We start from the raw sequence: 144,179 nt of genomic DNA, 5'->3' as shown, positions 1-144,179 counted from the left end.
ATGTCTTCTTCTTCTTATTTTGCGATGATCAGGGCCTGCAAGTCTTCTTCTTCCTCATCTGTTTCTATTGTGACTACTTTCCCCTTCTCTGCCATGGATAGTTTGTTGTGCCGTGGATTCCTCAGGGACACGCGTACTGGACCCATTGCCTGTTTATCCTTCTTGGGCCTCGATGTTCGCGGTGATTTGGGGATTTTTGTCACAACCCCGGTGCCTTCTGGTACATCCTCCACCATTTGGGTCTGTGCGGCCTCACCAGTGGTTACCTCTTCAATCCCTAAACCATCCTTAGTGGTTGTCATCGTAGCTAGGTTATATTCTGTCACTTGTGAACTTAGGGGCTTAATTATCGCTTGGCTCTCAATGCTCAGTGCTCTGCTTAAGTGCTCAATTCTCAGATGACCAAGTGTTGTTCGCTGGCTAGCCCTTTGTGTTTTATAGTGCCTTTCAAATTCGAATTCGACCGTTCCCCCCAATTTCAGGCCATTAATGCTTTCTTAGCAGCAGATTTTCCCAAATCTTGCCCATAACTCGCGTCTTAAATGCCTGTCAGCTGCTCCATTTGGCCTCAAATCGAACATCCCATCATGAATAGTGACATCAATAGTCACTTTCTAGCCAATCCGCGGGACAGCGTAGCCCTCTGTGCGCAGTCGTAGACCTTGTGACGCTCTGCTTCTGCGCGCATCCCCAATATCGTGCAGCTTTCGGGCAGAATAGTTTATAGTCCCGTGCTTCCTTTCAACTGCTTGGAGCGCTAAGACCATCCTTCCTACGGCTAGTCAGGTGGTCGCACCACCCATGTGGAGCTCCATCCCATCCTTCACCATGGTTTGCAAAGAATCCCCACCTTCCATAGTTGTGGTCGGCATTGCGCACTCTACTATTTTCAATGTACTACCCTGGTCACTACGTTTGGTGAGACGCAATCTAAGCCAAGGCACTAGACTAAACAATTGCCGGTGATAGTTCTCCCATTTTTCAGTATGGTCGTACGCACCCTATTTTACCATCCTCGGTTTTTCAACGAGAAATGCTTCCTTTATTCCATCTTCTAGCTTCTTGGCCTCCGCATCCATCAAAGCACTTTTCTCCTATAGCTGTACCCGGTCTTTTTCGAGCTCACGAAGCCTAAGATTTCCTTATCAGATTTCTTCCTTGAGTCTTAGGTGCTTTGTTTCTCGGAGTTGTGTGATTCCTTTGTTCCAGGCTTCACGGATCGTTGTATCTACGGATGTTGCTATGCATGGACTAGGCCTTCCATGCTCCATAGGGATCACAACCCCTGCTTCATACTTTAGCTTCGGAAGTGCTTGCGTAATCAGGGCTTTTCACATGGTCCTATAAGCCCATAGAACCGTTGGTACGAGCAGGCCAAGTCAGTGGTCTCACATGGTTGACCGTGTTCAGCACTTTGCACACCCTGTCAAAGGCTTCTACGTGGATCATTGTTGGCATGCTTGGTCTTGTCCAACTTCATTGTTCGCACCCTTATCTTGCCCGCTCCTGCTTTTTGTTCTTGTTTTCTATCATGAGGACGGTGTGCGTTCGTGCAAGTTGTGTACCATACACTTGTACCCATCTGGAGAGGTGGGCACACAGTCTATTTCATCCATCATACCTGGCTTCCATCCGCAACTGAGGCTTTCCAAACCATATAAGCATCACCATTCTGCATTCGCGCCAATTCTCAAAACTTCTTTGATGCGTACCCCACCATCTTGTAGGCGTAGCACGCAGTGCCCATTTCATAGCATCAAAACGCTACCGTTCTGGCACTTATCTTTCAAATTTATTAAGGAATTCATCCACCACTGTCAACCCATCATACATAGGCAAATCCCTTATCTCTATTGTCATGCATCACAATGATCTTACCATCATGCTGGAATTGAGCGTGGTTACCTCGTGGAACCGGTTCTACCATCATTCTGTTTCTTCATCCGAATATGATGTGCAGGAGCTTTTGTGCTCCCACAAAATCCTACCATCGGCTGTAGGATTTACCCAATCTTGTTCCTGAGCAGTTATCTTGTAGATACAATCGCGCTCGTCTTCGCACCCTGGCTCTGTGTAGCACGATCTTTCCGCAGGGTCTAAAGGTACCACTACGCGCAGTGACTTTTTCTCAAAAATCATTTTGCGCTTCTTAAGGTTTATTAGTTCATTCATGTCAGTGGCCCAATCAATTCCTAGTAGCACAGGATAGGGATTGTTGTCATCGACAATCTCTATCACTTCGAAATCTACAAGTGCGCTCGCACCCTCAATGTCTACTATTATTCCCTGCAATCTTCCCATCAGTAGGATCTTCTGCTGGTTCGCCATTCACAATTGAATAGGGGACCATTGCAACGTGGGCCTACCCATGCGCTCCCATGTCTTCTTTGGAAGTACGTTCACATCTGATCCTAAATCCAGAATCACTTGATCCATTTCATACTCTCTGATTTGCGCAGTCAATCTCATTTCCCTTCCTTTTTGCGATGTATGTTTCTCGAGCTTCCGGACTACGTGCGGTTTTCCTGACCCAACGCACCTAGTGATAATTTCCTGCAGTCCCTTCACCGCTTTGCTGTCGTGCAGCTACTTCATGCATGTCTCTAGAAAGGTATTGAGCATTGACGGATCCATCTTCGATTCTAGTTGATCCTTACTACCTAAAGTGGAGGCCTCCATGAAGCTCATCTTAGCTTCCATGAATGTCTCCTTCGCGCACTCTAAATCGAACTCTGGTTCATTTGTAGGAGCCTTGCGAACCCAAACACTTTCTTCAGGTTGCTTGCCCTTGTCATCTCCTATCGCGATACCTCTTTGGAGCACGATGTTAACATTCGGGTCCTCTTGGCACGGCTCAGACCTCATCATTCGAAAATTCTGTGTTGGTGGAGGCTGGAGTATCCCTTTATCACATAGCCTCGCTATTAGTGTAGGGTAGTCCTCCATCTCATGATCAAACTGAGTACAATATAAACATGATTCTTTTGTTGGATTTGTACAATCACAGGCATAATGCCCTAGCCCTTTTGCAATTGTAACAAATCAACTATCCGCGACCCCTTCTTGGTCCCATTCCACCTCGACCTCGTCCGTGCCCCTGAAATCCAGTGAGCGCCATCCCTGCATTTTGATTGAGGGCTCGCGTTTTGGTCTGCACTTTGTAGGTAGGAGTTCGATCCATCATCAATTCATAACTTCTGCAAGTGCGTTCATCATTTCCTACCAACCTGTAGAAATTACAGAACAATTGTTGGTACGTTTGTGTATACTTCTACAAGAGATGACAATTATCGGTAGCATGGTTTCCCCCTATCTGACAAATCGCGCACCATAATATAGGCGCCGCACTCAATCTTGCTTGTGCTTCTGGTCTTAATGGCATCAGCCCTCCTCCTGCCAAGTAGTTCATGAAGACTGGACAATGGTCCTTGTCATGCCCCTGGCCTTTTCATTTTATGCACCATACCTCCTCGCACGCCTCTGGCCGAGTTGTCCTATCCTGTTTCAAACTCTGCATTTCCAGACATAAATTTTTCAGTTGCGCGTGGATTTGTTGGACTCCCAGGCCAGGATCTTGTATTGGGGTCTCGTGCAGTCTCATTGCAATCTCCAAAGCTTCAGCCTGAGTGGATAACTTCTGCTGTGACAGTGCCGTCCTTAAATGTTGCATTAGTGACGCTACAAACTATGCACGGTGTTGTCCATCTGTCAAGGTCATGTTGGCTTCGTGAATGATACTCTTCAGTCTCTAATCTAGATCCCATGGGGTCTCTCCTGGAAGCATCGTGACTTCCTTAAACCTGATAATCAATTGTGTCTCTGATTTTGGCCTGCTAAATTCCATGTTTAGCACAGCCTAGATATCTGCGATCCCTGCATTTGGATGGTCATTAGAATGCTTAATGTACCATGTTAGTGCACAATCCTGAAATGCGCTTACCAACGTTTCCTTCTTTATATTGTCATCCATGACTCCTACTTCCCATACAGCTTTTACCACGAACCAAAATTGGTCCGGATCTTCGTTCCCTACTCCTCTAAATACCGGAAATTTTATCGCGCACGCCATATTGAACTATGGTGGTGGCGGAGGTGGTATGGGCGAAGATTGAGGTGAAGATGGTGAGACTGGGGGTGGTGTAGGTGGAGGTGGTATGTGCAAAATCCACTGCCTTATCAGACTGATCGCACTTCTTAGTGAAACTTTCGCGAGCTCTTCCTCGCTTTCTCACCGAGGTGAAATCAAAGGGCTATTTTCTATTTCTGGCTACCTTCGCTTCTATAGATCCTCCCGCTCCGCATAGCCCCAAACATCAATTTATTCACATAACCCACTTTTCACACAATATAATTTTAATCCAAGTGTTCAAATATTTAATGTACTTACCTCGCGGTCCTTTGAGGAAGTGTTGTTCTGCCTCGTTGTAGCTGATTGAAGTATCTACCACGAATTCAGTGATAGACCCTCCTATAATTCAATCGAACCAATGGTCCACAGCGCGCGCGATTTTATCTTCCGATGCTTATAGTTTGCGCACCAATTCTGGAGTCCACACAATCAGTTTGTCGAGCCTACACCTTCCCTGACTGTCTGCTAGCTTCACGATCCACTCATACAACTCAGAGGGGAAGGATGCAAGGAACATTTTGTGGATTTCTATATATAAGTAGCACTCTAACCATTGTTCCTTTGATACTCGCAGATTCTTGTTTTCTTGTGCCGCGAACTCGTGAATCTTTCTGTCTAACCACCCTTCAGTTTCTTTCTTTGTCGAATTCCAGTGACACAACATTAGACATCCCTTATGCAAATCCCGGTCTAGACAACAGAACCATTTGTTGGCTTGTTGGGGCCTGACCCAGGTTCAGAGGTGATTCAGCCAAACAAATCTTGGTACTATCTTCAGTCTCTAATCTAGATCCCATGGGGTCTCTCCTGGAAGCATCGTGACTTCCTTAAACCTGATAATCGATTGCGTCTCAGGTTTTGGCCTGCTAAATTCCATGTTCAGCACAGCCTAGATATCTGCGATCCCCGCATTTGGATGGTCATTAGAATGCTTAATGTACCATGTTAGTGCGCAATCCTGAAATGCGCTTACCAGTGTTTCCTTCTTTATATTATCATCCATGACTCCTGCTTCCCATACAGCTTTTACCACGAACCAAAATTGGTCCAGATCTTCATTCCCTACTCCTCTAAATACCGGCAATTTTATCGCGCTCGCCATATTGAACTATGGTGGTGGCGGAGGTGGTATGGGTGAAGATGGAGGTGAAGATGGTGAGACTGGGGGTGGTGTAGGTGGAGGCGGTATGTGCAGAATCCACTGCCTTATCAGACTGATCGCACTTCTTAGTGAAACTTTCGCGAGCTCTTCCTCGCTTTCTCACCGAGGCGAAATCAAAGGGTTATTTTCTATTTCTGGCTACCTTTGCTTTTATAGATCCTCCCACTCCGCATAGCCCCAAACATCAATTTATTCACATAACCCACTTTTCACACAATAGAATTTTAATCCAAGTGTTCAAATATTTAATGTACTTACCTCGCGGTCCTTTGAGGAAGTGTCGTTTTGCCTCGCTGTAGCTGATTGAAGTATCTACCGTGAATTCGGTGATAAACCCTCCTATAATTCAATCGAGCCAATGGTCCACAGTGCGCGCGATCTTATCTTCCGATGCTTCTAGTTTGCGCACCAATTCTTGAGTCCACACAATCAGTTTGTCGAGCCTACACCTTCCATGATTGTATGCTAGCTTCACAATCCACTCATACAACTCAGATGGGATGGATGCAAGGAAAATTTCGTGGATTTCTATATATAAGTAGCACTCTAACCATTGTTCCTTTGGTACTCACAGATTTTTGTTTTCTTGTGCCGTGAACTCGTGAATCTTTCTGTCTAACCACCCTTCAGTTTCTTTCTTTGTCGAATTCCAGTGACACAACATTAGACATCCCTTATGCAAATCCCGGTCTAGACAACAGAACCATTTGTTGGCTTTTTGGGGCCTGACCCAGGTTCAGAGGTGATTTAGCCAAACAAATCTTGGTACTACTGGCCCTTTCGGAAACAGTCCGTAGAACGCGGACTAAGCTCTCACCCGAAGTAGTATGGGAGGGTGCTAGAACTAGATTTTTGCATCCTAGAGATGTCTAATGGGTTCAAGTGGTCTGCAGTTCGACCGTACGCACACGTTGCCACGTGCTCTTACCCATTCCTCGCAGCCTGAGGTGTTTCCTTCACGCAACCCTAATCGGGGCCGAACAATGTTATTACCCACGTCCTTACTAGTAATCTGATATTAATTGATTAACTTAGCTTAGTTGCATGTGTAAAGTATACTTAGCAATATAAATCATTCATACAAGTATGCACAGTAAATAAACAACACATTAGCAATTGACATCAAACATATAATAACTCAAGAACAGATACACATAATTTGGAATGAAGTTCTTTTATTATTCTCTTCTCCGATTACAAACTTGACTTTGCCCTGCGCACTTAATTGCAGGGGTCCGCGCTCTCAGCTGTGGACTCTACTAGGCCTCTGCACACTCAGTTGCAGAGACTTTTCCTACTCTACGACCCAAGACACACTTCACACTTTTACTTAATTTCTAAGACCCTTCATGCCCATCCACTATTCGATCTGATTAAGTATCTTTACAACTTAGAGCCTCGCTCTATTTATAATATCCCATGGTCTGCGAACCATGGGTAAGCCGACATTACATTCAAAACTTAGGGCAGACAGCCCTATGACTCTAACATAGATTTCACGCCCACAATTCGTGGAGCTTTACAACCATATCAACTCAAAACTTTGGCTTTGAGCCCCAAAACATGTCGTGGGGGGATTCCCTACCCAACAGGATCAGTCACGGGATGGAGGAAAGGACTAATGGGGAATATGGAAATAGGTCTCATGGTGGGTGTTGAGCAATAAAAGGTGTCTTTTTAACTCCTAATTATCTTCACATTAATTGTTAACCCAGGGACAACTTTTTATTTCAAGAGTGTACTCAGTCTGAGGCGGCTATTTACTCAAGAGTAATGTTTTGCAGTATAGTGCTTAAAATCTAAAAGTAAATGAAAGTTGGAAACAAAATCTAATCGGAACAGCAAGAAACTGAAATTTTCTGAACTAAATCATTCACTCAAACAACCATCAATCGAGGATACAGTAGCAATAACTCATTCCTTTTTCAACTGATGCAAATGAAATAAAACTGGAACAAGACAATCAATCTAGGAACGAGAAAGTAATAACCAATGTTCTCTACAGCTGACACTCCTGTTTTAAAGAAATTAAAAGGAAATAGAATTTGAACTAAAGCTGCTATTGAAAGTAAACTATGAAAACTCTTTAAAAGAAAATTCTTTGCAATTAATCAACAGAAATGAATCAGTGAAGTAAATGGATAGCAAACTGTAATTAAAGGAATTAAACAATGAATCCTATTTAATAAATCTGAACAGAAAACTCTAATTAATAGAATCGAATAACCAATCCTATTGAAAAACAATCTGTAATGAATATCAATCAAACGGAACAACAAGTGGAATGAAACCATAATTGAAATATAACAGCGAAGCTCTATTAAGGCATTAACAAGATAAATTATACAGTGTTGAGATTCTTGTTAAATAGTAAAAGAACAACAACGCGATTCGTTAATATAACACACTGATATCAAAGCAATTAAACAACAAACTGATTAACTTGCAAACTGTAATAAAAACAAATATGAACTATCTCACAACAATAATGAAAAGGTAGAGATACAAACAGCAGATCGATCCACCAGGGCTGGGCCCTTAACCACCGGTGAAACCGGTGAAACGCCGCTGAGCTACGGCAGAACTAAGACGTTAAAAATCAACACGTTCTTGTATTAATCATGCATAACAGCGTTTACAAATAGTCGATCATTGTTTAACCAATGAGAGTCGATGAGGAATTGTATAATTACAACAAGAAATCTCTCCATCTCTCATCCATCCTCTCTGAATTTATGCTTTTTTTTCTCTGATCTCTATTCTATTGTAAATACACAGAGAGCAGACATCAGTTACAACTGTGATGATTACAATATGATCATTATTACAAAATTGGATTGTTTCTAACCAATTTATCAACAAAAAAATGTATTTCCATCCATCTTTCAACAAGAGCAAGGTGAATTTGGCTTTGCAGCAAAGATTTGGAGGACGGCCGCAACAATAAATCTAATAAAATTGTGCCCAAAGAACCTTGCATTTCTCTCAATACATGCCGAGTTTGGGCAAACCATTTATAGTAAAGTTAATTTGGTCTGTTCTAGACAAAACCCATGTTTTGGATTTTCCATATTCTTCTTCATTTGCCCAGAATCTCAACCGCAAAACTGTCACTTATTATTCCAGTGAATTTCTGAGTTGGCACATTTAATGATCAAATCTTCAATCTGGAAATTATCGTGGAGGTTAAAAATGATGAATAATGTTACAACCAATTTATTGATAAAATCATGCATAATCATCAATTTATTAAAAATAAAGGAGAAGAAATTATATTCATCTGTAAGAGCATAAATCATTATAAAATGGATTTATATAATAAATAACATGATAAAGAAGAGTAAAAATGGATGAAATAAGTGTTTAAAAAGTAGTCGTATTCACGGCCCAACACACCCCCACACTGAATATATTGCATGTCCTCATGCAACCCAAAGACAAAACCCATGTGTTAACCAAGCAATAAAAAATTTGTTCATCCCAGCTCATGAAATGGATAGAACAAATGAATTCTTCCTTAATTAATGAATATTCAATTTTAGCAATCTTGATGAAGGCATAACAATTTTTACATTGACGTTCAAGTTATGTGCATATGAAGTTGCAGCAAAATATGATATAAGTGACAGCAACCTTCATTAACCATTTTCCCAAAAACTACAAACCAGATTTTGTTGAAATGTTGCAAGTAAATTTATAATATATGAATGCCTCTATGATCCAAAAATCAGATCGTTTTGATGCACATATCATGAGATATAAACAAAATGGTTGTAGGTGATAGTGCATGATTTTCAAAATTTTATGAACCAATTTAACTTGAAATTATCTGGGTTTGTATATTTTAATGATACGTCTATGTTTTCTAGAAATCACAAGAATTGAGTTCATAGTTTCAAAAATATTATGGAAATCAATTTCTGTACTAAAATTGTATGCCTTAAATGAGAAAGAAAGTAGAAAACATCCATCATGCATAGCAATTCCTCCCCCTCTTTGAAGAATTAGCATGCCCTCATGTAATGCTAGAAAAAAAAAGTGAGGTGGTTGCTACCATCTGTTGAATTCTATGCTTGGCGTAAAACAACTTGGAATAAGGGAGGTGTTGAGAATGAATAAAAATATCAATGGATGATAAAGAATATGAATGACATGGTCATAAGAAAGAAATGAATGAAAGCAACACTCCCCCAAACTGAAAGGTGATATGCCGCTGAAAAATGGGGAGTGGTAAAGATGTGGAATGAAGGATGATAAATAATGCTTAAAATGGATTTTCATGAAATTCTCCTAAATTCGTAATAAATCAGAAAATTATGCTATTTTTACCTCAAGTTTTACCTCCAAAAAGAAAAATGTGGAATGACATATATGTACTGGCATTTGTTGAAGCTAAAGTAGGCAGAGTTGGTGCTGAAAGTGATGCAAAAGGTGGAATTCAGGTAAGCACATCACGTCTGAAGAATTGTTCGTGTTCACGAGTTGCTCGAGCCTCTTTTGCTCGCTGCAATAGTGTGGTCATGCTTTTGTCAAATCAACAAGTTATGGTAGAGTGCAGTAATCATGTCGCATGCTATCCCATAATGCATACATTCCCCCCTCCAATTGGAAAAGGGATTCCATGACCATAAAGCATATGAAAGGTGTTATGCTGACGGCAAGGCAAGAGAATGAACAATACAACAGTAAATGAAACAGAGTACACATATCAATGATAAGACGGCGAGATTTATGGTTATAATGAGAGCAGAGTGTGTCAAGATAGTTATGAATAAAAGATAGGACATTTGGGATTGATGATAAGTTATGCGAAAAAAAAAAGGACAGCAATATGCCAAAAAGATGCTTGGCTGATGGTATTCTAGCTGAAAAATGATGTGATTGATCAAAAAATAATTTCTCATACGTAAAGGTTCAAAATAGGGAAAAAAATTAAGGAAATAACTTCTCCAATAAAAAGAAAAAATAAGAAAAGGGTATTATAGTAATAATTGACGATAAGATATAACTTCAATACCATAAGCAGAGCCTCTGCTGCCAGCAGGCATCCATAGCCTCAGCGGGGTTGATTTTTAACCCGTATGAGCCAAGATCCTCAATTTATAAATGGAGAGTTCCAGTGCTATTCTACAGAAGAGATCAATGTTCTGGCGTGGTAACCAGATAACCACACTGCCATTCACTGGGATGTAGCAAAAGTGATCAGGCCGACTCGTGATGAGACCTCCTATTCCAAGGATAATTTGGCTATCCAATGAATCATAACCCTGGTGTGGTGGCCATAATAGGAATGTCACTTTGTTACAGCCTTGTGAACATGGTAGGCTGGCTCATAATGAGACCCCCTATCCTCCATCTGCGAACAAAATTTTGTTGTTATTACACATTTTTATAATAAAAAGAGGGAAGCTCAATACTCCTTAAGAGTAGGGATGGTGGAAAAAGTTGAACATGTCAATAGAAAAAAAAATATACCCATAATCTCATTTATTACAGACAGAGAAGATTATAACCAGGAAGGGTGGAACCAGCATGGTATTAAGATGATCAATCAATATCATGTTCAACAGAAAACAATACAGTAAAGTGGTATATAAACAATTGTGTCCCTTTTGAAAATAATCTATCATTAAGGAGCTGTCATGTTAAAGATCATAACATGAATGATATTAACTCCCTTCAATAGAATCCATAATTCTTGTCCTCATAAAAGTAGTGAACTTGATGCCATGAAAGGGAATCAGTGAAATGTGATTAAGATGAACTAAGAATAATCCCACAAGAGGAAGGAAGGGTTTCTCTCGAAAATACTCCCAAAGTGTTGCTCCTTTAAAGGAACAGCAAAAGCACTCAAAAAAGTGTTGTTCCTTGTAGGGAATAGCAAAGAAAATGCATACCAGAAAACAAAAATACACATGAAAAAGGCGTTGTTCTCTGTAGGGAACAATAAAAAAATACATGTGAAAAAGTGTTGTTTCCTAAGAGGAACAACAAAAAAATGCGAAAATGTTGTTCCTTTGAAAAGGAACAACAAAAATGTGAAAGTGCTGAAGTGTTGTTCCTTTTAGAAAGGAACAGCAAAAATTTGAAAGTGCAGAAGTGTTGTTCCTTTCGGAAGGGAACAGCAAAAACGTGAAAGTGCAGAAGTGTTGTACCTTTAAAAAGGAATAGAAAAAATGTGAAAGCGCAGAAGTGTTGTTCCTTTCGGAAAGAAACAACAAAAATGTGAAAATGCAGAAGTGTTGTTCCTTTCGGAAAGGAATAGCAAAACGTGAAAGTGCAGAAGTGTTGTTCCTTTCGGAAAGGAATAGCAAAACGTGAAAGTGCAGAACTGTTGTTCCTTTCGGAAAGGAACAACGAAACGTGAAAGTGCAAAAGTGTTGTTCGTTTCGGAAAGGAACAGCGAAACGTGAAAGTGCAGAAGTGTTGTTCCTTTCGGAAAGAAACAATAAAAACGTGAAAGTGCAGAAGTGTTGTTTCTTTAAAAAGGAACAACAAAAATGTGAAAATGCAGAAGTGTTGTTCCTTTTGGAGAGGAACAACAAAAACGTGAAAGTGCAAAAGTGTTGTTCCTGTGAAAAGGAACACCAAAAACGTGAAAGTGTAGAAGTGTTGTTCCTTTCGAAAAGGAACAGCAAAAACGTGAAAGTGCAGAATTGCTATTCCTTTGAAAGGAACAGTAAAAACGTAAAAGTGCAGAAGTGTTGTTCCTTTGAAAAGGAATAGCAAAAACGTGAAAGTGCAGAAGTGTTGTTCCTTTCGGAAATGAACAGCAAAAACATGACAGTGCATAAGTGTTGTTCCTTTCCGAAAAGAACAACAAAAACGTGAAAGTGCAGAAGTGTTGTTCCTTTTTAAAGGAACAACAAAAATCTGAAAATGCAGAAGTGTTGTTCCTTTCGGAAAGGAACAACAAAAACGTGAAAGTGCAGAAGTGTTGTTCCTTTAAAAAAGAACAGCAACAACATGAAAGTGCAGAAGTGTTGTTCCTTTAAAAAGGAACAGCAGAAACATGAAAATGCAGAAGTTTTATTCCTTTCAGAAATGAACAACAAAAACGTGAAAGTGTAGAAGTGTTGTTCCTTTAAAAAGGAACAATAAAATGTGAAAGTGTTGTTCCTTTGAAAAGGAACAACAAAATGTGGAATCATAAAATGCAAACACGCAAATAATGAATTAACTATTCACTGTATTGATACTGAGGATGGGCTACAATTTGAATGAAGCAACACCTGAAACACAAAATATAAGAGAAATTAAAAAATAAACAATATTTTATTTAAAAACAGTATGTAAATAAATAAATTAAGTTACAACAGCTATGATATTATGTAAAAAAATGATCTATTTGAAAAATGTTTTGACAGCAGTGACAAGACATGAATCTTAAAATGGAAATCAATTCTTCATTTCTTCTATTATGAATCCATTGGGTAATGAGTTGGATGAAACTCCTTTGTCTCATTAAAATTTCTTTCAAGAATCACTCGTTCATAAATTGACCTTCTTTTTCTCCTAGGACCTGCAAAAAAACGAGTGTCTACTTGCAATAAAACATTAAATCATGAACAAAGAGAGGTGATCGGGCTCCCCTAATCCAATAATTATGCAAAAAAACAACAATTAGTTACTCTATATAACAAATCCACTAAGAAAATAACAAAGTAAAATTTTTTTGTCACATGCAGGAGAGCAGTGGTCGACCATACTAACCAGTAGTGTTTTAATCACAACTTCTTTGTTTTTCGTCCAAATTGAGTGATTTCAAAGCCAGATAAGAGATAATTCAAAGGTGTATCTCCAATAAAAACAATTTTTAAAAATTCAATGATATGATATGTCAATTTTAGTTAGAACAACCTACGTAACAGAGTCATTCTCGATTACCCCACTTAGAATAACAGTGAATGTTTTAAGCATAAATTCTTCGTTTGATGTTGGATTCGAATGATTAAAATTTGAAATTAAAGTAGATTCATTTATTTATCTCCAATAGAAACATGTTTTGAAAACAAGAAGAATTGATAGGTCAAATACTCTAAGGAACAGCCGGAAAGACAGAGTTTTAAGGGTGCTGATTTACGATAGACAGTCAGTATATTGATCATAACTTCCCCATACGATATAGGAAATGAGTGATTTTAATTGCCTTGTAAACTAGGTTCATAGGGGAATCTTCCATAGAAACAAGTTTTAAAAATATGGTCATTTAGGCCTCCAAAAACTGACTGTCTCAACTCTGTTCCTGAGCTGCCCGCTAGATACCCTATCAATGTTTTGGTTCTAACTTTTTCGTTTCAAATCCAAATTTAGTGATTCAAATTGGGTTGGAAAGTATACATCAAGGGCTACCTAGGATAGAAATATATTTTAAAAATATTCCCTTTTGGTCCCTCAAAACATGATTGTCCTGACTGTGTTTTCAGAAATTTCGTCAAGCCCACAAGCCAAAAAATATGATATTCAAGCATTTTTTCCAAATTGGTGATAGAAATGAAAATGAGTGTTTGTAGAACTATTATTTCCATTATAAATCATCTACATATACAAATTAATTACAAAAAATTATCACCGATGTTGATTTCCATAGCATGTTGCAGCAAAAAACAACTAGTTTTACATTAAAAACAAGATGCATTTATTTATGTCCTTATTTATATTATTTTTTTACACTAACCTAATTTGATTTAAAAAATGAATATGACTACGTATATGAGTATTTCCAGTGGAACCATTTTCGAAATAAGGCTTCAAGTATACACATACCCAAATTTGAAAAATGCATATTAATGAATATTAGGGTATAGGAAGCCAACTTCCATTGAAAAGATGTTGTCGAAAATTGTTGAAGTATGGAGTGATGCTACAAACAAATGATGGAGTGAAACCAATCTTCAATATATCATTCTCTTTCTTGATTTCCCATATCCATCATATCACGAAGTTCTTGAGCTTTTAAAATAGCTTGTTGATGCATACTAAAAGAAACCTCATTTTCTTCCATAACTTTTACAATTTTTGAATTTGAAACATTTTGAATCTCATTGTAAGTTTTTTCTAACGGCGCATGTGAGATAGAATGGGTGGGAAGGGTGGGTAAATTTTGCAGTTCAACACTGTAAGCATGTTGTATTGGTTTATTATGGTGAGGGTGTGGAATGAGTTGAGCAGGAAATTGTGTATGGAATGGAGCATTTTGATGATGTGGTTGATTGGGTTGTGTGGATTGTTTTGATGGGCAAGCAAGATGTTGTGGAAGAGCTGGTGGAGAATATAGAGAATGTGTTTGTGCTACAATATGTGGGAGAGTATTCATGTAATCATAAGATGAACCATGCCGAACTTGTGGACAAGATTGGTGGTGGTTATATTGAGATTTACATGGCTACCCTAACACATTAGTATTCCATAATGGATTATGCAAGTAAGAGAATGGAGACGAAGTGTTTTGAACCATACCTGTAGGCCATGATTTCCATGCTTTTGACCTTGTTGTAGCTTCCTCATCTCTTTGATATGCTACTTCCATCCTAGGTAAGGAAGAACAACTATCTATGGGATGCTCCTTTTGGTAATGAGGGAAAAACACTTCATCAAATTCTTGATTTTTCTAAAACCTGCAAAGCATCCAATTTTGAACTTAGATAGCTAATAAAATCAACTTTAAAATTTTCAAATAAAACATTGATTTTAGCTCATATGTCTCATGTTCTTGTAGAAGATTTGGAAAAGAAAGAACAAACATCTCTAGAATTCTTACCAACCTTGGAGATTCCTCTTGAATACCTTATGCACAATTCACAAACATCATCATATGATAACTGAAAAACACCACCTTTTCCTATCAGATTTAAGAGTTCTAAAAATTCATCTTTGATTCCTTTGAATAGGAGTGTTTTTAAGATCTCTTTCTCCAAATGCTTATGTTTTGATTTTTTAAAGTTGTAACGAAATCGCTCTACATAGTCTTCCAACCTTTCATCTTCCCCTTGTATTATATCGAAAATATCTTCATTGTCCTTGTATTAGCCCTGGTACTTCTTCAAGAATATGTTCTTCATGTCCTCCCATGTTTGGATGCAGTTCCCACCTAGGCTCATGAACCATCGAAGAGCTACTCCTTTTAGAGTAAGAGGAAACACTTTCAACCTTTGATCATTAGTACAATAATCATATCCCCTACAAAGTATTTCAAGCTCAAATAAGAATGTATCTGGATCTTCATTTGTCAAACCATGAAAATTTGGTAGGGAAGATGGGGGAATGATGTGAATTTGTGCCACTCCTCCTAGATCTTTGATAGGAAATTCAAAAGTAGAAATGTGATCCATTTCTTACCATAATATAAGATGTTCTTCATGTGTTTATTCAAGGCTCCTCCTTCAAATGTTCTTGTCAATCGGTTAGTGAAATGGGTGGTGCTTATATCACCACTTGAGTGAAATCATGAGATTTGTTTTTCAAAATTCCTATTTTTTTTAGTCATTCACACATAAATTCAAACATCTATTTCTACCCTAGGTTCTTTAACAATTCTACTGGAAAGCGAGCGGGGAAGTAGGGTTTCTACATGCTCCGTATGCAGGTTCTTACCTCTCGTTTTTAATACTCAATTCTTTCCTAACAGGCACTCATTAGATGCACACTACTCTTTAAAAATGGCTACACTCTCCCCGGCAACGGTGCCAAAATGTTGAGCGATAAAAGGTGTCTTTTTAACTCCTAATTATCTTCACATTAATTGTCAACCCAGGGACGACTTTTTATTTCAAGAGTGTACTCAATCTGAGACGGCTATTTGCTCAAGAGTAATGTTTTGCAGTATAGTGCTTAAAATCCAAAAGTAAATGAAAGATGAAAACAAAATCTAATCGGAACGACAAGAAACTAAAATGTTCTGAACTAAATCATTCACTCAAACAACCATCAATCGAGGATACAGTAGCAATAACTCATTCCTCTGTCAACTGATGCAAATGAAATAAAACTGGAACAAGACAATCAATCTGGAAATGAGGAAGTAATAACCAATGTTCTCTACAGCTAACAATCCTGCTTTAAAGCAATTAAAAGGAAATAGAATTTGAACTAAAGTTGCTATTGAAAGTAAACTATGAAAACTCTTTAAAAGAAAACTCTTTGCAATTGATCAACAGAAATGAATCAGCAAAGTAAATGGACAGCAAACTATAATTAAAGGAATTAAATAACGAATCCTATTTAATAAATCTAAATAGCAAACTCTAATTAATAGAATCGAATAACCAATCCTATTGAACAACAATCTGTAATGAATATCAATCAAACGGAACAGCAAGTGGAATGAAACCATAATTGAAATAGAACAGCGAAGCTCTATTAAGGCATTAACAAGATAAATTATACAGTGTTGAGATTCTTGTTAAATAATAAAAGAACAGCAACACGATTCATTAATATAACACACTGATATCAAAGCAATTAAACAACAAACCGATTAACTTGCAAACTGTAATAAAAGCAAATATGAACTATCTCACAACAATAATGAAAAGGTAGAGATACAAACAGCGGATCGATCCACCAGGGTCGGGCCCTCAACCACCGGTGAAACGCCACTGAGCTACTGTAGAACTAAGAAGTTAAACAGCAACACGTTCTTGTATTAATCATGCATAACAACGTTTACAAACAGTCAATCTCTATTTAAACAATGAGATTCGATGAGGAATTGTATAATTACAACAAGAAATCTCTTCATCTCTCATCCAGCCTCTCTGAATTTATCCTTCTTCTTTTTTCTCTGATCTTTGTTCGGATTTAAATACACAGAGAGCAGACAGCAGTTACAACTGTAATGATTACAATATGATCATTATTACAAAATTGGATTGTTTCTAACCAATTGATCAACAAGAAAATATATTTCCATCCATCTTTCAACAAGAGCAAAGCGAATTTGGCTTTGCAGCTGAGATTTGGAGGACGGCCGCAACAACAAATTTGAGAAAATCATGCTCAAAGAACCTTGTGTTTCTCTCAATACAGGCCGAATTTGGGCAAGTTGTTCTTCTATAGAGTTAATTTGGTCCGTTTTGGACAAAACCCATGTTCCGGATTTTCCAGATTCTTCTTCATTTTCCCAGAATCTCAACTGCAAAACTGTCACTTATTATTCCAGCGAATTTCTGAGTTGGCACATTTAATGATCAAATCTTCAATCTGGAAATTATCTTGGAGGTTAAAAATGATGAATAATGTTACAACCAATTTATTGATAAAATCATGCATAATCATCAGTTTATTAAAAATAAAGGTGAAGAAATGATATTCATCCATAAGAGCATAAATCATTATAAAATGGATTTATATAATAAATTATAATAATTAACATGATAAAGAAGAGTAAAAATGGTTCAAATAAGTGTTTAAAAAGTGGTCTTATTCATGGCCCAACAGTGGGCACAAGTTATATATAGATGACACAATCATAGATGGAAGGTTCTTGGATACGCTATATAGGAAAGGTGATGAACACAGGTTCTACTCTATTTCTGGTTCCAAACAGTACCATAGTCATCATCGTTATCATCGTTACAGGAGGAATGATAGGGGATATTTTCCGAATGAGTTTAAGAAAGCCAAGCCACCTACATTTGATGGACATTTGAAGAATTCAGAAGATGCAGAGGCATGGTTTCTTGGGTTGAAGAAGATGTTTGAGTTGCATGATTACACAGAGAAAATGAAGGAAATAATATCTATCTTCAACCTCAAAGGGAGAGAAAACATCTGGTGGGAAGATGTGAAGTGGGTTAGAGATATTAGGACAAAAGAGTTGAGTAGACATGAATTCAAGAGACTTTTCAGGAATAAATATTTGTCAAAGAGGTACTATGATAGTAAATCCAAGGAATTCTATGAGACAAAGATGGGATTGATGACAAATGACGAGTATATGGCCCAGTTCCTAGAGTTTTTTAGGTATGTAATGTATCTTAAGGATGAGAAAGCCAAAGTTCAGATATTTGTTAGTGGATTACAATTAGTATTTAAAGATCGGATTGAGTATGATGAGCCTTGGTCACTTGAAGAATTCATTGGGAAGTTGAAACACTATTATGAGCAATCAAAGAGTAAGACAATATCTCAACAAGGTTGAACATGGAAAGACAAGACTAAAGATAAATGGTAGCCGAAAAGAACAAGACCCCAGGATGTAGGTGAGAAAGAAAATTTTGTGCCTTACAAGAATTTTAATGGACCTCAGCCTAGAGAAAAACATAACATAGGTGATGATAGGAGATAGTTGCAATGTTGGACATGTTGTAAGGAGATTATTAAGAAATATTGTCTACAAAATCAGGGCAGCAGACCTCAGATTTATAGTGCACAGGAAGCACAGACAGTTGGGTATGTTAGACAGAGTGTTCTACGAATCTATGCAGCATTGGATAGCAGGCAGGATGATCACTAGGCATATATTGTCGAGATGAACGGTAAGCTTTGTGATCAAGTTCTTTCTATTTTGATTGACCATGTATCTAATTATAGTTATGTTAACCCTGGCCTGGTGGATAATTGTGGTTTGAATAAATAAGTACATGCAAAATATTGGTTATTGCAGTTGGCTATAGGTACAAAGAAAAGAGTTCATCCTTGGGTAAGAGCTTGTGCATTTGAGTTGAATGGTATGTCCACATCGATGCATTTGAATGTACTTTCATTAGGATCATATAGTATGCTTTTGGGTATGGATTGGTTGTAGCTTCACAGGACTAAGGTGGATTTTTATGATAAGGATATTAAGTGCTTGGATGATAATGGGGAACAAAGAATCTTGTAGGGTAAGAATAAAGCTACATTAGTTAGAATGGTTACAACTATGAAGGAAAAGCATAGTCGTAGAAAAGGGTGTGTGTTATTTGCAGTGCATATTTCTAGTGATAAAGGTAAGGATGTTGTGGGTGTGGAGGTCTTGAAAAGCTAGTGTTCCAACAGTTTCAGGATGTATTTCTAGCATATATTTCATAATTTCCGCCTCATAGATAAGTGGACTTTTCTATTGAGTTGATACCGAGGGTAGAAATAGCATCAAAGGAACCTTACAGGATGAGCACACCAAAGTTAGTGGAATTGAAGTTGCAGTTGAAGGAAATGCTTGGCAAGGGATACATCAAGCCAAGTGTATCACCTTGGGGTGCACCAATGTTGTTCGTAAAGAAGAAGGATGGTACTCTCAGGTTGTGCATTGACAGGTAGTTGAAAAAGGTGACCATCAAGAACATGTATTTGTTGCCAAGGATTAATGACATGTTTGACCAATTGAAGGGAGAAGAAGTGTTCTTGAATATTGATCTTAGATCAGGATATCATCAAGTATGCATCAAAGAAGAGGATATTTACAAGATTTCTTTCCAGACCAAGCATGGGCATTATGAGTTTGTTGTAGTTCCATTTCGTTGACTAATGCTCCAGCTATTTTTATGTGCTTGATGAATAGTTTGTTGCGTCCTTATCTGGACAAGTTTGTTATTGTATTCATTAATGATATATTGATATATTCTAAGAATAAGGAATACAATGTCGAACAGTTAGCAACTATGTTGGGATTGCTAAGAGAGCATCAGTTGTATGCCAAGCTTAGAAAATGCAGTTTCTTTCAAACAAATGCACATTACTTGGGGCATGATTTTCTTTCCAAGGAAGGCATAGCAGTGTATCCGAAAGATATAAGAGCTATCATGGAATGGGAAGCTCCTAGGAATGTGGATGAGGTAAGGTATTCTATGGGGTTAGCAGGTTACTACAGGAGGCTTATTAGGAACTTATCGTGAATTGCATATCCTATCAAATTATTGTAGCAACAAGGGAAGAAGTTTGAATGGACAAGGAATGTGCAATAATTTTTTAGAAGATGAAGCAGTTGTTGACAAATGCTCGAGTTCTCAATATTGTAGATTGATCCGGGTGGCTCTAGACACACTCAAAATTCAAAGGGGGCTCATAATAGCTCAAAAATAAAAGTCCTCATATTGTAGCCAAACCAATACCAAGTTTCAACTCTCATCATTACAATTCTAGCGGCACAAACGTCACTCAAATCTGAGTCCCTATGACTAACTTATGGCTCTTTAACGTTTGATAAGATAGGGAAAAAGTGGGGTCCACAGTGTTCCACATGGCATCCCAATCAGCAGGTAGGACCCATTACGTGGCATTCAAGTGTTCCCTTACCGGACCATGACACATGACACCCTTTCATTGGCCTCGTACTCCTGCAAAAAGATATATATATATATATATATATATATATATATATATATATATATATATATATATATATATTAAAAATTCTATAAAATAACAAAATCAAAACGGTTTGAAACTATATACAAATATGGTATATTGTATAACAACTCAAACGGTTAGCCCACAATACATTACAGCAAACATTAACATATATCATACTCCAACCAATCAATGAAGTCAAGACATAATTGTTGGCTATATAAAATTGTATGCCACCGTTACCATGTATGCGCTAACTGTTACACCGCTAACAAGTTTAAAAATAACACGTAGCAAGCTAAAAAATTAACACACATATTGTTAATCCACGGGGTTAGAACCTGGGTGGCGCCCCACCAAACTAAGCAACTTAACCGACACCCCAACGATGCTCCTTGTAAACTCCGCCAACCTCGCTTATACTTAAACCCTACTTTCATTCAGTCGAGAGGCCATAACAGAGTGGAGGTCGGAACCTTGAATGGAAAAACCATGATTTGTAGAGGGTGTGGAACCCTAAACGTGGAGAATCTTAAGATGTTGAAAAGATTCCCTTGAGGACCAAAGGTGCCAGTGATGGAATTTGTCAAGATTATAGTGATTTTTGCATGTTTTCTCGCCAGGAATCCAACCATGCAGTCAGAATCTCCATATTAGCAACAAAAATGCAGGGATCTAGCAATAAGGAATCTTTGGAGAATCTTATGGAATCTAAAAGATTCCCTTGGAGGCAGATTTTGACCCAGACAGAATGATGCCAACTCTACAGTCAGTTTTCATAGAATTTCATAGGGAGCACAGTGGTGTGATCAGAATTTTCATCCAAGCAGTGGATATTTTGGCCATCTTCAGGAAGGAATATTTGGGGGAGTCTTCAAGATGCTCGAGGGTCCAAAATTGACAGTGTCATAAAGGGGAAAAGTTTATAGTCATTTGACACGATTTCGTGCCACGAATTCAATGGTGATGTTTGTTTTAACAACTAAGATTTTCATTTTCTGGAAATCCCATAAAGTGGAGGTATATGATGCAGTTATGCCATGTTTTTCTTTTGATTTGCTGAGATGATTCTTTTGTTGTTGAGATCCTTGATTACCATTATGTTGAGGGATACTTGTATGCTACATCTTGTGAGAATTTATTAGCTTGTCATGCTGAAGGAAGACCCATTTGGGTGAGAGTTCCTGTAGGGAGAACATCTCGTGGAGAGACATGCCACTCTTGTTGAGGGTATTCATCCTTGAAATGACAAATAACATGCCATGTACATCATCATCATTTGCAACATTTAATGAAGCAACCTCCCCACTCTTGACACCAGGGCCCAGAGACGTAACCCACAGTGGATGAACTCTGTTATCAATATGTTTGTGTCTTGTGGTTTGATGGTTGTTGTTATGTTTCATCTTCTTTGAAGCATGCACTTGTGGTTGTTCTATACTTTTTTTGAATGCAATTCTGCTAACATCACATAAGTAAAATATCTTGGATAATTTCCGTAGCTAAAGAGATTCAAATCAATTTTGGTATTAGAATCGTCTTCTCACTCGTGTGAGTTATGAGGGTGAAGGATTGAACATGAAACAATAAAGAAAATGGAGGATGATAGAGATGTGTACGAGGCCTTCCTCAGGATGTCAAAAATGGTAGACATAATGTATGTAGCTTATGAGGAGAAGATGGCAAGAGAGGAATGGGAGAAAGAAAGAGCAGAGGACGATGCTCAATCCACCCCCTCAAGTGTACATTCATCTTCTTCTCATCATTCAGATGAGGAGATGAATCATAACCTTCAAGAAGAGAATGATGAATCAAGGAGGATTCTACAAGAAGAAAAAGAGGAGAAGAAGAGATTGCAGCTTCAGTTATGAGCCACATAAGAGGCCTTGGAAAAATTGAAGTGCAACAAAGGCTTGGAGAAGCCATCGTCACCTGCTCCATAATTGACAGCTGAGGTAAACAATGTTAATTATTCTTCAATTTCATTTTCACATGACATTATTTCTATTGGAAATATGGAGGTACCCATTTCAAGAACTGGCATGAGACTCCATACCAAGATGGCATATAAAGGAGAAGGACTTGATGTTAATGGTTGCTTTGGAGAATTTGGTATCTACGGATAAATACTAATTCCCTAGATAAGTAGCCATATCTAGAACAATGGTTTAAAGCACTTTAGCCTTTTCCTATAAGCAATACATAAGACAAAGAAGATGAGAAGACCTACTTGTAGTTTCGCTTTCCTATTGTCTCATTTGTATCGATCCTGTCGCTCCTTCCCATACTTAACACACTTGAGAAGTTCCTGTAAACATTAATAGAAGACAAAGAATCAATCAAAGCAAAAGATCTATTGAATATAAGTGAATGGAATCAAATACATTTCACACATATAAGCATTATAAGAAAATACAAACATATGGGAGAAACGTTCAAATACTTTATTGAATACAAGAAGGAATTACAACCATTGTGTCTGATTCAAAGTCATTCCTCAAGCTTGGATACCATCCACATCACATCAAAAGCATGAAAAACGTGTAGCATTACAATACTTGCTTCAAATCTAATTCTCATAGCAACATTATCTCCTTACAATTCAACATAATCCAGCCCCTGATCACTTAGATGAGTGGTCAATTTATAGGGAGATGAAGGAGGTTTTGTCATAAATGGTGGCATTGAATGGCCTTCCATACTTAGAATTAGTTCCATGGAGGAAGGGATGAGAGGATAGGATGCATCTTAACTCATTCCTCATCCATTTTCGAGCTCATAGGAGTTGATAAGTGAGGGAACCTTCTAGATGACTCCAAAAGATAAGAATATTCCCCAAACCCTATGTGAATTTCACTCAAACTCGCCCAGCACAGGTGAAAGGAAGCCTAAGTGCTCTGCAGAGCACCCTGGCATGGACTTAACTACTCTACAGCGCACCCTTACATGGGCCTACCTGCACTAGTCCCTTTAGAGGCCATTTTTGGATGTCTTCAAGTCATGAAACTATTTGGGAAGAAGGGATTCAAATGGGTGAGTTGTTTAGGGCATGTAGCAACTGAAAATAGGGTTTGATGACCCGAAAAAGACTGATCTGGATGATGGGATTGATGTGCCCAAATGGATCTGTAACAGCTGCCCCATAAAGCATGAAGTCGAAAATAATAATGTCGAGTGATATGCTTTACGATGTGATGAGGAGGTTCCGAAGTGGTTGGTGACCTGCATTGATTACAATACATAATATCATGATATTTTGATTTTTTTTCTCATGAATTGCTGAGGGAAGGCATACCCATGCTCAACATATAAACTTTCATTACAAGTACATAGATAGTCATCTACAGATATAGACCCATGATCAGAATGACCATCAATGTAAAGCCATTGTATGGATGATTTGGTACATTTCCTGAAATCACAGCCTGGATGGATGAAACTAGATCTGGGGTCTTCTATCTCGTTCAATCATTCACTCAAGTACGAGTCTAACCATGTGAATATGTGATCTGAAGTCGAACATGGGAAGACACCGTCTGATTACTAGCCAATGATGTAAGTTGTTAACAGACGCGAGAGAAATCACCGATAATGATAATGATCCTCAAGGTACTGTAGTACATTCTGCATGGTGTGAATATATGTTTTGATGTCGAACACCATACAAAGTCTTTTGGTCGAAGCCCATTGATGTAAATCTATCGCCAGAAGCGAGAAACCTGTCATTGATGTATGCAAGCCTCAAGGTATTGGAAGTGTGATTCTAATTCAACTTCTTGGATAATGAGCCGATGTCAACAAGAAGTGATTCGTCACAGGAGGGCCTTGATGTATCCCACATCAACGACATGAAACGAGTGTAATGATTTTGGAGATAGAATTTGACTGATGACACAAGGTTCAGGAATGGTAGTCTTGAAAATGAAGGTTTATGAGTATTGCAAAGGATGAATTTTACTGATTGACTTCTCTTGAACATATCGGTGGCACTGAATGAATTGCTAGCATTGAACCAAAACCAAAGTAATGGATGGTGTGATAGACCATAGGTATGATAACCATCAAGAAGATAACCCAACCCAAATAATATGAATGAATTGGCAGCATTGACCCAAAACAAAAGTGATGTATGGTGTGATAGACCATAGGTATGGTAACCATCAAGCAGATAACCCAACCCAAATAGTCACGGAGATGAAGTGAAGGTGTCATGTTTAAGAGCGACCTGCTACCATAAAGCAGCTTACCCCTTTTTTGCATTTTCCCCAGTCATTTCTCACCAGTACCTCTTTATTTTTTATCAAGCTTGAGGAGGATAACATATGCTTGTTGTATAATTCCACCATTCAGGTGAATCCATCGCTATGTGATGTTTTAACAAGTCTAGGGAAGGTGAAACTCAGTCTTGTCTAGATGGACAAGTTTGTCGTTATTTGATGTTTTAACGAGTTTAATGACAAAGATAACTCGGTACTTTTCATGTTTAGGGAGTTTCCAAAGGGACAAAAAGAAGACTCCACAAGTTCTTTTTCGTTGATTTGTCTCTCAAGCCCGAAAAAGCATAAAACAATATGAGAGAGAATCTATTGACCATGTTCAGTCAACATATTCCTTTTTCGTAAATAATCTATCTCATCCTGAAAAAGGGTTAAACTTATACTAAGTAGATGTCGTTTCCAATCCGTTAACGAGCTAAAAAGGACAAGCACTCAACAATCTTTTCATATTTAGAGAGTCTAAAAAGAGCTTAAAGAGGACTCCACTTTGAGGAACAAGTGGTGTCTAGGATAGCAACTGGTTCTAGTGATGTTGGAACTTCTCAAAACATGTTGATTTATGTGAAGAGGCTGGCTAATAAGACCACTCATTGCAACTATTCCTCAAAAAGGGTAAAACAACCAAGTGAAAGCGTATGATCGGCCAAGCAGATAGTGACGATGGAAGGAGAAAAACCAAGGCTTATCTGATGGAAGAGGCTGATAGAATGGCAATCACGAGGGTTAAAATGGAAATGGGTTCATTTTACACAAGCTTGAACCATAGGGAACTATGCTTGGATTCAGTTTCATGTTTACACAAGATTGAAACGAAAAAAAACTATGCTTGGATTCAGTTTCATTTTTAGACAAGCTTGAAACGAAGAACTATGCTTGAATTTAGTTTCATTTTTACACAAGCTTGAAACGAAGAACTATGCTTGAATTTAGTTTCATTTTTACACAAGCTTGAAACGAAGAACTATGCTTGAATTCATTTTCATTTTTACACAAGCTTGAAACGAATAACTATGCTTGAGATTGGTTTACATGCCCCCAACATGATGAAAGGGAGAGTCTCATGTAACTAGATGGAAGTCGATGCGGTGAAGCAGGACGATTATCCAACACCTTTTTGGCTTCGTCCAGATAGGGACAAAGGTGAATGGGGTGATTCACCTTGGAGGTTGTACATAGACCTCGTTTTGCAATTTTGTGGTACACTAAAGGAGAGTGCTCAAAGGTGTTAGAGGCTTCCATTATTTTGCGCCATGAATTCAGTGGTGATGTTCATTTCAGCAATTGAGATTTGCATTTTTCAGCCATCCCAAAAAGTGTAGGTATATGATGTTGTTATGCCATGATTTTCTTTTGATTCGCTGAGATGATTTTTTTGTTGTTGAGATCCTTGATTACCATTATGTTAAGGGATACTTGTATGCCACATCTTATGATAATTTATTAGCTTGTCATGCTGAAGGAAGACCCATTTGATCGAGAGTTCCTGTAGGGAGAACATCTCGTGGAGAGACATGCCACTCTTGTTGAGGGTATTCATCCTTGTAATGAAAAATAACATTTCATGTACATCATCATCATTTGAAACATTTAATGAAGCGGTCTCCCCACTCTTGACAACAGGGCCCAGAGACATAACCCACATTGGGTGAACTCCATTATCAATGTGTTTGTGTCTTGTGGTTTGATCGTTGTTGTTATGTTTTGTCTTCCTTGAAGCATGCACCTGTGGTTGTTCTATACTTTTTTTTAATGCAATTCTGCTAACATCACATAAATAAAAGATCTTGGATAATTCTGGTAGCTGAAGTGATTCTGATCAAAGATTCAGATTAAGAGGTTGTGGTGTGTATAGATGCCTGCAAGAGAGGACTTGATGGAGTCCTGATGCAAGAGGGACAGTTGGTGTGTTATGAATCAAGGAAATTGAATTAGCATGAGAAGAATTATGTTAAACATGATCTTGAGCTGACATAGATCATCCATGCTTTGAAGATGTGGAGGCACTATCTTCTTAGCAAAAGGTTTGTACTGATGAGTGATCACAATGGATTGAGATACTTGTTTGTCCAATTGAATCTGAATGTCAGGCAAGCTATATGGTTGGCCACGATTAGTGAGTTTTACTTTGAGATCAGGTACATTAAGGGAAAAGGGAACAAAGTTGTAGATTCTCTTAGCATAATAGTGTATGTGAATCACATAGCTACTATGAGTTCATATGGGACAAATTTACAGGATCAGATCTTACATGTAGGACAATAGGATGATAGGTATAGGGCACTTAGGCACAGGTTACAATAGGGTACATGTGAATAGGATGTGGAATATCATCTTACAACATATGGTTTGGTCAAATTTAGGGATAGGATCTATTTGTTGGACAACAGTGATCTCAAGAAGCTTATCCTGAGAGAATTTCATGCTAAATCATATTCAATTCACCTAGGATATCAGAAGACATTGACAACAATGAAGAAGTTCTACTATTGGCCAAATCTGAAGAAGGAAGTGGCAGAATTTGTGGTAAGTTGTTTGGATTGTCAACAGGTAAAGGCAGAATGTAAGTATCCAGGTGGTTTACTACAAATGATTTTGATTCCAAATTGGAAATGGCGGGTCATTTCCATGGATTTAATTATAGGTTTGTCGAGTACATCTAGACAACATGATTCTATTGTGGTTGTGTTTGAAAAGTTGACAAATGTAGCACACTTCATTTTGGCGAAGTCTACTAATTCATCTAATGATGTAGCACATGTCTTCATCAAGGAGATAGTGAGATTGCATGGTGTTACGAAGAACATTGTGTCGAATAGGGATGTTAAGTTCACTTCTAATTTTTGGAAAGAATTGTTTGCAGGTTTGGGGATAGATTTGGCCTTTATCACAACTTATCATCCACATACAGATGGGAAGACAGAAAGGATCAATAGGATTTTGGAGGACATGTTGAGAATGTGTGTTATACACCAGAAATGGAAGTGCGAAGAGTATCTAGCACTGGTTGAGTTTTCTTAAAACAATGGGTATCAAGAGTTTCTGAGGATGAGTCCATTTGAGGCACTTTATGGGTGGAGTTGTAACACTCCCATTAGTTGGACTAATGTAGTAAACAAGGTGTTGATAGGACCAGACATGTTGGCAGAAAAGGAACAAGAAATGTAGGTTATCAAGATGAATTTAAAGGAAACACGGGATAGGCATAAGATCTATGCATATCAGCACAGGATGTTCAAGGAGTTTCAGGTTGGGGAGCATGTGTACTTGCGCATCAAGCCCAAGAATAGATCCATTGAGGATTGGGTCATGTGTGAAGTTAGCACCTTGCTATTGCAGGCCTTTCAAGATCCTTGAGAGCATTGGACCAGTGGCCTACAGACTTGTACTACCTCTGACAATGAAAGTCCATGATGTTTTTCATGTTTCATTGCTTAAAAGATATGTAAAGGATATTAATCATGTTATTGATTGGTTTGTATTGTAGGTGGAGCCATAAGAATAATTCTAGCTGGAACCTCATTGTATTTTGCAAAGAAATATGCTCACGAAACTGAGCAATCAAGCAAGTTAAAGTGTAGCGGAAGCACTTTGGGTCTGATGAAGCTACATGGGAGATGGTTGATCAAATGTGGGATATGTATCCTTCCTTGTTTTCCAGTTGAGGCAAAGCAATTTGGTATAGGTATATATGTATATGGATGTAAATACCGCCATGATCTGTGTTATAAAGTGTAACAACCCCGAGTTAAAAGTTCATGTAATAAAGTTAATAAAGAAAAAATATTAACCAAGGTCATGGGACATGTATTCCAAGATAAATGTTGGGAAAAACATCCTAGCGGGTGTTCATTTGGTTTATTATGGCTAAGGAAATTGGAAAAGGCAATCGAAAAGACATTGAAAAGGTAAGAGGCGTTAATTGGCATTTTATTTATTAAAATAATGTAAATTAGGAGAAAAGGAAGGTGAAAGGTCATAGGTTTCATGTGAGGAAAATGAAGGAAAAATATTGGAAATTGAAGAAAATAGAGGCATCATTGATAAAAAGGATTTTGAGGATCAATTCACAACCTTTTTTCAGTTTTAGCTTAGAGCTCTCTCTTTATTCTCTCTACTCTCTCATACTCTTGCACACTTGGAGAATTTTTGGAGCACTCTAGCATTGGAGGAAGGAAGGAAAAGGAAGGACAAGAAAGAAAAGGGAATAAAAGATCAAGCAAGGAAGAGCGAGATCAAGAAGCTACAAATGGTTTACTTGTGGGTATCAAGTTGCATGTACGATTTCCTTGATAACTTTGGCATGCATGTGTATTTGGTTCTCTTGTTGTCATTAGCATGGGTTTTTCCAACTATGATAGTGGTTTTTAACCTTGCATTTCTATTTCCACATAGTCATGGTGGGATGGGGTTTCTCTTACTTGGTTGAGATGGATTGCTAGATGGTTTCGAAATTGAGTGAGGTTATCTCAAGAAAAATCACAAGGCCTAGGAATCCCTGGATCGGTAAAGGTGGGATTGCGGTAAATTCTAGTTGTGTACAGCCTCGTTGGGCCTAGGAATCCTCGATTAGTAAATGGCGGGATATACGGTAAATCCTAGAGGGTGGATATAGACAAATTCTTCATGGTTCAGGTGGATATATATGGAGGCATTCATGCTTGTATAGGCCTAGTGATCCTTGGATTGGTATATGGTGGGATTGCAGTAAACCTTGGTAGTGTATTTTTCATGTTTGGGCCTAGGAATCCTTTGGTAGGATTGTGATAAATCCTAGTTGTATAGATGAGGGCTCGGGCCTAGGAATCCTTGACCATTATTGGCGGGATATGTATTAAACCCTGAGGAAGCCCTGGTCAATTTTCTTGTGAGTCCCACATTCATGCGTGGAATATGGCTTGGGGTGATTGGCTGAAAGAAATATTTGGTTCATCCCAATCTATGGTCGAGTGGTATGTGCAAGTCCCTGACTTGGTTGGATTTCACATATGTTAATAAGAGCTCTTTCCCTTTGGTGTTATATGTGTAAATGTACTTTTTATTATGTGGCATTAATGGTTGTTCTATCATTGTTATTTTGTTGGTTATATGTTGGTTATAAGTGTGGTTTATGATAGACTTTGGTTATGGCTCTCATCATGTTTCGATTAGTAAATCAAATTTTAATGAATGTATGACCTAATAGATGATAATTCATCTATTATGAGAAGTCATCAGACCTTCTTGACAAATCTCAGATAAGTATGAAATCCCTATGTTTAGATGTGTGTATATGACCTATACATTACATATTTATGATGTGTTTGACGAAATGCATGTCATGGTTCAGATGAGTCTAATTAGGTCCTTTTTCAAGTTTCACATTAGAGGCCTTGTCTTCTTGTTATTTATCATCTCTGACAATTTCATCAAGTTTTGGGTAGAGTCTTGAGTCCTAGCCCTAAAAAAGTGGCTCAGAATTTGGGTCTGGCACATAACTGCTTGAAAAATACTGCAGTGGCATTGACACCCTATTGTGGGAGTGACTAGAGGGTTATAGTCACATGGAGGGCTTGTCATGGGAGTGACTGGGGGTCTAGTTCAGTTAAAGGAAAGCTAACTCGGGGGTTGGGAACCTATAGTGGTTGGTTAGTCCCCGGGGGTCCTGTAGCTCCTGAGGAAGGTCAGTCTGGTTTTTGGTGTGTCGATTCCACTTCCTTAACTATACATGGGGAGTTGAATCATATCATAGTAACTCATCATCAAATGGTTACTCCGATGGAATAGTTAGCTTGGGTAAATGTGGGAAGAGGGTATTACATAAAGCTCCAATAAGCGGTATGGTTTTCATGTTGCTATGTTGTCATGTTAGTTTACTTTGCAGCCTGTTGTTCATTGTAAATATTGCATCAAACTAACTTATAAAGCTCCATGGGAAGCATGTTTTGGTTTTCAACAGTGTTTTTGGTTGTAGGTGTCATTGAATACCGAGAATGGTGTTCCCCTAAGGGGGAGGGGTCTATAACAACCTTGGGTTAAAAATCCATGTAATAAATTTAATAAAGGAAAAACAATAACCAAGGTCATGGGATACGTATTCCAATCTGAATGTTGGAAAAAATATCCTAGTGTGGATGTTCATAGTCTATTATGGCTAAAGGAAATTGGGAAATGCAATGGAAAAGGATTTGGAAAGAAAAGAGGCATTAATTAACATTTTATTTATGAAAATAAAGGAAATTAGGAGAAAAAGAAGGTGAATGGTCACAGGTTGCATGTGAGGAGAAAAATGAAGGAAAATAATGGAAATTGAAGAAAATAGAGGCATCATTAATAAAAAGGCTTATGAGGATCAGTTCACAACATTTTGTTAGTTCAGTTTTGGAGCTCTCTCTCTATTCTCTCTACTCTCTCATACTCTTGCACACTTAGTGCATTCTTGGAGCACGCTAGCATTGGAGGAAGGAAGGCAAAGGAATGACAAGAAAGAAAAGGGAAGAAAATATCAAGAAAGGAAGAGTGAGATCAAGCGGCTACAATGGAATTACTTGCAGGTATAGAGTTTCACATATGATTTCCTTGCTATTTTTTTCACACATGTGTGTATTTGGTTCTCTTGTTGTCATTGACATGGGTTTTTCTATGTGTGACAATGGTTTTCAGCCTTGCCTTGCCATTTTCGAATAGCAATGGTGGGATGGGGTTTCTCTTACTTGGTTGAGATGGATTTCTAGATGGTTTCAAACCTAAGTGGAGTGGTCTCGGAAAAAATCACAAGGCCTGTGAATCCCTAGAACAGTAAAGGTGGAATTGCGGTAAATCTTAGTTGTGTATACCCTCGTTGGGCCTAGGAATCCTCGACAGATAAATGGTGGGATATACAATAAATCCTAGAGGTTGGATATGGGAAAATTCCTCAGGGTTTAGGTGGAGAGTTCCAGAAGAATCCATGCTTTTATAGGCCTAGTGATCCCTAATATGCAAATTATAAACGTTTATTGATATATTTGTAAAATTATTCAAATTTATAATTATTTTTTATATAGTCTCTATATAATATTGGCGATTTTTAAGGTAAAATAATTTTATATTCTAAAATTTGGGCGAATCCTCTTTTATAAAATTGGAAATTGGCGAATCTTTTTTGTGGAAAAATCATGGAAAATTAGCCCACTGGGCGAACATTAGCCCCTAAAATTTTCCATGGTTGTAAAGTCTGGAAGTGTATGTTTCTTGTTTGGGCCTAGGAATCCCTTGGCAGGATTGCAGTAAATAATGGTTCTATGGATGAGAGTTTAGGGCCTAGGAATCATTGACCATTATTGGCGGGATATACGGTAAAGCCTGAGGAATCCCTGGTCGGTTTTCTTGTCAGTCCCACATTCTTTCCTAGAATATGGCACAGGGGTGATTGGTTGACAGAAATATTTGGTTCAGCCCAATCTATAGTTGGGTGGTAAGTTGAAGTCCCTGACTTGGTTGGATTTTGCATATGTTAATAAGAGTGCTTTCCCTCTTATTTTCTATGTGTAAATGTTTTTTTATTATGTGTTTTTAATGGTTGTTCTATCATTCTTTTTATGTTGGTTATATGCTAGTTATAAGCATGGTTTATGACAGACTTTGGTTATGGATCTCATCATGTTTTGATTAGTAAATGAAATTTTAATGAATGTATGACCTAATGGAAGATAATACAATTATTGTGAGAAGGCATCAAACCTTCTTGACGAATATCAGGTAATTATGAGTTCCCTATGTTCAGATGTGTTTAAATGACCTATGAATTACATATTCATGTTGTGTTTGACGAAATGCATGTCATGGTTAGGATGAGTCTGGTTAGGTATTTGTTCAATTTTTGCATTAGAGGCCTTCTATTCTTATTATTTATCATTTCTAATAATTTCATCAAGTTCTGGGCAAAGGCCTGAGTCCTAGCCCTGAAAAAGTGGCTAAGAATTTGAGGTCGCTAGAACATAACTACTTGAAAAGGACTACAGTCGCATGGATGCCTTGTTGTGGGAGCAACTGGATGGTTACAACTACATGTAGGACTTTTCATGGGAGAGATTGGGGGTCTAGTTCAGTTAAAAGGCAAGTTAACTCAGGGGTTGGGAACCTAGAGTGGTTGGTTAGTCCCCAGGGGTCCAGTAGCTCCTGAGGAAGGTCAATTTGGTTTTTGGTGTGTCGATTACACTTCCTTAACTCTACATGGGGAGTTGAATCATATCATAATAACTCATCATCACATGTTTACCTCACTGGACCGGTTAGCTTGGGTAAATGTGGGAGGAGGGAGGTTACATACTTTGACAGACAGAGCTCAACCAAGTTCAAATATTTTCATGAACCTTTCATTATTATGATTTCTAACAAGTGCTTCAACATAGTTATTACTACTTTGGTGCTTTTGGATATTGCATTCATTTCCTCAATCTGAATGTAAGGATCCTTGAATTACTGAGTTCTCTGCTACTTGGGTATCAGAAGAATTTCTGCTACAAAAACACTTGCAAATATGCTACCTCTTTAGGACAATATCCAATGCTTAGGTATCCTTGTTTCTATGAGCCATTAGTGGTTCACTAGTCATTATAATCTAGTAAAACTCTGAATTTACAAGTTGCATCCAACTCTATCCATGTTGACTATACATTTGATTCAAATTATGTGAATCAAAAGATGGAAAAATGTTGTATACATATTGAATATATCCTATAATTTCAATTTGGTCAAATTTATTCCCCATCCCCTTTTTTTTGTTGAGGATATGTGTATGCTTCATAGTTGATTTTCTCACCTAAGCAATCAATATTTGTGAACGTTGTGATGAAATCTACCTCATAGTTAGTCTTTGAAACTATATCTTGGCTAAATTGGTATTGGTTAACCCAAGGATCCACTTTTGTATCAGAGGCTAACTTGGTCTCCTTTGCTGCCTAATCAAGGCTAAGAAATGTAGAAATCACATCCAACTACCATGGACAAAGGCCTACATATGAAAATTTATGTTTCATTTTAACAACTGATGATTCTTCCCAAGAAGGAACTCTTTATGTTCGCGTGTGAATGGTGTTCTGCAAGCTTTTATTTCTCGTACTATAACCATCATATTGATGTTTCCTTATAAGTGTAATGAATCAAATAAGGATAGAGATTTATACTTTCACTTTTGAACATGAGAAATAACTACCTTGGTGTTGAAGAAAGTCTAACTAGGTTCAGTGTTCATAATGACATGTAATTATAACTGATGTAACTGATGTAATAAAGAGAATAATTTATTTTTTTATGCCTTGTTGCATGGGTTTCATGTGCAAGAAATTTATTTATTAGTGGCTCCCAATGAGAGCCTTAGGATTTATTAATAATTCAAAGAGTCAAAGTCATGTATGGAGAGCTCTTCTTGAGCATTTGTAAAATATATATGAGTCAACCTAGTGTCTAGAAATTCCATCCTAAAAGACAAGCACAATCCTCTTAATGTTGGCCTGCAAAAATGAATTAAATAGCTAAAGAAGTAAGGTCGGCTCAAGTATGAAGACACAACAATTCACTAGCACATGTCGAATTATTATGGAGACGAAACCACTATATATACCTAGCTAGGGTCTGTGCAAAATAAGAGGACTGTAACTCAGATCCTTTGTAATTTCAGATGGTACAATAAGGTACAGGATATCAATGATGATTACAGTGTCTCCTCCTCAGTGGCACAGATCTCAGTGAAAGGAAATTACAATGATAAGTATCTTTGTGTCTCAACCTCCTCATGATCACAGTCTCAACATACTAAATGCAGTCATGATACATACTAAACATAGTCACTGTCTCAGTGATATCTTAGTAATATGCTCTTGCTTTAATTATGATGAATAGGATCACGATGATCCCATAGTAACACTTATAGTCTCATCTTAGTTAAAGGAGATCAGTGATACAGTCTTAGCATAGTTATGGCAGGGAAGATCTCGGTGCAAGAAAATGTAGTCACAGTCTCAGTTTTGATGATGTTGATCTCAGTGATCTAACAGTAACACATTCAGTCTCAACATACATTCAAGATGAATTTATGATCTCAACATAGATATTCATGAAGACATGAGTTACAAGGTTATGATCTCGGTGTGGCATACATCCTAGACACAGTCATGACCTCAATATAGTTGCAGTCATGATACCAATTATGATACTAATGAAGACAAGGTCAAGACAGTGATGAAGATATAGGTGAAGGTGCAGTGATGGCACAACAGTGATGAAGATCTTCATAGTGCAGTGATGATGACCATAGTGGTGCAGCAATGATGATGATCTCAATAGTGACAAAGAAGAGGATTGGTGTCTTGGTCTTGGTGTGGCTTCATATGTCAAGGGTCATGGTCTTGGTATTCGTCAATTGGAATCTCTATAAGGATAATTTTTGTGAGGGTTTTCCTCTCAAAGAGTGATAGGCTTTAGCCCTGGTGGAAAGCCAACATCTTGTGTTCTTGTCTCTTGTGTTTTGATAACTGTTTGATGAAGTAAGAAATACACACACTAATTATATCAAGAGAAGATTTTGCTAATAAGAAAAAGTTAAAATACCTCACAAATAGTTATCATGCTAATAATAATCACATTAACTACATTTTCCCTAGATTCTCTAACGTGTTATCAGAGAAAAGGTGTTGAAGTCAAACGAAGGGAAGAAAAAGGAGACATTCAAGGATCGTCTTCAAGAAGGGCATCAAAGAAAGTTGAAGGGCTGTGTCAAAATTGAAGGATCAGTCTACAACAACAATCTACAATAGAAAAGGTTTTTGTCTATATGATCAAAGAAGCAGTCTATAACAACAAGAACTTTTGTCTCCACAATCATCATCAAAAGACCACCAAGACTCTCATCAAGACATCTACAAAGAAATTTAACACAAAGGACCTCAAAGACAAATATCATATCATATTGGAATAGGTTGAAATCCTAGAAGCAGGCCTGGTCTACAAAAGAAGGAAAAGCATATTTAAGGAAAGAAGGCATTGTCATCTTCAAGGTTATAAAAACAAACAAGGATCATCTCCTTTCCCTAGAAGAAGATCATCCAAGAAAGCATCAAATCATCCTCATCAAAAGAAGCAACCTTTTGAAGAAAGGATTTTTCATCTGAAAGAATATCATCCAAGAGGAAGCTCTAATACATCTTCTTTAACCATCATCAAAGTGATCAAGTAGAAGATTTCATCTTCTTGTCAAGTATGTATTTTCATTAATCAATCTGGTAAAATTACTTCATAATTGCAAGGAGATCTATAGGTTGGATGGGTCATCAAAGGTCCTTGCATGGAACAAGGAAGATTGTGATTTTCATAATCCTCATAGATAAGAGAAGTCAGTAAACATATCAAGGTCTCATTTAAATTAATTCGAAGGAAACTCTTAAGGTCCTCTCGTCTCTATGTAGCAATAAAGGAGACATAAGAGAGATATATGAAATGCTAGAAGATATACTCTCTGAAAGGAAGTAAAGAAGGTCATATCACTCAGATCTGATTGAAAATATCAAAGAATGAAGGAATATCTTCGTATGATCTCAATTGGGAGATCTGGGAAAGATGATAATAAGATAATCATCATTGTTCTAACTGATAGGCAAGGTAATAAATTTCCATGAACAAGAAGGTTACCTCATTCAACAATTTTTTGTCTCTATGCTAGATAGAGAGAAGTTGATGGAAAAACTATTGTAGGTTAAAGGACTCAAACATGTGCATAAAGGAAAGGGAATTCTGATCCTCAAATAGTATAGCTAAGATAAAATGTTATGGAAATATTATAGAAAGAAGCTCATATCACTGGAAAGATGGAGGAAGCTTAAGAAAAGGGCCAAGGAAAGAAGGAGTAATAGATTTACGCTATGATATAGATGATAAGCCTCACAAAAGGCTCCTATCATAAGTTCCTAAATATTATGTTATAGATATAACCGAGATAATAAGATGCATTGTGGCATCATGAAATAATTAGAAACAAAATCTCATGATATCATCATGGGAAGCATGGAGGAAAAAATCCATGGAAGTCAAACATGAAGGATATAGCTCTTGGGAATCTCATTGGACATTGAAGGAAAGGAAGAAGCCATCTAGGACAAGGCTCATCATACATCATGTCAAAAAGGAAACATTTGCCAGATAGGGATATGCAAGATCCTCAAGATTCTCTAATGGAATCCTCATCGGAGGGTTCACTAATCTAGAAAGGAAGCAAGTATTTCATTAGAAACTCCTACTTATGGAATTCATGGTTGATGTTATGGTGACATAAGAGAAGAATCAGATCAAAGGGTTGAAGACACTTCAATCAAGGGAGTTGCTGAAAGAAGCCTAGATGACCTAAAGGTGAAATGAGGTATGTATGCTTGTATTTAATATTATAATGTCATGTCGTATGGTTGCAGGCAACATGATCATTACTTCTATCTTAAGAAGCATGATCAAGAGAAAAAAGATCTCCTCCTCTGAAAGGATGCAGGAAGGCATAAGTCACACTAGATGAAATCAACATAATATGTCCTCAAATGAAGTATGAGGTGGTTGAATACAATTAAGAAACTCTGATTGAAAGCTCCATAGAATGGAATGTGTGAAGAAGGAAGAGATCTTGAGATATGCAACCCTGATGAAAGCGATCAACATCCAAAAGACCAAAAAGACTTGACTAGGAAATCTCACGAAAAGATATGAAGACTCTCATGGAAAAGATGAAGACCCTTGACAATGGATATATTTGGGAGATGTTTCAACATGTTTTCAAGATGTTGATACCCACAGGAAGATGTCATGATGAAGAGCCACCTTGAAAGGTACAATTTGATTTAATGTTATGTTTTCTTGAATAATATCTAGATGAGTTCATGCAGGGCTACTAGAACAATAATTGAAAGTACAAGTACAACTAGCATTTATATGGTGGATGGAAAATCCTGAAAGAAACATGATAATGAAGAAGTATCCATATGACGAAGGTTCCAAATATGATGAAAGCCACTTTTCATGAAGAAAGGAATGACATTACGAACTAAGGAGGAAAGTGATTGATGGTTGTTGCCCTACAAGGAATAAGCTCAACCGATTTTCATGACATCAAGAAGAGAAGTTGATCAAGAAATTGAAGGACCCATGAAGAAGAAGTTGATTATGTATAGGAGAGTCCCTATCTAAGAGGGAGCTTTGACAAGTCCCTAATTAAGAGGGAGCTTGGGCAAGTTCCTGATAATAGGGAGCTTGGGTACATTCCTTCAAGGAATGGGCATATCTTCCCCAATTGAGAGGGAGAGATAGATACAACATTCTTGTCTTCAATTTTGAAGAAAGAATGGAGGATTGGGTAATCATATGGCATCTGATGCTCTTTGAGGATGTGTAGGGCATCCAAGGTAAGAGTAGGCAAGAGGACTAATATTCTTTGAGGGCTGGGAACCCAAGATAAGAATAGTCCCAGAAGGTCATACTCAGTGAACACCCAGGTGGGTATGAACCTTGAGAGACAATGATGAAGGTGTCTATAGTCATTGGTCTCGCCAACATTGTGCTTTGATCTGATGAGAGATAGAGTTGTCGGTCAAGACCTTGTTGTGGAAACAATGTTGGTTACTATGATGCTATATAGATGGGCTACCAAACTGATTCTTGTTATGATAAATTCTTCAAATTGAGAATGACCAAGTAACATTATGAATACCTCCCTAGTTAAGAGGGAGTGTCGAAGAAAGTGCAACTATGTTCGGTCTTCATAATGACATGTAATTATGACTGATGTAATTGATGTAATAAAGAGAATAAAATTCTTTTTGTATCCTTTGTTGCATGGGTTTCATGAGCAAGAAGTTTATTTATTAGTGGCTCCCATTGAGAGAGTTAGGATTTATTAATAAGTCAAAGAGTCAAAGTCATGTATGGAGATCTCTTCTTGATCATTTGTAAAATATATATGAGTCAACCTAATGTCTAGAAAATCCCTCCAAAAAGACAAGAACAATCCTCTTAATGTCGGCCTGCAAAAATGAATTAAATAGCTAAAGACGTCATGTCGGCTCAAGTATGAAGACACAACAGTTCAGTAGCAGATGTCGGCTTATTATGGAGACGAAACCACTATATATACCTAGCTAGGGTGTGCACAAAATAAGAGGACTGCAACTCGGATCCTCTGTAGTTTCGGATGGTACAATAAGGTACACGATATTGGTGATAATTAAAGTGTCTCGTCCTCTGTGGCACAACTATCAGTGAAAGTAAATTATAGTGATAAGTATCTCTGTGTCTCAACCTTTTCATGATCATAGTCACACTAAACGCAGTCATTATACATAGTAAATTCAATCACCGTCTCGGTGATATCTCTGTAATATACTCTTGGTTTAATTATGATTAAGAGGATCATGATGATCCCACAGTAGCACTTACAGTCTCGACTTAGTTTAAGGATCTAAGTGGTACAGTCTCAGCATAGTCATGGTAGGGAAGATATCTATGCAAGAAAATGCAGTCACAGTCTTAGTTGTGATGATGTTGATCTCGGTGATCCAACAGTAACACATTCGGTCTCAACATACATTCAAGATGAAGTTATGATCTCAGCATAGATATTGATGGAGACATTAGTTACAAGGTTATGATGTCGGTGTGGCATACATCCTAGAGACAGTCATGACCTTGACATAGTTGCAATCATGATATCAGTCATGATCCTAATGAAGACAAGGTCAAGACAGTGAAAAAGATCTAGTTGAAGGTGCAGTCATGGTGCAACAGTAATGAAGATCTTCGTAGTGCAGTGGTGATCGCCTCAATGGTGCAGCAATGATGATGATCTCAATAGTGACAAAGAAGAGGATTGGTGTCTTGGTCTTGAAGTGGCTTAATAGGTCAAGGGTCATGGTCTATTCATTAATTGGAATCTCTATAAGAAGAATTTTGTGTGGGTTTTCCTCTCAAAGAGTGAGAGGTTTTGGCCCTGGTGAAAATCCAACATCTTGTGTTCTCATCTCTTATATTTTGGTAACTGTTTGATGAAGTAAGAAATACACACACTAATGATATCGAGAGAAGATTGTGCTAATAAGAAAAAAACATATATTTCATTAAAATTGGTAACATTTTATTACAAGGATTTCAATAGAAATGATTTTTTTGGTTATTTTGGAATTCCAGATCCACTATTTAATTCCAAATTTAATTAAATATTTGTTAAAAGTTAAAATACCTCACAAATAGTTATCATGCTAAGAAGAATCACATTGACTATATTTGCCCTAAATTCTTCAACACTTGAACTTGATTATGAGCTTCCCTTATCTTTTGATTCACCCTTATATTTATCAACAAAATGTGAAAGATGGCAGTACCACAATGTTGTTGGGAAAAGTATCCAATTCGGAATGCCCCTATCCCACTCTAAGAGGTGATAGTGCCTTAGCAACAAACAAGGAAAAACTATCTGAGTATTCTTCTTTATGAGATGCAAATAGAGAAAGAAGGATGTAACTAACCGGTGTCTTCCGCTAGTTTGTCGATCCAACCACTCTCTCTTTCGTTCGCTTCCCACTGCCTGCTCTTTCACTGGTCCAGCTTCACCCAGTTCCTGCAAGATCACAAGAGAGGAAAACTACACAAAAGACATAGATTCACATTCATAACTAGTTTAGGATCAGATATAAACTAAATATGCAAATATAACAAAACATCATTGAAATACAAGCATATAGGAGAAACTCAAGTAGCTTTATTGATATGATAACAAGGTTCAAGAGGAGATACAACCAAGTGAGTCCCGATCCAGCATCTACCTCCCAGCAAAGGAATCCCTTCCTCTCCTCCAACAAAGCATAAATCACCCAATGTACTAATCTCAATCTCAAACCAATAGCAATTCTCTGCAAAGTACAAAATTCCAGCCTCCTGAACCTCTGGGTGAGAGATCCATATATAGATGTAAGCAGAGAGGATGAGTCAGCTTATGTTTTGACTTGTGGCTTCTCTTTGTCAGTTCTTGCTTCCACTTGGAGGTTGAGAACCTCTTACTCATCACTAGTCGAATTCATTGAGGCAAGTGTCATTGAGGAAGATTCTGGAAGCTTCCAGGGTCTTTCCACCTCGTTGAATGAGCTTGCCATTTGTCATTTCCCGCTCAGCGCACCCTGGTAGTGCTTCTACCTGCGTTGCAGTGCACCTAGCCAGTGTAACCTCTGCATTTCAACGCAGACAGCTAATGGAGCCTCTGAATTGATCCTGAATTGACTATTTCTGAGTGGTTTTTGGTGGAGAACTTCTGGGAGAAGCTGTCATTGGTTGACCTTGTTCCTTTAGGGGTAGGAACAACTCATTTAGGGACTTTGGATCCCTTGGATTATGGACATTTCATGCTCAATGCTGTAAGGCACAAAAATGTCTATAACACACAACTATGAAATAGATATCCCCTGCTCTCTTTAAAACCAACTTCTTCCTTATACTACAAGTTTGTTGTTTTACTCATGGCATAGATATATTTTTTTAATCTACCTTCTTGACTGCACAACTTGCATATGTTGTATTAACGTCATCTTTGCCCTTTTCTATTTTCAACAATCTCATTCAACTATTGATATTTGAGAACAATTATCACTTGAAAACCTCATTATTCCATCTCATTGCTGCTTTAGATAACTAATAGTGTCCATCATAACATGGAATTATACCCCTCATCTATTAAAATATATACTCCGTGATGATAACTCTTGAACATTCGATCTATCATGTTTCAATGCTTATTGCATGATCCAACCTTCCAACTTCTACCGTCGCTTGTTACTTTTGGAATGGCTCATGACCAGAAATATTCAAAGTGGAAATCCATTGTTTATTTTGTGAAATACACTCTAATGTTGACAGTTAGGATAGGTAAAACTATGCAAAAATCCAAACAGGAATACTATAATGCTAGGCTAAGTTGTGGTAATCGACTTATTGTAGAGAGCATGTGGCAACATCGGTAGTTGTGATCAATGTCTTGCACATCAAGTTTATGGGTTTTATGGTTTTATCGACCCAAATCTTTGTGCTATACAAAACAGACAACAACTAATGACACTATTATGACATTCTTAACTGGGTAGAGTCACATAAGTTAATGTAATGCTTCTTAGATCTGTTACACTTGCTCAAGCTTGTTATGCATCTGACTTGGATTGTTTATGTAGCTACCCTTGACTATGTAACACTCTTTATTCATATAATGTTCCACTCATCAATTTTCTTGGCATAATGTCCCACAGGTCCACATAAGGTAACTTTTCTGGTACTATCATCCTTTAACCCATACCTCTGGCATCGTCTAACTGCTCGAAGGTCTGACATATGCTCAGTCTCATTATGTAGACTATATAACTTACTTACTTAACGTAGCTTAACGTTTAGACTCTGTAATGCATGCTTTAGTCTGTTGGCTATATGCTTTGGTAAGATGGACTATAGCATTGTCACTCTATATTTCTGCACAAGTCTGAGATATGGTATGAGACCGTGTGACACATAAGTAATGCCTCAAATTCCAGACTCCTCTTAGTTGTAGCACATACCTTATGTAACTATTCTGACATCTATCTAACGTATACTGCTCTCCGCTATATGTTGTATTCTTCATGGTTATAAAGATTGTTGTATAATGGTGTATCTCCTGCCAATCCTTACATTAATTCATACCTTCTTTGTCTTGGCGCATACTATAGTATGTGTAGCATGTCCCCTTTGGATTCCAAGAAAAATACAACTCCTGCATCCAGATGATCCTTTGATCCCATATCATTTTTTTTTATTTCTCAATCTACCTGACTCTGCATTGCTTCCCCTTATCAATTTTTTATTTCAATCCACCCAAAATCATTTTTTGATCACTTCCCACTTCCGACATAGTATCATAGATGAGATTTTACAAGCATGAATCTATATATTCTATACACCCCCTACCATATTTAAATTATTATCATATTCATGGTGCGTGAAAATGAAGGTCTTTTATCTTTGATACGTGAAGATGCGAACAAGTGCCTTGGATTTCCCTAACTCGTGAGTGAATCCATTTGACTAGTCAGAGGTTGGTATGAAGTCATGGAAATTTGAAACCTTAAAGAGTCAAAGACAGTATTTCCAATCAGGAATGATTTTCACCACTCATAACAATAATGATGCAGTGATTCCATAGATAATGCACATGTGCAATTCCCAACATCAAATTCCTTTTAGTCTTGAGGGCCATAGTATATGCTTACATTTTATCCAACCTCTCCTTTAATTCTGCATTCTCCTTTGTTAACTCCTCTCGGCTCATATGGTGAGCTCTTCCATAGTGCCCTAGGAAATAAGAGTTTCAACTTCAGCTCACTTCACCATGTGGATGGAATTACATGTGAGAGAAGTTGCATGTTCTTCGAGCTGAAAGCCCTCAACACTTTTCGCTTAATGTATTGATCTTTCGGGGAGTCATAATTATAATTAAATACATATATGACTTTCTAGAAAGATTAATACATTAAATTTTGAGTTGCGAAAATTGGTGAGGAAGTTAATAAGTTGATTTTATTATTATTATTATTATAATATAAATGAATATAATATTAATAGTTGATCATGATTAAATTTGGTCAATGCTATAACATTATTATTAATATTAATAAAGTTGACTAATAATAATAATAATAAGTTTTACTATTTTAACCATATTTAATTATAGTCAATTATCGTTCTCTATAGTCAAACATTTTCAACATTAGTCAACCAAGATCAACCTTGGTCACAATCAAGATTTTAAAATGTTCAATAATAATAATAATAAAGTTGACATTATTATTGTTGTTGTTGAATATATTATTAGTAATTGAACATGAGAACCAACCAAAAAAAAAAAGATAACACCCACAAACCATGGCTATTATTAGTAATTAACCCATTGTGATTGTTGATCTCGATCTCCTCTTGCAATTTCTTGCTTTTCCTTTGCCTTCTTGCTCCAAATCCCAAGTATGCCACACTCCTCCAAAAGTACTCCAAGAAAAATCTAGGTGTCCAAGAGTATGAGAGAGAGAATAGAATGAGAGCTCCAAGATAAATATGGCAAAATGTTAAACTAACAAAAGCCATGAACTGATCCACATAAGCCTTTTTATCATTGAGGCCTCTATTTTCTTCAATTTCCATTATTTTTCCTTCATTTTCCTCCTCACATGCAACTTGTGGCCTTTCACCTTTATTTTCTCCTAATTTCCATTATTTTCATAAATAAAATGTCAATTAATATCTCATTCCTTTCCAAATTCTTTTCATTTCCTTTGTCAATTTCAATAGCTATTAATTAATCACAAGTGATTCCCATCACTATGTTTTTGCCCAACATTCAACTTGGAATACGTGTCCCATGACCTTGGTTAATATTTTGCCTTTATTAACTTTATTACATGGATTTTTGACCATGTTTGTTACACATTTGTTCAATCAATCAATAAAAAATGAGGTAATCTAGAAACAAGTGAACAAAGTTGGTTCTCAAATTTGTTATAGCAAGAATGTATGTTTGTTATGAAATTCAAGAATGCACACACACTTGGAATGTGAACACTTTCCTATTTGAATAACTTCAGCCCTTGCCTAACCTCCAAGAACTCACCATCCCCACCTCCACATTAACTTCCACAAAGATTTTACTGTAAGTGTTGGCTTATTGGGGCCTTACCCAGGTTCAGAGTTAATTTAGCCAAGCAAATCCCAATACTACTGGATCTTTCGGAAACATTCCACGGAGTGCAGACTGAGTTCTCACCTGAAGTAGTATGGGAGGGTGCTAGAACCAAGTTTCTGCACCCTGGAGATGTCTAATGAGGTCACGTGGTCCGTTGTTTTGCCTTGCATGCAGGTTTCTTCGCGCACTTTCCTGCACCTCGCAACCTAATATATTGCCTTCGTGCAGCCCTACCCAGGGGCTGAATGTCGTGCTCTGCATTATTACCCAAGATCTTACTAGTATTCTAATGTTATTTGATTATCTTAGCCTACTTGCGTGCTTTAAGTTATACATAACAATATAAATCATTCATACAAGTGCACACAGTAAATAAATAGTATATTTGCAAAGTATATCAAACATGTATTAACCTAAGTGCAGATACACAGAATTATGACAAAAATTCTCTTTATTAATTCCTTCTTCGGTTACAGACTTGACTCTGCCCTGCGCACTCGGCTGTAGGGGTCCGCGCACTCAGCTGCGGACTACTAGGCCTTTGAACTTTTAGTTGTAGAGCCTTCTCCTACTCTACGACCCAAAGACACACTTCACACTTTGACTCAATCACTTTCTCTTCTCATGCTTCTTTTCTATTATCTATCTCATATATACGCATAGATACTCGCTCTATTTATACAATCCCATGGTCCGTGGACCATGGGTAGGTCTCTCTAGCCGACATAACATTACAAAACTAGGGCCCTCCTGCCCACAATTCGTGGAGTTTTACAATAAGATTCAGTCAAAACTTGGGCTTTGAGCCCCAAAACATGCCTTGGGGGGATTCCATGCCCAACAAGCCCCCAACACAACATCATGACTCACCCTCGAGTCACTCGGTCGGCGTGGCGATCTTTGCATGGAATCCCTCCAACTACTCTCGAACTGTGCTGAGGTCAACAACACACTAAACTATTGCTTGTTGGATCTATTGCATCCGTTTTTCTGAGACTTTTGTGTCTGAACCACTTCATTGCATCTATACTGGTATCCTCTGCATATGTTTATAGTCCCGCACCTTTGTCCAAATCCTTGGAGCATGAAGATTGTGCTTCTGCCAACTAGTCAGATAGTCGGGCCACCCATGTAGGGCTTCAAGCAGCTGCCATTCACTTTGCCTGGAAAAGGCTCTCCAATTAGTTTAGCTAGCTGTACTACACCTCCATCCGTGACCTCCTTAACAATGTATGGTCCCAACCAATGCATTCTGAACTTTCTTGGGAATTTATCAAACTTCCTGTCATACAGCAACACCAAATCATTTACCTTGAAGGTGCGCAACTTAATATGTCAATCGTGTCAGGCCTTTTCACGCTTCTTTTGCACCTGTTGATGAAATCCAGCTAGGAACCGTTCCTCCTCGAGTACTTCTAACTGTGCAAGTCTTTCTTCCAGGGCGTTGTGGTCCATCATACCTGTGAGAGTTGCTATGCGCAGACTTGGCACAATATATTCCATTGGCATGACAGCTTCCATGCCATAAACTAACCAGAAAGGTTTATGTCCCGTCAGTTTCTTACATGTCGTCCTATAATCCCATAGTACTGCAGGTACACGCAGGTCCCAATCACTCCGATGCACGTTGCATACTTTGGTTAGTGCAGTCTCCAATATTTTATTGAATGCTTCTACTGTCCCATTAGTTTGTGGGTGATACGGTGTGCTTTTCTGGTGATACACCTGGAACTCTTCTATTAACGCGTTGATGGTTTCATTCAGGGAATGTGTACCGCAATCACTCATTAAGATTTTTGGACAGTCAAATCGGGTCAACACATGTTCAAACAAAAAGTTCACAACCGTACAGCCTTTTACCGACTGCACTTCCGCCCAACGAGTCAGGTACTCTGTCGCGATGATGATGTATGATGTGCTCGTTTTTCCCTGATGTTTGATAGGCCCTACAAAGTTGTTTGCCCACTTTTCAAATGGTTGCAGCGTCATTTCTGGTTTCAAAGGCATCTCGTCCCTCCACGATGGTTTACTTGTCCTTTGACATACATCACATGCCTTACAATATGCTTTTGAATCCTTATGAAGGGTTGGCTACCACAACCCTGTGCGGAGAATCTTTTGTTCGGTCACTCGTCCTACATAGTGTCCTCCTGCAGCGTCGCCATGCGCTTCCGCGAGGATCTGACTTTGTTCAAATTCAGGTACGTACCTTTGTATTATCTCATAGTTCCCCATTTTGTATAGGTGCCCCATGATGATAGAAAAATCAGCCGCGCACACCACCAGTTCCTTCTTTTTTTGGACAGAGTATTCCTTTAGCGTAGTCCCTATTGTCAAAAAGTGGATTATATCTTCAAAGTGTCTGTCTATGATGCACAACAAAGAGCTGAGCGTCAGGTAATCATTCCTCCAAACTAGTGAGTTCCTCACCTGTCTCAATACGCGACGAGTGATCTGGTCTTGCGTTCAGGCATCCATGCTTTACCACGACCTCAAAGTCATATTCTTGGAACAATAAGAGCCACCTGCATATGCGTCCCCCCAACATAGGCTTATTGACCAAGTATTTCAGCGCAGAATGGTCTGTATACATCTTGAAATGTCTACCTAGCAAATAGAGCCAGTATTTTTGGAGTGCATACACCATAGCCAATCCCTCGCGCTCGGTTGTGGAATAGTTTTTTTCTGCTTTAGACAACCTGTGACTTGCAAACGCGATAGGGTGATCCAAGCCCTCTCCGCCTTCTTGTGTGAGCACTGCTCCTAGTGCTATACATGACGCATCCACATGGACATGGAACCCCACATCCCATTTTGGGAAAACCAGGATTGGAGCGAAGGCCAATTTCCCCTTTAGGACCTACAAGCTCTTCATGTAGAATTTCCCATTGTAGATCAACAGATTATGCAATAGAATAAAGAAAAATACAATATCTACTTCTACAACAACTTTGCGGAAGCTTAATCAAATTGAGCAAGATCAAGAGAACATATATAACTGAGAATGAGAAATCAATTACACATAACACAAAGGAAATAACCCAGGGAAAGCCTCAGCCTAAAACCCCAATCTCTGTATTATCATACAAGTGGAAAATAGTCACAGAATTACACAAAGCCTTAGCTTGGAAGCCAACCAGCTCTTAGTATAATCCCTCTGCTACTCATAGACAGTCAAAGGCCTCTCACAAACCTTCTCCTCTGCCCTCCAAGCCTCCTATTTCCTTGCGCAGTTTTTCTTGGGGTCCAATGCTTCCACACATGTGAATTCCCACCTCACACTCCTCACTTGGCCCAGTAATAACTGCACAAACCTGAAGGAGATAATTCCTTCTGCATGGATGAGTTTCCTTTATAGGAAAATTCCTCCAACTGATAGTACACTGTCCCTTACTTTAATCTCAACTGGGTCTTTCTCTGAACTGACATGCATGAGTTATTTATGAGAGAATATTTAGTTATCTGAAGTGCAGCAGTTACATGCATACATGCATTAACTAACTGAACTCACAATTAATTCAACAAACTATTTGAACTAATCTAACTAGACTTGACTCAGTTAACTAAGCCAACTAATTACAACTCAATATTACAACTCATCCTTATCTCTTTAAATGATGGATAAATTCCTCAATCAATGGAGAAACTGTTGCATGTCCCCACATAGACTTCATGTTTGGTTTTCTACAACTAATTAACTCAAGATGAATTAATTAATTATTTTACAAACAACTGCTAAGATCAAATTAGAATTTTACTTCTCAATTTTAGTTCAGGAACTAACTAAAATTGGAATCTATCCCGAAATGTTATTTATAGCAATGCTATTTTTAGCACTCCCATTTTTCATTCCTTGTTGCTATGTCCAACACTGGTACCTGAAATGATATTTATAGCATTTCTTGTTGCTATTTCCAACACTCCCTCTCAACAAGAAAGGCATTCAACTCGAACCCAATCCTGAACCTTTGGAATGTTTTGCATGCAACACTTCTCCCAAGTGTTGTTGCTCTAGCAACTCTAGAAACAAAAAATCTCCCAACTGACCTCCCTGTTGGGCTAGAAACATCCTCTGATGCTGAAGCTCCCTCTGCCGCTAACAAGTGCTCCCTCTATGACCTCTGAGCTGCTACAACACTCCATGCATCTCGCACCGTTGCACACCTCTCTGTGCCATCCTGCACTGGTGCAACACTCCTGTGCCTCTCGCATTGTTGCAACCTGCTAGCTCTGCATTGTCTTGGGATTCCTGCACTATAGCTCTCTCTGCTGCTCCATCCGCATCTGTCTCTACCCACTCAGCCAGTCTTGCTACTCCTCGTCGGGGCTCCCGTAGCAAGGTCCAATCAAAGAGGTTGGGTACCTCAATGATCCTGCCCCTATTCCAGCCATCTTGGGACTGTCACTCCACATCGCCCCACCTCCTACCTAGGGGTATGGATGCATGTGATCCCTCTGCCCACCTGGCTCGAAATTTCCACCTACTGGAGGTCTCTGAATGAGTGGATGACTCCACTTGGTCTCCTCTCGGCTTCTCCAGTTGTGGCTGCTCCACAACCTCCTGAAGCTGCTTCACCAATCGTGGCTCCTCCACAATCCTCTGAGACTTCTCCTAGCACTGCATGTTGAGAGGTAATGTGCTTTCCTTCTCAACCACCAAGTCTCTAACCTTTGCCTTGATCCTCAAGGCTTTGCATGCATTTTGTACCTCAAGTGCATACAGGTTCTTGGCTAGCACACAAATCTATTTCATCTGTCCCGTCGTCACGAAATTTTCGGGAAAAGGAGCTCATTTTGAATCAGCAATATCTCCCTCATCCGAACTCCGACTCGGCCGATTTTTTTTTCTGAATTTGGGTATTTTTCCACAAGGAATCCAAATATGTTATTTGTTTCTGAAAATTTTGCATAAAAAAATTTATATCTGCTTTGAAAACTGGCAGCCCAATTTTTATTTTTTTACTTCGAATTCTCTTCTTCGTATACTGTTCTCTGCTTTGATCACCTTTTCTCCAGTACCATGTAGAAATTTTTCTACAAAAAATTGCTCCAATACCATGTAGAACTTTTTCTACAAAACATCGCTCCAATACCATGTAGAATTTCCCACTGTAGATGAAAATATTTATCAATAGACTAAAGCAAAATATAAGATCTACTTCTACAAAAACTTTGTGGAAGCTTAATTGAATTGAGCAAGATCAAGAGAACACATATAACTTAGAATGAGAAATCAATCACACATAACACAGAAGAAATAACCCAGGGAAAGCCTCAACCTAAAACCCTAATCTTTGTATTATCATACAAGTGGAAAATAGTCACAGAATTACACAAAGCCTTAGCTTGGAATCCAACCAGCTCTTAGTATAATCCCTCTACTATTCATAGAAAGTTAAAGGCCTCTAACAAACCTTCTCCTCTACCCTCCAAGCCTCCTATTTCCTTGCGCAGTTTTTCTTGGGGTCCAGTGCTTCCACACATGTGAATTCCCATCTCATACTACTCACTTGGCCCAGTAATAAATGCACAAACCTGGAGGAGATAATTCCTTCTGCATGGATGAGTTTCCTTTATAGGAAAATTCCTCCAACTGATAGTACATTGTCCTTTCCTTTAATCTCAACTAGGTCTTTCTCTGAACTGACATGCATGATTTATTTATGAGAGAATATTTAGTTATCTGAAGTGCAGCATTTACATGCATGCATGCATTAACTAACTGAAATCACAATTAATTCAACAAACTGTTTGAACTAATCTTACTGGACTTGACTTAGTTAACTGAGCCAACTAATTACAACTCAATATCACAACTCAATATTACAACTCATCCTTATCTCTTTAACTGATGGATAAATTCTTCAATCAATGGAGAAACTGTTGCATGTCCCCACATAGACTTCATGCTTGATATTCTACAACTAATCAACTCAAGATGAATTAATTAATTATTTTACAAATAGTTGATGAGATCAAATTCGAATTTTACTTCTCAATTTTAGTTCAGCGACTAACTAAAATTGGAATCTATCCCGAAATGCTATTTATAGCAATGTTATTTTTAGCACTTCCATTTTTCATTTCTTGTTGCTATGTCCAACACTAGTACCTGAAATGCTATTTATAGCAATGTTATTTATAGCATTTCTTGTTGCTATTTCCAACACTTTATGCAATCATCATTCCAGCAGAATGTGACATCCTTTTTCAATAGTTTCTCCATCGACGCGATGATCTAGGCATAGCTTTTGATGAACTTCCTGTAGTACCATGTGTGTCCCAAGGTAGCACAAAATTGTTTAACACTTCGCGGTGCTTCCAAATTCAGAATTACTACGATCTTCGCAGGATCTACCATTAGTTCGTGTTTTCAGACCACATGTCCTAGCAGGTTCCCAAAGGGAATGAGGAACGTATACTTCTTAAGGTTTAGCGCAATCTGGTGTCGTCAGCAAGTATCCAGCATCAAGCGTAAGCTTTCTACGTGGTGCTTAACCAATCCAAAGAGAGTCCAATCATCCAGATAGACATCCAGGAACTTGTGGATGTATTCTTTGAATAAGGCAACAACTATGTGCGAAAATATGGCTAGCGTGTTCTTCAGCCCAAACGGCATAATGGTGTATTGAAAGTAGCCCCATTCAGTTGCGAAGGTGGTCTTGAACCTGTCTTTTGGCGTGATTTTGATCTGGTGTTACCCTGAGAACCCATCCATGAAAGAGTATGCTTCTTGTCTGCTGACATTTTCCAATACTTCATCTGTGAACAGGGTCGACAATGGGTTGTGCACACAGGCATCATTCAATTTCCTGAGGTCCATGCATATTCTTATCTCACCCTTCTATTTCTTTTCCTGTACTACCATAGGGCTTACCCATTCGGATTCTTCCACCGGCTCAATAATTCCAGCCATGAGCATTTTGTCTAATTCTACGTGGACCTTTTCCTTGTACTTCGGATTCAAGCAGTAAGGCCTATGCTTAACCGGCTTCGCATCAGGTTTTAGGGTGATCTTCATCATCCCTAAATCACCAATGATCCCTTTTAAGTCTGTGATCTTGGTTGGGAATAAGTCTTGGTACTCACGAAGTAACTCAGCGACCTTATCCATCGTGGCATCATCCCAGTAGTCGTCAAGCATTGCATACTTCGGTTCGGCCTCTGTACAGATGTTCACCTACTTTTTTTTTAGCGGTGCAGTGATGTCAGGATCTGCATTCAATGGTCCTTGAACCTCACAATAGCCTTCAGTTTCTAGAATGTTAATTTTTCATGGATCTTCATTATCATCCTTAATGTTTACAGTGTAACATTCCAGAGCGCAGCTTAGCTGGGTTGCCCATTCTAGCTGAAGCACTTCCATAAGCTCCTGGGGTATTTTAAAGATAGCTTATTTTACTACTTGCAGCGCATCATCAACAGTATCCCACCAACGATCTTCAAGCGTGAAGGTTAACAGGAATCCTTCGCGCAAGATATCCCATTCGTTCATGCCATGGCGGAGCTCCATTTCTATATACCAATTCATGGGTATGATATCCAGGGTATGACAGAACAGTTGCACCCACTCAGGTTGTGGCTCTTCCCCATAGACCTTGGTCCATTTCGCGAGGTGTGCACATGGATCATCCCGTCCATCATATTTTTCCATTAGCCACATCTGAGGCGTCCCAAACCGTATGCGCATCATCCTTCTGCATTCGCGTCAGTCCTCAAAACTTCTTTGATGCATACCCCACCACCTTGCGGGCGTAGTGTGTAGTGCCCATTTCAGAGCGTCGAAACGTTGCTATTCCGGTACTTCTCTTTCAAATTTTTTCAGGAAATCATCCACTTCACTCAATCCGTCATACATAGGTAGATCTCTTACCTTTGTTGCCACGCAACGCAGTGACCTTATCATCATGTTGCAGTTGAGCATGGTTACCTCGTGTAACCGGTTCTGCCATCATTCTATCTCTTCGTCCGAATCTGAGGTGCAGGAGCTTTCGCACTCCCACGAGATCCTGCCATCCGTGGTTGGATTTACCCAGTCCTTCTCCCACGCAGTTACCTTGTAGATACGGTCTAGGTCGTCATTGTCGTCATATTCTCCCACTAGCTCTGTGTAGCGCGATCCTTCCACAGGGTCTAAAGGTACCACTACGCGTAGTGACTTTTTTCTCAAAAATCATCTTGCGCTTATTTAGATTATCACTCCATTCGTGTCAGTGGCCCAATATATTCCCAGTAGCGCTCGATAGGGATTGTTGTCATCAACAATCTTTATCACTTCGAAATCTGCTAGCACACTCGCACCCTCGATATTTACCGTTATTCCCTGCAAATTTTTTCCATAGGTAGGATCTTTTGTTGGTTCGCCATTCGCAGCTAGATTGGTGACCATTGCAGTGCAGGCCTGCCCATGCGCTCCCATGTCTGTTTTGGCAGGACGTTCGCGTTTGATCCTAGATCCAAAATTACTTGATCCATTTCATATTCCCCGATCTGCGCGGTCAATCTCATCTCTCTCCCTGTTTGCATTGTTTTGCTTCCTGAGCTTCCAGACTATGCGCGGTTCCCCTGGCGTGGTTCTAACACATCTAGTGATGAGTTCTTGTAGTCCCTTCACAGCTTTGTTGTCGCGCAACAGCTTCATGAATGTCTCCAAAAATGTAGTGAGCATTGATGGGTCCATTTCCGGTTCTAGTTTGTCTTTACTTCCTGAAGTGGAGGCATCCGCGAAGCTCTTCTTAGCTTCCATGAATGTCTCCTTAGCACACTCCAGATCAAATTCAGGTTCCTTCGTCGGAGCCTTGCGAACCCAGGTACTTTCTTCAGGCTGCTTGCCCTTGTCATCCCCCGTCGTAATACCGCTTCGGAGCACGATATTTACATTCGGGTCTTCCTCACATGGCTCAAACCTCATCATTTGCAGGTTCTGAGTTGGGGGAGGTTGGAGTGCTCCTTTATCGCGCAACCTCGCTATCAGTGTGGGACAGTCCTCCGTCTCATGATCAAACTGGGTACAATATAAGCATGATGGTCTCGTCGGATTTGTACAATCGCGGGCATAATGCCCCGGTCCTCCGCAATTGTAACATATCAGTTGTCCACGACCTCTTCCTGGTCCCATTCCACCTCGGCCTCATCTGCGCCCCTGAAATCTAGTGCGCGCCATCCCTACATTTTGATCGAGGGCCCGTGTTTCAGTTTGAACTCTGTAGGTAGGAGTCTGATCCATCATTAGTTCATAACTTCTACAGGTGTGCTCATCGTGGCCTACCGACCTGAAAATTTACACAAAAACTATTGGGAGTTCTGCGTGTACTTATGTAATAGATGGTAGTTATCTGTAGCATGCTTCCCTCCCATCTGACAAATCACGCACCATAATGCGGGCACCGCGCTTGGTCCTACTTGTGCCTCCGGTCTTAGTGGCATTGGTCCTCCTCCCACCAGGTAGTTCACGAAGACTCAACAATGGTCCTTGTCATGTCCTTGACCTTTGCACTTTATGTACCATACCTCTTTGCATGGTTCTAGGCGAGCCATCCTGTCTTATTTCAAACTCTGCATCTCAAGGCACAAGTTTTTCAACTGCACGTGAATCTATTGAACTCCTGGTTTAGGATCTTGTATCAGGGTCTCGTGCAGCCTCATTGCAATCTCCAAGGCCTCGGCCTGAGTGGATAGCTTCTGTTGTGACAGCACGTTCCTTAGATACGGCGTTAGTGATGCTACAAACCATGTGCGATGTTGCCCATCCGTCAAGGTCATGTTGGCTTCACAAATCATACACTTCAGTCTCTGATCTAGTTCCTAGGGGGTCTTGCCTGGAAGCATCGCAATTTCCTTAAATCCAATAATCAACTGTCTCTGATTTTGGCTTGCTAAATTCCCTGTTTAGTGCAGCTTGGATATCCGCGATCCCTGCGTTTGGATTGTCATTGGAATGCTTAATATACCACGTCACTGCGCGATCCTAAAAAGCACTGACCAGCGCTGCTTTCTTTATGTTATCATCCATGACTCCCTGCACTTCCCATACAGCCCTTACCATGAACCAAAATTGGTTCAGATCTTCATTCCCTACTCCTTTGAACACCGACAACTTTATCGCGCTTGCCATATTGAATTATGGTGGTGGCGAAGGTGGTGTGGACGAAGACGGGGGTGAAGATGGTGAAACTGGTGGTGGTGTAGGTGGGAGTGGTATGTGTGGAATTCATCACTTTATCAAACTGATCGCACTTCTTGGTGAAACCTTCGCGAGCTCTTCCTCGCTTTCTCGTGGAGGTGAAATCAAGGGGATAGTTTCTAGTTCTGCACTACCTTCGTTTTTGTAGATCCTCCCACTTCACGTAGCCCCAAACATCAATTTATTCGCATAACCCTCTTTTCACAAAGTAGCATTTTAATCCAAGTGTTCAAAGATTTAATGTACTTACCTCGCGGCCCTTTGAGGAAATGTCGTTCTGCCTTGTTATAGCTGACGGAAGTATCTACCGCGAACTCAGTGATAAATCCTCTTATAATTCGATTGTGCCAGTGATCCATAGCACGCGTGATCTTATCCTCCGATGCTTCTAGTTTGCGCACCAACTCTGGAGTCCACACAATCGGTTTGTCGAGCCTACACCTTCCTTAACTATCTCCTAGCTTCGTGATCCACTTGTACAACTTAGAGGGGAAGGATGCAAAGAAAATTTCATGGATGTCCGTATATAAGTAGCAATCTAACCACTCTTCTTTTGATAATCGCGGGTTCCTGTTTTCCTGCACCACGAACTCGTGAATCTTTTTGTCCAACCACTCTTCAATTCCTTTCTTTGCCGGATTCCAGTGATATGACATCAGACATCTCTATGCAGATCTTGGTCCCGGCAACGTAACCATTTGTTGGTTTATTACGACCTGATCTAGGTTTAGAGTTAATTTAGCCAAACAAATCTCGGTACTACTGGCCCTTTCGACAACAGTCTACGGAGCATGGACTGAGGTCTCACCCAAAGTAGTATGGGAGGGTGCTAGAACCAGGTTTCCGCACCCTAAAGATCTCTGATGAGGTCACATGGTCCGCGGTTTGACCCTGCGCGCAGGTTGTTTCACACACTTTCTCACACCTCGCAACCTGATATAATGCCTTCGCATAGCGCTACCCAGTGGCTGAACGTCATGCTCTGCGTTATTACCCAAGACCTTACTAGTATTCTAATATTAGTTGATTATCTTAGCCTACTTGTGTGCTTTAAGTTATACTTAACAATATAAATCATTCATACAAGTGCGCGCAGTAAATAAATAGTATATTTGCAAAGTATATCAAACATGTATTAACCCAAGTACAAATACACAGAATTATGACAAAACTTCTCTTTATTAATTCCTTCTTCGGTTACAGACTTAACTCCGCCCTGCACACTCAGCTGCGAACTACTAAGCCTCTGCGCACTCAGCTGCGGACTACTAAGCCTCTGCGCACTCAGCGGCAGAGCCTTCTCCTACTCTACAACCTAAAGACACACTTCACACTTCAACTCAATAACTTTCACTTCTCATGCTTCTTTTCTATTATCTATCTCCTATGTACACTTAGAGCCTCGCTCTATTTATACAATCCCATAGTCCGCGGACCATGGGTAGGTCTCTCTAGCCGACATAACATTACAAAACTAGGGTGGACAACCCTATGACTCTATCATACTTTTGCACCCTGCGCCCACAATTCGCGGAGTTTTACAACAAGATTCGGTCAAAACTTGGGCTTTGAGCCCCAAAACATTCCTTAAGGGGATTCCTACCCAACAGTAAGTGATAAAAATGCATCTGGTAAGAACTCATACATGTTTTTAAAAACTTCAGCCCTTGTCTAACCTCATCATCCACACCTCCACATTAACTTCCACATAGCTTTTACTCTAAGTGATAAAAATGCATGTGATAAGAACTCATACATGTTTCTAATCATTTTCTCCTACCCACACTGCATTTCTCTCCATTTTTTCTTTAACAAATCCATAAATTTTCATGATAATTCAAAATATAATTCATAAAAACAAGCATGCGAAAGGTTGGCATCATTGGCATTTACCCAATGATGCCATATTCTTAAAAATATTAAACTTTTACATATATATATATTTATATTAAATTTTCCATAAACAAATAACTAGATTATATATTAAATTTTCCATAAACAAATAACTAGATTATATCACCTTAGCTTTCATCATTTAACGAGTGGGTGACTATAATTCCATGCCACGCCAACACATGTCAAAATATATATCACGATTTTCTACCAACAACACATTAGCCCTCCCCCTTTTCGTGCATTATTTTGACTCTTCGTATGCGGAATTACAAAGTGAGATTCTGAACTTGCAGTGTCATGTCTTTAAAAGGTTCTCGAAATTAGTTAAAGGTCATGGAAATTACTCCCATATTGCCCAGAGTGCTTTCAGAAAACGACAATCTCATATCTTTGAAAGCGCGTAGTCTAAGAATGTGTAAATTTCGCCTTTTGAAAATATGTGGAAATTACTTGCCATCTAAGTCCACACTGGGTATATGTCTATGATTAGAGACGTTAGAAAATGGCAGGAAAATTGGCCATCATTTTGTAGTGCAATCTGAGCATACATCTGATTGAATGATGGTGTCAAATTAAGGAAATTTTTTAGAGAGGTGCATTTTCTTTATTAGAAATATTTTTATTAGTATATTAAATAAATAAAGAAGAGTTACTATTAATAGAATATGGGGCAATAAGTTAAGATGGGGCAGTGCTTATGCTCAAAGTATTTACTATGATGAAATATGAAGCACTTTATATATTGTCAGAAAATTATTTGTATTTCAAAATACTCCAAAAAGTAAAAGTGTTTGGTTGTTTAATGGTATTAGAGAATCTACAAAGAATCAACCTAGTAGACCTAAAAGTAAAAGTGATAACAATGTCTACTACATGTACACAAGAAATTATAGAAAAGTATGAGAAAATGAGATATTTTGTAGAAGGTTGGAGCTATGGTGAATCTTGGCATAATGAGCTTTGGCTTTTCCTACAAGATTTTTATAAACCTCTATGATTAATATTTCCATAATCAACATTTGTAAATTATACTCTATATAACAAAAAGGAAAAAGAACAATTTATGTTTGATGGTGCAAAGTAACATCCTTGAAATGTTTAGTGCTAAAATGTATTGTATGTTTTATAGATTTGAATATAAGCACAATGTGGTAAACAATAATTGAAAACAATAAAACCATTTCAATCATTTTTTTTTTATTACATAATAACATTTTTTTTTTCAGAGAAAAAAAACCAGCATAGTTTTATATTAAGAAAATATAAAAGGTCTTAACATTACATAAGGCAGATGAACTAGCTATAAAGAAGCTCCCCAACTATTTGCAGAATATAACAATTGACAGATAGCCAGATCATCTAATGATTGGATCGAAAAAAAAAAAAAACCCATAAGGAAAGCATCTAAAATACCCACATGTCCAGTATAACCACTGAATACCACAGATTACAAAAACTGGAAAAAGGAGACAGCCTCCTTAAAGAAAAAGGATCCAAAACATCTTCTCCAGTGAGCGGAGGAACAAAAAGACTAATGCCACCGATGCCAGATAAAACCAACACAGAGTCATGTAGGATGAGCATTTGACAGATTGGCATTCTGGAGATACGAATCATAAAAGGCCAGGATCTTCTGAAGAACAGCCTGAAGGGGCTCCTTGGAACCTTGGAAAATTAGAGCATATTACACCATAAAATATTTTGTTGTATATAAGTGGCTTGATCTTTGCATGTAATCATCACACATTAATGGTTTGCACAACTTAAACAAAATAAGACACTAATATCTAGAAAATGGTTTACACAACCTAAACAAAATAAGATGCTAATATCTAGAAAAATAGTGGTGTATACATGAAACACAAGTAAAGTTACATCCTTGAAAGTGCAAATGCAATATTTTTTATGACTTGAAAAAGATATTTGAGTAAAAAAGATACAATTGACTTTTTACATTAACCAACAATTCATATTACACAAACGCAACATTTACATTTTGCATTTGATAGAAAAAATAAAGATACAAATGAAAAATCTTAAAGGAATCCATAAAATCCTTGTAAGTGGTGTACTTGCAAGGGTGCACACAAGCTTATCATGATCTTAGAAATTATACAATCACATAAATGCAATAGTATACAAGAGAAAAATAATATTAAGAATTATTCTCATTTTAAAGTAAATTACCCATACAAATATATATATATATAAAACATCATATGATCTAATATACATAAATGCAATAGTATACAAGAGAAAAATAGTATTAAGAATTGTTCTCATCTTAAAGTAAATTACCTATGCAAAAATATATATAAAAAACATCATATGATCTAATATACAATGTGTATATATTATAACACATAACCAAGATTTAACAATATCTCAATCAATTATAGATTTAACAATATCTCAATCAATTATAGAAACTAAAACTCAACCGGTTGCAAAATTTAGAATTAACATCCTATTATATTTTTACACGCTATTCCAATAACCGACCTATATATACATATAAAAATGAGGCACACACAACACTATTTCTAACAACATTGGGATATTTAATTATTTAAATTGTTTTTTAATGTAAAAAATTTCAATGTCAAATAATTATTTTTAAAACATTTAAATTATTTAACAATTAAAAAATTACAAAGTGCCCTATCCCTTTCCGTGTATTATTTTGACTCTTCGAACGCGGAAATTACAAAGTGAGATTCCGAATTGGTTAAAGGTCTTGGAAATGACTCCCATATTCTCCACAGTGCTTTCAGAAAACGACAATCTCATAGCTTTGAAAGCGCGTACTCTAAAAAGCCGTAAATTTCGCCCTTTGAAAGTACGTGGAAATTACTTGCCATCTAAGTAAGTCCACACTCGGTATATGTCTGTGATTACAGACGTTAGAAAATGCCAGGAAAACTGGCCATCATCTCGCAGTGCAATCTGAGAATACATCCGATTGAATGATTGTTTCAAATTACAAATTGAGACAACAAAGATATATATATTTACAAAGTGGTATAACAAAAATATAATTTCATGTTTTCACATGTGTACTACACGTTCTTAAACATCAATCATTCATAGATGTTTTTTTCATATCACTTTATAATTTGCAACCGATTATTCCAACTATTCAATCATAACAACTACAATAGTAACAACAAGGAAAAGGGGAATCCAATGCAATTAGTTCAACATATATATAAAATTAGGTTTCTATATAGACCTCCATTATTAAGTACAATATCTTTATAGATTTATATGACCCACTTAGATCAATTTTAACTCTGAATATACTAAGCATTGAAATAAATCAAATCTCTTTTCATTTTAAAGGACGTTTGTATCTCAAGATATTTGATCATCTCAACACTTGGAAGATCTAGATGGATCTAAGCTGGTTTTAAAAATAATATAATTTATAGTTTTTATTTCATGTCTCAAATATACCTAATTAGTGTTATGTTTACTAAACATTATTTATATATAGAGAGATATTAATTTTTAATTTTTAATTTTTAATTGTTAAACTTGTAAATTAATAAAAAAATTATTATTGTCTTAAATTTAATTCGTGGTAGTCTAATTAATAGACAAAATAGTTTTTTAATTAGAATGCAATATAATTTCTAGCAAGATTGTGATTTCTTGTTGTTTAAAATACACTTTTAAATGCATAAATGAATTCTACAACCTAAAATCCCTCTAGCACTTGATCTTTGCAAACTAAACAACTTAAATATATTATTTTTAAAACTTTGTATTGGATTTAAAAAAAAAATGACCATTTCATCTATTAATTACATTACATAATCTTAATTTATAATCTTGATAAAATAAAAAAAATCATAACCTTTCATTATTAGTCTATTTACAAATTATATGTTTAATTCTTGGCTTACTTATTTATAATGTTTGAATTTCCATATGCAAGTTTTCATATATATTATTTACTATAACTATTGTTAGAGTGTTTAATAGATCTTGTATACACAAATATTTGTATATGTGTGTGTGTGTGTGTTAAATTTTAATGGTCAAAGTTAACAATTGGTTATTTTTTATTAATTTTAAAAATATTATTAAATTATGAAATTTTTAATTTCTATTAAATTAAATATTTGATTATGTTATAGTAGTTTTTGAGAAAAGTGTTATTGCCCATGGCTTGGTTACAATAGATGGTTTTTTACTTTATATTTATTTAATCTATTTTTCCCATGGTTTTGTACTTTATATGTCATAGATCATTGTCACGTGAGATTATTTGATGTTTGTTTAGAGTTTACATTTATATTTATATATGTTTTAATTTGAATATCAATTAAAACATATAAACTCGTCATTTTTTTTCTATATAGATTTTTGCCGACATTTTAAAATGTTGACAAACTTTCTTACATTACACCTACATATCTCGCATATACCGGGGTGTAGTGCGCCTCTCGGTGCAATTAATATGTCTCTCGGTGCAATTAATATTTCCATAATCAACATTTGTAATCTGTATTCACGATCAAATTTTGTATATACCAAAAAAAAAGATTGTGTTTGATACTATAAATTGTATAATTAATGACAAGGAAAAGTTCATGTCTATTATTTTTAAAGTCTAACTTATAAATGAAATAGCCTTTTTTCACAGGAATTCACCAAAACCGGGCAATAAAATTTCAAGAATTTTTGTTGTTTAAAATACATTTTTGAATGCATAAATGAATTTAGCACCCTAAAACACCCCTATGTACTCGAATTATGCAAATTAAACAATTTAAACTCAATTTTTAAAAAATCTTTGTTGGATCTTGATTAAAATTAACCAGAAAAATAGTTGTGAAAACGATCATTTCATTTATAATTTAGACTATATATATATATATATATATATATATATATATATATATATATATATAGATAGATATATATATATATATGGCTGAGTATAATTATAGGCCACTAAAAACTCACATCATATATATATATATATATATGATGTGAGTTTTTAGTGGCCTATAATTATACTCAGCCTAAACCTACTTGAAACAAAAATAAGTAATAGTTCTTACCTTAGAGGCCTTAATAAGATGCAAGAAGAAGATAACAAAATGACATCCTATGGATTTTCAACTTGAAGAGTTTGTTAGGGTTTGTAGATTTATCTGGGGTTTATCTTGAATCTGAGATGCCAGAAATTCCACAGTAGACATTTTTTAATGCCAACGGTTCGAGTCTATATCAAGGCCCATCGTCAAGACAAAGGTTGAGGAGAAGCAGAAGAGAAATGGAGTATTGATCATTTATATTAATGGAATATTGAAATACTTAGACATTTCTTCTAAAAGGTTAAACCAGTAGCAATTTATTTTGCTATAAGTTTATCTATATGTACAATCCAATTAGAGATTACATCATCTTGTTATCCATTGTACTAAGAAACTATATTTCTTGAAATAAAGTTTCCTACCACTCTATTCTTAGGGTGAGAAAATGTTCAATTCTTATATAAATATTAGGTCACCCTGAAGGAGATGGGTAGCAAGTGGATGTGAAACTCTTTGTTGTTCTACAAACTCTTACCAATATTTATGTTAAATATAAGATTTCTATGTTTGGTTCTGAATTGAGTTTATTCTGGTAACCCCATAGATAATGAATAAGCCACACCTTGGATAAGGCCCACTTGAGGTATGGTTATGTGCCAATGTACAACACTTAATCTCCTTTATACATTTCTTTTCTTTGGATATCATTTGTTTTCTAACATTTTTTTTGTTTGTTTCTTGTAGATATCATTTGTTGTAGAATCATGCGCTACAAAATCACTATATTCTTAGATAAGTCTAGTACATTAGAGATAAAAATCAAAGTCCTGTGTTTAATTCATATTGACTTTGGCATGAAGGGTGCCTCTAACATAGCTTAAGTTGAGATTACTATTGGTTCTCTTTTGTTATAAAATTGTTGTTTCAGATGAGTTTAAAGCCAATGTTGTTCCTCTCTCTTTATTGTGAGAAATTAGATTAGCTTTTGTATCATTCATCTTAAATTACTTTGACCCTTTTCTTTTGCATATTGCATCGAGTTCCTCATAAGGTTAGATGCCCGCAAGTTGATAAATTAAATAACTAAGTGATTTGAGTTCATTTCCAACAATAAGAAAGTAAACAAAAACATTTTCATTTTTGGTCTTGTTGCTATGGAGCACGGGGATTCACTGGGGAGCAATACCATACCACGTGGGTTCATATTGGGGGATATGTATTGAGGAAAAAATGACATAATATATTGGGGGATATATAGGGGGTAAAGGGTTTTTATATTGGTAGGTATAAAAATTGAACCTCAAAGTTAATGAACAAATATAAGGGGGTGTAAAAATGTTAAGGAAAAAACGGATACCTACAATATCTAGTGAAATTAGGGGTTTTCTAAATTGGGAAGGTGTATTAGGTTCGTATTGGTAGGGGGTTAAATAATATGAAATTTAGAGGTATTTTCCAATGTGTAGTGAAATTAAGGGTATTGTTTAATATGCCATGAGCACACGTGATATGTCAGAGGTTCATTGAGTGAAGCCCCCATGCTATGGAGACACTCGAAGGACTAGGATTTCTATCTTAGGTCAATTTTAGAAAGGTGCCATATTAAAGGGAACCTTAGAGAATTGTTGACTACCCCTTGAATAGCCTTTGTTTAAGGTTTCATGAATTAGGTCATGTTAGATGCATAGGAAGAGCAAAAACTAGAAAGCACAAAGAGAGAAAGAGAGAATATTCATTTTTGTGGTGCAGTAGGATCCACCCATAATATTGTTATCTTGGAAAGAAGGAGGGGAATACAGGGGCCCTTAGGAACCCAACTTAATAACCCTAAATTAAGGAATCCTACAAAGAAAGTAGCATGAATTAGATCATCTTCTATGCATAAGAAGAGAAATTACTAAGAGAGAGAGAGAGAGAGAGAGAGAGAGAGAGAGAGAGAGAGAGAGAGAGAGAGAATATTCATTTTCACGGTGTAATATGAGCCACCCACAATATTTCCATCATGGTAGGAAGAGGAGGAATACGGGAAACCCAACTTAAGAAACCTCAATTGAGGAATCCTAAAGAGCAAGTAGCATCCAATGTAGACAACCTAGCAAAATTAAATCCATAGCCAATGCAATTATAAACCCTATTATTTTAGAATCCTCCAATTCTAAAGGAGAAAGTAAAAATAATTAGGAAAGCGCTTTTAATTAGCTTAATCCTTCCATTCAAACAAATGAATCTAAATCTTGGAGGATAACATTTTTAGGTATGGGGTTAGATGTGGCAAGGCCTAAGTGGAAAGGACCAACTACCTTTGAATTTTTAATCCAAGATTCCAATAAATTGGATCAGGTGAATTACATCACACCTTTTTCGCTACCTAAATCTTGGTTTAGCTAGTGACGACTTGAACACCTTCTCTTTGAGTTGTATGTCTTATTGTGTAGTTATGACTACTCCTTAGATGTCAAAAAATTTAAATTATTTCCATCCACCCTAAAAGAAGCAACACTTCACTAGTTCATGGGACTTGGAGGGAATTGTATCAAAACATCAGATGAAATGAGGAAGGACTTTTCTATTAAATATCAATAATATTGCAAGATTTGAGATATTAGGGAGGAGATATGGTGGCCTGGGTGCAGGTGTTAGTGACAATCATTCAAATCCGAAAACAATTTCTTCCAGTTCAGGCGGAATTTCCTCTTGGATTTCCCTCGGAGTATCAGTCATCTACCTCCAAAGTTATCTCCTCTGCTAAATTAGTAGAACTGCCTAGTTTGCCCCAACAACAAGTGCCTTACAAGTCCTTAAAACATCGCAAATCGCAATCACGAGTTCCTCAGGGCAAGGGTTATTTACTTATGACTGATGCAAGATTGATCAGCAGTCTTCAGTGATCCAACGGTCACTGTGATGTCACACGGGAATCTGTGCGACGATTATCCACCCTCACAGATCCGATGAGGTTTATAAGTCCTTAATTTATAGAAGTTTAGGTCCGGTACTTAGATTAACGTCCACTCATTTTTAAGCCCGATATCCATTGGATAACAGTGGCCATTAGATCCTACGGCTCGCGGGACTTCTATTAACACACGAGTTAACACCAAGGGCAACCCTTGCTGTTGACTGTGACGTAAGGCATTGAAAACAAAATCAACGGCTAAGGATGAGTGTGGCCCTTGAAGCCCGATCAAGGAATCCGTACACTTTAAAACCCCACAATTGTTAATACACGGTGAAAAGTGATTAAATGTGATTACACAGAACTCTAAGCTTTCACGGCTAAACTAGAATTTCAATAATACACAGTGATAATATGGAGGGATGCAACACCTCCACGATTGACAAAAAATACACGAAATTACACAGAGATATAATTTCTGCAACTAATATTATATGGCAAAACAAGTCGAATCAGTAGAAATCCCCTTACAATGATTCAGAACTTACATAAGTACTGGTTCATTTAACAACCAAATCCTAAATCAAAGGATCGAACTAACTAATCCTATCTAATCTGCATGATATTCTCCTCGAGAATCTCCACTACATCTAACTACTTGAATTTATTACATGATAATCCAAATCCTAGATTCTAGTTCAAATCCTAACTAGAAATCTTTGTAAATTGACAGCTAAAGGATCCCACTCCTTTTCTTGTAATTTTTTTTTGTATTTTTGGAATAATACGAAGCCTTTTGTCTTTAAGCCTCATGCTCCTGCATCAAACTCCTGAGGACAAAATTCTTCATGGGCTCTTGTCCATGAGCTCTTCTACAAAACTGCCCAATTTCTGTAGCGTGGCATCTGTCACCCAGGTAGCTTCAGCAATTGGTTGATCTTTCCACTTGACCAAATACTGAAAATACTCTTGTCCCCTTGTCTTTTTCAACAATATCTTCTCCAAAATCCTCTTTGGCTGCAATTCCTTTGTTGTAGGTAACTGTTTTACCCAATCAATTTCTTGTTTCTCTTGGTCTTTTGTTGTGTCATCTGCATTTTCACCTTCATACCTATACAAATCAACAACATTGAAAATTGGAGATATTCCAATATCAGGGGGTAATTCAATTTCATATGCATTTGCAGAAAATTTCCTCAATACTCTGCATGGTCCAATTTTCTTGAACTTTAACTTGTTATACTCCCTTTTTGGAAATCTTTCCTTCCTCAGGTGTGCTAAAACCAAATCTCCAACTTCAAAGTTAACTTCTCCCCTTCTTAAGTCTACTCTACTCTTCTACTTTATGTTGCTATCCTGTAACTGTTGTTTTACCTGTTCATGTATTGCCTGCATCTCTGAAGCAAAATCTTCCCCTTTAGCACTTCTCATCTCATCTTTTCCCAGATTTCTTAATTCAAACACTCCTCTTGGGTGCATTCCATAAACTATATGGAATGGACTCTGCCTTGTACTCCTATTAGGAGAGTCATTATATGCATATTCAGCCCATGCCAATACTTGATCCCATTGTTTTGGATGTTCACCTGTAAGACTTCTCAGAAGATTACCCAAGCTTTTGTTTACAACTTCAATCTATCCATCCATCTAAGGATGATAAGCAGAACTGAAACTCAGTTTAGTTCCAATCTTCTTCCACAATGTCCTCCAAAAATGTCCAACAAATTTGGAGTCTCTGTCTGAAACAATACTCTTAGGTAACCCATATAATCTTACAATCTCTTTAAAAAACAGATTAGCAATGTGAGTAGCATCACTGGTTTTATAACATGGAATAAAATGTGCCATTTTTTAAAATCTATCAACCACAACATAAATTGAATCATTTCCTCTTTGAGTCTTTGGTAAGCCCAAAAAAAAATCCATGCTTAACATATCCCAAGGTCTATTTAGAATAGGTAATGGAACATACAACCTTGTGTTTTGGCTTCTTCCTTTTGCATACTGATAGACTTTACAATTTTTCACATACTTCTCCACTTCAGTCCTCATCTTTGGCCAGAAATAAAACCTGTTCAACTGCTCATAAGTCTTGTCTGCACCAAAATGTCCTGCAAGTCCACCACTATGTTTCTCCTTGATTAAATTTTCCCTCATAGAACAATTTGGTATGCACAGCTGATTTCTTTTAAACAACAACCCATATTGCAAGAAATAATCAAGCCACTTACTTTTGTCTAACAAAACAGGATTTTGACAAGCTTCAAAGGTCTCTTTAAAATCTAAATCTTTCTCATATAACTTTTTAAGGAAATCAAAACCCAACACTTGAATTTGACTTTCTTGAAGTAAAATGATTTTTCTACTTAATGCATCTGCTACTTTGTTTGATCGACGAGTTATATGTTTTAATACAAAATTAAAACTTTGCAGGTATTCTACCCATTTAGCATGCTTCTGGTTAAGCTTTGGTTGTTGCATAATGTACTATAATGCATGGTTATCTGAACATAGTATATACTCTTTGGACATCAAGTAATGTCTCCACTTCTTCAAAGACTGCACCACTACAATAGAACTCCTTGTCATACAAACAACTCCAATGGCTTCTCCACTAGCATCACACTTCACTTGAAAAGGTTTATTTAAATAAGGCAAAATCAAAGTAGGTTTCTCAGTAATCTTTCTCTTCAACAACTGGAAGTTCTTTTCTGCTTCAGCAGTCCATTTAAATGGTTGTTTGTCCTTCTTTATGGTGTCAATAATTGAAGCATTAATCTTACTAAAATTCCTTATGAATTTCTTGTAAAAACTAGCAAGACAGTGAAAACTTCTTACCTCAAAGACACTTTTTGGTGAAGGCCACTCCATGATAGCCTTGATCTTCTCTGGATCCATCTTTAACCCTTCAACAGAAACAACAAAGCCCAAATACACCAACTCCTCCTTCATGAATGAACATTTCTTTAAATTTAACAGTAATTTTTCTTGTTGTAGCCTCTGTAAGACATAATTCAGATGTCTCACATGTTCCTCCTTAGATCTGCTGTAAACTAATATATCGTCTAGATATACTATTACAAATTTACCAATAAATTCCTTTAGAACTTCATTCATAATTCTTATGAATGTACTACGGGCATTCGACAATCCAAAAGGCATTAAAATCCACTCGTATAATCCTTCATTGGTTTTAAAAGCAGTTTTCCACTCATCTCCCTCTCTAATTCTGATTTGATGATAACCACTTTTTAAATCTAACTTTGTAAAATATCTAGCTCCACTCAAACAATCCATCAAATCTTCAATTCTAGGTAAAGGAAATATGTACCTGATTGTTATCTTATTGATTGCTCTCGAGTCAGTGCACATTCTCCAGCCTCCATCTTTCTTTGGGCTCAACACTGTTGGCACTGCGCAAGGACTCAAACTCTCTCTAACCAGTCCCTTGTCTAACAGTTCCTGAACCTGTTTCCTGATCTCTTCATTCTCTGTGGGAGTCATCCTGTAAGCTGCTTTATTAGGTAGATTTTCTCTTGGAATCAAATCTATGTGATGACTGATTTTTCTAATGGGTGGTAACTCATCAGGCAAATCATCTACAATGATATCACAATAACTGTCCAGCATCTCTTGAATTTCAATTGGTAAATCAAAAACTTTTGTGGAAGTAATTATTACCTTGGGTTTGCAAACCAACACAAAACTTACCTCATCTTCCTCCATTTGCTGTAAGTACTCCTTTCCACTTAGGAAAAGGGTCTTTGATTCAGGTTTCTTCGATGTATCTTCTTCTTCTATTGACAGTAATGTATGATTGACACCATCTTTGTTGAATTTGTAGGTCTTCTTCTTTCCATCATGCATATCTCCTCTGTCATACTGCCATGGTCTACCCAACAATATATGACACACATCCATAGGCATCACATCACACAAAATTTTATCTTTATACTTGCCCAACTGCAAATCCACTTCACATTGTTCATTCACTAACAACTGATGTCCCTTTTGTAGCCATAACACCTTGTAAGGTGTTGGATGTTTCTTTGTCTTCAATATAAACTTCTCCACCACTTCTGTAGAGACCAAATTATCAATGTTGCCACTATCAATTATCATCTGACAACATTTTCCTTGAACCTTGCACATAGTCCTGAACAAAGTCTTCCTTTGTGCTGGTTCAACAACTTCCTTTGCTGGCTTTAGCAATACTTTGTTAACTACCAAAGATTCTCCTCTCTCTGGTACATGTTCTTCTTCTGTCATCATTGATGCTTCCTCTTCAATCTGAGCAACAATTGCATTTCTCTGAGGTGTTCCTGCATTTTTTATGCACGCATAAGCTCTGTGTCCCAGCTTATTACATCTGTAACATCTAACTTATCTTCCTCTGCCTCTGCCTCCTCTTCCTCTGGAAAAGCTCCCTCTGCCACTTGCATCACCTCCTATGGGTGCATGCTAACTTGAGATGCTACTAACTCCATCTCCAGGTGTTGTAAATCTTCCTCTACCACCTCGTCTTCCCCTTCCTTGGAAAGTACCTTTATTTCTGGCATACTTCTTCCTCATGAGTTTTTCTTCAGCCTTCAGTACCATCTGATAAGCCTATTCTACTGTTTTAGGAGACAATACACTTATCTCATCTTCAATGTCCATTCTAAGACCATTCACATATCTGACAACCTTCTCATCTGTATCTTGGATTTGTCCTACTCTTATGCTCAACTTTTAGAACTCCTCTGTGTATTCCTTTACTGTCATAGACCTCTGTCTAAGATTTTGCATCTATCTAAATAATGTTTACTGATAGTCACTTGGCAGAAACTTACTTTTCAGTTTTTCCACCATCCTGTTCCAATTCTTAATTGGTTGTTTGCCAAGTCTTCTTCTTTCTACCTGCACTCCATCCCACCAAAGTGATGCATGTCCTTTCAACTTTGTGACAGCAAACTTCACCTTCTTTTCATCGTCTGTTTCTTCATAATCGAATAATTTCTCCATGTCATTAATCTAGTATATCAACGCCTCAGGATTTAATCCTCCTGCATAAATTAAAACCTCAGTTCTGGGCCTAGATGTGGATCTCAACACTGAATTAAAGAATCTCATCTCAGGAGTAACTTCTACAGGTTCCTCCTCTTCTGTAGCTTCAACTTCAGGCTCACTGACATCTCCAGCATCTGCATCTCTCCCTGTTTCCATTGCTTCTAATCTAGCTTGCATTTGTTGCATAGCTTCCATCACTTCAACATTTGCAACAGGTCTTCCTCTTCTACCACATCCTCTTCCAACTCTGAAAGCCATGGTGGATTTCTTTCTCTAATCCTTGAGATCCTGTTCAGTGTCTTTAAGCTTCTCTGATACCAAAAATGGTGTTCTGCGTGCAGGTGTTAGTGACAATTGTTCAAATCTGGAAACAATTTCTTCCAGTTCAGGCATAATTTCCTCTTGGATTTCCTGCGGAGTATCATTCATCTACCTCCAAAGTTATCTCCTTTGCAAAATTAGCAAAACTTCTTAATTTCCCCCAACAACAAGTGCCTTAAAAGGCCTTAAAACATCGCAAATCGCAATCGCAAGTTCCTCGGGGAAAGGGTTATTTACTTATGACTAATGCGATGCGATATTGATCTAACACTCAGCAGTCTTTAGTGATCCAACGGTGACTTTGATGTCGCACAGGAATTTGCGGGACGATTATCCACCCTCACGGAGCCAATGAGGTTTATAAGTCGTCAATTTATAAAAGTTCTGGTTCGGTACTTAGACTAATGTCTAGTCATTTTTAAGCCTGATATCCATCGGATAACAGTGGCCATTAGATCATACGGCTCGCGGGACTTCTATTAACACACGAGTTAACACCAGGGGAAACCCCCGTTGTTGACTGTGACGTAAGGTGTTGAAAACAAAATCAACGGCTAAGGATGAGTGTGGCCCTTCAAGCCTGATCAAGGAATTCATACACTTTCAAACCTCGCAGTTGTTAATACACGACGAAAAGTGATTAAATGTGATCACACAGAACTCTAAGTTTTCAGGGCTAAACTGGAATTTCAATAATACATAGTGATATTATGGAGGGATGAAACACCTCCGGGATTGACCAAATATACACGGAATTACATAGAGATATAATTTCTGCAACTAAATCTTATATGGAAAAACAAGCCGAATCAATAAAAATCCCCCTACAATGATTCAGAACTTACATAAGTACTGGTTCATTTAACAACCAGATCCTAAATCAAAGGATCGAACTAACTAATCCTATCTAATCTGCATGATATTCTCCTCGAGAATCTCCACTACATCTAACTACTTGAATTTATTACATGATAATCCAAATCCTAGATTTTAGTTCAAATCCTAACTAGAAAGCTTTGTAAATTGACAGCTAAAGGATCCCACTCCTTTGCTTGTAAACTTTTTTTGTATTTTTGGAATAATATGAAGCTTTTTGTCTTTAAGCCTCATGCTCTTGTATCAAGATATTTAAGATGTCACAAAAGGAATTGACCTTGATACTTGGAAAACTCCAAAGTTAAGAAGGTTGAATGTTTACTAAGAGATAAGAAGAAAGGTAGGGGACCATACTAGATAAGTTACTTATAATGTTGGAAGATGCATACCACTTTGCATTAAAGATTTCTTCAATTTAAATATTGGATGTGTGTTGAAGACCTAATTGTTGGAACTATTGATGCGTCATTTAGAAGTCATTACCTTTTCTAGAGTAATTACAATCTTACTGCCATTTTTGGTTTTCAATTCTCACAATTCACTTGCATTTTTGACTGCCTTGAATGGTGGAGTCAGCATAATGTCACCTGGTGCTACATTCCTCCTATCTTCTTTTGGGAGATCTGGAGGTGGAGAAATAACATCATCTTCAATAATTTCAGAGAAAACATTGCTCAGGTGATGGAGAGAATCAGAATCACACTCTCTATTGGACTACAAATTGGTATGGGCACTAAAAAATCTAAATAAAAAAAACATGCCCGAAGGTCATATACCCTGTTGGGTTCTTTGATGGTGCATCACAAAGTAGCAGATGTAGATGTGGCTTCCTAGTCCTATATTCACCACAACAGGCTTTTTGGGTTCTCTGGGTGCGGGAATTGGCACAAATACAAAGGCAGAAGCCATGGCATTATGGGGACTACTCTGGTTCACTAATTTCCTGAATATTCCTACTATCCACATATACAAAGATTCCAAGATCATCATTGATTTTGTTCATGGCCATGCAACAATAACCAAGCCCTCACTACAAGGTTGGTTACAACAAATTACATCTCTTTGGAATTCACACAATCTCTCTACGATTTAGCATATTGGCAGAGAGTTCAATCATGTTGCGGAATGACTATCTAAGAAAGGTCTATAGGACAAGCTGGATGGTTTACATATTGAAGTCAAGCTGGGAGACACCTGCATGGAGGTTAGGGTGCTACCACTACCAGGATAAAACAACTCACCCTGGTTACTTTCTTTTTGATTATACGATGGATCTACATTGTCTATTTACTCTTCTAGTACTATCTACATTGTTTCTGTCTTTCACATATATTTTGCCTATTTCAGACCATAAATGAAGTTCTGAAATCATTAGAATTTTCTGATATTTTGAATATTGTATATAGTCTATGGACTGTGTATATGGACAGGCTATATGGAGGACAATATGTATGACCGTTGACTATGGGTCTACACCAGTTATTATTTCTGATGTATTGGGTGCTTCGCCAAGAAGCATATGTACCTTTTTTGAGAATGAATATATCGTTTTTTCATACTGAAAATAAATAAATAAATAAATAAATAAAAATAAAAATAAAATAAATAAAAACAAAAAATAAAATAAAATAAAAATAAGATATAATATAATAAATAAATAAATAAAAATAAATAAATAAATTATCTAGACAGCCATCGACAAAATATTTCTCACCATCACGAAAGTTGAGGAGGCATATGTCGATCTGTAAATCAAAAGTTTGTAGCGATACCATCTTTTGGACATTTTTGAGTTCAAAAAGATGAACACAAAATTTGAAGTCTCGCATAATTGAGGATAGTGGAAGACTAGGGAATGCATCCAGATTTGCTAAGAATTGTAGAAAGACAAGAGTTTCACGAGAAGATAGGAAGAGATCACCAAGTACATTTTGTTTGTAGGGTAATTTTTTGTGTTAAAAAAAGGGTGAAAAAAAAGATATATATATATATATATATATATATATATATATATATATATATATATATATATATATATATATATATATATATATATATATATATATATATATATATATATATTCTAGCTCCAATTATATTTGGGACAAATTTGTCGAAGTGAAATATTTAGGAAGGCGTGTATTCTTACATATTTTCCTAATTTGGTATGTGAAACACTGAAAAGATGGATTGTCTTGAGGAGACTTTGGAAAACACGCAAAAAGTTCTTAATGAACTAGTGAGAATATATGGTCCTTTACGCAACTTAGACCAAAATGATGGTCAAAATAGCAGCCCATTCTCGAACAGATTCCATTGAAGCACCCATGGGAGGTGAAAGAAAAACAAGGAAGAGAGGCTAAGCTCTTCACACTTGTATCTGAGCTACAACTAATGAATTCAACCATAGACCTTCATAAGTTTGAGGAGTTAGATGCATGCCTATCTGATGTGAGGCGACCATAATGGAAAAAAACTTAGTTGGACTCTCAAGCCATCCATGCTTGCATTGTTACAACCCAAACTTTTGGAACATCCTTATGAAGAGGTCAAACTCACAATTGCTTCTTGTCTCAACAGGGTCATAGCTCTAACATTGCCACTACTGCTCTACAATAATGACATCATGAGAGATATACTGCAGCTGATAGTAGAAGCCCTTGGGTCGAATAACATCATGCTTCCTACCTTTCAGAAGCAGTGCATAATTTTGAAACTCATTGCAGAGTTTAGCTTTGGCACCTCTATGTCGAATTTGGAATGCGACGACTTAAACTTTCAATTACTACAAAAAATTTACACCAACGTTACATCATCTCATCCAGACTGTGTCAAAACAAGCATGCAAAAGGTTATGTCTCAATTCTTAGAAGGAGATGCTGACATTTGCAAGATACTAAGATCCAAATTGTTGACCATTTGGAGGAAGAAACCAAAGGTATCACCAGCTTCCTATGATCTAGCCGAGAAGTTGGCCAGGAAAAACATAAAATTGCTTAGAAGGGTGTTGACTAGGAAGGAGTTGAGAAGGATTGATGGAGGAAGCAAGAACAAAATCTGCAGCAAGAATGAACTAAGGAGGAGAGTACTATGCTTTATCTGCAAGGGACCTTAACCATTCATGTCCATGTGATAAGGAGGCAACAAGGGAAGAATAGTTAGAGACTCCTTCAGATCATGGGGATTCATCCATAGTTGGGCTCACCAGTTTTTAGGAGAAAACCTATTAAATATTTGAGTCGTCAAGTACATATGGTGAGCAGAAACACAATGTGTTTCAAGGAAACTTACAAAACAAGCCAGTGATAATCAGTTAGATTGACAAAATATAGGGGGAAAGGAAGGAGGTAATTCCTCCTGATGATGTAGTTGAGTCCATAGATATCAAGGAGGACATCCATAAAGAGTATGGGAAATCTGGTGTGAATAACAATCCACCAGTACATCCATGTTTGTCAACCAGAGAGGGTGGACAACAGATTGTCCCCACTTGCGGAAAAGGCTAGGGAGAAGACATTCAAGGATAATCAAGTGAGGAGCCAGTAGCAATAAACCAACATGATCATGTGGGACAACATGACAAATATAGTATGCAAGATGAGCCATTTTTGGAGAATTAGTCAAACATTCAAGTTGGAGCTATGATAGTTGAGCATCTGGTACAAAAAAATATAGAGGAATTTAGCAGGGCACCAAAATTTCCAGTAGGGAACTTTTAGGGAAAGATCATGCATTTCAAGACACATCTTATGATGTTGAAGCAGAGAGTATGGACAACCCGAGACACCATCTTATAGGAGAACATAAAAATTGAGGAGCTCATAAGGGTATGTGCCGAGTCAACAAACAAGTTGTCTAGTGTAGAGGAACGTCTCAAGTCCCTCACAAGGCAGTAGGAGGAATGCGTTTAGGAGTTCCAGAGGAACCCTCTATAGGAGTACATAGATAAATCTTGTAGCACTACCAACCCACCTGTATACATTAGGAAGAGAAGGGCAGAGTTCTCCAAATGGATCATGTTTTTTTTTTTTTTTTTTAAACAAGGTCGGTTATATTTTTATATTTCCAAAAAAGAGGGAGGAGCAAGCTCCTATTACATTTGATGTTGACTGGATTCATGCCAAAGGATAGAAGGATGGGAACGTAGTCCCTGAAGCCTTTAGACATGTTTCCAAAAATTCCAGAGATTCCTATTACTACTCTGGCATATTTCCTTACAAACTGAGACAACAGTAAAATACATTTGCATAACATACTTCTAAAATACTTCTAAAACACTTAAAAACTTATTAATATTGGTTCACTGAATGGTCTTGCTAAGACCTCTGCTTGTCGCTCTGATAAGTTGAATTTTCTCCTCCATGGTTTAGTGTGATGTTTTTGAGATAGGTAACTATGTCCTCCAGGTGAGTACATTTGTTTTTGAGTGAAGTAATTTCTGCCTTATGGCTCTCCAACTGTCTCTTTAGATAGCCATTCTCGGCCTTAGTTTCAAACCTCAGGACTTGTATTGTTTCTTTTATCTTACTAATCATAAACTTCTTGGCTCTGCAGGTGACACAACTATTGTTTTGGGAGGCTCTCTCAATTGGATTGAACACCATTTCTGTAGGGTCTTCAAATTTCTTGAGAAACACAATTTGGTTCTCTATTTTGTGATGATGCTTCCTGAGATTTCTTCTTGTAAACCACCTTGCTAAACTTCCCCTTCCCTTGAAATAATGACACCTTTATTTCTGCTTGTTGTGACTTTGTTGTTTTGCCTTCCCTTTATGGCTAGATGATAGAAGCAGAAACAAGCAAAGGGAAAGGAATCTTTCTGCACTGGTAGCTAAATATTGGAAGGAGAAGAGGGGACCCGAATCGAGATTTATGATGCTTAGGCACTCTAAATACAAACATCATAGAGGTGAATGACTGACCAAAAGGTTGAGTGCAATTGGAAGGAAATGACCAGCTATCTGATTGCAGAGAGGAGGAGAGGAATCAGACTGAGGAAAGGCAGGAATTAAAATAAGAGAAGTGCCCAGACAGCTTTGAAGGGTGAAAGGGTTAGAGAGGCAAGGGGAGTGATGAAAGACAAGGGTTGCAGGATGAGTGATGATCAAACTGAGACTATGAAAGGATAAGGAAGACCCGAGATATAAAGGTGATGAGGGAGCAAAGTAAGGATCATGCCACTTAGAAATTGTGCATAATTGGGGAGGCACTATTGGCTTTACCACATTGATCTTCGAGCTATGGCTGCGACATGATTTGTGCAGGAGATTTTGATTGAGATCATGGGACTTCCGTGCTTTTTTGGCTGGTGAAATATCTTTGCAGAGATTTATAATGATACTTCGAATCTGCTTTGTTTTGGACTTCATATTTTCATGGGAAAGAGTGATTTTTGTCATGATGTTCATGAAGGGACAGACAATAAGGAATCATTGTGTGATACACCTCCACCTCTTCTCTTGTTTCTCCTTCAAGCCTGGACACTGCCATATTTGCAAAGTGGTCTGTAGTGCTATTGTTTTCCCGCAGAATGTGCTTGAATGTTATGTTTCCTAAACCTGCCAGATTGTGCCTTATTCTTTTAAGAATTTGATTCATGGCAACGTTTGAGGAGTTTCTTCTGTTGACCATAGCTTCGATTATAATTGTTGAATCCCCTAGAATTATTGGGTCTCTAATCTCCTTTTTTTTAAGGATCTTGGATCCCATTAGCAGACTATATGCCTCTGCCCTGTTGTTGGAGGTTTCCCCCAAACCCTACTCAAAGGAGACAATCATTTTCCGCCTGGCTCAGTGATGTTCCCTCCAGCTCCTGCCCTGCCTAGATTATTTTTGGAGGCCCCGTCAAAAAAGAGACAAAACCTATTCAAGCTTTCTTTCCAATTTATAAATTCTTCCTTGTTTAGTCTGATTTTCCAATTCTGAATTGGAGTTCTATCCCTGGGATTAATATTTCCATTATTTCTTATCGTTTCCCTGCTTATCCAGTTCCTTTCTTCTTGCTGTAGTAGACTATTGTCAATTGCTTTTAATCCTTTCATAACTAAGAATTCTAAGGTGAGTCCCCAAGTTTTTGACCAGACTCTTCCAATTTTTGGAACCTGGTCTTTGAAAATGCTTTTATTTCTTGAGAGCCATATCTGCCAACATAGAACAGATGGAAAACCTTCCCAAAACCTTTTAATGGTTTGCTTATTCTTCATTGAGTATGGGTATATTTTTTTCCATTCAATAAAGAAATCATTTAAGGTTCTAGAAAAGCTGAGTTCCACTTTTGGGGGACTAGATAGTTGCTTCCAACATTCTCTAGTGAATATGCAATCCAAAAATAGATGTTGAATAGATTCCTCTTCATTTAGACACATTGGACACCTTGACGAGCCAAAGAATCCTTTTCTTTTGAGGTTTTCGGCAGTGAGGAATTTTCCTTTTAATAGGGTCCAGCTGAAGATTTTAACTTTAGGGAGACTTTCTATTTTCCAAATGGATTTCCATGGTGCCCAATATTTTTCATTTTGTTGAGCTTGTAGAGCATTATATATGGACTTGACTGTATAGCTTCCTCCACTTGGGTCCCATATTATTGTATCTTCATCCTCCATGCTTGTTGGGGTTGATCCTTTGAGGTAATGCACTAGGATGTCCCATTGACTTTTTAAGTTTGGAGGGAGATTTGGTATATACCAATCTTGCCAAATCCTATTTTCCCAACGAGATATGGAGTGTAGGGTAGTTATCCCTTTGTCCTGCATCCAATATTTTATATCTTCACAGCCTGAAAGGTAATTTAAAGGTTCCTTCCCCATGATTCTATGTTCCCATACCTTGATATTTTTAACATTGCTTGGAAAAATCGAAGTGTATTTGCTGATAGTAGGAATCATTTTCTTAACAAGCTTCCAAACATGCATGCACAACCTTATTGGAACACTTTCAACTAGAAATTGTGTTCTTTGATGGTTCATATACTTCGAAGCCAAGGTTTTCTTGCACCAGTTGTCCTTGCCAGTTATCATTCTCCAAATAAGTTTTCCCTGCCTGCCATGTTCAGCGACATCATTCCCTAATTTTGAATTTTTCTTTCATTTTTTCAGTTTGTGTGCTCCACAACTCATCCTTAAGATTTCCTTTGGATATGGGTAGCCCAAGATAGAAGAAATGGTTCCAGTTTGCTTGAATAGGGATCTCAAGAATCTGAGATACTCTTTGCATGATGCAGGGTGTAGTGTTCCAGCCATATATTCTACACTTGCATTGTTTAAGAGGCCACTAGAGACCTCCATAAAGTTGTCAAGGATTTTTTTTAATCTTTGGGCAATTATACATGAAGCTCCGCCCAACAACAAAGTATCATCAGAAAACAAGGAATGATTGATGCTTTTAACTCCACAAGAGATTTGCAAGCCGATTAAAGTTCTCTCTCCTCTTTTCCAAAGTTCTACTTAACGAATCAGGCATTATTATATATAAAAAAGGGGAAAGAGGTCATCCCTGCCTCATCCCTCTGGAGCTTTGAAAGAAATCACTAGGTCTTCCATTTATCATTGGTGCTATCCACGGGCCCATTATGCAAGCACTAATAACCTCAATGATTTCACTTGAGAAACTGAATTTCTTTAGAACAACCATGAGATAGGGGAGACTTACCCTGTCAAAGGCATTGGCCATATCTAATTTTATAATGATTCCTTTTTCTTTTCTTAGCATGCTTGAATGAAGAGCTTCCTGGACCACCAAAACATTATCTATAATCTGTTTGTTTGGTACAAAACCTCCTTGGTTTTCCGAGATAATCTCTGGGAGAATTTTTTTTATTCGGTTGGCTATTATCTTCGTTACTATTTTATAAGAAGAGTTGCACAAGGAAATTGGTTGAAATCTACTGAAAGTGGAGGGATTAGCATCCTTTGTTATTAATGCCAGATAAGAGGATTTGGTTGAGCCTACCATTTTTTTTTAACACATTTCTTATCATTCTTGCTAAATCCTTTTTTATTATCTGCCAATGCTACCTGTAGAATTCTATTGTGAAGCCATCCGAACCCAGTGCCTTATCCGGATGAAGGCTCCAAACTGCTACCTTTATTTCTTCTTCTGAGATTTCTTGCATTATTTCTGCATTTTGCACTTTGTTTATCTTGTTTGGGATATTTTGCAAAAAAAGGTCATAATCTGCTGCTCCTCCATAAAAATAGAGGAAACAGAGGTGGAGGAGAATAGGCGGGGTAAAGGAAAAAGGAGGAAGTGACCATTATGAGCTTTCTTTTGAGTAGAACCAAGCAAACAAAGATCATCTCTGACCTTAGAAAATCATCGTTATATAGCAGAGCTAACAAGCCCTCCCCCTTTTCGTGCATTATTTTGAGTCTTCATATGCGGAATTATGCGGAATTACAAAGTGAGACTCTGAACTTCAAGTCTCATGTCTTTAAAAGGTTCTCGAAATTAGTTAAAGGTCGTGGAAATTACTCCTGGATTCCCGAGAGTTCTTTCTGAAAACTACAATCTCATAGCTTTGAAAGCGCGTAGTCTAAGAAGGCGTAAATTTTGCCCTTTGAAAATATGTGGAAATTACTTGTCATCTAAGTCCACACTGGGGTATATGTCTATGATTAGACACATTAGAAAATGGCAGGAAAACTGGCCATCATTTTGCAATGCAATCTGAGCATACATCTGATTGAATGATGGTCTCAAATTAAGGAAATTTCCTAGAGAGGTGCATTTTCTTTATTAGAAATATTTTTATTAGTTTATTTAAATAAATCAGAGGAGTTAATATTAATAGAAGATGGGGCAATGCTTATGCTCAAAGTATTTACCATGATAAAATATGAAGCATTACATATATTGGGATAAAATTATTTGCATTTTAAAACACTCCAAAAAGTAAGAGTGTTTGGTTGCTTAATGGTATTAGAGAATCTACAAAGAATCAATCTAGTAAACCAAAAAGTAGAAGTGATAACAATGTCTACTACATGTACACAAGAAATTATAGAAAATTATGAGAAAGTGAGATATTTTGTAGAAGGTTGGAGCTATGGTGAATCTTGGTGTAATGAGCTTTGGCTTTTCCTACAACATTTTTATAAATCTCTATGATTAATATTTCCATAATCAACATTTGTAAATTATACTCTATATAACAAAAAGAAAAAAAAACAAACTATGTTTGATGGTGCAAAGTAACATCCTTTAAATGTGTTGGCTTAGGGGGTCCTGACCCGAATTCAGAGTTAGTTGCGCCAAAATAATCCCTACACTATTAGCCCTTTCAGCATCAATCCGTGGTGCGCGGACTGAAGTCTCACCCAAAGCAGTATGGGGGGATGCTAGAACCAAGTTTCCGCACCCAAAGATCAGTGTGATGTCCTTTTGGCAACCTAGATCTGCCTTTGTGTAGACCTTTATACTCATGTAGCCTATTGTTGTAACTTCCTCCAGTCAGCCTATAGACCTCTGTGAAGGTTTACGGTTGGATTTTGCGGACCCTGAATAGGTTAATTAGATACTTACGCACTCTTTAGATTACCCTTATACCATTATTTGCTCAGATCCACTTAAGTGTTGGATAACTTTAACAGAAAGCGTTATAATTTTCACATAATCACTTAACATTAATTGTGTTTAGATAACAATGTAGAACAAGTAAAGTCACGCATCAATACATCATTATTTATCACAGCATAAAGCACATTCATACATAACAGAAGATAATAGATAAAACACAAGAATTTCTGCAACAATCTTCTTCATTGATATTCAATTAAGCTTACAAAGTCAAAACCTCCCTGTGCACTCAGCTATAGGGGTCCATGCACTCAGTTGCGGACACTACTCTAAGCCTCCGTGCACTCAACTATAGAGCCTTTTCCTCCTCTAGGACTTTTTACTTATGTTCTAGACTTCTTCACTTGTACCCTCTTCAAAGCTAACTCAAGTTACATAAAACGAAGGGTAAAACCCTTTTGGATTCTTTAGCTAACTACGTGCACTGCGACCACAACTTGCGGAGACTTGACATCTTTTTACATCAAAACTTGGGCTTTTGCCCCAAAACTGACCCAGTGGACCCCATCCCAACAGGGCCCCAACACAAAGATCATGACCCCGTACAGAAATTACCTGCATACGAATTCTAAAACACAAAAAATAAACAATGCGAGAGCATAACACATAAAACACATATACACACAGATTTTCCCCTGGATCCCAACACTAGGACTACCAACTTGATTTTTCATTATATTCCTTTTAATGTTACAATACATATTTATACATGCTGAAGCATCCAATACCATGGACCAAAAAACCATTGCTTCCAAAACCATGGACCGAAAACCATCGCATCCAAAACCATGTGCAAAAAATCATGCACAAAACCATAGGTAGGTCTTCCCAACCTAATATAGGGTCCAAAAAAAAAATTCCTGGGGCGCTGCCCCGGACTCCATAGAGTGGGGTTACCTGCACCCCTCAAACCCCCTATGACTCTCCCCGCTACACAATCAGGCAACGAAAGGGGGCTCCACCCCCATTCTAACTCCCCGGTTAACTACGTGGGCTAGTCATGGAAAGAATATAACACAACCCAACATTCTCCCACTTGTTGTTTTCTTTCCACAGGGGGCCATAAGAGAGCTTAGTCATTTATCCAGCCCTGCAACACCCATTTTTTCTCTACACCAAGAGAACTTCACAGAGCTTATAAATTTTGTCAATGCATCTGCAGTATTCTTCAAAGTGTCCACCTTTACTAGCAACACCTTTTTGTCTTCTATCATATCCCTCACAAAGTGATACTGAACATCAATGTGCTTTGTCTTTGAATGATATGCAGGGTTCTTTGCCAAGAAAATTGCACTTTGTCTATCACAGTCTATCCTTATAGCTCCCTATACTAACCCCATACTTGAACACAATCTCTGCAAACAAACTGCTTCCTTGCTTGCATGAGTGGCTACCATGTATTCTGCCTCTGTAGTTGATAGTGCCACTACAAATTGTTTCTTACTCATCCAACTGACTGCACCTCCAAATAGGTTAAACACATACCCACTTGTAGATATTCTCTAATCCAGATCTCCAGCCCAGTTTGTATCAACAAAGCCACGAATATCCAACACTCTGTCCAATCCTGGTCTTCCTTGGTAGCACAAACCATAATCTCTAGTGCCACGCAAATACCTGAAAACCTGCTTCACTATTGTCCAGTGCTCCTTCCCTGGTTTTGACATAAACCTGCTCAATACTCCCACTGCATTTGCAATGTCTGGTCTAGTACAGACCATCACATATATCAGGCTACCAACTACACTTGCATATAGAACACGGGACATTTCCTCTTCCTCTTGTTGTGTCTTGGGACACTGTTCAGCAGATAACTTTACACCTACAAGAATAGGAACCTTCACTGGTTTACTATCCTACATATTAAACCTCTGCAATATTGTCTCGACATACTTCCTCTGGTTTAACCAACACTTCCTCTTTGTCTGATCTCTTTTAATTTCCATGCCCAAAATATAGTTTATAGCACCAAGATCTTTCATGTCGAATTTAGAGGACAAATGGGTCTTCAAATCCTGGATAATTTCTTTGTCATTTCCAACTAGCAATATATCATCCACACACAAGACCAAATAAATAACACAGTCACCAATTAATTTTAAATACACACAGTGATCCGCTTTGCCTCTGGCAAAGCCAAGTCCCCATATAAATGTATCAAATTTCTGATACCACATCCTTGGTGACTATTTTAACCCATACAAAGACTTCTTTAACATGCCTACCAGTTCTTTCTTACCCTTCACCACAAAGCCTTTAGATTGCTTCATGTAGATTTCCTCTTCTAGATCCCCGTGAAGAAATGTTGTCTTCACATCCATCTGTTCTACCTCAAAATCAAAAGCAGCAGCAACAGATAAAAGTAATCTAATAGAAGTTACCTTGGCAGCAGGAGAAAAAATATCACTAAAATCAATTCCCGGCACCTGGGAATAATCTTTTGCTACCAATCGTGTTGGGTTGTGTTATATTCTTTCCACGTAGTTAATAGGGGCTTGAAGGGCAGGAAAATTTTGGTTTTGGACCATATGTTAGGTTGGGCGGACCCACCTATGGTTTTGTGCATGATTTTCGCACATGTTTTTTTGGACGCGATGGTTTTCGGTCCATGGTATTGGACGCGATGGATTTCGGTCCATGGTATTGGAGGCTTCGGCATGTATAAATATGTATTGTAACATTGAAAGGAACATAATGAAAAATCAAGCTGGTAGTCCCGGTTTTGGGATCCAGGGAAAAATCTCTGTGCATATGTGTTTTATGGGTTATGCTCTCGCATTGTTTATTTTCTTTGTTTAAGAATTCGTATGCAGGTAATTTTTGTACAGGGTTAAAACCTACATTTGGTATCAGAGTTGTTTTGGCTTCAAGGGGACGCCTTTGTTGCTGAGGGGTTTCGCTCGGGCCTGTGGTAGACCCTGTTCAGTGGGAGATCTGCGAGATCGATTCTGGTGGTGAAAGAAGATGGTGAGCAGTGGAAAGATAGAGATTCAGAAGTTCAATGGTCAGAATTTTGAGTTGTGGAAACTCAAGATGGAGGATCTGTTGGTGGATAAAGATCAGTGGATCGTGGTAGATCCGGGTACTAAACCATCGGGAGTGACCGATGAAGAATGGAAGAAGTTGGATCGGAAGGCAAAGAGCACAATACGATTGTGTGTCTCAGATTCAGTATTGCTTAATGTATCAGGGGAAGCTACGGCAAAGGCTTTGTGGGTCAAGTTAGGGACTTTGTACCAATCTAAGTCTCTGGTGAATAAACTATTCCTGCGGAAAAAGTTGTATAACCTGAGGATGAAAGATGGAGACTCGGTGACAGAGCATCTAAATTCGTTTAATACTGTGGTAAGTCAGTTATTATCTGTTGATATTAAAATTTCAGATGAAGATAAGTGCATCAGTCTGTTGTGTTCTCTACCAAATTCGTGGGATAGTCTGGTTATTGCAATAGGTAGCAATGCAACTGCTTTGCAGTTTGATGAAATAGTCTCAGCGTTGCTGACGGAGGAGATGAGACGGAAAAATATGGACAGCTAGAATGGTGATGCCTTGTCTGTACGGGGACAGTCCCAGAACAGAAACAAAAATAAGTCATCGAGTGGGAGATCTAAATCTAGAGGGAGATCTAAATCTCCAGGAAAACCTACAAAGGTGGTGTGCTGGAAATGCGGAAAGGAAGGGCACTTCAAAAGGGATTGTAAATCTAAAGCTCCTGATAAAGGAAAGGGATCTGATGATGCTCCTTCTGCAGAGGCGAAAACCACCTTAGATGAAGGTGGGGATGTGTACTTGGCTTCTTCAAGTACACATGTAGATCATGAGGCATGGTTGATTGACTCAGGTGCATCCTTTCACTTCACTCCCCATAGAGAGTGGTTCTGCGAGTATGAGAAATACGATGGTGGTGATGTCTTCTTAGGAGATGATAGGAAGGCTAGAATCATTGGTCGGGGAAAAGTAAAGTTGAAGCTGCAAGGTGGAAGGGTTAGAACACTTCCGGGTGTTCTACATATTCCTGCATTGGCCAGAAATCTGATTTTTGTAAGCAAGTTGGATGATGCAGGTGTAAAGACGGTGTTCGAGAAAGATACCTGCAAGATGGTTCGAGGAGCACTGATATTTATGCGGGGAGTTCGGATTGGAACTCTGTACAAGCTGCAAGGTAGCACTGTTGTTGATGGGTGCAATAGTTCTATGGTTCCTGAAAATGGAGTAGAAAATCTAGTGGTCTCTGGAGAGAAGACCATGTTGTGGCATCAAAGGCTTGGACATATTGGAGAGAAGGACCTTCTAATACTTCATGGTAAAGGTATGGTAGAAGGTATGAATGATAGCTCTCTGGATTTTGATTTTTGTGAAAATTGTGTGTATGGGAAGCAAAATCGGGTGAGTTTCCCCTCTAGTGGTAAGAGGACGAAACAGATATTAGAGCTTGTGCACAATGATGTGTTTGGACCTATGAAGGTTCCATCACTGGGTAAGTCTGTGTACTATGTATCATTTATAGATGACTTCTCAAGGAATACATGGATATATTTCCTTAAGAAGAAATCTGAAGTCTTTGACAGGTTTAAAGAATTTAAGGCTCTGGTGGAAAATCAGGCAAAGAAGAAGATAAAGGTGTTGAGGACAGATAATGGTGGAGAATTTTGCAGCAAGGAATTTGAAGAATTTTGTAAGAAGTGTGGTATAGCATGGTAGAAGACTACTCCATATACACCTCAGCAAAATGGAGTCGCAGAAAGGATGAACAAGACGTTGATGGAAAGGGAAAGAAGCATGCTCAGTGGTGCTAGGTCAGGACAGGAATTCTGGGCAGAGGCGGTGGATACTGCATGTTACCTGGTCAACAGGTCACCTTCATCAGCATTGGAGGATAAGACTCCACAAGAAGTATGGACTGGTAAGAAACCCTCTCTTTCACATCTGAGGGTATTTGGTACCCGGATCTACCGCGATCCACTGATCTTTATCCACCAACAGATCCTCCATCTTGAGTTCCGCAACTCAAAAATTTGACCATTAAATTTCTCGATCTCTATCTTTCCACTGCTCGCCATCTTCTTTCACCACCAGAATCGATCTCACATATCTCCCACTAAACAGGGTCTACCACAGGTCCGAGAAAAACCCCTCAACATCAAAGGCATCCCCTTGAAGCCAAAATAGCTCTGATACCAAATGTAGGTTTTAACCCCATACATAAATTACCTGCATACGAATTCTAAAACACAGAAAATAAACAATGCGAGAGCATAACACATAAAACACATATACACACAGATTTTCCCCTGGATCCCGAAACTGGGACTACCAGCTTGATTTTTCATTATATTCCTTTTAATGTTACAATACATATTTATAAATGCCGAAGCATCCAATACCATGGACCGAATAACCATCGCGTCCAAAACCATGGACCGAAAACCATCGCGTCAAAAACCATATGCGAAAAATCATGCATAAAACCATAGGTACGTCCGCCCAACCTAATATGGGGTCCAAAAACAAAAATTTTCGGGGTGCTACCCCGGACCCCATAGAGTAAATTCACCGCTCAAACCCCCTGTGAATTCCCCTGCTACGCAATCAGCTCAACGAAGGGGGGGCTCCGCTCCCCTTCTAACCCCCCGGTTAACTACATGGGCTAGTCGTGGAAAGAATATAACACAAGCCAACACATGACTCACCCTCGAGTCACTTGGCTGGCACAGAGATCTTACTGCAAATATCTCCCAAGTCCACTTGCACCACTACTACTTCAGTCGCACTCTGTGTGGCTGCCTGTTTCACCTATTCGACAAGCTACTCTATGGCTGGCCCCTCATTGTCCTACTTGATCCTCTATTGTGTAAGCTGCAGGTTTGCCAACTTGTCCTGTATATTAGAAGAGACTTGGTAGGATTCTTCCAACCAAGGATCCAACGGCACCTTAAGGAATGCCTATTTCTTATGCGTGGCTTCCACTTGTGTAAGGAGTTGCTTCCCCTCCGGAAACTTGGCAAGGTGTTGCGCTATAGCCACTATGTGCACCGTCACCTGCACTTCGTCGTACTGCTGTTGAAGCTCACGGGTCTCTATCTTTAATCTCTGCAGGTTGGGATCTTCCTGCAGGGTCGTCCCTACTTCCATGGCCTGCTCAAACAACATTGTGCATTCCACCACCTCTTTCCTCTGCTGACTAGTGTACCCTTCTAGAGCCATCCCTGTAGTCAAGAAGTGGATAATATCCGCGAAGTGGTTATCTACTACGTGCACTGCATAGAGCTGTGCATTGGGCGACCCTTCCTCCAAATTAGTAGGCTCTTCTCCTGTCTCAATGCATGACAGATGGTCAGGTCCTGCATTCAACCTTCCTAGTTTCACAATTACCTCAAAATCATATTCTTGTAATAACAACAACCATCTGCATATTCCCCCCCAACATAGGCTTATTGACTAGGTACTTCAAGGTGGAGTGGTCTGTGTACATCTTGAAATGTACACCCAACAGATAGTGCCTGAAATTTTGGAGCGTGTACACCATAGCCAATCCCTCGCACTCTGTTGTGGAGTAATTCCTCTCAGCCTTTGACAATTTTTTGCTTGCAAATTTTATAGGGTGATCTAGTTCTCCTTCGCCAGCCTATGTCAGCACTGCTCCCAACGCAATACATGAGGCATCAACGTGCAGATTGAATTCTTTCACCTAGTGTGGGAAGACCAAGATCGGCACAGTAACCATTTTCTCCTTCAAGACATCAAGAATGCGTTGACATTCTTCATTCCAATAGAATGTAGCATCCTTCTTTAACAACTTTTCCATGGGCACGTAATCTGAGCATAAGCCTTGATGAAATTTCGATAATACCTGGTAGGGCCCAATGTTGCACACAACTATTTAACACTCCTTGGGGCTCCCAAATTGATTATTACAACAATCTTGGAAGGGTCCACCATGAGTCCTTGCTTGCATACCACATGACCCAGCAAAATCTCAAAGGGGACACAAAACAAGCACTTCTTTAGGTTCAACGCAATCTGATACCTTCAGCACGTATCCAACATTAAGCGCAGACTGTCTACATGGCGCTTGACTAGCCCAAACACTGTCCAGTCATCGAAATAGACCTCCAGATTTTTTTGAATAAACTCTTTGAATGTCGCGATGACTACGCGAGAGAATATTGTAAAAAAAAAATTGAGTCTGAAGGGCATCACTATATACTGAAAACAACCCCATTCCGTCGCGAAGGTTGTTTTACTCCTGTCTTCTGGCGCGATCTTGATCTGATGGTATCCAGAGAACCCATCAGTAAATGAATAGGCCTCTTGTCCTCCAACATTGTCCAGGACCTCATCAGTAAACGGTGTTGGGAAAGGATCATGGACACAGGCATCATTAAGCTTTCTTAGATCTACACAAATCCTTATTTCGTCCTTCTGCTTCTTTTCCTGAACTACCATTGGACTCACCCAATCAGATTCCTCCACGGATTCAATAATACCTACTTCAAGCATATTGTCCAACTCCAAGTGGATATTTTCCTTGTATTTAGGATTAAGGGAATATGGCCTCTGTTTAATAGGCTTCACATCTGGTTTCAGAGTTATTTTCATCACTCCTAAGTCACCTATGATGCCTTTCAAGTCTGAAAATTTTGTAGGGAATAAATCTTGATATTCGCAGAGCAACTCAGCGACTTTATCTACTGTAGCATCATCCCAGTAATCCCCAATATTTGCAAACTTCGGCTCCACCTCTATGCCAATGTTTACTTGCCTAGTCTTCAATGGCTGGTGATGTTTGGATTCTCTATCTGCAATCCCTCAACCTTGTGGTGGCCTTCTGCTTCTGGGATATTGATATTCCTTGGATCCTCAACCTTTGCTTTAGCATTCATATTATAGAATTCCAGTTCTGGCACAGATTGGTGCTCCAATCTGATTGAATCAATTCCAAAGTATCCTATGGGATTTGGAAGATTGTTGCCTTAACCTCCTGCAGCACCTCATCAATGCTTTCGAACCCATCTTCAAAGTTGAATGTCCTCACGAACCCTTCTCTTAAGACATCCCACTCCATGGTGTCGTGGCGGAGCTCTGTTTCCAAATACCAATTCATAGGGATTATGTCCAGAGTGTGATAGAATAAATGCACCCATTCTGGCTGCAGCTCCATTCCATATACCTTAGTCCATTTGGCCAAATGATCGCACAGATCATTCCTCCCATCATACTTCTCAGTTATCTGTACTTTAGGATGACCAAACCGCATTCTCATCATCCTTCTATAATTGCGCCACTCATCAAAGTTGTCTTTGTGCATACCCCCCCAACGAGCATGCATAACGCGTAGTGCCCAATCCAACGCCTGAAAGCAGTAATCCTCTGGAACTTCTCTTTTGAAAGCATCCAAAAATTTATCTATGTTAGTTAAACCATCGTAATAAGGCAAATTTATTACCTTTGATGACACACGGCGTAATGATTTGGTCATCATGTTGCAGCGCAATGTGGATACTTCATTCAACCTTTTTTCCAATGTTCTAACTCTTCATATGAATCCAAGGTACAAGAACTTTCACAGTCCCATGAAATTCATCCATCAGCTGTCGGATTAATCTAGTCTTGGTCTCGCACTGTTATTTTATAGATTTGATCCAAATCATCATCACTCTCCTCATAGTCACAAACCGGTTCAGTATAGTGTGGTCCTTCTGTAGGATACAATGGTACTACAACGCGAAGCGATTTCCTTTCAAACAACATTGTCCGCTTATTCAAATTAATGACCTCATTCATGTCAATAGCCCAATCAATTCCCAGGAGCGCGGGGTATAGATTGTTATCATCAACAATCTCTATTACTTCAAAATCGGCCAGTGCGCTCACACCTTCTATATCTACGGGAACTCCCTACAATCATCCCATAGGGATAATCTTCTGCTGGTTCGCCACCCTTAGTTGAATCGGAAACCACTGCGACGTAGGCCTCCCCATTCTCTCCCAGGTTTGTTTCAGCAATACGTTCGTGTCAGACCCCAAATCCAGAATAACCTAGTCCATCTCATAATATCCTATTTGTGTGGTAAGCCTCATCTCGTGCCCTATTCTTTCCTTATGCTTACCAATCTTTTTAACTACTCGCGGTCCATCAGGAGCATTATCCTTACCGACACACTTGTTTATAAACTCTTGTAGCCCTTTCACAGCCTTTTTGTCACGCAATAATTTCATGCAAGTTTCCAAGAATGTGGTAAGCACGGAGGGGTCAACTTTTGTAGGCGCGTTGGTATCTGGAAGTTTGTTCTAACCCCTTGAGGTAGAGGCTTCATCAAAGCTTTTCTTTGATTTCATGAATGTTTCCTTCGCACACTCTAGATCAAACCCAACCTCCTTTTCTGGGGCCTTGCGGATCCATCCACCTTCTTTAGGCTAATTTCCCTTATCATCACCAGTCGCGATCCCGCTTCACAGTACAATATTCACATTTGGGTCCTCTTTGCGGGGCTCGGCCCTCATCATCTGTAAGTTCTAGGTAGCATGCTAAGGCTGCGCCTTCTTCTCCGACACCTTGGTGTTGTTGGGAAAAGTATCCAATTCGGAATGCCCCTATCCCACTCTAAGAGGTGATAGTGCCTTAGCAACAAACAAGGAAAACTATCTGAGTATTCTTCTTTATGAGATGTAAATAGAGAAAGAAGGATGTAACTAACTGGTGTCTTCCGCTAGTTTGTCAATCCAATCACTCTCTCTTTCGTTCGCTTCCCGCTGCCTGCTCTTTCACTGGTCCAGCTTCACCCAGTTCCTGCAAGATCACAAGAGAGGAAAACTACACAAAAGACATAGATTCACATTCAAAACTAGTTTAGGATCAGATATAAACTAAATATGCAAATATAACAAAACATCATTGAAATACAAGCATATAGGAGAAACGCAAGTAGCTTTATTGATATGATAACAAGGTTCAAGAGGAGATACAACCAAGTGAGTCCCAATCCAGCATCTACCTCCCAGCAAAGGAATCCCTTCCTCTCCTCCAACAAAGCATAAATCACCCAATGTACTAATCTCAATCTCAAACCAACAGCAATTCTCTGCAAAGTACAAAATTCCAGCCTCTTGAACCTCTGGGTGAGAGATCCATATATAGATGTGAGTAGAGAGGATGAGTCAGCTCATGTTTTGACTTGTGGCTTCTCTCTGTCAGTTCTTGCTTCCACTTGGAGGTTGAGAACCTCTTACTCATCACTAGTCGAATTCATTGAGGCAAGTGTCATTGAGGAAGATTCTGGAAGCTTCCAGGGCCTTTCCACCTCGTTGAATGAACTTGCCATTTGTCGTTTCCCGCTCAGCGCACCCTGGTAGTGCTTCTACCTGCGTTGCAGTGCACCTAGCCAGTGTAATCTCTGCATTTCAGCGCAGATAGCTAGTGGAGCCTCTGAATTGATCCTGAATTGACTGTTTCTGAGTGGTTTTTGTTGGAGAACTTCTGGGAGAAGCTGTCATTGGTTGACCTTGTTCCTTTAGGGGTAGGAACAACTCATTTAGGGACTTTGGATCCCTTGGATTATTGAAATTTCATGCTCAATGTTGTAAGGCACAAAAATGTCTATAACAGTTGCCCCCTAAAGTATGAGGTCGTTTATCGGGTGAAATGCTTTATTAGGAGGATCCGAAGTTCTTCCAATGCTGGGAGGAGACCTGTAATAAGATACAATACAATACATTATTTTTCATACTTCTTTCATGATCTAGCTGAGGCGGGCATTCCCATGCTCATCTTTATAAATTCATTTTTCTGTACATAGAACAGACAATCGTCTGATGGTAGACTGATGATTTTGATGAAATCATCATCCTTTTTGGTAGGATGATTATCTGTTGCAATGTTGTACATGTCAATGTCTTTATTTTTCCTGAATATATATCGCAACCCGGATGGATGAAACTAGATCCGGGGTCTTAAATCTCGTTCGATCTTCACTCTAAGTACAAGTCGATCCATGTGAGAAATGTTCTGAAGTCGAACATGGAAAGACATCGCTTGATTACCAGTCAGTGATGTAAACTGTTAACAAGCGCGAGAGGAATCACCGATAATGATAATGACCCTCAAGGTACTACAGTACAATTCACGTGGTGTGAATAAAGGACTTGGCGTCGAACACCACGCAAAATCTTTCGGTCGAAGGTCATTGATGTATACCTGTCGCCGGAAGTGAGAAACTTGCCATTGAGGCATGCAAGCTTCAAAGTACTGAAGGGGGTGTTCCTAGATCAACTTCTTGGATAATGAGCTGATGTCGACAAGAAGCGATCCGTCAAAGGAGGGCCTTAATGTATCCCACATCAGTGACATGGAACGGAGCAAATGATTTTGATGGAGGTGAAAACGATCTGATGATATATGGTTCAGAGTGGCGGTCATGAAAGGATGAAGGATAATGTATGGTGGTGGATGGGACACGGTTGACTTCTCTGGATGACTTCTCTTGAACATATCGGTGACACTTGTGTGATGGATTGGTAGCATTTACCCCAAAGATGGATGGTATTGGCGAGACCATGGTGATGTGACCGGTGAATGAAACAACCCAACCCGACTCAGGCACGGAGTGGAAGTGTCATGTTCAAGAGCGACTTGCTACCAATAAAAGTTCTTTGAGTTTCTTCCCAATTTTTCCCCAGTCATTTCTGACCAGTACCTCTTTATTTTTGTCAAGCTTGAGGAGGATAACATATGCTTGTTCTATAATTTTCCCTTCGGGCAAACCCATCGCTATGTTTTAACGAGCCTAGCGATAGTGAAACTCGTTCTCGTCTAAAGACAAGTTTGTCGCTAGTAATGTTTTTTAACGAGTCTAACGACAAAGATAACTCGGTCCTTTTCAATTTTAGAGAGTCTGAAAAGGTACGTAAAGGTAACTCCAAAGTTCCTTTTTCGTCATCTAATCCCTTAAGTCTGAAAAAGTATAAAACAATACAGAAGGGATTGATTTTCGATAGTTTTAATGAGCCGAACAAAACAAGCGCTCGATCTTTTTGTGCAATAATCCCTCAGGTCCAAAAAGATTAAAATCTAGAGGAGGGATAGCACTTCTAGTCGCTTTAACGAGTTGGAAGGCCAAAACTCGGCAATCTTTTCATATTTTATGAGTCAGATGAAAAGAGCTTAAAGAAGACTCGTCTTTTGAGGAACGAGTGATAAACAGGTTAGCAGTTGATTCCAGGTAAGGTTTGGAATTTTCCAATCACGGGAGTGTCACAAGGATGGCTAGTGAAATCACTCTTCGCAGTTGTTCCTCAAAATGGGTAAACAATCAAATGGAGGTGAATGATCGGCCAATGGAAAAGTGGAGGTGATGGTGCAAACACGACCAAGGCTTTAATGGCTGATAATTTACATTCGCAGTGGTTATTTACCGGGTAGTTCATTTTTTAACGAGCTTAAACGTGGATTGAAACACTTGCTCGATCTTATGTTTATTTTTTAACGAGCATGAACTATGTGCTAAAACTGCTCGATTTTATGTTTATTTTTTAACGAGCATGAACTATACGCTAAAACTGCTCGATTTATCCAGTCATATGATAAGAATGTCTCATAAAAACGACAACTTTTAGATTTTTGCCCCACATCCTTTCTTTATGCAAGCTCGGAAACGACTAATCCTACGAGTTTAAAGGGTTAGACCTACAGGTTTAAAGGGAGGACCTAAAAATTTAAAAAAATAAATAGCCGCTCCTTGCTTGCATTCCAAAAGGTTTGCATGCCCCCAGGTATAAAACAGAGTTTCGAGGTCTCCCTCTATTCGAGCTGACAAAACCTTTGTTTTATCAGGAAGGGTCTCCCTCTATTCGAGCTGACAAAACCTTTGTTTTATCAGGAAGGGTACTACCTCTTACAGGTTACCCAAAGATTGTTCTATTCGCAGTGCAAACAAAACTTTCTTCGGCGATGCCTACCGAAGCAGACAAAGGTGAGTGACTTAGCTATGCCAACCCACATAACTTTGACAAGAGAATCTTGTTCTAGAACAACCCCTCTTCCAATCACGGACGGGATACGGACTAGTCATATTCTCCCACGGAAACCTACCCTATACCCAAATTTTTTCTGCCGAAGCAGACCAGGACGCATGCCCCCTGGGTTCAAGTCATATCCCTCCGAATTACTCGCGCTCATCAGGAGGACGGACCGTGGGTTGAGACATTTCTTGTGTGAAGAGACCATTTAGGGATGGTATATGACTATTTGCGATGCGCGATCCGGGAAATGAAAGCTGGTCCACGAGCTTGACCACTCTTCCTTCGTGCGGAAAACACATTACTCTAAAGAGTGAGGAGACGATGGCTCCCATGCAATATATATAGTCTTGTCCAAGTAGTAGGCTATAATCCAAGGGTCCTTGAATGACCATCACGTTCATTTGAACGGTCTTCCCTTTCAATGTTATCAGCACATTGGGGAGGATCCCTAAAGGTCGACTGGTTCCTTTATCGAAGCCTGTCAGATTTCTCATTTCAGGCAAAAGCGTTGGCGAACCAAGCGCTTTCCAAGCAATAGAGGAAAGGATACTCACAGATGCCCCCTCATCGATGATGGTGCCAGCCATTACCATTCTGTATATTTGGACGATAATTCTGAATGGTATGCTGGCTGGCAACCGGGGTCTGCCTAGTTGGTCCCAGTCGAAGGATACAACTAGGTTGCTTGGTGGTGGGACCGAATAGACGGACGGATATCACTCTGACGAACTTCCTTCCTGCGATAAAGGAATGGGTGCATTGCCCCCGTGTTCGTCATAGTTTGTGTTGATGAAAAGAATCTGGATGGTGTCATCCTTATCCTCTTCAGTGACTGTATCATTCGAAGATAAATCCTCCGAAGGCAAGACCGGGTCAACTGCCGCCTCGACCTTTTGACTTTCGTCTGGTATGGATTCAGTCGGTTTATCCTCAATGATAGATGCTTCAGCTGACCACTTGAGCGGGCCAGCTGGATTCTCAACTAACGAAGGACTTGGCAAGAGTTTTTGATATCCAGGAGGAAGTCGTAACGGTGAAACCGGACAATCTTCCAAGACTCTTTTAGCCTTGTCTAAGAAGGGACAACGGTGGAGGGCATGGTTGCCTTCGCACAATCTACAGGGAGGTCTAGTCCTCCCTTTTTTTCCAGGGACTTCACTTTCGCTAGTTGACGGTGTACTTTCAACATGGCTATCAGGGGTTGATGACACTGGATTGTGCAAACGGGGAGACCAGTCCCTTAGTATCCGAGGGATGCAGGGACAATCTCGGTGAAAGTGGTCTCCCTTGCAGATGACACATGGCGATCTAGGCCTGGTCAGTGCTGTGTGTGGGTTTTCATCAGACGATACGTGTTTTCCCTTATTTGCCTTTGGCTCCTTCTTCTTTTTCTCTTTCTTCTTCTTTTCCTTCTTCTCCTTAGGAACTTGGTTTTTAGTCTTACCAGTTCCGTCACGCGAAGAGGAAGGGAGAGAGGAAGAATTATAGGAAGTAGAAGGTTGGTGGGAAATTCTAGATTCGTCTAATTGTTGATTCGACTGTTCAGGAATAGTGGTGTTCTGAACGACATTGGTTGAGAAGAGGCAGACCGGCAGGCCAATTGTCAGTCCTGGAAGCGACAATGTGGCCATATGGGGCGCACCAACATCTCCCCAAGAGGAGAAGGGACTAGGATTTCCACCAAGGGGGATTTCTTGGTTGGCGGGCTCCATTTTCTCAACCTAAAGATCAACGCAGGACAAAGGGGTGATTGTTCCGTTTAAAATAATTTTTTAACAACGCTTAGACACAACTTGCTTTTTCAATTTTAAAGAGTCGAGAAAAAGCTAAAGATGACTCTAGTCTCCTTCGATGTTTTAACGAGCCCGAAGTGACAAATGCTCGGATGGACTTTTTCCGTTATAGAGTCTGAAAAAGGCCAAAAGGAACTGCTCTGGAGTTCTAGGTAGAGGGTGTGCCAAACTTTTTGCAAAACCGCAGAATACTTTTTAGGGTACGGGCGGTCAATCTTCCCGAATGCTGTGTTCAGTGCATTACGATCAGTAGGGCGACCGACACGGCTTCCTATGGATAAAGGTTTTATTCCTATAGGGGTCTCCTAATATATACGCGACGGTACGTGGGAGCACAATCCGTACTGGCACTTATCGTCTCTCAAGAGGAATCACCCAACCATCAGTGAGGCGACCAGTGACCAGGTTTTACGACGCCGGAACACGTCTCTAGCCTAGACCTCTATGTTGTGCGTTATGTTACAAAGCGTTGTTAAGTTCATTCAATTTATTTTAGGTTGATCTTTCTTAGAAGTTTGCCTTTTTTGATCACCACGAGATGTATGATACAATTCCTAAATGCAGTCTAAAGATGATAAGCAAGCTTTTATATCTTTTCAACAATGAAAATCCTAGCTACAAGGGGAAAAGAAAGACACCATCTTTTCTCAAAGAGCATAGAGCACACAGTAATGCGCTTTTCCCTAAATCAACATATAAACTGTCAAAATGCAAATGCACATATGCATGTATTTGTTTTCACTTTCTTAATATTGATGCCTAAAAAGAAAGCTGTTGTACAAATTTGAATTCGATTTCAAGTGAAAAACACAAACAAGTTCCTTTTTCGAAATCAAAAAGACGATTACGACACTTTATGATTTACTTGTTTCGACACTTGAAATGCATAAATTCAAACCAAAAGACAAAAGTAAAAGCTAAATCAACTGTGAACAGCAAACAAACTCACTCCTAAGATCAAAACGACACTTACGACAGGTCTAGATCTAGGGGCGACAGTATGACTAGTTTACTTTTGTAATGGGAAACTGCAAATGATGTAACAAATACACAAAGAACAAATACAGTTTCTTTATACAACCGAGGCGGAATTGAGGCAAAGAAAAGGGGTTTCAGATAGGTACACTGACTGATAACAGGCTGCAAAAAACAGAGAGAAAACTGAGCAAAAGGAAGCAGGGAACCACAGCTGCACAAGGCAAAGACTGATCAGCGCACCCTCAACACAGAGAATCTGAACTTCAGCGCAGGTAGCCTTCACGGGACCTGCGTTGAAATGCAGAACCTCTTCACAGAGTCTGCGCTGAAGCAGAAACGAGAGTTGTTTCTGGGTTCTGGGTTACGGTTTGCAGTTTAATCTACAGTTTTTGGCCGGATAAAAGCTATCAATTAGGTACAATTAGAAGGATGATTTAAAGGAGGACTAAGATCTATCACAAAGGGCTGTTAGAGCACTTGTGGATCAGCTGTTCAGATCATAAACAGGCCTAGTGAGTGGACTAGAGTAGCTGATCTCTACTTTGCATTTGTAAATGGCAAATGCAGTTCGATTCGGCACTCTTGAGTTTATGAAATGAAAAGCAATAGAAACACAAATAAACTAACAAGATACTCTCCCCAGCAGAGTCGCCATTTTGTTGTTGGGAAAAGTATCCAATTCGGAATGCCCCTATCCCACTCTAAGAGGTGATAGTGCCTTAGCAACAAACAAGGAAAACTATCTGAGTATTCTTCTTTATGAGATGTAAATAGAGAAAGAAGGATGTAACTAACTGGTGTCTTCCGCTAGTTTGTCAATCCAATCACTCTCTCTTTCGTTCGCTTCCCGCTGCCTGCTCTTTCACTGGTCCAGCTTCACCCAGTTCCTGCAAGATCACAAGAGAGGAAAACTACACAAAAGACATAGATTCACATTCATAACTAGTTTAGGATCAGATATAAACTAAATATGCAAATATAACAAAACATCATTGAAATACAAGCATATAGGAGAAACTCAAGTAGCTTTATTGATATGATAACAAGGTTCAAGAGGAGATACAACCAAGTGAGTCCCGATCCAGCATCTACCTCCCAGCAAAGGAATCCCTTCCTCTCCTCCAACAAAGCATAAATCACCCAATGTACTAATCTCAATCTCAAACCAACAGCAATTCTCTGCAAAGTACAAAATTCCAGCCTCTTGAACCTCTGGGTTAGAGATCCATATATAGATGTGAGCAGAGAGGATGAGTCAGCTCATGTTTTGACTTGTGGCTTCTCTCTGTCAGTTCTTGCTTCCACTTGGAGGTTGAGAACCTCTTACTCATCACTAGTCGAATTCATTGAGGCAAGTGTCATTGAGGAAGATTCTGGAAGCTTCCAGGGCCTTTCCACCTCGTTGAATGAACTTGCCATTTGTCATTTCCCGCTCAGCGCACCCTGGTAGTGCTTCTACCTGCGTTGCAGTGCACCTAGCCAGTGTAATCTCTGCATTTCAGCGCAGACAGCTAGTGGAGCCTCTGAATTGATCCTGAATTGACTGTTTCTGAGTGGTTTTTGGTGGAGAACTTCTGGGAGAAGCTGTCATTGGTTGACCTTGTTCCTTTAGGGGTAGGAACAACTCATTTAGGGACTTTGGATCCCTTGGATTATTGACATTTCATGCTCAATGCTGTAAGGCACAAAAATGTCTATAACACTTGGCCATCAATACATGACATTCTTCGATTGTGTGGTAAAACTGAGTGCGGTACTAACATGACGGATGTGTCTGATTCGTACACTCCTGCGCATAGTGTCCTAATGTTCTGCAATTGTAACAAATGACCTCCCCCTGACCCCTATGAGGTCCTCCTCTGCCTCGGCCTCATCCACACCCCTGATATCCTCCATGCGTTCCCCCAGTGCCCTGATCCAGAGGCCAAGTTTCTGCTTGCATTCGATATGTAGGCATCCTCTCCATCATTAATTCATAGCTCCGACAGTGGCGCTCATCGTGGCCCACTGATTTGCAGAAATCGCAAAACAATTTTTGTGGTGTCTGTACAAATTTTTGCAGCAAATGACAATTGTCTGTTACATGTTTTCCAACTACTTGACAAATAACGCACCATAGCACGGGCCCTACACTTGGTCCTGTTGGAGCTTCTTGCCTTAGGGGCATAGGCCCCCCTCCTGTGATGTAATTCGCGAAGACAGGGCAGTGATCTTTATCATGCCCCTGGTTTTTACACTTGAGACACCAAACTTCTTCGCACACCTTCAGTCAAGCTTCTTTTTCCCTTTTCAAGCTTTGCAACTCCAAGCAGAGGGTTTGCAACTTCGGATGAATATGTTGAACTCCCAAAGAAGCATCCTGGATAGGCGTTTCAAGCAATCTCATCACAATTTCCAGGGCTTCCACCTGAGTTCCTATCTTTTGTTGTGATAAAGCAACCCTTAGGTGGGGCAGGAGCGAGGCTACAAACCATTCGCAGTGTTGACTATCCATAAGATTCATATTAGCTTCGCAGATCTGACACTTCAATCTTTGATCTAATTCCTAGGGCATTTCACCAAGCCTCATCATGATTTCCTTGAATCCAATTACTGATTGCGATTTATACTTAGGCTTACTAAATTCTTTGTTCAAAGCGGTCTGAGTGTCTGCTAATGATGCCAGCGGGTTATCGGTGCAGTACTTAATGTACCATGTCAACGCACGATCCTGCAGAGTGGTAACCAACTGTGCCTTCTTTATATTATCATCTATAATTTTTTGTGATGTCCATACAGCCTTCGCAACAAACCAAAACTGATCTGGATCCTCACTTCCTAAGCCCTTGAAAATTGGCAACTTCATCGTATTCGACATGTTGACCAGCGGCGGAGGTGGTGGCGGTGTGGGTGAAGGTGTATGTTGTGGAGGTGAAGGTGGAGGTGGTGTGGGCAAATGAGGTATCTGCGAAAAACCCTGCCTTATCAACTAGACAACGCTCTGCGGTGAAGCCTGTGTTGCTCCCTTGTTGTCACTTAACGGGGGTCCAATGAACGGACTATATTAAGGACCTGTTCTTCCTTGATTTCTAAAGCTTCATTCACTTCGCGTAGATCCAAACATCAAGGTAGTGGCATAACCCGCTTTTCACACAAGAGCATCTTAATCCAAGTATTCAAAGATCTCAAGTACTTACCTCGCGGTCCATTGAAGAAATGTCGCTTTGCTTCACTATAATTGACTGAGGTATCAACCGCAAACTCTGTAACAAATCCTTTGATGACTCGATCAATCCAGTGATCAACTGCACGCGCGATCTTATCTTCAGAAGCTTCCAACCTCCGCACGAGCTCCAGGGTCCATACTATCGGACTGTCAAGCCTCCACCTTCCTTGCTTGTCTACCAATTTAACGATCCACTCGTATAGTTTAATTGGGAAGGTGAAGAAGAAGATTTCGTGTATTTCTGTGTATAAATATCTGCCCAACCATTGTTCTTTTGTCAGGTGCGGATTTATATTTTCTTGTGTTGTGAATTCATGGATCTTTCTATCCAACCACTTTTCAATTTCCTTCTTGGTTGGGTTGCAGTGATGTGACATCACACATCTCTTTATGGAGATCCCGGTCCCAGCAACGGAACCATTTCTTGGCTTAGGGGGTCCTGACCCAGGTTCAGAGTTAGTTGTGCCAAACAAATCCCTACACTACTGGCCCTTTCGGCATCAATCTGTGGTGCGCGGACTAAAGTCTCACACGAAGTAGTATGAGGGGATGCTAGAACCAAGTTTCCGCACCTAGAGATTAGTTTGATGTCTTTTTGCTGACCTAGATATGCCTTTGTGCATACCTCTATACTACTGTAGCCTATTGCTGTAACTTCCTCCAATCGGCCTCTAGACCTCTGCGAAGGTTTACGATTGGCTTTTGCGGACCCTGAATAGGTCAATTATCTACTTGCGCTTTAGATTACCCTTAGACCATTATTTGCTCAGATCCACTTAAGTGTTGGATAACTTTAACAGAAAGCATTATAATCTTTGCGTAATCACTTAACATTAATTGCGTTCAGATAACAATGTAGAACAAGTAAAGTCACGCATCAATACATCATTATTTCATCAAACCATTATTCATCACAAGATAAATCTCATTCATACATAACAAAAGATAATAGATAAAATACAAAAATTTCTGCAACAATCTTCTTTATTGATATTCAGTTAAGCTTACAGACTCAAAACCTCCCTGCGCACTCAGCTGCAGGGATCCGCACACTCGGCTGTGGACACTACTCTAGGCCTCTGCACACTCAGCTACAAAGCCTTTTCCTCCTCTAAGACTTTCTACTTATGCGCTAGACTTCTTCGCTTGTACCCATAGACTTCTTCTTACTTGCCTTAGACATTCCTAAGACACACCTATTTATACAATCCCATGGTCTGCGGACCATGGGTAGATCTTCAAAGCCAACTCAAGTTACATAAAAAGAAGGGTAAAACCCTTTTTTATTCTTTAACTAACTACGTGTTCCGCGATGACAACTTGCGGAGACTTTACATCTTTTTACATCAAAACTTGGGCTTTTGCCCCAAAACTTTGACTTTTTTCCCCAGAACTGACCCAGGGGACCCCATCCAAACAAAATGTTTAGTGCTAAAATGTATTGTATGTTTTATAGATTTTAACATAAGCACAATGTGGTAAACAATAATTGAAAACAATAAAACCATTTCAATCATTTTTTTCTATTACATAATAGCATTACACCATAAAATATTTTGTTTTATACAACTTGCTTGATCTTTGCAGGTAATCATCACACATTAATGGTTTGCACAACCTAAACAAGATAAGGTTTGCACAACCTAAACAAAATAAGACACTAATATCTAGAAATTAAGTGGTGTATACATGAAACACAAGTAAAGTTATATCCTGGAAAGTGCAATATTTTTTATGACTTGAAAAAAATACTTGAGTTTAAAGAGATACAATTGATTTTTTACATTAACCCACAATTCATATTACACAAACACGACATTTACATTTTACATTAATTTCCAATTTATACTTTAAGAAAAAGAAAATAAAGGTACAAATAAAAAAAATCCTAAAGAAATCCATAAAATCCTTATAAGTGGTGTGCTTGCAAGCGCTCACACAAGCTTACCATGATCTTAGAAATTATACAATCACATAAATACAATACTATACAAGTAAAAATTAGTATTAAAAATTGTTCTTATCTTAAAATAAGTTACAAGATAAAAATATATATAAAAAACATCATATACTATACAAGGAAAAAATAGTATTAAGAATTCTTCTTATCTTAAAATAAATTATATGTAAAAATATATATAAAAAAATCATATGATCTCATACACAATGTATATATGGTAACAAATAACCAAAATTTAACAATATCTCAATCAATTATAAAAACTAAAACTCAACCACTACAAAGTTTAGAATTAACATCCTATTATATTTTTACATGCTATTCCAATAACCGACATATATACCTAAAAAGATGGGCACTCAACACTATTTCTAACAGGCTTGGGATATTTAATTGTTTAAATTGTTTTTTAATGTAAAAAATTTCAATGTAAAAGAATTTTTTTTTTAAATATTTAAATTATTTAACCATTAAAAAATTACAAAGTGCACTATCCCTTTCCGTGCATTATTTTGACTCTTCGAACGCGGAAATTACCAAGTGAGATTCCGAATTGGTTAAGGGTCTTGGAAATGACTCCCATGTTCTGCAGAGTGCTTTCAGAAAACGACAATCCCGTAGCTTTGAAAGCGCGTAGTCTAAAAAGCCGTAAATTTCGCCCTTTGAAAATACGTGGAAATTACTTGCCATCTAAGTCCACACTGGAAATATGTCTATCCCTTTCCCGTGCATTATTTTGACTCTTCGAACGCGGAAATTACAAAGTGAGATTTCGCCCTTTGAAAGTACGTGGAAATTACTTGCCATCTAAGTAAGTCCACACTCGTATATGCCTGTGAAAACTGGCCATCATCTCGCAGTGCAATCTGAGAATACATCCGATTGAATGATTGTTTCAAATTACAAATTGAGACAACAAAGATATATATATTTACAAAGTGGTATAACAAAAATATAATTGCATGTTTTCACATGTGCACTACAAGTTCTTAAACATCAATCATTCATAGATGTTTTTTTCATATCACTTTATAATTGGCAATCGATTATTCTAACTACTCAATCATAACAACTACAATAGTAACAAGAAAGAAAAGGGGAATCCAATGAAATTAGTTCAACATATATATAAAATTAGGTCTCTATATAGACTTCCATGATTAAGTACAATATCTTTATAGATCTATATGACCCACCTAGATCAATTTTAACTCTGAATATACCAAGCATTAAGATAAATCAAATCTCTTTTCATTTTAAAGGACGTTTGTATCTCAAGATATTTGATCATCTCAACATTTGGAAGATCCAGATGGATCTACGCTGGTTTTAAAAATAATATAATCTATAGTTTTTATTTCATGTCTCAAATATACCTAATTAGTGTTATGTTTACTAAACATTATTTATATATATAGAGAGAGAGAGATATTAATTTTTAATTTCTATGTTTGGTTCTGAATTGAGTTTATTCTGGTAACCCCATAGATAATGAATAAGCTACACCTTGGATAAGGCCCACTTGAGGTATGGTTATGTGCCAATATACATATGTACAACACTTAATCTCCTTTATACATTTCTTTTCTTTGGATAACATTTGTTTTCTAACATTATTTTTTGTTTGTTTCTTGTAGATATCATTTGTTGTAGAAGCATGCGCTACAAAATCACTATATTCTTAGATAAGTCTAGTACATTAGAGATAAAAATCAAAGTCATGTGTTTAATTCGTATTGACTTTGGCATGAAGGGTGCCTCTAACATAGCTTAAGTTGAGATTACTATTGGTTCTCTTTTGTTATAAAATTGTTGTTTCAGATGAGTTTAAACTCAATGTTGTTCTTCTCTCTTTATTGTGAGAAATTAGATTAGCTTTTGTATCATTCATCTTAAATTACTTTGACCCTTTTCTTTTGCATATTGCATCGAGTTCCTCATAAGGTTAGATGCCCCCAAGTTGATAAATTAAATAATTAAGTGATTTGAGTTCATTTACAACAATAAGAAAGTAAACAAAAACATTTTCATTTTTGGTGTTGTTGCTATGGAGCACGGGGATTCACTGGGGAGCAATACCATACCACGTGGGTTCATATTGGGGGTATATATTGAGGAAAAAATGACATAATATATTGGGGGATATATAGGGGGTAAAGGGTTTTTATATTGGTAGGTTTAAAAAATGAACATCAAAGTTAATGAACAAATATAAAGGGGTGTAAAAATGTTAATGAAAAAATGGATACCTACAATATCTAGTGAAATTAGGGGTTTTTTAAATTGGGAAGGTGTATCAGGTTTGTATTGGTAGGGGGTTAAATAATCTGATATTTAGAGGTATTTTCCAATGTGTATTGAAATTAAGGGTATTGTTTAATATGCCACGAACACACGTGATATGTCAGAGGTTCATTGAGTGAAGCCCCCGTGCTATGGAGACACTCGAAGGACTAGGATTTCTATCTTAGGTCAATTTTAGAAAGGTACCATATTAAAGGCAACCTTAGAGAATTGTTGACTACCCCTTGAATAGCCTTTGTTCAAGGTTTCATGAATTAGGTCATGTTAGATGCATAGGAGGTGCAGTAGGATCCACCCACAATATTGTTATCTTGGAAAGAAGGAGGGGAATACAGGGGCCCTTAGGAACCCAACTGAATAACCCTAAATTAAGGAATCCTACAAAGAAAGTAGCATGAATTAGGTCATCTTAGATGCATAAGAAGAGAAATTACTAAGAGAGAGAGAGAGAGAATATTCATTTTCACGGTGTAATATGAGCCACCCACAATATTTCCATCATGGTAGGAAGAGGAGGAATACGGGAAACCCAACTTAAGAAACCTCAATTGAGGAATCCTAAAGAGCAAGTAGCATCCAATGTAGACAACCCTAGCAAAATTAAATCCATATCCAATGCAATTATAAACCCTATTATTTTAGAATCCTCTAATTTTAAAGGAGAAAGTAAAAATCATTAGGAAAGCGCTTTTAATTAGCTTAATCCTTCCATTCAATCAAATGAATCTAAATCTTGGAGGATAACATTTTTAGGTATGGGGTTAGATGTGGAAAGGCCTAAGTGGAAAGGACCAACTACATTTGAATTTTTAATCCAAGATCCCAATAAATTGGATCAGATGAATTACATCACACCTTTTTCCCTACCTAAATCTTGGTTTAGCTAGTGACGACTTGAACACCTTTCTCTTTGAGTTGTATGTCTTACTGTGTAGTTATGACTACTCCTTAGATGTCAAAATATTTAAATTATTTCCATCCACCCTGAAAGAAGCAACACTTCACTAGTTCACGGGACTTGGAGGGAATTCTATCAAAACATCAGATGAAATGAGGAAGGACTTTTCTATTAAATATCAATAATATTGCAAGATTTGAGATATTAGGGAGGAGATATGGTGGCCTGGGTGCAGGCGTTAGTGACAATCGTTCAAATCCGGAAACAATTTCTTCCAGTTCAGAGGGAATTTCCTCTTGGATTTCCTGCGGAGTATCAGTCATCTACCTCCAAAGTTATCTCCTCTTCTAAATTAGCAGAACTGCTTAATTTCCCCCAACAACAAGTGCCTTACAAGTCCTTAAAACATCGCAAATCACAATCACAAGTTCCTTAGGGCAAGGGTTATTTACTTATGACTGATGTGATGCGAGATTGATCTAACGGTCAACAATCTTCAATGATCCAACGGTCACTGTGATGTCGCATGGGAATCTGTGCCACAATTATCCACCCTCACGGAGCCGATGAGGTTTATAAGTCCTCAATTTATAAAAGTTCGGGTCTGGTACTTAGATTAACGTCCGCTCATTTTTAAGCCCGATATCCATCGGATAACAGTGGCCATTAGATCATACGGCTCGCGGGACTTCTATTAACACACGAGTTAACACCACGGGAAACCCCCGTTGTTGACTGTGACGTAAGGTGTTGAAAACAAAATCAACTGCTAAGGATGAGTGCGGCCCTTCAAGCCCGATCAAGGAATCCGTACACTTTCAAACCCCGCAGTTGCTAATACACGACGAAAAGTGATTAAATGCAATCACACAGAACTCTAAGTTTTCAGGGCTAAACTAGAATTTCAATAATACACAGTGATATTACGGAGGGATGCAACACCTCCGGGATTGACCAAATATACACGGAATTACACAGAGATATAATTTCTGCAACTAAATCTTATATGGCAAAACAAGCCGAATCAGTAGAAATCCCCTTACAATGATTCAGAACTTACATAAGTACTAGTTCATTTAACAACCAGATCCTAAATCAAAGGATCGAACTAGCTAATCTTATATAATCTGCATGATATTCTCCTCGAGAATCTCCACTACATCTAACTACTTGAATTTATTACATGATAATCCAAATCCTAGATTCTAGTTCAAATCCTAACTAGAAAGCTTTGTAAATTGACAGTTAAAGGATCCCACTCCTTTGCTTGTAAACTTTTATTGTATTTTTGGAATAATACGAAGCATTTTGTCTTTAAGCCTCATGCTCCTGCATCAAACTCTTGAGGAAAAAATTCTTCATGGGCTCCTGTCCATGAGCTCTTCTACAGAACTGCCCAATTTCTGTAGCGTGGCATCTGTCACCCAGGTAGCTAGAACAATTGGTTGATATTTCCACTTGACCAAATACTGAAAATGCTCCTGTCCCCTTGTCTTTTTCAACAATTTCTTGTCCAAAATCCTCTCTGGCTGCAATTCCTTTGCTGTAGGTAACCGTTTTACCCAATCAATTTCTTGTTTCTCTTGGTCTTCTGCTATGTCATCTGCATTTTCACCTTCATACCTATACAAATCAGCAACATTGAAAATTGGAGATATTCCAATATCGGGCAGTAATTCAATTTCATATGCATTTGTAGAAAATTTCCTCAATACTCTACATGGTCCAATTTTCTTGAACTTTAACTTGTTATACTCTCTTTTTGGAAATATTTCCTTCCTCAGGTGTGCTAAAACCAAATCTCCAACTTCAAAGTTAACTTCTCTCCTTCTCAAGTCTGCTCTGCTCTTGTACTTTATGTTGTTGTCCTGTAACTGTTGTTTTACTTGTTCATGTATTGCCTGCATCTCTGAAGCAAAATCTTCCCCTTCAGCACTTCTCATCTCAGCTTTTCCCAAATTTCTTAATTCAGACACTCCTCTTGGGTGCATTCCATAAACTATATGGAATGGACTCTGCCCTGTACTCCTGTTAGGAGAGTCATTATATGCATATTCGGCCTGTGCCAATACTTGATACCATTGTTTTGGATGTTCACCTATAAGACTTCTCAGAAGATTACCCAAGCTTCTGTTTACAACTTTAGTCTGTCCATCCATCTGAGGATGATAAGCAGAACTGAAACTCAGTTTAGTTCCAAGCTTCTTCCACAATGTCCTCCAAAAATGTCCAACAAATTTGGAGTCTCTGTCTGAAACAATACTCTTTGGTAACCCATGTAATCTTACAATCTCTTTAAAAAACAGATTAGCAATGTGAGTAGCATCACTGGTTTTATAACATGGAATAAAATGTGCCATTTTTGAAAATTTGTCAACCACAACATAAATTGAATCATTTCCTCTTTGAGTCTTTGGTAAGCCCAAAACAAAATCCATGCTTACCATATCCCAAGGTCTATCTGGAATAGGTAATGGAACATACAACCCTGTGTTTTGGCTTCTTCCTTTTGCATACTGACAGACTTTACAATTTTTCACATACTTCTCCACTTCAGTCCTCATCTTTGGCCAGAAATAAAACCTGTTCAACTACTCATAAGTCTTGTCTGCACCAAAATGTCCTGCAAGTCCACCACTATGTTTCTCCTTGATTAAATTTTCCCTCATAGAACAATTTGGTATGCACAGCTGATTTCTTTTAAACAACAACCCATCTTGCAAGAAATAATCAAGCCACTTACTTCTGTCTAACAAAACAGGATTTTTACAAGCTTCAAATGCCTCTTTAAAATCTAGATCTTTCTCATATAACTCTTTAAGGAAATCAAAACCCAACACTTGAATTTGACTTTCTTGAAGTAAAATGTTTTTTCTACTTAAGGCATCAGCTACTTTGTTTGATTGACCAGTTATATGTTTTAATACAAAATTAAAACTTTGCAGGTATTCTACCCATTTAGCATGCTTCTGGTTAAGCTTTGGCTGTTGCATAATGTACTGTAATGCATGGTTATCTGAATACAGTATAAACTCCTTGGACATCAAGTAATGTCTCCACTTCTTCAAAGACTGCACCACTGCATAAAACTCCTTGTCATAAGAAGAATATTTCTTCTTGGTCTCATTCAGCTTTTCACTAAAATAAGCTACAGGCCTGTCCTCCTGACTCAAAACAGCTCCAATGGCTTCTCCACTGGCATCACACTTCACTTGAAAAGGTTTATTAAAATCAAGCAAAATCAAAATAGGTTTCTCAGTAATATTTCTCTTCAACAGCTGGAAGTTCTTTTCTGCTTCAGCAGTCCATTTAAATGGTTGTTTGTCCTTCTTTATGGTGTCAATAATTGAAGCATTAATCTTACTAAAATTCCTTATAAATTTCCTATAAAAACTAGCAAGACCGTGAAAACTTCTTACCTCAAAGACACATTTTGGTGAAGGCCACTCCATGATAGTCTTGATCTTCTCTGGATCCATATTTAACCCTTCAACAGAAACAACAAAGCCCAAATACACCAACTCCTCCTTCATGAATGAACATTTCTTTAAATTTAACAGTAATTTTTCTTGTTGTCGCCTCTGTAAGACATAATTCAAATGTATCACATGTTCCTCCTTAGATCTGTTGTAAATTAATATATCGTCCAGATATACTATTGCAAATTTACCAATAAATTCCTTTACAAATTCATTCATAAATCTCATGAATGTACTAGGGGCATGTGACAATCCAAAAGGCATTACCATCCACTCATATAATCCTTCATTAGTTTTAAAAGCAACTTTCCACTCATCTCCCTCTCTAATTCTGATTTGATGATAACCACTTTTTAAATCTAACTTTGTAAAATATCTAGCTCCACTCAAACAATCCATCAAATCTTCGATTCTAGGTAAAGGAAATATGTACCTGATTGTTATCCTATTGATTTCTCTCGAGTCAGTGCACATTCTCTAGCCTCCATCCTTCTTTGGGCTCAACACTGTTGCCACTGTGCAAGGACTCAAACTCTCTCTAACTAGTCCCTTGTCTAACAGTTCTTGAACCTGTTTCCTGATCTCTTCATTCTCTATGGGAGTCATCTTGTAAGCTGCTTTATTAGGTAGATTTTCTCTTGGAATCAAATCTATGTGATGACTGATTTTTCTAATGGGTGGTAACTCATCAGGAAAATCATCTACAGTGATATCACAATAATGGTCCAGCATCTCTTGAATTTCAATTGGTAAATCAAAACTTTTGTGGAAGTAATTATTACCTTGGGTTTGCAAACCAACACAAAACTTACCTCATCTTCCTCCATCTACTGTAAGTACTCCTTTCCACTCAGCAGAAGGGTCTTTGCTTCAGGTTTCTTCGATGTATCTTCTTCTTCTATTGGGAGTGATGTATGATTGACACCATATTTTCTGAATTTGTAGGTGTTCTTCTTTCCATCATGCATAGCTCCTCTATCATACTACCATGGTCTACCCAACAATATATGACACACGTCCATAGGCATCACATCACACAAAATTTTATCTTTATACTTGCCCAACTACAAATCCACTTCACATTGTTCATTTACTAAAAACTGATGTCCCTTTTGTAGCCATGACACCTTGTAAGGTGTTGGATGTTTCTTTGTCTTCAATTTCAACTTCTCCACCACTTCTGTAGAGACCAAATTATCAGTGTTGCCACTATCAATTATCATCTGACAACATTTTCCTTGAACCTTGCACACAGTCCTGAACAAAGTCTTCCTTTGTGTTGGTTCAACAACTTCCTTTGCTGGCTTTAGCAATACTTTGTTAACTACCAAAGATTCTCCTCTCTCTGGTACATTTTCTTCTTCTGTCATCGTTGCTGCTTCCTCTTCAGTCTAAGCAACAATTGCATTTCTCTGAGGTGTTCCTGCATTTTCTGGGCACTCATAGGCTCTGTGTCCCAGCTTGTTACATCTGTAACATCTAACTTATCTTCCTCTGCCTCTACCTCCTCTTCCTCTGGAAGAACTCCCTCTGCCACTTGCATCACCTCCTATGGGTGCATGCTGACTTGAGTTGCTGCTAACTCCATCTCTAGGTGCTGTAGATCTTCCTCTACCACCTTGTCTTCCCCTTCCTCGGAAAGTACCTTTATTTCTGGCAAATTGCTTCCTCATGAGTTTTTCTTCAGCCTTCAATACAACCTGATAAGCCTATTCTACTGTTTTAGGAGACAATACACTTATCTCATCTTGAATGTCCATTCTAAGACATTTCACATATCTGGCAACCTTCTCATCTGTATCTTGGATTTGTCCTACTCTTATGCTCACCTTGTAGAACTCCTTTGTGTATTCCTTTACTGTTATAGACCTTTGTCTAAGATTCTGCATCTGTCTAAATAATGTTTGCTGATAGTCACTTGGCAGAAACTTACTTTTCAGTTTTGCCACCATCCTGTTCCAATTCTTAATTGGTTGTTTTCGAAGTCTTCTTCTTTCTGCCTACACTCCATCCCACCAAAGTGTTGCATGTCCTTTCAACTTTGTGACAACAAACTTCACCTTCTTTTCATCCTCTGTTTCTTCATAATCGAAGAATTTCTCCATGTCATTAATCTAGTCTATCAGCTCCTCAGGATTTAATCCTCCTGCATAAATTGAAACCTTTGTTCTAGGCCTAGATGTGGATCTCAACACTGACTTAAAGAATCTCATCTCAGGAGTAACTTCTATAGGTTCCTCCTCTTCTGCAGCTTCAACTTCAGGCTCACTGACATCTCCAGCATCTGCATCTCTCCCTGTTTCCATTGCTTCTAATCTAGCTTGCATCTATTGCATAGCTTCCATCACTTCAGCATTTGCAACAGGTCTTCCTCTTCTACCACATCTTCTTCCAACTCTGAAAGCCATGGTGGATTTCTTTCTCTAATCCTTGAGATCATTTTCAGTGTCTTTAAGCTGCTCTGATACCACAAATGGTGGCCTGGGTGCAGGTGTTAGTGACAATCATTCAAATCTGGAAACAATTTCTTCCAGTTCAAGCAGAATTTCCTCTTGGATTTCCTGCGGAGTATCAGTCATATACTTCCAAAGTTATCTCCTCTGCTAAATTAGCAGAACTGCTTAATTTCCCCAACAACAAGTGCCTTACAAGTCCTTAAAACATCGCAAATCGCAATCGCAAGTTCCTCAAGGAAAGGGTTATTTACTTATGACTGATGCGATGCGAGATTGATCTAACGGTCAGCAGTCTTCAGTGATCCAACGGTCACTGTGATGTCGCATGGGAATCTGTGTGACGATTATCCACCCTCACGGAGCTGATGAGGTTTATAAGTCCTCAATTTATAAAAGTTCGGGTCTAGTACTTAGATTAATGTCCACTCATTTTTAAACCTGATATCCATCGGATAACAGTGGCCATTAGATCCTACAGCTCGCGGGACTTCTATTAACACACGAGTTAACACCAGGGGCAACCCCCGCTATTGACTGTGACGTAAGGCGTTGAAAACAAAATCAATGGCTAAGGATGAGTGCAGCCCTTCAAGCCCGATCAAGGATTCCGTACACTTTCAAACCCCACAGTTGCTAATACACAACGAAAAGTGATTAAATGCGATCACACAGAACTCTAAGTTTTCAGGGCTAAACTGGAATTTCAATAATACACAGTGATATTACGGAGGGATGAAACACCTCCGGGATTGAACAAATATACGCGGAATTACACAGAGATATAATTTTTGCAACTAAATCTTATATGGCAAAACAAGTCGAATCTGTCAAAATCCCCTTACAATGATTCAGAACTTACATAAGTACTGGTTCATTTAATAACCAGATCCTAAATCAAAGGATTGAACTAACTAATCCTATCTAATCTGCATGATATTCTCCTCGAGAATCTCCACTACATCTAACTACTTGAATTTATTACATGATAATCCAAATCCTAGATTTTAGTTCAAATCCTAACTAGAAAGCTTTGTAAATTGACAGCTAAAGGATCCCACTCCTTTGCTTGTAAACTTTTTTGTATTTTTGGAATAATACGAAGCCTTTTGTCTTTAAGCCTCATGCTCCTGCATCAAGATATTTAAGATGTCACAAAAGGAATTGACCTTGATACTTGGAAAACTCCAAAGTTAAGAAGGTTGAATGTTTACTAAGAAATAAGAAGAAAGGTAGGGAACCATACTAGATAAGTTACTTATAATGTTGGAAGATGAATACCACTTTGCACTAAATATTTCTTCAATTTAAATATTGGATGTGTGTTGAAGACCTAACTATTGGAACTATTGATGAGTCATTTTGAAGTCATTACCTTTTCTAGAGTAATTACAATCTTACCGCCATTTTTGGTTTTCAATTCTCACAATTCACTTACATTTCTGACTGCCTTGAATGGTGGAGTCAGCAGAATGTCACCTGGTGCTACATTCCTGCTATCTTCTTTTGGGAGATCTAGAGATGGAGAAATAACATCATCTTCAATAATTTCAGAGAAAACATTGCTCAAGTGATGGAGAGAATCAGAATCACACTCTCTATTGGACTACAAATTGGTATGGGCAGTAAAAAATCTAAAAAAAAACAAACATGCCCGAAGATCATATACCCTGCTGGGTTCTTTGATGGTGCATCACAAAGTAGCAAAGGTAGATGTGGCTTCCTGGTCCTATATTCACTAGAGCAGGCTTTTTGGGTTCACTGGGTGCGGGAATTGGCACAAATACAAAGGCAGAAGCCATGGAATTATGGGGACTACTCTAGTTCACTAATTTCCTGAATATTCCTACTATCCACATATACGGAGATTCCAAGATCATCATTGATTTTGTTCATGGTCATGCAACAATAACCAATCCCTCACTACAAGGTTGGTTACAACAAATTACATCTCTTTGGAATTCACACAATCTCTCTACGATTCAACATATTAGCAGAGAGTTCAATCATGTTTCAGAATGACTATCTAAGAAAGGTCTACAGGACAAGCTGGATGGCTTACATATTGAAGTCAAGCTGGGAGACACCTGCATGGAGGTCAGGGTGCTGCCACTGCCAGGTTAAAACAACTCACCCCAATTACTTTCTTTTTGATTATCAGATGGATCTACATTGTCTATTTACTCTTCTAGTACTATCTACACTGTTTCTGTCATTCACATATATTTTGCCTATTTCAGACCATGCATGAAGTTCTGAAATCATTAGACTTTTCTGATATTTTGAATATTGTATATAGTCTATGGACTGTGTATATGGACAGGCTATATGGAGGACAATATGTATGACCGTTGACTATGGGTCTACACCAGTTACTATTTCTGATCTTACTGTTGTATTGGGTGCTTCACCAAGAAGCATATGTACCTTTTTTGAGAATGAATATATTGTTTTTTCATACTGAAAATAAATAAATAAAAATAAAAATAAAAATAAATAAATAAATTATCTAGACAGCCATCGATAGAATATTTCTCACCATCAACGGAAGTTGAGGAGGCATATGTCGATCTGTAAATCAAAAGTTTATAGCGATACCATCTTTTGGACATTTTTCAGTTCAAAAAACTGAACACAAAATTTGAAGTCTAGCATAATTGTGAGGGTAAGGGAAGACTAGGGAATGCTTCCATATTTGCCAAGAATTGTAGAAAGACAAGAGTTTCACGAGAAGATAGGAAGAGATCACCAAGTACATTTTGTTTGTAGGGTAATTTTTTTGTGTTAAAAAAAGGGTGAATATATATATATATATATATATATATATATATATATATATATATATATATATATATATATATATATATATATATATATATATATATATATATATATATATATATATATATATATATATATATATTCTAGCTCCAACTGTATTTGGGACAAATTTGTCGAAGTGAAATATTTAGGAAGGCATGTATTCTTACATATTTTCCTAATTTGGTATGTGAAACACTGAAAAGATGGATTGTCTTGAGGAGACTTTGGATAACACGCAGAAAGTTCTTGATGAACTAGTGAGAATATATGGTCCTTTACGCACCTTAGACCAAAATGATGGTCAAAATAGCAGCCCATTCTCGAACAGATTCCATGTCGTTCTACAATTGAAGCACCCATGGGAGGTGAAAGAAAAACAAGGAAGAGAGGCTAAGCTCTTCACACTTGTATTCGAGCTACAACTAATGAATTCAACCATAGACCTCCATAAGTTTGAGGAGTTAGTTGCATGCCTATCTGATGTGAGGCGACCATAATGGAAAAAAACTTAGTTGGACTCTCAAGCCATCCATGCTTGCATTGATACAACCCAAACTTTTGGAACATCCTTATGAAGAGGTCAAACTCACAATTGCTTCTTGTCTCAACAGGGTCATAGCTCTAACATTGCCACTACTGCCCTACAATAATGACCTCATGAGAGATATACTGTAGCTGATAGTAGAAGCCCTTGGGTTGAATAACATCATGCTTCCTACCTTTCAGAAGCGGTGCATAATTTTAAAACTCATTGTAGAGTTTAGCTTTGGCACCTCTATGTCGAATTTGGAATGCAACGACTTAATCTTTCAATTACTACAAAAATTTTACACCAATGTTACATCATCTCATCCAGACTGTGTCAAAACAAGCATGCAAAAGGTTATGTCTGAATTCTTAGAAGGAGATGCTAACATTTGCAAGATATTAAGATCCAAATTGTTGACCATTTGGAGGAAGAAACCAAAGGTATCACCATCTTCCTATGATCTAGCTAAGAAGTTGGCCAGGAAAAGCATAAAATTGCTTAGAAGGGTGTTGACTAGGAAGGAGTTGAGAAGGATTTATGGAGGAAGCAAGAACAAAATCTGTAGCGAGAATGAACTAAGGAGGAGAGTACTATGCTTTATCTGCAAGGGACCTTGGGCCCTTAACCATTCATGTCCATGTGATAACGAGGCAACAAGGGAAGAATAGTTAGAGACTCCTTCAGATCATGGGGATTCATCCATAGTTGGGCTCACCAGTTTTTAGGAGAAAACCTATGAAATATTTGAGTAGTCAAGTACATATGGTGAGCAGAAACACGATGTGTTTCAAGGAAACTTGCAGGACAAGCCGGTGATAATCAGTTAGATTGACAAAATACAGGGGGAAAGGAAGGAGGTAATTCCTCCTGATGATGTAGTTGAGTCCATAGATATCAAGGAGGACATCCAGAAAGAGTATGGGAAATCAGGTCTGAATAACAATCCACCAGTACATCCATGTTTGTCAACCAGAGAGGGTGGACAACAGATTGTCCCCACTTGCGGAAAAGACCAAGGAGAAGACATTCAAGGATAATCAAGTGAGGAGTCAGTGGTAATAAACCAACATGATCATGCAGGACAACATGACAAATATAGTATGCAAGATGAGCCATTTCTAGAGAATCAGTCAAACGTTCAAGTTGGAGCTATGATAGTTGAGCATCTGGTACAGAAAAATATAGAGGAATTTAGCAGGGCACCAAAATTTCCAGTAGGGAACTTTTAGGGAAAGATCACGCATTTCAAGACACATCTTATGATGTTGAAGTAGAGAGTCTGGACAACCCAAGACATCATCTTATAGGAGAACATAAAAATTGAGGAGCTCATAAGGGTATATGCCAAGTCAACAAACAAGTTGTCTAGTGTAGAGGAACATCTAAAGTCCCTCACAAGGCAGTAGGAGGAATACGGTTAGGAGTTTTAGAGGAACCCTCTATAGGTGTACATAGATAAATCTTGCAGCACTACCAACCCACCTGTATACATTAGGAAGAGAATGGCAGAGTTCTCCAAATGGATCATGTTTTTTTTTTTTTAAACAAGGTCGGTTATATTTTGATATTTCCAAAAAATGAGGGAGGAGCAAGCTCCTATTACATTTGATGTTGATTGGATTCATACCAAATGATAGAAGGATGGGAACGCAGTCCCTGAAGCCTTTAGACATGTTTCCAAAAAATCCAAAGATTCCTATTACTACTCTGGCATATTGCCTTACAAACTGAGACAACAGTAAAATACATTTGCATAACATACTTCTAAAATACTTCTAAAACACTTAAAAACTTATTAATATTGGTTCACTGAATGGTCTTGCTAAGACCTCTGCTTGCCGCTCTGATAAGTTGAATTTTCTCCTTCATGGTTCAGCGTGATGTTTTTGAGATAGGTAACCGTCTCCTCCAGGTGAGTACATTTGTTTTTGAGTGAAGTAATTTCTGCCTTCTGGCTCTCCAACTGTCTCTTCAGATAGCCATTCTCAGCCTTCATTTCAAACCTCAGGTCTTGTATTGTTTCTTTTATCTTACTAATCATAAACTTATTGGCTTTGCAGGTGGCACAACTATCGTTTTGGGAGGCTCTCTCAATTGGATTGAACTCCATTTCTGTAGGGTCTTCAAATTTCCTGAGAAACACAATTTGGTTCTCTGTTTTATGATGATGCTTCCTGAGATTTCTTCTTGTAAACCACCTTACTAAACTTCCCCTGCCCTTGAAAGAATGACACCTTTATTTCTGCTTGTTGTGACTTCGTTGTTTTGCCTTCCCTTTATGGCCGGATGATAGAAGCAGAAACAAGCAAAGGGAAAGGAACTTTTCTGTATTGGTAGCTAAATATTGGAAGGAGAAGAGGGGACCCGAATTGAGATTTATGATTCTTAGGCACTCTAAATAAAAACATAATAGAGGTTAATGACTGACCAAAAGGTTGAGTGCAATTGGAAGGAAACGACCAGTTATCTGATTGCAGAGAGGAGGAGAGGAATCACACTGAAGAAAGGCAGGAATTAAAATAAGAGAAGTGCCCAGACAACTTTGAAGGATGAAAGGGTCAGAGATGCAAGGGGGGTGATGGAAGACATGGGCTACAGGATGAGTGATGATCAAACTGAGACTGCGAAAGGATAAGGAAGACCCGAGATATAAAGGTGATGAGGGAGCAAAGTAAGGATCATGCCACTTAGAAATCGTGCATACCTGGGGAGGCACTATTGGCTTTACCACGTTGATCTTCGAGCTATGGCTAAGACATGATTTGTGCAGGAGATTTTGATTGAGATCACGGGACTTCCGTGCTTTTTTGGGAGGTGAAATATCTTTGCAGAGATTTATAATGATACTTCGAATCTGCTTTGTTTTGGACTTCAGATTTTCATGGGAAAGAGTGATTTTTGTCATGATGTTCATGAAGGGACAAACACTAAGGAATCATTGTGTGATACACCTCCACCTCTTCTCTTGTTTCTCCTTCAGGCCTGGACACTGCCATATTTGCAAAGTGGTCTGCAGTGTTATTGTTTTCCCGCAGAATGTGCTTGAATGTTATGTTTCCTAAACCTGCCAGATTGTGCCTTATTCTTTTAAGAATTTGATTCATGGCAACATTTGAGGAGTTTCTTCTGTTGACCATAGCTTCGATTATAATTGTTGAATCCCCCAGAATTATTGGGTCTCTAATCTCCTTTTTTTTAAGGATCTTGGATCCCATTAGCAAACTATATACCTCTGCCCTGTTGTTGGAGGTTTCCCCCAGACCCTACTCAGAGGAGACAATCATTTTCCAGTCAACTCGATGATGTTCCCTCCAGCTCCTGCCCTGCCTGGATTATTTTTGGAGGCCCCGTTAAAAAAGAGACAGAACCTATTCAAGCTTTCTTTCCAATTTATAAATTCTTCCTTGTTTAGTCTGATTTTCCAATTCTGAATTGGAGGTCTATCCCTGGGATTAATATTTCCATTATTTCTTATCGTTTCCCTGCTGATCCAGTTCCTTTCTTCTTGTTGTAGTAGACTATTGTCAATTGCTTTTAATCCTTTCATATTTAAGAATTTTGAGGTGAGTCCCCAAGTTTTTGACCGGACTCTTCCAATTTTTGGAACCTGGTCTTTGAAAATGCTTTTATTTCTTGAGACCCATATCTACCGACATAGAACAGATGGAAAACCTTCCCAAAACCTTTTAATGGTTTGCTTATTCTTCATTGGGTATGGGTATATTTTTTTCCATTCGATAAAGAAATCATTGAAGGTTCTAGAAAAGTTGAGTTCCACTTCCAGGGGACTAGATAGTTGCTTCCAGCATTCTCTAGTGAATATGCAATCCAAAAATAGATGTTGAATAGATTCCTCTTCATTTAGACACATTGGACACCTTGACGGGCCGAAGAATCCTTTTCTTTTGAGGTTTTCGGCAGTGAGGAATTTTCCTTTTAATAGGGTCCATGATCCGAATTGGATCCATGAAGATTATCACAGTACCATGACTGTATCAAATCATGACAAAACTTCGAATTTAAGAGCACAGAGCGATCAGGAAGGCCTCTGGACAATGGCAATTTGCAGCCAACGAGGAATGACAAGGACCTCAGTCAAAGCGCACTGACCGAGGCCCATGGAGACCGCGCAGAAGGCAAAACTGGTCGTTGGAAAACCTGGATTGGGAAAAAGAGGGCATTTCTAATGCGCGATTAGCGCTAATCGCACATCGCTGGGCAAAACCCCTCGAGAAGGAAAGGCCCCGAAGCGCTCGGTCGCATGGAAGCCGGGAAAACTGTGGGGAAAGCACTAAGGCGAAAGGCGAGTCCCGCGCTCTAAAACCGGCAGTATATCGGGGGCATCCTTGGGCGGTAAGCGGATTTGGAGAAAAACGAGCAATTCCATTCAGCGCCCAACACGTGGTAGGTAGATGAGAGAGAAAACCACCGCTCATCGCACACTAACGGTCGAGCAAGTCAACCACGCAAAATGAGCGAATGTCGTAGGATCTGGGGGCTCCAGATCTGATGGCGGAGATTGTGCCTGATGGAGGAACCAAATTTGATAGGGGATTAAGCCATGACACAGAGAATCTTGACGTTTGATTTAACCGCTGAGTTGGCGGATGAGTCATACCACAGCGTAACTGGAAAACTGAACCGACGAGGAAGAGCTGGCGCAGTTCGCAAGAGGACAAGTGGCCACTTCCTGTGAGCCGTTGATGATGACGCAGAGACAGGGAACTCCAAGCGAGCAGCAGCAGGCGATCTGACAGGGGCGGAAGAGGAAGCGAGCAATCATGAGATTGATTGGCTTTAAGCCATGAACAGACACAGAACAGAACACATGGGAAAAACCAGATGAAGACAGAGAGAGTGAGAGCGAAGAAAGGACAGTGAAGCAAGAATAAGAAAGACAGAGAGTCGAGCTAACCTACAGCATAAGGCAGCATCAAGCAGATAGAGAGCTTGAGAGGTTCAGGCAATCCCTGTGAGGATATCTGTCAGGAATTGAGCACCACATTGGGCTCCTTCCATTAAAGACCAGAGAGGTCAAGACTTGGATAGGAAAAGAGTATGTGCACTCTAGTGGCTTGGCAGATCCAAGAACCACCCTGCCAAGCAATTCTGTTTCAGGAGACTCAGATTGAGCTCCTCATTGTAAATCTCTGCTTTAATGACATAATAAAAGAAGGCCAACATTGAAAGTTGGACCGGAGACGTAGCTCTGGAGGATAGGGTGAACTCCTTATTAATTTGTTGTGTTCTTGTATTTGCTTACTGTTATAGACATTTTTGTGCCTAACAGCATGGAGCATGAAATGTCAATAATCTGAGGGATCCAAAGTCCCTAAACATGTTGTTCTTACCCTTAGAGGAACAAGGTCTGCAAACCACAGCACTGAAAATCAGTTCTCCACTCAAAAACACTCAAAAACAGGCTATTGCTGGATCATGTCAGCTGCTCCACTGAGCATCTGCGCTGAATGTCAACTGCTCCTCCTTGTACCTGCGCTGAAGGTCAAAATCAATGAAGGCTACCTGCGCTGGGCGAGATTGGCCAAGTGGCACAATCATTCTGCAAGGTGTCAACTGCCCAGGAAGCTTCCAAACTGACACTTGGGTCAAGGAATTCACCTAGTGATGAGTAAGAGGGTCTTGATCTCCAAGTGGAAGCAAGATTCTCCAAGTGGACTCAAGAACTGAAGATTAACTAAAGTGGGGGAGGACACAAGTCAGCTTCAGGCCAGTCTCAAGATGACTCATCCTTTCTCCAAAACCCTATATATAGAGCTCTCTCATGAGGTCTAGGGAGGCTGGAATTTTGTGCAAGTAAGGAAGTGTTGTTGGTTTGTGATTAGAGCTATTGGGTGTTTGCTTGAAGGAGGAGAAGAGGAGATTTCTTTCAGCTGGGAGGTGTTGCTGGATTGGGCCCATTGTGGTTGTAACTCTCTCAGAACTTTACTTCTATTATCAATAAAGTATTCGAGATTCTTCTATGTGCATGTGTCTTTATGATGAATAGATGTTTGTACATTTGATTTATGCTAATCCTATAATCGATTATGGATGTATGCTTCTTGTAGTTTCCTTTCCTTGTGCTTTTACAGGATCTGTGTGTAGCTGGGCCGGTGAAGGGGCAAGGAGCTAGGAGCAAGCAGCAAGGAGTGAAGACTGGATCGACTATAAGCGCAAGATAACGGTTAGTAGATCATCCTTTTCTTCCCTCTCTCATCTCATAAAGAAGAAACTTTGAATAGCTTTGTATTCAGTTGTTGCTGGAGTACTATCACCTTCAGAGTAGGGATAGAGGCATTCTGCATTAGATACTTTTCCCCCCAACAAAATGGCGACTCCACTGGGGATCGTATCTTAGTAGTTTGTTGTGTTTCTTGCTATTCATTTCATAAACAAGGAGAGTACCAAATCGAACTGTGTTTGAATCTATCAAACACAAAGTAGAGGGCAGCTACTATGGCTCAGTTTTTGAGCAAGTTTATGAGTCGAAGAGCTGATCCACAAGGACTCTAATAAGCTCTTAGTGATATCTTTTCATCCTCCTTTACATCCCTTAGTGTGTCCTTGACTGATAGCTTCTGATTTGAGCAAAAACTGTGAATTTTTGAGCAATCTGTGACCCGGAAACCAAGATGGACGAAAGTCTCGTTCTTCATTGCAGGCTGTACACTAGCAGTCTGCATTTCAGCGCAGTTCCCGAAGGGGCTACCTGCACTGAAGGTCAAACAGGCAGTGTTACACCTGCGCTGGACCAGTCTTGGCTTGAGTTCCTGTGGTTTCTTGTTGTGCCTTGATTTGTTTTCACTGTTGTTTTTGCTGTTTGCTGCCAGTTAGTAGGCCTATCTGAAACCATCTTCCTTTGTCATTATTCCGCCTCAGTTGTATAAAGAAACTGTATTTGTTCTTTTGTATTTCTTGTGTCATTTACAGTTTCCCATAACAAAAGTGAACCAGTCTTGCATTGACCTCTTAGATCTAGACCTGTGATTAAGTGTCGTTTCTGATCTTAAGAGTTAGCTTATTTGCTGTTCATAGCTGATTGAGTTTGTTGCTTTCGTTATATGGTTTGAATTTACATATTTCTAAGTGTCGAAACAAGTAAATCGTAAGGTGTCATTCGATTTTGGACAAACTTGTTTGTTTTCGCTTGAAATTGAATTCGAAATTATATAACAACTTTCTTTTTGTATTTCATGAAACATTAAGGAAGAGAAAAGAAATACTTGCATTGTGCATGTACATTATGACAGTTTGCATGTTGATTTAGGAAAGTGCATTAGTGTGTGCTCTATGATCTGTGTGAAAAGGTGTTATCTTCCTTCTCCCTCAGTAGTTAAGGTTTTCAAAGTTGAAAGATTGAAAAGCTTGCTTATCATCTTAGATTGCATTCATGAGTGTTTCTATACATCTCGTGGTGATCCATAAAGGCAAAATGCTAAACAAGATCAACCTTAAAATAAATTGAATTTACATAACAACGCATTGAAACATAACACAAACATCTAGAGGTCTAAGCTAGAGACGTGTTCCGGCGTCGTTAAACGTGATATCTTAACATTGAGTGGTTGGGTGATTCCTCCACGGTGAAGCGATAAGTATCAATACGGACTTGTGCTCCCACGTACCGTCGCGTATATATTGGGAGACCCCTATAGGATCAAAGCCTTTATCCATAGGAAACCGTGTCGACCGCCCTACTGATCGCAATGCAGTGAACACAGCATTCACGAAGATCGACCACTCGTACCATAAAACGTATTCTGTGGTTTTGCGAAAAGTTTGGCACACCCTCTGCCTAGAACTCCAGAGCAGTTTCTTTTGGCCTTTTTCAAACTCTATAACTGAAAAAGTCCATCCGAGCATTTGTCACTTCGGGCTCGTTAAAACATCGAAGGATACTAGAGTCATCTTTAGCTTTTTCTCGACTCTTAAAAAGTGAAAAAGCAAGTTGTGTCTAAGCGTCGTTGTAAAATTTATTTTAAACGGAACATAATCACCTCCTATTCCCGCGTTGATCTTAAAGTTGAGAACATGGAACGCCCCAACCAAGGAACTCCACATGATGGAAGTCCTAGTCCATTCTCCTCTTGGGGAGAAGTTGGTGCGCCCCACATGGCCACATTGTCGCTTCCAGGATTGACAACTGGCCTGCCTGTTTGGCTATTCTCAACTAGTGTAGTTCAGAACACCATGGTTCCTAAGCAGTCGAGTCAACAGTTAGATGAGTCTAGAGCATCCCACCAGTCTTCTACTTCTTCTAACCCTTCCTCCGATCCTTCATCTTCAAAAGGTAAAGCTGGCAAAAGCCAAGCTCCCATGGAGAAGAAGGAAAAGAAGAAGAAAGAGAAGAAGAAGAAGGAGCCTAAGGCGACTGGGGGCAAGCAAAAGACATCTAACAAAAACCCACACACAGCACAGACCAGGCCTAAATCGCCATGTGTCATATGTAGAGGAGACCACTTCCATAGAGATTGTTCCTGTATTCCCCGGATACTAAGGGACTGGTCACCTCGTTTGCACAATTCGGGAGCATCAACCTCTGATAGCCATGTTGATTGCTTACCGTCAACCAGCGAAAGTGAAGGTTCAAGACAAAGAGGGGGAGCAAGATCCCCCTGCAGACTGTGTGAAGGCGGTCACGCCATCCACCGTTGCCCCTTCTTAGACGAAGCGAAGAGAGTTTTGGAAGATCGTCCGGTTTCTCTGGTAATACTTCCTCCTGGATACAAAAAACTCGTGCCAAGTCCTTCGTTGGTTGAAAATACAGTGGGCCCGCTCAAGTGGTCAGATGAAGCGTCAGTCATTGAAAATGAACCTACTGAATCCAGACCAGACGAAAGTCTAAAGGTCGATACGACAGTTGACCCGATTCTTCCTTCAGAGGTTTCATCCTCAAATGACACCGTCACTGAAGATTCATCTTCAAATGACACCCTCACGAAAGAGAATAAGGATGACACCATCCAGGTTCTTTTCGTCAACACAGATTCTGATGAGCATCAGGGCAATGCGCCCATTCCTTTATCGCAGGAAGGAACGTCGTCAGGATCGTATCCGGCCGTGTATTCGGTCCCACCACCAAGCAACCTGGTTGTGTCCTTTGATTGGAACCAACTGGGCAGACCCCGGTTACCAGCCAGTATACCATTCAGAATCATAGTCCAAATTTATAGAATGGTGATGACTGGAACTATCATTGATGAAGGGGCATCTGTGAGTATCCTTTCCTCTGTTGCTTGGAAAGCACTGGGTTCCCCGGCGCTTTTGCCTGAGATGAGAAATCTCTCGGGCTTTGATAAGGGAACCAGTCGACCATTAGGGATCCTCCCCAATGTGCCTGTTACATTGAAAGGGAAGACCGTTAATATGAACGTGATGGTCGTTCGAGGACCCTTGGATTATAACCTACTCCTTGGACGTGACTATATATATTGCATGGGAGCTATAGTCTCCTCACTCTTTAGAGTAATGTGTTTTCCACACGAAGGAAGGGTGGTCAAGCTCGTAGACCAACTTTCATTTCCGGGATCACGCATCGCAAATAGTCAAATACCAATCCTCAATGGTCTATTCACCCAAGAAATGTCTCCACCCCCAGTCCTCCTTCCCGATGAATGCGAGTGATTCGGAAAGATAGAACTGGAACCCAGGGGGCATGCATCCTGGTCTGCTTCGGGCAGAAGAAACCTTGGGTATAAAGTAGAATTTCCGCGAAAGAATATGACTAGTCCATACCCCGTCCGTGGATGGAAGAGGGGTTGTTCTAGAATAGGATTCTTTTGATAAGGTTACTTGTCTGACAAGTGTCACTCATCTTTGTCTAAAAAGGTAGGCTACCAAGGAAAGAGATTCTATTGCGGCAGCAAATGGTAACCGTCTTTGGGTAAAAGGCAAGCCTCACCCATTAAAACTATGTTTTAGAGGATAAGTAGGGGCAGCCCCCAAAGAAGGGGACTCTTTTGCTGCAACAAGTAGTAACCATCTTTGAGTAACCTAATGATAGACACCGCCGAAGAAAGAGTTTCATTTGCGGCAGCAAATAAAACCATTCTTTGGGTAACCAGAAAGAGGCAAGCCTCACCCTTTAAAACAAATGTTTTATCGGATAAGTAGGGGAAGCCTTGAAATTGTACTCTATACCTGGGGGCATGCAAACCTTTTGGAGTGCAAGCAAAGAGTGGTTATTTATCTGCTTTTTGGATTAGTCGTTTCCGAACTTGCATAAAGAAAGGATGAGGGGCAAAGGTCAAAATTTGCCAAAGGGCATAGCTTTCGTTAGGCGCAAGCTCTATAAAAAATGGGATCTTTTAGGAGACATTCTTATCTTATGACTGGTAATTCGAGTAGTTTTAGCATAAAGTTCATGCTCGTTAAAAAATAAACGCAAGATCCGAGCAGTTTTAACGCGGTCTTCATGCTCGTTAAAAAATAAATATAAGCAGTGAGCAATGTTTCCTCCAGAGTTTAAGCTCATTTTTAAATAAAAAATGAACCTATCCCGGTAAATAACCATTGTGATCGTAAATTTATTAGCCATAAAAGCCTTGGTCGTGTTTGCACCCGCCACCTCCATTCCATTTGGCCTATCGTTCACCTCCATATGATTGTTTACCCATTTTGAGGAACAGCTGCGAAGAGTGATTTCACTTAGCCATCCTTGTGACACTGCCGTGATTGGAAAATTCTAACTTGTACCTGGAATCTGCTGCTATCCCTGTTTATCACTCGTTCCTCAAAAGACGAGTCTTCTTTGAGTTCTTTTTATCTGACTCGTAAAATATGAAAAGTTTGCCGAGTTTTGGCCTTCCAGCTCGTTAAAAGGACCGGAAGAGCTATCCCTCCTCTAGATTTTAATCTTTTTGGACCTGAGGGATTATTGCACAAAAAGGTCGAGCACTTGTTTTATTCGGTTCGTTAAAGTTATCGAAAATTCATCCCTTCTGTATTGTTTTATACTTTTTCGGACTTAAGGGATTAGATGACGAAAAAGGAATTTTGGAGTTAACTTTCTGTACCTTTTCAGACTCTCTAAAAATGAAAAGGACCGAGTTGTCTTTGTCGCTAGACTCGTTAAAATGATTAAATAGCGACAAACTTGTCTTTAGACGAGAACGAGTTTCCCTATCGCTAGGCTCGTTAAAACATAGCGATGGGCTTGCCCGAAGGGCAGGTTATAGAACAAGCATATGTTATCCTCCTCAAGCTTGACAAAAATAAAGAGGTACTGGTCAGAAATGACTGGGGAAAAATTGGGAGAAACTCGAAGCTTTGATGGTAGCAAGTCGCTCTTGAACATGACACTTTGTCCTCCGTACCACATCGGGTTGGGTTGTTTCATTCACCGGTCTCATCACCATGGTCCTTGCCAAACCATCCGTATTTGGGGTAATGCTACCGATCCATCACATTAGTGTCGTTATATGTTCAAGAGATGTGTTCAGAAAGAGTCAACCGTGTCCCATCCACTGCCATACATTATCCTTCATCCACCCATGATCGCCACCCTGAATCATATCTCACAGTTTGTTTTCACCTCCACTAAAGTCATTAGCTCCGTTCCGTGTCACTGATGTGGGATTCATTAAGGCCCTCCTTTGACGGATCGCTTCTTGTCGACTTCAGCTCATTATCCAAGAAGTTGATCTAGGAACACCCCCCCCAGTACTTTGAAGCTTGCATGCCTCAATGGCAAGTTTCTCACTTCCGGCGACAGGTATACATCAATGACCTTCGACCAGAAGATTTTGCGTGGTGTTCGACGCCAAGTCCTTTATTCACACCACGTGAATTGTACTGTAGTACCTTGAGGATCATTGTCATTATTGGTGATTCCTCTCGCGCTTGTTAACGGTTTACATTATTGACCGGTAATCAAGCGATGTCTTTCCATGTTCGACTTCAGCGTAATTCTCACATGGATCGACTTGTACTTAGAGTGAAGATCGAACGAGATTGAAGACCCCGGATCTAGTTTCATCCATCCGGGCTGCGATACATATTCAGGATATAAAGACATTTGATATGTACATTGTTGCAACAGATGATCATCCTACTCAAAGGATGATAATTTCAGCAGAGAATTATCAGTCTATCATCAGACGGTCGTCTGTTATGTGTACCAAAATGAATTTATAAAGCTGAGCATGGGAATGCCCGCCTCAGCTAGATCATGAAAGCAGAATGAAAAATAATGTATTGTATTGTATTTTATTGCAGGGCACCTCTCAGCCGATTGAATGAACTTCGGATCCTCCTAATAAAGCATTTCACCCGATAAACGACCTCATACTTTAGGGGGCAACTGTTATAGACATTTTTGTGCCTAACAGCATGGAGCATGAAATGTCAATAATCTGAGGGATCCAAAGTCCCTAAACATGTTGTTCTTACCCTTAGAGGAACAAGGTCTGCAAACCACAGCACTGAAAATCAGTTCTCCACTCAAAAACAGGCTATTTCTGGATCATGTCAGCTGCTCCACTGAGCATCTGCGCTGAATGTCAACTGCTCCTCCTTGTACCTGCGCTGAAGGTCAAAATCAATGAAGGCTACCTGCGCTGGGCGAGATTGGCCAAGTGGCACAGTCATTCTGCAAGGTGTCAACTGCCCAGGAAGCTTCCAAACTGACACTTGGGTCAAGGAATTCGCCTAGTGATGAGTAAGAGGGTCTTGATCTCCAAGTGGAAGCAAGATTCTCCAAGTGGACTCAAGAACTGAAGATTAACTAAAGTGGGAGAGGACACAAGTCAGCTTCAGGCCAGTCTCAAGATGACTCATCCTTTCTCCAAAACCCTATATATAGAGCTCTCTCATGAGGTCTAGGGAGGCTGGAATTTTGTGCAAGTAAGGAAGTGTTGTTGGTTTGTGATTAGAGCTATTGGGTGTTTGCTTGAAGGAGGTGAAGAGGAGATTTCTTTCAGCTGGGAGGTGTTGCTGGATTGGGCCCATTGTGGTTGTAACTCTCTCAGAACTTTACTTCTATTATCAATAAAGTATTCGAGATTCTTCTATGTGCATGTGTCTTTATGATGAATAGATGTTTGTACATTTGATTTATGCTAATCCTATAATCGATTATGGATGTATGCTTCTTGTAGTTTCCTTTCCTTGTGCTTTTACAGGATCTGTGTGTAGCTGGGCCGGTGAAGGGGCAAGGAGCTAGGAGCAAGCAGCAAGGAGTGAAGACTGGATCGACTATAAGCGCAAGATAACGGTTAGTAGATCATCCTTTTCTTCCCTCTCTCATCTCATAAAGAAGAAACTTTGAATAGCTTTGTATTCAGTTGTTGCTGGAGTACTATCACCTTCAGAGTAGGGATAGAGGCATTCTGCATTAGATACTTTCCCCCCCAACACTTACTGTGTTTCTCTACTATTTTCCATTTTCCAGTGTCTGTGTATTTTGCAATCTGATCGATCCGTTGCCTAAAATAACATAGACACACACCAACACATGAGTCTGTAATAACTTCATTCAATAATTCTTTAATTGAGATCACTCAAGAGTGATTTTCAGATCAAGTGGTATCAGAGCTCTAGGCTGTAACGTTAGACAAGCTTGTGTTGGTTTAGCTGTTGAATGCTAACTAGATCAAAGCTCAAATTAGGAGAAGGAGAGGTTGTCGAAACTAATCCTGAAATTGGGAGAGTCTATCCTCGGAAGACAATGTCAGAGGAAGGTTTAATGGGGCCAGACCCTCAATTCATAGAAAGTTTCCTAGCCGTAAAGTCCATGGTAGAAGAAATGTATAGGGACTTCAGAAAACATAAGGATGAAGATTCATCAGGCTCTAAACAAGACAAAGGAGAAGATGAGTCTCACTTCCATGACCACTCAAAAGGAAAAGGGAAAGAGGAAAGATTTCTCACACCTCCTAACAACCCTAAACACAAAAAGAAAGCATCTTTGATCAAACTAGATGTTAAATTTGATCTACCTATATATGATGGAGAGTTAAATGCAGAAAAGTTGGACAATTGGATTAGACAAATTGATGTTTATTGCAGAGTGCAGAATATCAACTCAGACAAGAGCAAGATTCAACTGGCAAGCCTACACCTTGGAGGCACTGCCTTGGTTTGGTGGGAAGGCAGAACCCTAGCTGACATGAAAATACATGGTGAGACTATCTCTGTCTGGATTGAATTTGTTTCTGCAATCAAAAAACAGTTATATCCATTGGCCTACATGCAACAAGCCATGATGAGTTGGCAAACTCTTCGACAGTTGAAAGGGCAAAGCGTGCAAGGGTACACTCAAGAATTTAGAAAGAGAGCATTGATTCTAGGAATCTCATTAGACTCACCAGAGACTCTGTTGAAGTACATTGGTGGTCTACACAACTACATGAGGCATACCATCCTCATGTTTAATCCCACTAGTATAGATGAGGTATCTGTACAAGCTACTCATCTAGAATCTAGAGGAAAGAATGGAAGTCCAGAAGTTGGGGGATCATCCCAACCCACTGCAAGCAAGAGCAAGGAGAAAAGAAAGCAGAAGTAGAAAGCAAGGAAGGCTAAATCTGCACAGAAGAGAAAAGCTTCATGCACTCACTGTAAAAAGGATGGGCATGATGATGAGCATTGTTGGATTCTGCATCTAGAGCTGAGACCTAAGAAGTTCGAGGGTAAGAAGAAGAAGATTGTTGCAACTATTCAGAAAGATTTGGGGTTAGACTTAGGGGATGAAACAACCATTGCAGCTACAGGTATAAAAGGTAAGAATTCTGAAGCATCTACTAGTAATTTTGCACAATCTACTATTGATGAAGAAAATGAGAGAAAAAGACATGAGCTTTTCCATATTCGAGTTATTTCCAAACACCAAAATATTGATACTTTGTTTGATAGTGGCTCACAAGTAAATTTAATTTCTAAAGCAATTGTAAAGAAGTTGGGGTTAGCAACTACACCTCACAAGAAACCATACCCATTAGGATGGTTGAATGATAAAGCACAACTAGAAGTGACTAGACAGTGCAAACTCAAGTTTTCTTTTGGGTCAGCATTTGTAGATGAGGTTGAGTTAGACATAATTCCTTTGGATATATGTGGAATTGTTTTAGGAAGTCCTTACTTGTATTATAGAAAAGCTATTTTCTATAAAGCTGAGAACAAGTATCTACTTGTTAAAGATGGAATCGAATACTTTGTAAGAGCTCATAAGCTCAAGAATAATTATACTCTCATAAACTTAGGGCAGATGAAAAGAATGATAAATTCATGCAAACAATTCTTACTGATGGTTGTAAAGGAAAATAAACCTGATAAAACCAATGTATTTGAGGGCTGTAATGCTAAACAGCAAGCTGATTTAGAAAAGGTTGTTTTAGAGTATGATATCTTGTTTCAAGAACCTAAAGGTCTGCCACCCAAAAAGGAAATAGTGCATGATATTATTTTGCAGCAAGATGCTCCATTGCCTAACATTGGAATGTACAGGTTGTCCGCTTTAGAGAATGTTGAAATCAAGAAGCAGGTGCAGGAGTTGCTCGAGAAAGGGTTCATCAGGCCTAGCACATCACCATGTGGGTCACCAATCGTTTTGGTGAGAAAAAAATATGGCTCGTGGATAATGTGCATTGATTACTGAGCATTGAATAAGATAACAATCAAAAATCGTTATCCCCTTCCTCGGATAGATGATCTTTTAGATAAATTGAAAGAAGTTGTTTATTTCTCCAAGCTAGACTTGCACAGTGGATACCATCAGGTCAGAGTTGCAAAATAAGATGCATGGAAGACTGCTTTCAAAACAAAGTAGGGATTGTATGAGTGGTTGGTTATGCCTTTTGGCTTAACTAATGCTCCTGCTACTTTCATGAGATTAACGAATGATGTACTCAGACCTTTTCTTGATGATTTTGTTATTGTGTATATGGATGACATTCTGATTTTTAGTAAAATGTGGGAAGAACACTTAAAGCATGTTAAGCAGACAGTTTTGAAAAGAGAAAAACTTCATGTTAAACTCTCAAAATGTGAATTTGGCAAAACATCTATGAATTATTTGGGTCATATAGTAGGGGTGGTGAATTGAAGATAGATCCCTCTAAGGTGGCAGTCATTGTAAACTGGCCTAAACCCAAATCTGCTACAAAAGTTAGAAGCTTCTTAGGAGCAACACAATATTGGAGGAAGTTCATTTCTAACTTTTCCTTAATTGCAGCTCCCTTACATGCTTTAATAGGATTGAACAAGGTGTTTTAGTGGGGAGGCAAACAGCAGAAAGCCTTCGACACCTTGAAAGAAAAAATTAGTACAGCACCTTTACTAGCACTGCCTGATCTTCAAAGACCATTTGAGATCCAAACAGATGCCAGTGGCTATGCCATGGGAGCAGTGTTGACACAGCATGGTAAACCCATATGTTATCATTCTAAGACTTTTAATCTTGCAGTAGTTAACTACCCTACATATGATAAAGAATTGTATGCATTAGTTTAGAGTGTGAAAAAGTGGAAACATTACTTAATGGGCAAAGAGACAGTAATACATACTGATCATCAACCACTTCAATATCTACACTCCCAAAATAAGTTGCAGTAATCAAGACACTATAGATGGATGGGTTTTCTACAATAGTTTCATTTAGTCATCAGATATAAAAAGGGCATACACAATAAAGTTGCAGACATGTTATCTAGACCCATTATAAATGCATCTACTATACTTAAGCATAATTCTGTGTTACATGAGAGTTACATTGAACAATATGCTCAAGATATAGATTTCAAAGATGTATATGCAACTTTAAGTCAAGGAAAACGAGTAGAAGAATTGGATTATCATGTAAAGGACCGACTCTTATATCATTGTGGGAAGTTATGCATTCCACAAACTGAGAGAGTAAAGATAACTAGAGAAGCTAACACATCTTTGATATCAAGTCACTTTGGGGTAAGTAAAATAGTTTCACAGCTGCAAAGATTTTGTTATTGGCCAAAAATGAATGAGACAGTTTCTAGATATGTAAGAGGGTGTACTATGTGTGCTAAAAGCAAGCCCAGCAATAGAAAACTAGGCTTGTACACTCCATTACCAGTTCCTTCTCACCCTTGGGAAAGTGTTTCCATGGATTTTGTTGGAGGACTGCCTAAATCTAGGAAAGGTCATGATTATCTGTATGTTGTTGTGGATAGGTTCAACAAAATGTGTATTTTGATACCTTGTAATAAACAGATTATAGCTGAACAAACTGCAAAACTGTTCTTTGAACATGTATGGGTTCATTTTGGATTACCCACTTCCATTGTATTTGATCGAGACACCCGATTTGTGGGAAAGTTTTGGTCAAGTCTGTGGGAACTGATGGACACCAAACTAAAGAAAAGCATAGCTTTTCATCCACAAACTGATGGCTAGACAGAAGTAGTTAACAGGACAGTGATCCAGTTACTCAAAGGATATTGCAGCAAACATCCTAAGCTTTGGGATGAACATTTGTGTTATGTGCAGCATGCTTACAACAGAGCAAAACATTCTTCTACACAGAGATCTCCTTTTGAGACCTGTTTTGGTTTCACACCAAGGTCTCCTTTGGATTTTGTCTTTGGTAAAGATACCACAGTTGAGGGACACAGTGATGTGGACAGGCAACTAGGTTCATTGAAAAAATCCAAGAGATCCACCAGGCAGTACAAGAACAGTTGGAAAAGAGCCAAGCCAAATACAAGGCAAGGCATGACAAGCATCAGATGGAGCATAGTTTCCAAGTTGGTGACCAAGTCTGGCTGTATATCAGCAAGGACAGGATGCAAGGTGAAGGTAAAAAGCTAAAGCCTATCAAGTATGGACCTTTTAGGATACTTGAGAAGATTGGTGAGAATGCTTTTCGCCTTGATCTACCAGCTTACATGCACATCTACTCAGTCGTAAATGTAGATTGCTTGAGGTTGTTTGAACCCTCACTAATTGAGGATCTCGAAGAGCAGAGTCAATTTCCTTCTATTGATGACCTGCTACCTGAATATCTTAATGAATTGTAGGAAGACACAGTTTTGGATAGGAATGTGAGGACGACGTGCAGGGGATATGTTGAGTACCTCAGAATTGGGCTCAAGGGTTCAAAGCCGAGCAGTGCAAAGTAGATAGAGATTGGGAAAGTGAGCCAATCGTACCCTCACTTAGTCGATGCTTGAAAACCAACTTTTGGTGGTCTAAAAGCTTTTTTAGTGGGAAGGTCATGATCCGAATTGGATCCATGAAGATTATCACAGTACCATGACTGTATCAAATCAGGACAAAAATTCGAATTTAAGAGCACAGAGCAATCAGGAAGACCTCTGGATAGTGGCAGTTTGCAACTAGTGAGGAACGATGAGGACCTTGGTCAAAGCGCGCTGACCGAGGCCCATGGAGACTGCGCAGGAGGCAAAACTGGCCGTTGGGAAGCTTGGATTGGGAAATAGAGGGCATTTCTAATGCGCGATTAGCGCTAATCGTGCATCGCTAGGCAAAACTCCTCGAGAAGGAAAGGCCCCGAAGTGCTCGATCGCATGGAAGCCGGGAAAACCGTGGGGAAAGCACTAAAGCGAAAAGCGGGTCCCACGCTCCAAAATCGGCAGTATATCAAGGGCATCCTTGGGTGGTAAGCGGATTTGGAGAAAAAAGAGCAATTCCATTCAGTGCCCAACGCGTGGCAAGCAGATGAGAGAGAAAACCACCGCTCATCGCACGCTAATGGTCGAGCAAGTCAACCGCACGAAATGAGCGAATGTCATAGGATCTGGGGGCTCTAGATTTGATGGCGGAGATCGCACCCGATGGAGGAACCGGATTTGATAGGGGATTAAGCCGCAACACAGAGAAGCTTGACGTCTGATTTGACCGCTGAGTTGGTAGATGAGTCATACTACAGCGTAATTGGAAAATCGAACAGACGTGGAAGAGCTGGCGCAGTTCACGAGAGGACAAGTGACCACTCCCTATGAGCCGTTGACGATGACGCAGAGACAGGGAACTCCAAGTGAGCAGCAACAGGTGATCCGATGGGGGCGAAATAGGAAGTAAGCAGTCATGAGATTGATTGGCTTTAAGCCATGAACAAACATAGAATAGAACACACGGGAAAAACCAAACGAAGACAGAGAGAGTGAGAGCGAAGAAAAGACAGTGAAGCAAGAAGCAGAAAGACAGAGATCCGAGCTAACCTGTAGCATAAGGCAGCATCGAGCAAACAAAGAGCTTGAGAGGTTCAGGCAATCCCTGTGAGGATATCTGTCGGGAATTGAGAACCACGTTGGACTCCTTCCATTAAAGACCAGAGAGGTCAAGACTTGGATATGAAAAGAGTGTGTGCACTCTAGTGGCTTAGGGGATCCAAGAACCACCTTGCCAAGCAATTCTGTTTCAGGAGACTCAGATTGAGCTCCTCATTGTAAATATTTGCTTTAAAGACACAATAAAAGAAGGCCACCACTGAAAGCTGGACCAGAGACGTAGCCCTGGAGGATAGGGTGAACTCCTTATTAATTTGTTGTGTTCTTGTATTTTCTTACTGTGTTTCTCTACTGTTTTCCATTTTCCAGTGTCTGTGTATTTTGCAATCTAATCGATCCATTGCCTAAAATAACATAGACACACACTAGCACATGAGTCTGTAATACCTTCATTCAATAATTCTTTAACTGAGATCACTCAAGAGTGATTTTCATATCAGTCCAACTAAAGATTTTAACTTTAGGGAGACTTTCTGTTTTCCAAATGGATTTCCATGGTGCCCAATCTTGTTCATTTTGTTGAGCTTGTAGAGCATTATATCCAGACTTGACTGTATATCTTCCTCCACTTGGGTCCCATATTATTATATCTTCATCCTCCATGCTTTTTGGGGCTAATCCTTTGAGGTAATGCACTAGGATGTCCCATTGAATTTTTAAGTTTGGAGGGAGATTTGGTATATACCAGTCTTGCCAAATCCTGTTTTCCCAAGGAGATATGGAGTGTAGGGTAGTTATCCCTTTGTCCTGCATCCAATCTTTTATATCTTCACAGCCTGAAATGTAATTTAAAGGTTCCTTCCCCATGATTCTATGTTCCCATACCTTGATATTTTTAACATTGCTTGGCAAATTTGAGGTGTATTTGCTGATAGTAGGAATCATTTTCTTAACAAGCTTCCAAACTTGCGTGCACGACCTTATTGGAACACTTTCAACCAGCAATTGTGTTCTTTGATGGTTCATATACTTCGAAGCCAAGGTTTTCTTGCACCAGCTGTCCTTTCCAGTTATCATTCTCCAAATAATTTTTCCCTGCCTGCCATGTTCAGCGACATCATTCCCTAATTTTGAATTTTTCTTTCATTTATTCAGTTTGTGTGCTCCACAACTCATCCTTAAGATTTCCTTTAAATATGGGTAGCCCAAGATAGAAGAAATGGTTCCAGTTTTCCTAAATAGGGATATCAAGAATCTGAGATATTCTTTGCATGATGCAAGGTGTAGTATTCCAGCCATATATTCTACACTTGCATTGTTTAAGAGGCCACCAGAGACCTCCATAAAGTTGTCAAGGATTTTTTTAAATCTTTGGGGAATTATACATGAAGCACCACCCAACAACAAAGTATCATCAACAAACAAGGATTGATTGATGCTTTTAACTCCATGAGAGATTTGCAAGCTGATTAAAGTTATTTCTCTCCTTCTCTTTTCCAAAGTTCTACTTAACGAATCAGACATTATTATATATAAAAAAGGGGAAAGAGGTCATCCCTGCCTCAGCCCTCTGGAGCTTTGAAATAAATCACTAGGTCTTCCATATATCATCGGTGCTATCCAAGGGCCCATTATGCAAGCACTAATAACCTCGATGATTTCACTTGAGAAACTGAATTTCTTTAGAACAACCATGAGATAGGGAGACTTACCCTGTCAAAGGCATTGGCCATATATAATTTTATAATGATTCCTTTTCTTTTCTTAGCATGCTTGAATGAAGAAATTCCTGGAACACCAAAACATTATTTATAATCTGTCTGTTTGGTACAAAACCTCCTTGGTTTTCCGAGATAATCTCAGGGAGAGTTTTTTTTATTCGGTTGGCTATTATCTTCGTTACTATTTTATAAGAAGAGTTGCACAAGGAAATTGGCCGAAATCTACTGAAAGTGGAGGGATTAGCATCCTTTGGTATTAATGCCAGATAAGAGGATTTGGTCGAGCCTCCCATTTTTCTTGAACACATTTCTTATCATTCTTGCTAAATCCTTTTTTATTATCTGCCAGTGCTGTCTGTAGAATTCTATTGTGAAGCCATCCAGACCCGGTGCCTTATCCGGATGAAGGCTCCAAACTGCTACCTCTATTTCTTCTTCTGAGATTTCTTGCATTATTTCTGCGTTTTGCACTTTGTTTATCTTGTTTGGGATATGTTGCAAAAAAATGTCATAATATGCTACTTCTCCATTTGTTGTTAGAAGATTTTTAAAATGTTTGTGTGCCTCTTTTTTTAATTCCACTGCTCCTCTAATTTCTTGTCCATCTTCTTGAATTTTATCAATCTGATTTCTAGTTCTTCTAATTTTCATAGAGTTATGGAAAAATGTTGTGTTTTTATCCCCTTCTTTTAACCATAGTCTTCTTGACTTTAATCTCGCCTCTTCTTCCGGTTTTCTCTATATATTTCCCAAAAAAGTTCCTTTTCCTAGAGTTGATCCTCTTTGTCCTCTTCCTTATTTTCTTTTGCCTCTTGTAATTTCTCCATATTTTCTAATAGCTTTGTCTTCCTTTCTCATATTTTAAAGCTTGGTTTTCGTCACAAAGTAGGGCAACCCTGTGACCTTCTGAGAGCATACTTCCAATATTATTTTTCTGAATTCTTCGTTGCTGTTCCATAATGGGCAGTATCTGAATGGTAATGGTCCTTGGTTGTCCATCAGCCCCAAAGTGATTACAACAGGTTTGTGGTCAGATGTCATAGTATGAATGATTCTTGATCTTGTTGAATTATAATTGGAGATGATGTTGTCCTGAACCAAAATTCGATCCAATCTTTCTTTTATATTGATTTTTCCTACCCTTTTGTTATTCCACGTGTACTTACCATTATTTGGAGGTATGTCTATTAACTTGTTTTTTTCCATAATGGTTTCAATGGCATCCCTAGATGGGTCTGCATGGTAGGTCCCTCCAAATTTCTCCTCTATATTTAGGATGAGATTGAGATCCCCTCCCACAATGAATTTTCTATTGTGAGTTTCATTTAAGGTTTCTTGAACCATGTTCCAACATTGCTCTTTTTCCCTGTAGTGGTTAGGGGCGTATATGTTGATGATACAAAATTTCTCATTGGAAGTTGTCTCTTTTAGATTTGTTTGGATCCAGTATTGTTCCTTTTTTTGCTGTAGCATTTCCCATTTTCCTTTCCTCCATAGTGTGCAGATTCCCCCTGAGGCCCCTATGGCTTGTTGAGTTGTTCCTTCATAATTTTTTAAATTTTTTATCATTTTTTCTGATTCCTGGCAACTTGTTTTGGTCTCCTTAAGCATAAGGATATATGGGTTTTCCTTTACTAAAATATCTCTTGCTGCATTTACTTTAAAGGGTGTTCCCAGACCACGACAATTCCAGGAGATCACAATCATTACTTATTTATTTGATGGGATGAGGGACCTTTCCCTCTTTGTTGATTTTTATTTTTCTCATTGTTCCTGGAACTTTTCCCAAAGAAGGAATCCATAGGCTGTTGCATTCCTAAATCCATCTCTTTTGTTGTTGCTTCATCTCTAAGCTCTTTGTTAGATTTTCTTCCTACTTTATTTTGATGTTCAAGAGTTTGGAGAGATTCATTTGATTTGTTTCTTGTCAGTATTCTGTCCATTGGGTTGCGATGTATTATAGGGATTGAGGGCGTGTGGATATGGGAAGGGGAAGGATGAGGGGGGGAGGAGGGGGATGAGGGGAGGAAAGGAGGTTCATCAAGGGGTCTAAAAGGATTGGGATTGATGAGAGATGAAGGGATTAGAGTGCAGTTATCTAAGATGGGAGAAGATGGGGAAGGGTCTGGAGGAGCCTGTGGATGGCTTGATGAGGGGATGGGTTGTTTATTTGACGATTTTTTCTTTTTGACTTGTTCCCATTTAGCTTCAGACTCTTCTAGGTTTTCACTTTCTTGTTTTTTTGGACATCTATTTGAAAAATGACCGTATTCATGACATACCTTGCATTTGAAAGGTATTTGTTCATAGTCCAGCTGTTGTCTGCGTCCATTGATCTACTTTGATCTTTACTGCCTCCGAAAGTCCTTTCCCTAGATCCACTTCGACACAAATCCTCGCACAAGCATGCATGTTCTCTTTTGGTTCGCATCTGTCAATATACTTCCCCACAACATTCTCGATGGCTTTAACCAATTCATCGCCCCAACAATGGAGAGGGAGATTAGGTAATCTTACCCATACCGACACTGCACTGGGTACATCCATTTCAGGATCAAAATCAGGGGTCCATCTGTTTAAGTATAACCCTCACATGTCCATGAAGTATGGGCCATTTCTGAAGATTAAGCCTTGATCTTCCTTTGTTTCAAAGTGGAATGTGTAATACTCTATTCCAAAGAACCTTATATAGATTTTTCCATTTATTGAAGATGTCTAGTTTCTTTCGACCCATTTCTGAACCGAACGAGGGGATGGCCATAGTCCTGTAAACTAGCCAACCAATCCCTTTTTGCTAGAGACAGAGTTGCCCAACGAGGTAGAGACGAGGAAGAGATATCTCTGGAATATCTTCAAGTTTCTTCACAAACTTATATATTGACGGCCTGGTTTTTGGAGGGCCAATAGCTGATATTAATGATGCAAAGGCATTTGCAGTTTCTTCTTGCTTAGTCTGGACACCTGGATGTGGATCACCATCCTCTGGTGGTTCCGACGACTCCATCGACGCAGCAGGAGACCGCAGTAGAGGGCGACTAAGAACCACAGGCTTACCAAGGCTGGGAGTGTGCAACTTAGTAGCAGCAGGAAAAAATCAAGCTCCTCCAAATGGATCATGTTGGGTGACCAAGTAGAGCAGTATAAGATGATCAATGGGCAACATCAACATAATAGACTTATCTCATGTGCAGGCAGTCATGCATTAGATCCTTCCCACAAGATCGATTGGCGAGAGGTTATGAGTTGGAACTCTATTGATGGGTTGATTCCTAGGAGGATACCCATATCCAAGGGAATATTATGGTTTGGGCCCTTAGGCACAGGCAGTGTTGGAGGGATCAGATGGTATCATAACCCATAGGTCGCAAGACTTAGGTGGCATTGGGATCTAGGAGAATCTATTGAGAGCAGGATTGGCCAAAGGCTTGTTTGGGATCCAGGGATTGGAGGATCTATTCAAGATCATTTAGCATGGAGGCATGAGATAGCATACTCATTTGTATGGGATCCTGGTATCAATGTACAAATGTTTTTATTATGAATAGAATTGGATTGCTTGAGGGTAAGCAATCTTTGGATGGGAGGATTTGTAATATTCCCTTTTCTTGATATGCTCAAAGTGGATGGAATTTGTCCACAGTATTTACCGTGATATTTTCCCATGGGATCTACGCATAGTATTTGCCTTCATTTTTCAAGGGAAAATAATAAAATAATATTTTTAGAGAGTCCATCAAGCCTATAAAAGGGGATAGGAGCCTGACAGTGGGATCATCCAAGTTTATCTATCTTATTGTGTTTTCCTTGAGAACTTGGCCTCACCAATTCTAGTTTGATCCCAAGGACGAAAACCCCGTGGGTATTATTTTTCTAGTGGATCCATCCAGGGTCCATGATTGTGCTTTAGTGCCTTTGTTTTTCTCTTTTGATAAGCAGTCTTGCATGCCATTGTAGGGGCTCTGAAATTTATTGTATGGGCATGTACTATTTTTCCTCAGTTAATAATATACATAAAGGGTTGCATTTCTAGATCCCAATCGTGTTCTATATTTATTATAATTTTATCATTTGGGGATCTTACATAAAATTGGGACTTGGATCATTTTAATTCTTTCATTCCAAGACTATTTTAATTTCTTAATTCTTCCTTGGGATGGAAAATTTTGTTTTTTTTGGCGTTTCATTGATAACTCACACCTTCATAATAAATGTAGTTAAACCATCTTTATAGAACATCTCATCATTCTCTATGTCCTTTTGTAAATAGTCTATGAAAGAATTAATTTTGACATATAAGCTCTAAGGCTGTGGCTACTCTACACACTTCCAATATCATCAATTATTTTGTATTTATATTATCATCCATCTACTATTGGATGATGATTAGCAAAGTTGATGCAACTTTCATCCTTGAACTATTTTGTTTTGTGCGTTTTGAAGCTTGACTTAGCTTGAAGGTGGATATTGGTTCAACAAACAATGGCTTTGGTAACAATGCCATTTTCAATTATTTATTCTCTATCTTACTACTACATTTTTTGTTTCTTGCTTAGCAACCAAGTAGCCAATGTGTCTCCAGTTACTTGATGGAAATCGAACAAATTGAATGGTTTTTTTCCTTTCATGTTTATCTTTGAGTTTACTTTATCAAAAACCTATTTACTTTTTAAATTCACTTGTTCAAATTGTCTCTTCTTGGATGTTTTGTTATACACTTCATGATGGAATGTAACTGATTCAATTTCAAAATTGATAATCCCTTATCGAGCTAATTCTTTAGCAATAGACTAGCTTTCCAGTGCTTGCTTTTAAGCCCTATCTAGTATCTCTGGTATTTTGTCAAGGTCATCTATTTACATTACTTGAGTATTCACATCCTTGGATGTATCGTGAGTATTCCCCTATGTGTTACTTCCTTTTCTTTTTGAATTGACTCCATCAACATGAATTTTCTCCATATTAATCTAGGGGTGATTTCCATCACCACCTTCTCGAACACCATCGCTATAAATTCTCCTTGGTTCTTTTCTTTGAGAATGACTTCTGGATGTAGAAGTATTATTTTGAGATTGTTGTGGGGTATAACTAGCACTTGCAACAGAGCATCCATGTTGCCTATATGGCTTATAAGTACTATGTAGGGTGCCAAGATCTTCGTGGAAAACTTGAGGGGTATCACATAAGACATGACTATCTCCTCCGCCTTCAACCAGTCATGCTAGAAAGATAATACCATATCTAGTAGAATTAATATGTGAATGAAAAATAATTTTAGGGTTGAAACCCTTGATTGCTTCCAATTCATATAATTTAAAAATATCTAGGTACATAGCATATCCATTAATGTTGGAAATACTCATGATGTTGAAACTGCCAAACCTAATAAGTAAATGTATAAATTGTTTCTTTATTTTTTCATGAAATTAATGTGCCCAATAATTGTACCATCGACACACTTCTTCTAGGAAAAATTTGTCACAAACATAGATTGGAAGCATCAAGGCTTCCCCTCAAATTTGAACAGGAGAATAAATGAAAATTATCTCATCTTTCTAGAAAGGGATGTCTTTCTAGAAGCATCCATCCTTCCAAAGGAAAGTTCAGACCATGGTTCGGTCTTCTTAGAAGTTTATAAAAAAGGTGGTCCAAAGAATAAACCCTTTATATAAAAAAAATCCTGGCTAAAAGACCCAAATTTTCTAGAAAAAGTGCTCTATCATGGTGGTAGGAAATAGACATACTAGGGAAATTGGTAATGTATTGATTCCAATAGAAACTCAATGCTGTTAAGGCCAAAATTAAAAAATGGAATAAAGAGGAGTTTGGAAACATTTTCCAAGCCAATTTGGAGGTAGAAGAAAAATGTAGTTGCTTCAAGAATGCATCATCCTAGAGGGAAGAACAAAGGAAATTGTCAAAGAGGAAGGGTAGTTGTTGACTTAATTAGAGGACCGGTGAATATAAGAGGAAAGTTTTTGGAGATAAAAATCATGAGTTAATTAGTTAAAAAAAGAGGAAAAACACCAAATTTCTCCACAAATTTATGATGAAACATAAGTATCACAATATATTTTTCTCTCTAATTGAAAAAAAATAGAATAAATTTGAAAATATATATTATCATTAAACAACACAATTACAATTACAATTAAAATTAATATTAAATACGATCTCTTTGAAATAAATTACATATGATCTCAGAATAAATTAAATATTCATTTCGTTTGGGAAAATAAAAGAAAGAATACAAATATGCTTCTCTTTACATAAAGAAAGACCACCCATCAATTATTTGAATGTCTTTTATGCTCATCTTTATGGTGGTGGGGTAAAGAAGCCGCACCGTCCGTGAAGTAAATATCTCTCTTTACGTCACATCTCTCTTTGAATAAACAGTGGTATCCTCGTCATTACACACCCAACACAATCAACCAAAGTGCCTCCACCACTCACTTGTATACCAAACTTCACCCTCTTCTTTATTCCAATGCAATCTCAATCGAACCAATCACTCTGCAATGCAATCTCAATCCAACCAATCATCACTCTGCAATGCAATCTCAATCGAACCAATCATCACTCCTATAAGTAGTCTGCAACACCATGCCTCACAGCATACCATTTATGAATGCTTTCGAATTACTGTTCTAATTGGAGTTAGTGTTCCAATTTCTGCTGCCTTCCTCACAGGCTCAAGGCTTTCGTTACCAAAGTTTTTTTAGCTTTGAGATTTTCAAATATATATTCAGCCCTCTGTGACTGCTTCTGTTGTGTTATAAGAGGGATTCGATATATTACTGCTGTGACAAAATCATATCATATCATGCCTGATCCTGGTTTCCTCCCTGGATTTATTGGTGTCGGCATTGACATTGCCATCCACCAGATTCTTCACCACGTTGGCATTGCAGTCAACTGCAAGAAAGAGTTGGAGTCTCTAAGAGATGTGGTTACCACAATCGAGCCTATGGTGACGGATATCCATCAATGCCGTCTGGAATTAAATAGAAGGAGAGGAAATTCCACTGCTGGAAGTGATATTAATGTTTCAGCCATTAATACATGGGTTTCAAACTTGCACGAGCTTCTCCAGCAAGCACTAGCAATAGTGCAAAAGTGCTCAATTATACCGAGGTCTGATGTAATTTCTCGTTATAAAACTGGCAGAAGGATCGCTAGTTTAATTTCAGAGATCGACAAACATCTGAAATTGGTTCCTTTGGTCCAACTACAGCAGCAGCTGCGGATGGCAATTCGGAGAGAAAGCGGCGCAGCTTCAAGCAGCACTTCTGCAACCGTCTCTGAAGGTCTTGCTCCACCTGCGGGCGGCTTCTTAATCGGGGAACCCCTTGTAGTCGGACAAGAGAAAGCATTTACAACTCTGGAGGGGTGGTTGATCAATGCAGATGTCAAGTCTCTTTCCCGCATTGGTGTTGTTGGGAAGGGTGGATCCGGCAAAACTCTTCTTCTAAAGAGACTCTTCGGCTGCCCAAAGGTGAGGGATTTCTTTAACGATGGTTTGTTTCTTTGGCTGACTGTTTCACAGTCTCCCTCCTTTCCAAGCCTTAGGAATGATCTTTGTAGACAAATCACAATTCAAGAAAAAGTAGATTTGCCTCAAAATATGATGGAAGAGGATGTTAAAGTCTGGTTGAACCAGAGAATGCAGGGGAAAAGGTTTGCCCTCTTCTTAGATGATGTCTGGGGAGACGGTGGGACACTGCTGGAGGAACTAGGTGTGGCCCTGCTCATCCATCACTCCCACTCCAACATTGTTGTGAGTTCAAGGAATCACAGAGCACTGCTGGAGATGGGAGTTTCAGAGAAGTCTTTGATAGCAATGACAGATCTGGTAGAAGAAAAGAGCTGGGAATTGTTTGCTTATCACGCTTTTCCACATAATGATGGAAATGTCCCTGCAAACATTGACGAGAAAACGGCCAGGCTTGTGTGCGCCAAATGTGGAGGGCTTCCCCTTGCGATCAAAGTAATAGGGAGGTCAATGGCAGGCATCACTGATGCGCGGGAATGGGAATTGGCAGTCCAGAGCCAACAACATGCAGATCTGTATGATCGCTTAAGGTGGAGTTACGACTCTCTCGGCGACGTCAATCTGCAATTGTGCTTTCTCTACTTAGCTGCTGCCTTCTTAGAGGACCAAATTGTTAAGGTCGAGGGTCAGTTGATTCCGTTGTGGCTGGGAGAAGGTCTGCTTGCAAGAAAGAAGCTGCAAGATCAGCCTGGCCACGAAGACCCATTCGAGATCGGAAGAATTTATGTGAAGGTTTTAGCAGATCGGTGTTTGGTGGAACCCATGCTCAGAGACATCGATGGGCGCGTGATCCGTGTGAGGGTGCATGACGTCATCCGTGGTTTGGGCATACACATTGCTGAGATGGAAGAAAACTTTGACTGCCGCACAGGTAAGCATTTGAAGGTGTTTAATCAAAATGAGTGTTCAGGCCGCACTCGGATTTTGTTGAGCCACAACCAATTGAGTTCGCTTCCTGAATCATGGAGAGATCCAAAAATCTGTGCACTGTTGATGGTGGGGAACCAATTAACAGAAATTCCAAGAAAGGTGATTGGGAGTATGATTTCTCTCAAGGTTCTTGATTTGAGTGACACGTCAGTACAGTCATTGCCAGAGAGTGTGGGGTGTTTAAAACAACTAGCATGCCTCCGATTAGTAGGCGTGCCAATCAAAAGGCTACCTGCATCTCTCACAGCTCTCCCAAACCTCCAAATCCTTGATCTTGACAGATCCGGCATCACAGAATTACCATCTGACATCGACAGGTTGAGATGCCTGATGTATCTGAACATGTATGAGTGTGGTGATTTGCAATGTTTGCCTAGTAGCTTCTCAGGACTTACCTCTTTGCAGTGGTTGGACATGAGATACTGCAGTAACGTGTGGGCAACACGTGATAAAAAGAGGAGATGGAAAAAAGTGGCTTCCATTGCGGATTTGAGTAGTCTAACACAACTAAAAGTGTTACGTGTACCAAACAACGGAGAAACAATTAGTGAAGGGACATTGGGGAGCATGGTTCAAATGGAGACACTCGAGTTGCAGCTGACATCGATGACAGAGTTACCTGCCGACATATTCAACATGTCAAAGTTGAGAAGGTTCTGTTTAGAGTGCTCCCACGTGGTTAAGATGGAAAGTAAGTTTTCCGAATTTCACAATTTGATGCATCTTCAATTGTGGAATTGTTCTACGTTAGAAGACCTTCCGGATTTGCACAAGCTCAGGAGTTTGAAGAGATTAGATATTTATAAATGCGTAAAGTTAAGGAAATTTCCTAAAGAGTTTGGTGAGATTGGAGCATTTTCTTTATTAGAAATATTTTCATTAGTTTCTTTAACTGAATTAGAGGAGTTACCATTAATAGAAGATGGGGCAATGCCTATGCTCAAAGTATTTACCATGATGCAATG

At 38.8% G+C, this 144,179-nt stretch overlaps 1 protein-coding gene across 1 annotated transcript in view; it reads left to right on the top strand.

Moving 5' to 3' along the window:
- The first annotated feature begins 141,555 nt into the window (after positions 1–141,555).
- Positions 141,556–144,179, top strand: part of LOC149258970 (putative disease resistance protein At1g61190) — a 2,895-nt gene continuing 271 nt past the window's right edge. The window contains exon 1 of the mRNA XM_089444041.1: positions 141,556–144,179. This exon is cut by the window's right edge and continues 271 nt beyond it. Coding sequence (XP_089300167.1) covers positions 141,556–144,179 — 2,624 coding nt within the window.

This window comes from Pinus tabuliformis, chromosome 6 (genome assembly GCF_031772625.1).
Source record: "Pinus tabuliformis cultivar Carrire ecotype Pingquan chromosome 6, CPIR1, whole genome shotgun sequence".
Classification (NCBI taxonomy): domain Eukaryota; kingdom Viridiplantae; phylum Streptophyta; class Pinopsida; order Pinales; family Pinaceae; genus Pinus; species Pinus tabuliformis.
The sequence above is the reverse complement of the archived record's forward strand: the minus strand, read 5'-3'. Positions and strand labels throughout refer to the sequence as shown.